The sequence below is a fragment of the Patagioenas fasciata genome (assembly GCF_037038585.1).
Source record: "Patagioenas fasciata isolate bPatFas1 chromosome 6 unlocalized genomic scaffold, bPatFas1.hap1 SUPER_6_unloc_2, whole genome shotgun sequence".
Taxonomy (NCBI): domain Eukaryota; kingdom Metazoa; phylum Chordata; class Aves; order Columbiformes; family Columbidae; genus Patagioenas; species Patagioenas fasciata.
This window is the reverse complement of record NW_027288504.1, coordinates 2593295-2734600: the sequence shown is the minus strand read 5'-3', so window position 1 is coordinate 2734600 and position 141306 is coordinate 2593295.

The following is a 141306-nucleotide window of genomic DNA, read 5'->3' as shown; positions in this document are numbered from 1 at the left end:
CTCTTGAAATGATGTCATCAGGTGGGTGTTTTGGTGTAATACACTGAAAACCAGAGCAGAAATGCTGAAATATGCCCACGATATGCATGGTCTCTGCACCAAACCACCATGACTCAGCCTAAATACATCTGCCGCTTGTTCTCTTGTACTGCCAGCAGATTGTGGAAGTACAGTGTAAAAACCATCTTTATGGAGAGATCTTTGTGGTTTAGGCTTAGTCTAAGTGTCTCAAGTAGCCGGGGCTTTTGTTTGGGCCTAATCCATAAGGTCTGATGTCTTTCCTCCTCATCTCAAGATGAATGTGGTAGAAAATATAAATCAAGGAAACGTCCTTTGGCCTAGCCTTGCCTTGCCTTGCCTTATTTCCTTCTCATCCTGTTCTCTGTCCCAGCCTCTCTCACTAACCCCTCGCCTGGCTGCATGTCTCTTCTTTCCTCTCTCCTTTTCTCAAACTCTCCTGCTTCCTGGCTTTCGTCTTTCAATTCCTCCATTTCAGTCCTGCAGCCCGGCACTACTTTTTCCTCTTGCCTCCCTTTGGCCTGCTCCCTTGGCTTTCTCCCTCTGTTCCATATCCTTCTTCCCGACTTGTCTCTTGGAGACTTTTGGCCACTTTGGAGCCAAGTCTGGGGATGTTTTGGAAACTTTTCAGAGGCCTCGCTGCTGACAGGGGGGACAGCAGGCAGTGACAGGCCCGGGGCTGACAGGCTCCCCCTCCCCTAGCGGGCGCTCGGCTGCCACACCCACCTGACATAGAACCTTTGTCACAATGCCCGCTACCGTGGTGAGGATGCGAGCACGCTGCAGGTGACAGGGACCCAGCAGGACTTGGTGTCAGCTCAGCAATTGCTCAGTTCCCCAAAGAAGCTGAATTCTGCAAATTGCTGCTTTTGCTCTTGAAATGATGTCATCAGGTGGGTGTTTTGGTGTAATACACTGAAAACCAGAGCAGAAATGCTGAAATATGCCCACGATATGCATGGTCTCTGCACCAAACCACCATGACTCAGCCTAAATACATCTGCCGCTTGTTCTCTTGTACTGCCAGCAGATTGTGGAAGTACAGTGTAAAAACCATCTTTATGGAGAGATCTTTGTGGTTTAGGCTTAGTCTAAGTGTCTCAAGTAGCCGGGGCTTTTGTTTGGGCCTAATCCATAAGGTCTGATGGCTTTCCTCCTCATCTCAAGATGAATGTGGTAGAAAATATAAATCAAGGAAACGTCCTTTGGCCTAGCCTTGCCTTGCCTTGCCTTATTTCCTTCTCATCCTGTTCTCTGTCCCAGCCTCTCTCACTAACCCCTCGCCTGGCTGCATGTCTCTTCTTTCCTCTCTCCTTTTCTCAAACTCTCCTGCTTCCTGGCTTTCGTCTTTCAATTCCTCCATTTCAGTCCTGCAGCCCGGCACTACTTTTTCCTCTTGCCTCCCTTTGGCCTGCTCCCTTGGCTTTCTCCCTCTGTTCCATATCCTTCTTCCCGACTTGTCTCTTGGAGACTTTTGGCCACTTTGGAGCCAAGTCTGGGGATGTTTTGGAAACTTTTCAGAGGCCTCGCTGCTGACAGGGGGGACAGCAGGCAGTGACAGGCCCGGGGCTGACAGGCTCCCCCTCCCCTAGCGGGCGCTCGGCTGCCACACCCACCTGACATAGAACCTTTGTCACAATGCCTGCTACCGTGGTGAGGATGCGGGCACGCTGCAGGTGACAGGGACCCAGCAGGACTTGGTGTCAGCTCAGCAATTGCTCAGTTCCCCAAAGAAGCTGAATTCTGCAAATTGCTGCTTTTGCTCTTGAAATGATGTCATCAGGTGGGTGTTTTGGTGTAATACACTGAAAACCAGAGCAGAAATGCTGAAATATGCCCACGATATGCATGGTCTCTGCACCAAACCACCATGACTCAGCCTAAATACATCTGCCGCTTGTTCTCTTGTACTGCCAGCAGATTGTGGAAGTACAGTGTAAAAACCATCTTTATGGAGAGATCTTTGTGGTTTAGGCTTAGTCTAAGTGTCTCAAGTAGCCGGGGCTTTTGTTTGGGCCTAATCCATAAGGTCTGATGGCTTTCCTCCTCATCTCAAGATGAATGTGGTAGAAAATATAAATCAAGGAAACGTCCTTTGGCCTAGCCTTGCCTTGCCTTGCCTTATTTCCTTCTCATCCTGTTCTCTGTCCCAGCCTCTCTCACTAACCCCTCGCCTGGCTGCATGTCTCTTCTTTCCTCTCTCCTTTTCTCAAACTCTCCTGCTTCCTGGCTTTCGTCTTTCAATTCCTCCATTTCAGTCCTGCAGCCCGGCACTACTTTTTCCTCTTGCCTCCCTTTGGCCTGCTCCCTTGGCTTTCTCCCTCTGTTCCATATCCTTCTTCCCGACTTGTCTCTTGGAGACTTTTGGCCACTTTGCACCCAAGTCTGGGGATGTTTTGGAAACTTTTCAGAGGCCTCGCTGCTGACAGGGGGGACAGCAGGCAGTGACAGGCCCGGGGCTGACAGGCTCCCCCTCCCCTAGCGGGCGCTCGGCTGCCACACCCACCTGACATAGAACCTTTGTCACAATGCCCGCTACCCTGGTGAGGATGCGGGCACGCTGCAGGTGACAGGGACCCAGCAGGACTTGGTGTCAGCTCAGCAATTGCTCAGTTCCCCAAAGAAGCTGAATTCTGCAAATTGCTGCTTTTGCTCTTGAAATGATGTCATCAGGTGGGTGTTTTGGTGTAATACACTGAAAACCAGAGCAGAAATGCTGAAATATGCCCACGATATGCATGGTCTCTGCACCAAACTACCATGACTCAGCCTAAATACATCTGCCGCTTGTTCTCTTGTACTGCCAGCAGATTGTGGAAGTACAGTGTAAAAACCATCTTTATGGAGAGATCTTTGTGGTTTAGGCTTAGTCTAAGTGTCTCAAGTAGCCGGGGCTTTTGTTTGGGCCTAATCCATAAGGTCTGATGGCTTTCCTCCTCATCTCAAGATGAATGTGGTAGAAAATATAAATCAAGGAAACGTCCTTTGGCCTAGCCTTGCCTTGCCTTGCCTTATTTCCTTCTCATCCTGTTCTCTGTCCCAGCCTCTCTCACTAACCCCTCGTCTGGCTGCATGTCTCTTCTTTCCTCTCTCCTTTTCTCAAACTCTCCTGCTTCCTGGCTTTTGTCTTTCGATTCCTCCATTTCAGTCCTGCAGCCCGGCACTACTTTTTCCTCTTGCCTCCCTTTGGCCTGCTCCCTTGGCTTTCTCCCTCTGTTCCATATCCTTCTTCCCAACTTGTCTCTTGGAGACTTTTGGCCACTTTGGAGCCAAGTCTGGGGATGTTTTGGAAACTTTTCAGAGGCCTCGCTGCTGACAGGGGGGACAGCAGGCAGTGACAGGCCCGGGGCTGACAGGCTCCCCCTCCCCTAGCGGGCGCTCGGCTGCCACACCCACCTGACATAGAACCTTTGTCACAATGCCCGCTACCGTGGTGAGGATGCGGGCACTCTGCAGGTGACAGGGACCCAGCAGGACTTGGTGTCAGCTCAGCAATTGCTCAGTTCTCCAAAGAAGCTGAATTCTGCAAATTGCTGCTTTTGCTCTTGAAATGATGTCATCAGGTGGGTGTTTTGGTGTAATACACTGAAAACCAGAGCAGAAATGCTGAAATATGCCCACGATATGCATGGTCTCTGCACCAAACCACCATGACTGAGCCTAAATACATCTGCCGCTTGTTCTCTTGTACTGCCAGCAGATTGTGGAAGTACAGTGTAAAAACCATCTTTATGGAGAGATCTTTGTGGTTTAGGCTTAGTCTAAGTGTCTCAAGTAGCCGGGGCTTTTGTTTGGGCCTAATCCATAAGGTCTGATGGCTTTCCTATTCATCTCAAGATGAATGTGGTAGAAAATATAAATCAAGGAAACGTCCTTTGGCCTAGCCTTGCCTTGCCTTGCCTTATTTCCTTCTCATCCTGTCCTCTGTCCCAGCCTCTCTCACTAACCCCTCGTCTGGCTGCATGTCTCTTCTTTTCTCTCTCCTTTTCTCAAACTCTCCTGCTTCCTGGCTTTCGTCTTTCAATTCCTCCATTTCAGTCCTGCAGCCCGGCACTACTTTTTCCTCTTGCCTCCCTTTGGCCTGCTCCCTTGGCTTTCTCCCTCTGTTCCATATCCTTCTTCCCGACTTGTCTCTTGGAGACTTTTGGCCACTTTGCACCCAAGTCTGGGGATGTTTTGGAAACTTTTCAGAGGCCTCGCTGCTGACAGGGGGGACAGCAGGCAGTGACAGGCCCGGGGCTGACAGGCTCCCCCTCCCCTAGCGGGCGCTCGGCTGCCACACCCAGCTGACATAGAACCTTTGTCACAATGCCCGCTACCGTGGTGAGGATGCGGGCACGCTGCAGGTGACAGGGACCCAGCAGGACTTGGTGTCAGCTCAGCAATTGCTCAGTTCCCCAAAGAAGCTGAATTCTGCAAATTGCTGCTTTTGCTCTTGAAATGATGTCATCAGGTGGGTGTTTTGGTGTAATACACTGAAAACCAGAGCAGAAATGCTGAAATATGCCCACGATATGCATGGTCTCTGCACCAAACCACCATGACTCAGCCTAAATACATCTGCCGCTTGTTCTCTTGTACTGCCAGCAGATTGTGGAAGTACAGTGTAAAAACCATCTTTATGGAGAGATCTTTGTGGTTTAGGCTTAGTCTAAGTGTCTCAAGTAGCCGGGGCTTTTGTTTGGGCCTAATCCATAAGGTCTGATGGCTTTCCTCCTCATCTCAAGATGAATGTGGTAGAAAATATAAATCAAGGAAACGTCCTTTGGCCTAGCCTTGCCTTGCCTTGCCTTATTTCCTTCTCATCCTGTTCTCTGTCCCAGCCTCTCTCACTAACCCCTCGTCTGGCTGCATGTCTCTTCTTTCCTTTCTCCTTTTCTCAAACTCTCCTGCTTCCTGGCTTTCGTCTTTCAATTCCTCCATTTCAGTCCTGCAGCCCGGCACTACTTTTTCCTCTTGCCTCCCTTTGGCCTGCTCCCTTGGCTTTCTCCCTCTGTTCCATATCCTTCTTCCCGACTTGTCTCTTGGAGACTTTTGGCCACTTTGGAGCCAAGTCTGGGGATGTTTTGGAAACTTTTCAGAGGCCTCGCTGCTGACAGGGGGGACAGCAGGCAGTGACAGGCCCGGGGCTGACAGGCTCCCCCTCCCCTAGCGGGCGCTTGGCTGCCACACCCAGCTGACATAGAACCTTTGTCACAATGCCCGCTACCGTGGTGAGGATGCGGGCACGCTGCAGGTGACAGGGACCCAGCAGGACTTGGTGTCAGCTCAGCAATTGCTCAGTTCCCCAAAGAAGCTGAATTCTGCAAATTGCTGCTTTTGCTCTTGAAATGATGTCATCAGGTGGGTGTTTTGGTGTAATACACTGAAAACCAGAGCAGAAATGCTGAAATATGCCCACGATATGCATGGTCTCTGCACCAAACCACCATGACTCAGCCTAAATACATCTGCCGCTTGTTCTCTTGTACTGCCAGCAGATTGTGGAAGTACAGTGTAAAAACCATCTTTATGGAGAGATCTTTGTGGTTTAGGCTTAGTCTAAGTGTCTCAAGTAGCCGGGGCCTTTGTTTGGGCCTTATCCATAAGGTCTGATGGCTTTCCTATTCATCTCAAGATGAATGTGGTAGAAAATATAAATCAAGGAAACGTCCTTTGGCCTAGCCTTGCCTTGCCTTGCCTTATTTCCTTCTCATCCTGTTCTCTGTCCCAGCCTCTCTCACTAACCCCTCGTCTGGCTGCATGTCTCTTCTTTCCTCTCTCCTTTTCTCAAACTCTCCTGCTTCCTGGCTTTCGTCTTTCAATTCCTCCATTTCAGTCCTGCAGCCCGGCACTACTTTTTCCTCTTGCCTCCCTTTGGCCTGCTCCCTTGGCTTTCTCCCTCTGTTCCATATCCTTCTTCCCGACTTGTCTCTTGGAGAATTTTGGCCACTTTGGAGCCAAGTCTGGGGATGTTTTGGAAACTTTTCAGAGGCCTCGCTGCTGACAGGGGGGACAGCAGGCAGTGACAGGCCCGGGGCTGACAGGCTCCCCCTCCCCTAGCGGGCGCTCGGCTGCCACACCCAGCTGACATAGAACCTTTGTCACAATGCCCGCTACCGTGGTGAGGATGCGGGCACACTGCAGGTGACAGGGACCCAGTAGGACTTGGTGTCAGCTCAGCAATTGCTCAGTTCCCCAAAGAAGCTGAATTCTGCAAATTGCTGCTTTTGCTCTTGAAATGATGTCATCAGGTGGGTGTTTTGGTGTAATACACTGAAAACCAGAGCAGAAATGCTGAAATATGCCCACGATATGCATGGTCTCTGCACCAAACCACCATGACTCAGCCTAAATACACCTGCCGCTTGTTCTCTTGTACTGCCAGCAGATTGTGGAAGTACAGTGTAAAAACCATCTTTATGGAGAGATCTTTGTGGTTTAGGCTTAATCTAAGTGTCTCAAGTAGCCGGGGCTTTTGTTTGGGCCTAATCCATAAGGTCTGATGGCTTTCCTCCTCATCTCAAGATGAATGTGGTACAAAATATAAATCAAGGAAACGTCCTTTGGCCTAGCCTTGCCTTGCCTTGCCTTATTTCCTTCTCATCCTGTTCTCTGTCCCAGCCTCTCTCACTAAGCCCTCGTCTGGCTGCATGTCTCTTCTTTTCTCTCTCCTTTTCTCAAACTCTCCTGCTTCCTGGCTTTTGTCTTTCAATTCCTCCATTTCAGTCCTGCAGCCCGGCACCACTTTTTCCTCTTGCCTCCCTTTGGCCTGCTCCCTTGGCTTTCTCCCTCTGTTCCATATCCTTCTTCCCGACTTGTCTCTTGGAGACTTTTGGCCACTTTGGAGCCAAGTCTGGGGATGTTTTGGAAACTTTTCAGAGGCCTCGCTGCTGACAGGGGGGACAGCAGGCAGTGACAGGCCCGGGGCTGACAGGCTCCCCCTCCCCTAGCGGGCGCTTGGCTGCCACACCCAGCTGACATAGAACCTTTGTCACAATGCCCGCTACCGTGGTGAGGATGCGGGCACGCTGCAGGTGACAGGGACCCAGCAGGACTTGGTGTCAGCTCAGCAATTGCTCAGTTCCCCAAAGAAGCTGAATTCTGCAAATTGCTGCTTTTGCTCTTGAAATGATGTCATCAGGTGGGTGTTTTGGTGTAATACACTGAAAACCAGAGCAGAAATGCTGAAATATGCCCACGATATGCATGGTCTCTGCACCAAACCACCATGACTCAGCCTAAATACACCTGCCGCTTGTTCTCTTGTACTGCCAGCAGATTGTGGAAGTACAGTGTAAAAACCATCTTTATGGAGAGATCTTTGTGGTTTAGGCTTAGTCTAAGTGTCTCAACTAACCGGGGCCTTTGTTTGGGCCTTATCCATAAGGTCTGATGACTTTCCTATTCATCTCAAGATGAATGTGGTAGAAAATATAAATCAAGGAAACGTCCTTTGGCCTAGCCTTGCCTTGCCTTGCCTTATTTCCTTCTCATCCTGTTCTCTGTCCCAGCCTCTCTCACTAACCCCTCGTCTGGCTGCATGTCTCTTCTTTCCTCTCTCCTTTTCTCAAACTCTCCTGCTTCCTGGCTTTCGTCTTTCAATTCCTCCATTTCAGTCCTGCAGCCCGGCACTACTTTTTCCTCTTGCCTCCCTTTGGCCTGCTCCCTTGGCTTTCTCCCTCTGTTCCATATCCTTCTTCCCGACTTGTCTCTTGGAGACTTTTGGCCGCTTTGGAGCCAAGTCTGGGGATGTTTTGGAAACTTTTCAGAGGCCTCGCTGCTGACAGGGGGGACAGCAGGCAGTGACAGGCCCGGGGCTGACAGGCTCCCCCTCCCCTAGCGGGCGCTCGGCTGCCACACCCAGCTGACATAGAACCTTTGTCACAATGCCCGCTACCGTGGTGAGGATGCGGGCACACTGCAGGTGACAGGGACCCAGCAGGACTTGGTGTCAGCTCAGCAATTGCTCAGTTCCCCAAAGAAGCTGAATTCTGCAAATTGCTGCTTTTGCTCTTGAAATGATGTCATCAGGTGGGTGTTTTGGTGTAATACACTGAAAACCAGAGCAGAAATGCTGAAATATGCCCACGATATGCATGGTCTCTGCACCAAACCACCATGACTCAGCCTAAATACACCTGCCGCTTTTTCTCTTGTACTGCCAGCAGATTGTGGAAGTACAGTGTAAAAACCATCTTTATGGAGAGATCTTTGTGGTTTAGGCTTAGTCTAAGTGTCTCAAGTAGCCGGGGCTTTTGTTTGGGCCTAATCCATAAGGTCTGATGGCTTTCCTCCTCATCTCAAGATGAATGTGGTAGAAAATATAAATCAAGGAAACGTCCTTTGGCCTAGCCTTGCCTTGCCTTGCCTTATTTCCTTCTCATCCTGTTCTCTGTCCCAGCCTCTCTCACTAACCCCTCGTCTGGCTGCATGTCTCTTCTTTTCTCTCTCCTTTTCTCAAACTCTCCTGCTTCCTGGCTTTCGTCTTTCAATTCCTCCATTTCAGTCCTGCAGCCCGGCACTACTTTTTCCTCTTGCCTCCCTTTGGCCTGCTCCCTTGGCTTTCTCCCTCTGTTCCATATCCTTCTTCCCGACTTGTCTCTTGGAGACTTTTGGCCACTTTGGAGCCAAGTCTGGGGATGTTTTGGAAACTTTTCAGAGGCCTCGCTGCTGACAGGGGGGACAGCAGGCAGTGACAGGCCCGGGGCTGACAGGCTCCCCCTCCCCTAGCGGGCGCTCGGCTACCACACCCAGCTGACATAGAACCTTTGTCACAATGCCCGCTACCGTGGTGAGGATGCGGGCACGCTGCAGGTGACAGGGACCCAGCAGGACTTGGTGTCAGCTCAGCAATTGCTCAGTTCCCCAAAGAAGCTCAATTCTGCAAATTGCTGCTTTTGCTCTTGAAATGATGTCATCAGGTGGGTGTTTTGGTGTAATACACTGAAAACCAGAGCAGAAATGCTGAAATGTGCCCACGATATGCATGGTCTCTGCACCAAACCACCATGACTCAGCCTAAATACATCTGCCGCTTGTTCTCTTGTACTGCCAGCAGATTGTGGAAGTACAGTGTAAAAACCATCTTTATGGAGAGATCTTTGTGGTTTAGGCTTAGTCTAAGTGTCTCAAGTAGCCGGGGCCTTTGTTTGGGCCTAATCCATAAGGTCTGATGGCTTTCCTATTCATCTCAAGATGAATGTGGTAGAAAATATAAATCAAGGAAACGTCCTTTGGCCTAGCCTTGCCTTGCCTTGCCTTATTTCCTTCTCATCCTTTTCTCTGTCCCAGCCTCTCTCACTAAGCCCTCGTCTGGCTGCATGTCTCTTCTTTTCTTTCTCCTTTTCTCAAACTCTCCTGCTTCCTGGCTTTCGTCTTTCAATTCCTCCATTTCAGTCCTGCAGCCCGGCACTACTTTTTCCTCTTGCCTCCCTTTGGCCTGCTCCCTTGGCTTTCTCCCTCTGTTCCATATCCTTCTTCCCAACTTGTCTCTTGGAGACTTTTGGCCACTTTGCACCCAAGTCTGGGGATGTTTTGGAAACTTTTCAGAGGCCTCGCTGCTGACAGGGGGGACAGCAGGCAGTGACAGGCCCGGGGATGACAGGCTCCCCCTCCCCTAGCGGGCGCTCGGCTGCCACACCCAGCTGACATAGAACCTTTGTCACAATGCCCGCTACCGTGGTGAGGATGCGGGCACGCTGCAGGTGACAGGGACCCAGCAGGACTTGGTGTCAGCTCAGCAATTGCTCAGTTCCCCAAAGAAGCTGAATTCTGCAAATTGCTGCTTTTGCTCTTGAAATGATGTCATCAGGTGGGTGTTTTGGTGTAATACACTGAAAACCAGAGCAGAAATGCTGAAATATGCCCACGATATGCATGGTCTCTGCACCAAACCACCATGACTCAGCCTAAATACATCTGCCGCTTGTTCTCTTGTACTGCCAGCAGATTGTGGAAGTACAGTGTAAAAACCATCTTTATGGAGAGATCTTTGTGGTTTAGGCTTAGTCTAAGTGTCTCAAGTAGCCGGGGCTTTTGTTTGGGCCTAATCCATAAGGTCTGATGGCTTTCCTCCTCATCTCAAGATGAATGTGGTAGAAAATATAAATCAAGGAAACGTCCTTTGGCCTAGCCTTGCCTTGCCTTGCCTTATTTCCTTCTCATCCTGTTCTCTGTCCCAGCCTCTCTCACTAACCCCTCGTCTGGCTGCATGTCTCTTCTTTCCTTTCTCCTTTTCTCAAACTCTCCTGCTTCCTGGCTTTTGTCTTTCAATTCCTCCATTTCAGTCCTGCAGCCCGGCACTACTTTTTCCTCTTGCCTCCCTTTGGCCTGCTCCCTTGGCTTTCTCCCTCTGTTCCATATCCTTCTTCCCGACTTGTCTCTTGGAGACTTTTGGCCACTTTGGAGCCAAGTCTGGGGATGTTTTGGAAACTTTTCAGAGGCCTCGCTGCTGACAGGGGGGACAGCAGGCAGTGACAGGCCCGGGGCTGACAGCCTCCCCCTCCCCTAGCGGCGCTCGGCTGTCACACCCACCTGACATAGAACCTTTGTCACAATGCCCGCTACCGTGGTGAGGATGCGGGCACGCTGCAGGTGACAGGGACCCAGCAGGACTTGGTGTCAGCTCAGCAATTGCTCAGTTCCCCAAAGAAGCTCAATTCTGCAAATTGCTGCTTTTGCTCTTGAAATGATGTCATCAGGTGGGTGTTTTGGTGTAATACACTGAAAACCAGAGCAGAAATGCTGAAATGTGCCCACGATATGCATGGTCTCTGCACCAAACCACCATGACTCAGCCTAAATACATCTGCCGCTTGTTCTCTTGTACTGCCAGCAGATTGTGGAAGTACAGTGTAAAAACCATCTTTATGGAGAGATCTTTGTGGTTTAGGCTTAGTCTAAGTGTCTCAAGTAGCCGGGGCCTTTGTTTGGGCCTAATCCATAAGGTCTGATGGCTTTCCTATTCATCTCAAGATGAATGTGGTAGAAAATATAAATCAAGGAAACGTCCTTTGGCCTAGCCTTGCCTTGCCTTGCCTTATTTCCTTCTCATCCTTTTCTCTGTCCCAGCCTCTCTCACTAAGCCCTCGTCTGGCTGCATGTCTCTTCTTTTCTCTCTCCTTTTCTCAAACTCTCCTGCTTCCTGGCTTTCGTCTTTCAATTCCTCCATTTCAGTCCTGCAGCCCGGCACTACTTTTTCCTCTTGCCTCCCTTTGGCCTGCTCCCTTGGCTTTCTCCCTCTGTTCCATATCCTTATTCCCAACTTGTCTCTTGGAGACTTTTGGCCACTTTGCACCCAAGTCTGGGGATGTTTTGGAAACTTTTCAGAGGCCTCGCTGCTGACAGGGGGGACAGCAGGCAGTGACAGGCCCGGGGATGACAGGCTCCCCCTCCCCTAGCGGGCGCTCGGCTGCCACACCCAGCTGACATAGAACCTTTGTCACAATGCCCGCTACCGTGGTGAGGATGCGGGCACGCTGCAGGTGACAGGGACCCAGCAGGACTTGGTGTCAGCTCAGCAATTGCTCAGTTCCCCAAAGAAGCTGAATTCTGCAAATTGCTGCTTTTGCTCTTGAAATGATGTCATCAGGTGGGTGTTTTGGTGTAATACACTGAAAACCAGAGCAGAAATGCTGAAATATGCCCACGATATGCATGGTCTCTGCACCAAACCACCATGACTCAGCCTAAATACACCTGCCGCTTTTTCTCTTGTACTGCCAGCAGATTGTGGAAGTACAGTGTAAAAACCATCTTTATGGAGAGATCTTTGTGGTTTAGGCTTAGTCTAAGTGTCTCAAGTAGCCGGGGCTTTTGTTTGGGCCTAATCCATAAGGTCTGATGGCTTTCCTCCTCATCTCAAGATGAATGTGGTAGAAAATATAAATCAAGGAAACGTCCTTTGGCCTAGCCTTGCCTTGCCTTGCCTTATTTCCTTCTCATCCTGTTCTCTGTCCCAGCCTCTCTCACTAACCCCTCGCCTGGCTGCATGTCTCTTCTTTCCTTTCTCCTTTTCTCAAACTCTCCTGCTTCCTGGCTTTTGTCTTTCAATTCCTCCATTTCAGTCCTGCAGCCCGGCACTACTTTTTCCTCTTGCCTCCCTTTGGCCTGCTCCCTTGGCTTTCTCCCTCTGTTCCATATCCTTCTTCCCGACTTGTCTCTTGGAGACTTTTGGCCACTTTGGAGCCAAGTCTGGGGATGTTTTGGAAACTTTTCAGAGGCCTCGCTGCTGACAGGGGGGACAGCAGGCAGTGACAGGCCCGGGGCTGACAGGCTCCCCCTCCCCTAGCGGGCGCTTGGCTGCCACACCCAGCTGACATAGAACCTTTGTCACAATGCCCACTACCGTGGTGAGGATGCGGGCACGCTGCAGGTGACAGGGACCCAGCAGGACTTGGTGTCAGCTCAGCAATTGCTCAGTTCCCCAAAGAAGCTGAATTCTGCAAATTGCTGCTTTTGCTCTTGAAATGATGTCATCAGGTGGGTGTTTTGGTGTAATACACTGAAAACCAGAGCAGAAATGCTGAAATATGCCCACGATATGCATGGTCTCTGCACCAAACCACCATGACTCAGCCTAAATACATCTGCCGCTTGTTCTCTTGTACTGCCAGCAGATTGTGGAAGTACAGTGTAAAAACCATCTTTATGGAGAGATCTTTGTGGTTTAGGCTTAGTCTAAGTGTCTCAAGTAGCCGGGGCCTTTGTTTGGGCCTTATCCATAAGGTCTGATGGCTTTCCTATTCATCTCAAGATGAATGTGGTAGAAAATATAAATCAAGGAAACGTCCTTTGGCCTAGCCTTGCCTTGCCTTGCCTTATTTCCTTCTCATCCTGTTCTCTGTCCCAGCCTCTCTCACTAACCCCTCGTCTGGCTGCATGTCTCTTCTTTCCTCTCTCCTTTTCTCAAACTCTCCTGCTTCCTGGCTTTCGTCTTTCAATTCCTCCATTTCAGTCCTGCAGCCCGGCACTACTTTTTCCTCTTGCCTCCCTTTGGCCTGCTCCCTTGGCTTTCTCCCTCTGTTCCATATCCTTCTTCCCGACTTGTCTCTTGGAGAATTTTGGCCACTTTGGAGCCAAGTCTGGGGATGTTTTGGAAACTTTTCAGAGGCCTCGCTGCTGACAGGGGGGACAGCAGGCAGTGACAGGCCCGGGGCTGACAGGCTCCCCCTCCCCTAGCGGGCGCTCGGCTGCCACACCCACCTGACATAGAACCTTTGTCACAATGCCCGCTACCGTGGTGAGGATGCGGGTACGCTGCAGGTGACAGGGACCCAGCAGGACTTGGTGTCAGCTCAGCAATTGCTCAGTTCCCCAAAGAAGCTGAATTCTGCAAATTGCTGCTTTTGCTCTTGAAATGATGTCATCAGGTGGGTGTTTTGGTGTAATACACTGAAAACCAGAGCAGAAATGCTGAAATATGCCCACGATATGCATGGTCTCTGCACCAAACCACCATGACTCAGCCTAAATACATCTGCCGCTTGTCCTCTTGTACTGCCAGCAGATTGTGGAAGTACAGTGTAAAAACCATCTTTATGGAGAGATCTTTGTGGTTTAGGCTTAGTCTAAGTGTCTCAAGTAGCCGGGGCTTTTGTTTGGGCCTAATCCATAAGGTCTGATGGCTTTCCTCCTCATCTCAAGATGAATGTGGTAGAAAATATAAATCAAGGAAACGTCCTTTGGCCTAGCCTTGCCTTGCCTTGCCTTATTTCCTTCTCATCCTGTTCTCTGTCCCAGCCTATCTCACTAACCCCTCGCCTGGCTGCATGTCTCTTCTTTCCTCTCTCCTTTTCTCAAACTCTCCTGCTTCCTGGCTTTCGTCTTTCAATTCCTCCATTTCAGTCCTGCAGCCCGGCACTACTTTTTCCTCTTGCCTCCCTTTGGCCTGCTCCCTTGGCTTTCTCCCTCTCTTCCATATCCTTCTTCCCGACTTGTCTCTTGGAGACTTTTGGCCACTTTGCACCCAAGTCTGGGGATGTTTTGGAAAATTTTCAGAGGCCTCGCTGCTGACAGGGGGGACAGCAGGCAGTGACAGGCCCGGGGCTGACAGGCTCCCCCTCCCCTAGCGGGCGCTCGGCTGCCACACCCAGCTGACATAGAACCTTTGTCACAATGCCCGCTACCGTGGTGAGGATGCGGGCACGCTGCAGGTGCCAGGGACCCAGCAGGACTTGGTGTCAGCTCAGCAATTGCTCAGTTCCCCAAAGAAGCTGAATTCTGCAAATTGCTGCTTTTGCTCTTGAAATGATGTCATCAGGTGGGTGTTTTGGTGTAATACACTGAAAACCAGAGCAGAAATGCTGAACTATTCCCACGATATGCATGGTCTCTTCACCAAACCACCATGTCTCAGCCTAAGTACGTCTGCCGCTTGTTCTTTTGTACTGCCAGCTGATTGTGGAAGTACAGTATAAAAACCATCTTTATGGAGAGATCTTTCTGGTTTAGGCTTAGTCTAAGTGTCTCAAGTAGCCGGGGCTTTAGTTTGGGCCTAATCCATAAGGTCTGATGGCTTTCCTCCTCATCTCAAGATGAATGTGGTAGAAAATATAAATCAAGGAAACGTCCTTTGGCCTAGCCTTGCCTTGCCTTGCCTTATTTCCTTCTCATCCTGTTCTCTGTCCCAGCCTCTCTCACTAACCCCTCGTCTGGCTGCATGTCTCTTCTTTCCTCTCTCCTTTTCTCAAACTCTCCTGCTTCCTGGCTTTTGTCTTTCAATTCCTCCATTTCAGTCCTGCAGCCCGGCACTACTTTTTCCTCTTGCCTCCCTTTGGCCTGCTCCCTTGGCTTTCTCCCTCTGTTCCATATCCTTCTTCCCGACTTGTCTCTTGGAGACTTTTGGCCACTTTGGAGCCAAGTCTGGGGATGTTTTGGAAAATTTTCAGAGGCCTCGCTGCTGACAGGGGGGACAGCAGGCAGTGACAGGCCCGGGGCTGACAGGCTCCCCCTCCCCTAGCGGGCGCTCGGCTGCCACACCCAGCTGACATAGAACCTTTGTCAGAATGCCCGCTACCGTGGTGAGGATGCGGGCACGCTGCAGGTGACAGGGACCCAGCAGGACTTGGTGTCAGCTCAGCAATTGCTCAGTTCCCCAAAGAAGCTGAATTCTGCAAATTGCTGCTTTTGCTCTTGAAATGATGTCATCAGGTGGGTGTTTTGGTGTAATACACTGAAAACCAGAGCAGAAATGCTGAAATATGCCCACGATATGCATGGTCTCTGCACCAAACCACCATGACTCAGCCTAAATACACCTGCCGCTTGTTCTCTTGTACTGCCAGCAGATTGTGGAAGTACAGTGTAAAAACCATCTTTATGGAGAGATCTTTGTGGTTTAGGCTTAGTCTAAGTGTCTCAAGTAGCCGGGGCTTTTGTTTGGGCCTAATCCATAAGGTCTGATGGCTTTCCTCCTCATCTCAAGATGAATGTGGTAGAAAATATAAATCAAGGAAACGTCCTTTGGCCTAGCCTTGCCTTGCCTTGCCTTATTTCCTTCTCATCCTGTTCTCTGTCCCAGCCTCTCTCACTAACCCCTCGCCTGGCTGCATGTCTCTTCTTTCCTCTCTCCTTTTCTCAAACTCTCCTGCTTCCTGGCTTTCGTCTTTCAATTCCTCCATTTCAGTCCTGCAGCCCGGCACTACTTTTTCCTCTTGCCTCCCTTTGGCCTGCTCCCTTGGCTTTCTCTCTCTGTTCCATATCCTTCTTCCCAACTTGTCTCTTGGAGACTTTTGGCCACTTTGGAGCCAAGTCTGGGGATGTTTTGGAAACTTTTCAGAGGCCTCGCTGCTGACAGGGGGGACAGCAGGCAGTGACAGGCCCGGGGCTGACAGGCTCCCCCTCCCCTAGCGAGCGCTCGGCTGCCACACCCAGCTGACATAGAACCTTTGTCACAATGCCCGCTACCGTGGTGAGGATGCGGGCACGCTGCAGGTGCCAGGGACCCAGCAGGACTTGGTGTCAGCTCAGCAATTGCTCAGTTCCCCAAAGAAGCTGAATTCTGCAAATTGCTGCTTTTGCTCTTGAAATGATGTCATCAGGTGGGTGTTTTGGTGTAATACACTGAAAACCAGAGCAGAAATGCTGAAATATGCCCACGATATGCATGGTCTCTGCACCAAACCACCATGACTCAGCCTAAATACACCTGCCGCTTGTTCTCTTGTACTGCCAGCAGATTGTGGAAGTACAGTGTAAAAACCATCTTTATGGAGAGATCTTTGTGGTTTAGGCTTAGTCTAAGTGTCTCAAGTAGCCGGGGCTTTTGTTTGGGCCTAATCCATAAGGTCTGATGGCTTTCCTCCTCATCTCAAGATGAATGTGGTAGAAAATATAAATCAAGGAAACGTCCTTTGGCCTAGCCTTGCCTTGCCTTGCCTTATTTCCTTCTCATCCTGTTCTCTGTCCCAGCCTCTCTCACTAACCCCTCGTCTGGCTGCATGTCTCTTCTTTTCTCTCTCCTTTTCTCAAACTCTCCTGCTTCCTGGCTTTCGTCTTTCAATTCCTCCATTTCAGTCCTGCAGCCCGGCACTACTTTTTCCTCTTGCCTCCCTTTGGCCTGCTCCCTTGGCTTTCTCCCTCTGTTCCATATCCTTCTTCCCGACTTGTCTCTTGGAGACTTTTGGCCACTTTGGAGCCAAGTCTGGGGATGTTTTGGAAACTTTTCAGAGGCCTCGCTGCTGACAGGGGGGACAGCAGGCAGTGACAGGCCCGGGGCTGACAGGCTCCCCCTCCCCTAGCGGGCGCTCGGCTACCACACCCAGCTGACATAGAACCTTTGTCACAATGCCCGCTACCGTGGTGAGGATGCGGGCACGCTGCAGGTGACAGGGACCCAGCAGGACTTGGTGTCAGCTCAGCAATTGCTCAGTTCCCCAAAGAAGCTCAATTCTGCAAATTGCTGCTTTTGCTCTTGAAATGATGTCATCAGGTGGGTGTTTTGGTGTAATACACTGAAAACCAGAGCAGAAATGCTGAAATGTGCCCACGATATGCATGGTCTCTGCACCAAACCACCATGACTCAGCCTAAATACATCTGCCGCTTGTTCTCTTGTACTGCCAGCAGATTGTGGAAGTACAGTGTAAAAACCATCTTTATGGAGAGATCTTTGTGGTTTAGGCTTAGTCTAAGTGTCTCAAGTAGCCGGGGCCTTTGTTTGGGCCTAATCCATAAGGTCTGATGGCTTTCCTATTCATCTCAAGATGAATGTGGTAGAAAATATAAATCAAGGAAACGTCCTTTGGCCTAGCCTTGCCTTGCCTTGCCTTATTTCCTTCTCATCCTTTTCTCTGTCCCAGCCTCTCTCACTAAGCCCTCGTCTGGCTGCATGTCTCTTCTTTTCTCTCTCCTTTTCTCAAACTCTCCTGCTTCCTGGCTTTCGTCTTTCAATTCCTCCATTTCAGTCCTGCAGCCCGGCACTACTTTTTCCTCTTGCCTCCCTTTGGCCTGCTCCCTTGGCTTTCTCCCTCTGTTCCATATCCTTATTCCCAACTTGTCTCTTGGAGACTTTTGGCCACTTTGCACCCAAGTCTGGGGATGTTTTGGAAACTTTTCAGAGGCCTCGCTGCTGACAGGGGGGACAGCAGGCAGTGACAGGCCCGGGGATGACAGGCTCCCCCTCCCCTAGCGGGCGCTCGGCTGCCACACCCAGCTGACATAGAACCTTTGTCACAATGCCCGCTACCGTGGTGAGGATGCGGGCACGCTGCAGGTGACAGGGACCCAGCAGGACTTGGTGTCAGCTCAGCAATTGCTCAGTTCCCCAAAGAAGCTGAATTCTGCAAATTGCTGCTTTTGCTCTTGAAATGATGTCATCAGGTGGGTGTTTTGGTGTAATACACTGAAAACCAGAGCAGAAATGCTGAAATATGCCCACGATATGCATGGTCTCTGCACCAAACCACCATGACTCAGCCTAAATACATCTGCCGCTTGTTCTCTTGTACTGCCAGCAGATTGTGGAAGTACAGTGTAAAAACCATCTTTATGGAGAGATCTTTGTGGTTTAGGCTTAGTCTAAGTGTCTCAAGTAGCCGGGGCTTTTGTTTGGGCCTAATCCATAAGGTCTGATGGCTTTCCTCCTCATCTCAAGATGAATGTGGTAGAAAATATAAATCAAGGAAACGTCCTTTGGCCTAGCCTTGCCTTGCCTTGCCTTATTTCCTTCTCATCCTGTTCTCTGTCCCAGCCTCTCTCACTAACCCCTCGTCTGGCTGCATGTCTCTTCTTTCCTTTCTCCTTTTCTCAAACTCTCCTGCTTCCTGGCTTTTGTCTTTCAATTCCTCCATTTCAGTCCTGCAGCCCGGCACTACTTTTTCCTCTTGCCTCCCTTTGGCCTGCTCCCTTGGCTTTCTCCCTCTGTTCCATATCCTTCTTCCCGACTTGTCTCTTGGAGACTTTTGGCCACTTTGGAGCCAAGTCTGGGGATGTTTTGGAAACTTTTCAGAGGCCTCGCTGCTGACAGGGGGGACAGCAGGCAGTGACAGGCCCGGGGCTGACAGGCTCCCCCTCCCCTAGCGGGCGCTCGGCTGCCACACCCACCTGACATAGAACCTTTGTCACAATGCCCGCTACCCTGGTGAGGATGCGGGCACGCTGCAGGTGACAGGGACCCAGCAGGACTTGGTGTCAGCTCAGCAATTGCTCAGTTCCCCAAAGAAGCTGAATTCTGCAAATTGCTGCTTTTGCTCTTGAAATGATGTCATCAGGTGGGTTTTTTGGTGTAATACACTGAAAACCAGAGCAGAAATGCTGAAATATGCCCACGATATGCATGGTCTCTGCACCAAACCACCATGACTCAGCCTAAATACATCTGCCGCTTGTTCTCTTGTACTGCCAGCAGATTGTGGAAGTACAGTGTAAAAACCATCTTTATGGAGAGATCTTTGTGGTTTAGGCTTAGTCTAAGTGTCTCAAGTAGCCGGGGCCTTTGTTTGGGCCTTATCCATAAGGTCTGATGGCTTTCCTATTCATCTCAAGATGAATGTGGTAGAAAATATAAATCAAGGAAACGTCCTTTGGCCTAGCCTTGCCTTGCCTTGCCTTATTTCCTTCTCATCCTGTTCTCTGTCCCAGCCTCTCTCACTAACCCCTCGTCTGGCTGCATGTCTCTTCTTTCCTCTCTCCTTTTCTCAAACTCTCCTGCTTCCTGGCTTTCGTCTTTCAATTCCTCCATTTCAGTCCTGCAGCCCGGCACTACTTTTTCCTCTTGCCTCCCTTTGGCCTGCTCCCTTGGCTTTCTCCCTCTGTTCCATATCCTTCTTCCCGACTTGTCTCTTGGAGAATTTTGGCCACTTTGGAGCCAAGTCTGGGGATGTTTTGGAAACTTTTCAGAGGCCTCGCTGCTGACAGGGGGGACAGCAGGCAGTGACAGGCCCGGGGCTGACAGGCTCCCCCTCCCCTAGCGGGCGCTCGGCTACCACACCCAGCTGACATAGAACCTTTGTCACAATGCCCGCTACCGTGGTGAGGATGCGGGCACGCTGCAGGTGACAGGGACCCAGCAGGACTTGGTGTCAGCTCAGCAATTGCTCAGTTCCCCAAAGAAGCTGAATTCTGCAAATTGCTGCTTTTGCTCTTGAAATGATGTCATCAGGTGGGTGTTTTGGTGTAATACACTGAAAACCAGAGCAGAAATGCTGAAATATGCCCACGATATGCATGGTCTCTGCACCAAACCACCATGACTCAGCCTAAATACATCTGCCGCTTGTTCTCTTGTACTGCCAGCAGATTGTGGAAGTACAGTGTAAAAACCATCTTTATGGAGAGATCTTTGTGGTTTAGGCTTAATCTAAGTGTTTCAAGTAGCCGGGGCCTTTGTTTGGGCCTAATCCATAAGGTCTGATGTCTTTCCTCCTCATCTCAAGATGAATGTGGTAGAAAATATAAATCAAGGAAACGTCCTTTGGCCTAGCCTTGCCTTGCCTTGCCTTATTTCCTTCTCATCCTGTTCTCTGTCCCAGCCTCTCTCACTAACCCCTCATCTGGCTGCATGTCTCTTCTTTCCTCTCTCCTTTTCTCAAACTCTCCTGCTTCCTGGCTTTCGTCTTTCAATTCCTCCATTTCAGTCCTGCAGCCCGGCACTACTTTTTCCTCTTGCCTCCCTTTGGCCTGCTCCCTTGGCTTTCTCCCTCTGTTCCATATCCTTCTTCCCAACTTGTCTCTTGGAGACTTTTGGCCACTTTGCACCCAAGTCTGGGGATGTTTTGGAAACTTTTCAGAGGCCTCGCTGCTGACAGGGGGGACAGCAGGCAGTGACAGGCCCGGGGCTGACAGGCTCCCCCTCCCCTAGCGGGCGCTCGGCTGCCACACCCAGCTGACATAGAACCTTTGTCACAATGCCCGCTACCGTGGTGAGGATGCGGGCACGCTGCAGGTGACAGGGACCCAGCAGGACTTGGTGTCAGCTCAGCAATTGCTCAGTTCCCCAAAGAAGCTGAATTCTGCAAATTGCTGCTTTTGCTCTTGAAATGATGTCATCAGGTGGGTGTTTTGGTGTAATACACTGAAAACCAGAGCAGAAATGCTGAAATATGCCCACGATATGCATGGTCTCTGCACCAAACCACCATGACTCAGCCTAAATACATCTGCCGCTTGTTCTCTTGTACTGCCAGCAGATTGTGGAAGTACAGTGTAAAAACCATCTTTATGGAGAGATCTTTGTGGTTTAGGCTTAGTCTAAGTGTCTCAAGTAGCCGGGGCTTTTGTTTGGGCCTAATCCATAAGGTCTGATGGCTTTCCTCCTCATCTCAAGATGAATGTGGTAGAAAATATAAATCAAGGAAACGTCCTTTGGCCTAGCCTTGCCTTGCCTTGCCTTATTTCCTTCTCATCCTGTTCTCTGTCCCAGCCTCTCTCACTAACCCCTCGTCTGGCTGCATGTCTCTTCTTTCCTCTCTCCTTTTTTCAAACTCTCTTGCTTCCTGGCTTTTGTCTTTCAATTCCTCCATTTCAGTCCTGCAGCCCGGCACTACTTTTTCCTCTTGCCTCCCTTTGGCCTGCTCCCTTGGCTTTCTCCCTCTGTTCCATATCCTTCTTCCCGACTTGTCTCTTGGAGACTTTTGGCCACTTTGGAGCCAAGTCTGGGGATGTTTTGGAAACTTTTCAGAGGCCTCGCTGCTGACAGGGGGGACAGCAGGCAGTGACAGGCCCGGGGCTGACAGGCTCCCCCTCCCCTAGCGGGCGCTCGGCTGCCACACCCACCTGACATAGAACCTTTGTCACAATGCCCGCTACCGTGGTGAGGATGCGGGCACGCTGCAGGTGACAGGGACCCAGCAGGACTTGGTGTCAGCTCAGCAATTGCTCAGTTCCCCAAAGAAGCTGAATTCTGCAAATTGCTGCTTTTGCTCTTGAAATGATGTCATCAGGTGGGTGTTTTGGTGTAATACACTGAAAACCAGAGCAGAAATGCTGAAATATGCCCACGATATGCATGGTCTCTGCACCAAACCACCATGACTCAGCCTAAATACATCTGCCGCTTGTCCTCTTGTACTGCCAGCAGATTGTGGAAGTACAGTGTAAAAACCATCTTTATGGAGAGATCTTTGTGGTTTAGGCTTAGTCTAAGTGTCTCAAGTAGCCGGGGCTTTTGTTTGGGCCTAATCCATAAGGTCTGATGGCTTTCCTCCTCATCTCAAGATGAATGTGGTAGAAAATATAAATCAAGGAAACGTCCTTTGGCCTAGCCTTGCCTTGCCTTGCCTTATTTCCTTCTCATCCTGTTCTCTGTCCCAGCCTATCTCACTAACCCCTCGTCTGGCTGCATGTCTCTTCTTTCCTCTCTCCTTTTCTCAAACTCTCCTGCTTCCTGGCTTTCGTCTTTCAATTCCTCCATTTCAGTCCTGCAGCCCGGCACTACTTTTTCCTCTTGCCTCCCTTTGGCCTTCTCCCTTGGCTTTCTCCCTCTCTTCCATATCCTTCTTCCCGACTTGTCTCTTGGAGACTTTTGGCCACTTTGCACCCAAGTCTGGGGATGTTTTGGAAAATTTTCAGAGGCCTCGCTGCTGACAGGGGGGACAGCAGGCAGTGACAGGCCCGGGGCTGACAGGCTCCCCCTCCCCTAGCGGGCGCTCGGCTGCCACACCCAGCTGACATAGAACCTTTGTCACAATGCCCGCTACCGTGGTGAGGATGCGGGCACGCTGCAGGTGCCAGGGACCCAGCAGGACTTGGTGTCAGCTCAGCAATTGCTCAGTTCCCCAAAGAAGCTGAATTCTGCAAATTGCTGCTTTTGCTCTTGAAATGATGTCATCAGGTGGGTGTTTTGGTGTAATACACTGAAAACCAGAGCAGAAATGCTGAACTATTCCCACGATATGCATGGTCTCTTCACCAAACCACCATGTCTCAGCCTAAGTACGTCTGCCGCTTGTTCTTTTGTACTGCCAGCTGATTGTGGAAGTACAGTATAAAAACCATCTTTATGGAGAGATCTTTCTGGTTTAGGCTTAGTCTAAGTGTCTCAAGTAGCCGGGGCTTTAGTTTGGGCCTAATCCATAAGGTCTGATGGCTTTCCTCCTCATCTCAAGATGAATGTGGTAGAAAATATAAATCAAGGAAACGTCCTTTGGCCTAGCCTTGCCTTGCCTTGCCTTATTTCCTTCTCATCCTGTTCTCTGTCCCAGCCTCTCTCACTAACCCCTCGTCTGGCTGCATGTCTCTTCTTTCCTCTCTCCTTTTCTCAAACTCTCCTGCTTCCTGGCTTTTGTCTTTCAATTCCTCCATTTCAGTCCTGCAGCCCGGCACTACTTTTTCCTCTTGCCTCCCTTTGGCCTGCTCCCTTGGCTTTCTCCCTCTGTTCCATATCCTTCTTCCCGACTTGTCTCTTGGAGACTTTTGGCCACTTTGGAGCCAAGTCTGGGGATGTTTTGGAAAATTTTCAGAGGCCTCGCTGCTGACAGGGGGGACAGCAGGCAGTGACAGGCCCGGGGCTGACAGGCTCCCCCTCCCCTAGCGGGCGCTCGGCTGCCACACCCAGCTGACATAGAACCTTTGTCAGAATGCCCGCTACCGTGGTGAGGATGCGGGCACGCTGCAGGTGACAGGGACCCAGCAGGACTTGGTGTCAGCTCAGCAATTGCTCAGTTCCCCAAAGAAGCTGAATTCTGCAAATTGCTGCTTTTGCTCTTGAAATGATGTCATCAGGTGGGTGTTTTGGTGTAATACACTGAAAACCAGAGCAGAAATGCTGAAATATGCCCACGATATGCATGGTCTCTGCACCAAACCACCATGACTCAGCCTAAATACACCTGCCGCTTGTTCTCTTGTACTGCCAGCAGATTGTGGAAGTACAGTGTAAAAACCATCTTTATGGAGAGATCTTTGTGGTTTAGGCTTAGTCTAAGTGTCTCAAGTAGCCGGGGCTTTTGTTTGGGCCTAATCCATAAGGTCTGATGGCTTTCCTCCTCATCTCAAGATGAATGTGGTAGAAAATATAAATCAAGGAAACGTCCTTTGGCCTAGCCTTGCCTTGCCTTGCCTTATTTCCTTCTCATCCTGTTCTCTGTCCCAGCCTCTCTCACTAACCCCTCGCCTGGCTGCATGTCTCTTCTTTCCTCTCTCCTTTTCTCAAACTCTCCTGCTTCCTGGCTTTCGTCTTTCAATTCCTCCATTTCAGTCCTGCAGCCCGGCACTACTTTTTCCTCTTGCCTCCCTTTGGCCTGCTCCCTTGGCTTTCTCTCTCTGTTCCATATCCTTCTTCCCAACTTGTCTCTTGGAGACTTTTGGCCACTTTGGAGCCAAGTCTGGGGATGTTTTGGAAACTTTTCAGAGGCCTCGCTGCTGACAGGGGGGACAGCAGGCAGTGACAGGCCCGGGGCTGACAGGCTCCCCCTCCCCTAGCGAGCGCTCGGCTGCCACACCCAGCTGACATAGAACCTTTGTCACAATGCCCGCTACCGTGGTGAGGATGCGGGCACGCTGCAGGTGCCAGGGACCCAGCAGGACTTGGTGTCAGCTCAGCAATTGCTCAGTTCCCCAAAGAAGCTGAATTCTGCAAATTGCTGCTTTTGCTCTTGAAATGATGTCATCAGGTGGGTGTTTTGGTGTAATACACTGAAAACCAGAGCAGAAATGCTGAAATATGCCCACGATATGCATGGTCTCTGCACCAAACCACCATGACTCAGCCTAAATACATCTGCCGCTTGTTCTCTTGTACTGCCAGCAGATTGTGGAAGTACAGTGTAAAAACCATCTTTATGGAGAGATCTTTGTGGTTTAGGCTTAGTCTAAGTGTCTCAAGTAGCCGGGGCTTTTGTTTGGGCCTAATCCATAAGGTCTGATGGCTTTCCTCCTCATCTCAAGATGAATGTGGTAGAAAATATAAATCAAGGAAACGTCCTTTGGCCTAGCCTTGCCTTGCCTTGCCTTATTTCCTTCTCATCCTGTCCTCTGTCCCAGCCTCTCTCACTAACCCCTCGTCTGGCTGCATGTCTCTTCTTTCCTCTCTCCTTTTCTCAAACTCTCCTGCTTCCTGGCTTTCCTCTTTCAATTCCTCCATTTCAGTCTTGCAGCCCGGCACTACTTTTTCCTCTTGCCTCCCTTTGGCCTGCTCCCTTGGCTTTCTCCCTCTGTTCCATATCCTTCTTCCCAACTTGTCTCTTGGAGACTTTTGGCCACTTTGGAGCCAAGTCTGGGGATGTTTTGGAAACTTTTCAGAGGCCTCGCTGCTGACAGGGGGGACAGCAGGCAGTGACAGGCCCGGGGCTGACAGGCTCCCCCTCCCCTAGCGGGCGCTCGGCTGCCACACCCAGCTGACATAGAACCTTTGTCACAATGCCCGCTACCGTGGTGAGGATGCGGGCACGCTGCAGGTGATAGGGACCCAGCAGGACTTGGTGTCAGCTCAGCAATTGCTCAGTTCCCCAAAGAAGCTGAATTCTGCAAATTGCTGCTTTTGCTCTTGAAATGATGTCATCAGGTGGGTGTTTTGGTGTAATACACTGAAAACCAGAGCAGAAATGCTGAAATATGCCCACGATATGCATGGTCTCTGCACCAAACCACCATGACTCAGCCTAAATACATCTGCCGCTTGTTCTCTTGTACTGCCAGCAGATTGTGGAAGTACAGTGTAAAAACCATCTTTATGGAGAGATCTTTGTGGTTTAGGCTTAGTCTAAGTGTCTCAAGTAGCCGGGGCTTTTGTTTGGGCCTAATCCATAAGGTCTGATGGCTTTCCTCCTCATCTCAAGATGAATGTGGTAGAAAATATAAATCAAGGAAACGTCCTTTGGCCTAGCCTTGCCTTGCCTTGCCTTATTTCCTTCTCATCCTGTTCTCTGTCCCAGCCTCTCTCACTAACCCCTCGCCTGGCTGCATGTCTCTTCTTTCCTCTCTCCTTTTCTCAAACTCTCCTGCTTCCTGGCTTTCGTCTTTCAATTCCTCCATTTCAGTCCTGCAGCCCGGCACTACTTTTTCCTCTTGCCTCCCTTTGGCCTGCTCCCTTGGCTTTCTCTCTCTGTTCCATATCCTTCTTCCCAACTTGTCTCTTGGAGACTTTTGGCCACTTTGGAGCCAAGTCTGGGGATGTTTTGGAAACTTTTCAGAGGCCTCGCTGCTGACAGGGGGGACAGCAGGCAGTGACAGGCCCGGGGCTGACAGGCTCCCCCTCCCCTAGCGAGCGCTCGGCTGCCACACCCAGCTGACATAGAACCTTTGTCACAATGCCCGCTACCGTGGTGAGGATGCGGGCACGCTGCAGGTGCCAGGGACCCAGCAGGACTTGGTGTCAGCTCAGCAATTGCTCAGTTCCCCAAAGAAGCTGAATTCTGCAAATTGCTGCTTTTGCTCTTGAAATGATGTCATCAGGTGGGTGTTTTGGTGTAATACACTGAAAACCAGAGCAGAAATGCTGAAATATGCCCACGATATGCATGGTCTCTGCACCAAACCACCATGACTCAGCCTAAATACATCTGCCGCTTGTTCTCTTGTACTGCCAGCAGATTGTGGAAGTACAGTGTAAAAACCATCTTTATGGAGAGATCTTTGTGGTTTAGGCTTAGTCTAAGTGTCTCAAGTAGCCGGGGCTTTTGTTTGGGCCTAATCCATAAGGTCTGATGGCTTTCCTCCTCATCTCAAGATGAATGTGGTAGAAAATATAAATCAAGGAAACGTCCTTTGGCCTAGCCTTGCCTTGCCTTGCCTTATTTCCTTCTCATCCTGTCCTCTGTCCCAGCCTCTCTCACTAACCCCTCGTCTGGCTGCATGTCTCTTCTTTCCTCTCTCCTTTTCTCAAACTCTCCTGCTTCCTGGCTTTCCTCTTTCAATTCCTCCATTTCAGTCTTGCAGCCCGGCACTACTTTTTCCTCTTGCCTCCCTTTGGCCTGCTCCCTTGGCTTTCTCCCTCTGTTCCATATCCTTCTTCCCAACTTGTCTCTTGGAGACTTTTGGCCACTTTGGAGCCAAGTCTGGGGATGTTTTGGAAAATTTTCAGAGGCCTCGCTGCTGACAGGGGGGACAGCAGGCAGTGACAGGCCCGGGGCTGACAGGCTCCCCCTCCCCTAGCGGGCGCTCGGCTGCCACACCCAGCTGACATAGAACCTTTGTCACAATGCCCGCTACCGTGGTGAGGATGCGGGCACGCTGCAGGTGATAGGGACCCAGCAGGACTTGGTGTCAGCTCAGCAATTGCTCAGTTCCCCAAAGAAGCTGAATTCTGCAAATTGCTGCTTTTGCTCTTGAAATGATGTCATCAGGTGGGTGTTTTGGTGTAATACACTGAAAACCAGAGCAGAAATGCTGAAATATGCCCACGATATGCATGGTCTCTGCACCAAACCACCATGACTCAGCCTAAATACATCTGCCGCTTGTTCTCTTGTACTGCCAGCAGATTGTGGAAGTACAGTGTAAAAACCATCTTTATGGAGAGATCTTTGTGGTTTAGGCTTAGTCTAAGTGTCTCAAGTAGCCGGGGCTTTTGTTTGGGCCTAATCCATAAGGTCTGATGGCTTTCCTCCTCATCTCAAGATGAATGTGGTAGAAAATATAAATCAAGGAAACGTCCTTTGGCCTAGCCTTGCCTTGCCTTGCCTTATTTCCTTCTCATCCTGTTCTCTGTCCCAGCCTCTCTCACTAACCCCTCGCCTGGCTGCATGTCTCTTCTTTCCTCTCTCCTTTTCTCAAACTCTCCTGCTTCCTGGCTTTCGTCTTTCAATTCCTCCATTTCAGTCCTGCAGCCCGGCACTACTTTTTCCTCTTGCCTCCCTTTGGTCTGCTCCCTTGGCTTTCTCCCTCTGTTCCATATCCTTCTTCCCGACTTGTCTCTTGGAGACTTTTGGCCGCTTTGGAGCCAAGTCTGGGGATGTTTTGGAAACTTTTCAGAGGCCTCGCTGCTGACAGGGGGGACAGCAGGCAGTGACAGGCCCGGGGCTGACAGGCTCCCCCTCCCCTAGCGGGCGCTCGGCTGCCACACCCACCTGACATAGAACCTTTGTCACAATGCCCGCTACCGTGGTGAGGATGCGGGCACGCTGCAGGTGACAGGGACCCAGCAGGACTTGGTGTCAGCTCAGCAATTGCTCAGTTCCCCAAAGAAGCTGAATTCTGCAAATTGCTGCTTTTGCTCTTGAAATGATGTCATCAGGTGGGTGTTTTGGTGTAATACACTGAAAACCAGAGCAGAAATGCTGGAAGATGCCCGCGATATGCATGGTCTCTGCACCAAACCACCATGACTCAGCCTAAATACATCTGCCGCTTGTTCTCTTGTACTGCCAGCAGATTGTGGAAGTACAGTGTAAAAACCATCTTTATGGAGAGATCTTTGTGGTTTAGGCTTAGTCTAAGTGTCTCAAGTAGCCGGGGCTTTTGTTTGGGCCTAATCCATAAGGTCTGATGGCTTTCCTCCTCATCTCAAGATGAATGTGGTAGAAAATATAAATCAAGGAAACGTCCTTTGGCCTAGCCTTGCCGTGCCTTGCCTTATTTCCTTCTCATCCTGTTCTCTGTCCCAGCCTCTCTCACTAACCCCTCGCCTGGCTGCATGTCTCTTCTTTCCTCTCTCCTTTTCTCAAACTCTCCTGCTTCCTGGCTTTCGTCTTTCAATTCCTCCATTTCAGTCCTGCAGCCCGGCACTACTTTTTCCTCTTGCCTCCCTTTGGTCTGCTCCCTTGGCTTTCTCCCTCTGTTCCATATCCTTCTTCCCGACTTGTCTCTTGGAGACTTTTGGCCGCTTTGGAGCCAAGTCTGGGGATGTTTTGGAAACTTTTCAGAGGCCTCGCTGCTGACAGGGGGGACAGCAGGCAGTGACAGGCCCGGGGCTGACAGGCTCCCCCTCCCCTAGCGGGCACTCGGCTGCCACACCCACCTGACATAGAACCTTTGTCACAATGCCCGCTACCGTGGTGAGGATGCGGGCACGCTGCAGGTGACAGGGACCCAGCAGGACTTGGTGTCAGCTCAGCAATTGCTCAGTTCCCCAAAGAAGCTGAATTCTGCAAATTGCTGCTTTTGCTCTTGAAATGATGTCATCAGGTGGGTGGTTTTCGGTGTAATACACTGAAAACCAGAGCAGAAATGCTGGAAGATGCCCGCGATATGCATGGTCTCTGCACCAAACCACCATGACTCAGCCTAAATACATCTGCCGCTTGTTCTCTTGTACTGCCAGCAGATTGTGGAAGTACAGTGTAAAAACCATCTTTATGGAGAGATCTTTGTGGTTTAGGCTTAGTCTAAGTGTCTCAAGTAGCCGGGGCTTTTGTTTGGGCCTAATCCATAAGGTCTGATGGCTTTCCTCCTCATCTCAAGATGAATGTGGTAGAAAATATAAATCAAGGAAACGTCCTTTGGCCTAGCCTTGCCTTGCCTTGCCTTATTTCCTTCTCATCCTGTTCTCTGTCCCAGCCTCTCTCACTAACCCCTCGTCTGGCTGCATGTCTCTTCTTTCCTCTCTCCTTTTCTCAAACTCTCCTGCTTCCTGGCTTTCGTCTTTCAATTCCTCCATTTCAGTCCTGCAGCCCGGCACTACTTCTTCCTCTTGCCTCCCTTTGGCCTGCTCCCTTGGCTTTCTCCCTCTGTTCCATATCCTTCTTCCCAACTTGTCTCTTGGAGACTTTTGGCCATTTTGGAGCCAAGTCTGGGGATGTTTTGGAAACTTTTCAGAGGCCTCGCAGCTGACAGGGGGGACAGCAGGCAGTGACAGGCCCGGGGCTGACAGGCTCCCCCTCCCCTAGCGGGCGCTCGGCTGCCACACCCAGCTGACATAGAACCTTTGTCACAATGCCTGCTACCGTGGTGAGGATGCGGGCACGCTGCAGGTGACAGGGACCCAGCAGGACTTGGTGTCAGCTCAGCAATTGCTCAGTTCCCCAAAGAAGCTGAATTCTGCAAATTGCTGCTTTTGCTCTTGAAATGATGTCATCAGGTGGGTGTTTTGGTGTAATACACTGAAAACCAGAGCAGAAATGCTGAAATATGCCCACGATATGCATGGTCTCTGCACCAAACCACCATGACTCAGCCTAAATACATCTGCCGCTTGTTCTCTTGTACTGCCAGCAGATTGTGGAAGTACAGTGTAAAAACCATCTTTATGGAGAGATCTTTGTGGTTTAGGCTTAGTCTAAGTGTCTCAAGTAGCCGGGGCTTTTGTTTGGGCCTAATCCATAAGGTCTGATGGCTTTCCTCCTCATCTCAAGATGAATGTGGTAGAAAATATAAATCAAGGAAACGTCCTTTGGCCTAGCCTTGCCTTGCCTTGCCTTATTTCCATCTCATCCTGTTCTCTGTCCCAGCCTCTCTCACTAACCCCTCGTCTGGCTGCATGTCTCTTCTTTCCTCTCTCCTTTTCTCAAACTCTCCTGCTTCCTGGCTTTCGTCTTTCAATTCCTCCATTTCAGTCCTGCAGCCCGGCACTACTTCTTCCTCTTGCCTCCCTTTGGCCTGCTCCCTTGGCTTTCTCCCTCTGTTCCATATCCTTCTTCCCAACTTGTCTCTTGGAGACTTTTGGCCACTTTGGAGCCAAGTCTGGGGATGTTTTGGAAACTTTTCAGAGGCCTCGCTGCTGACAGGGGGGACAGCAGGCAGTGACAGGCCCGGGGCTGACAGGCTCCCCCTCCCCTAGCGGGCGCTCGGCTGCCACACCCAGCTGACATAGAACCTTTGTCACAATGCCTGCTACCGTGGTGAGGATGCGGGCACGCTGCAGGTGACAGGGACCCAGCAGGACTTGGTGTCAGCTCAGCAATTGCTCAGTTCCCCAAAGAAGCTGAATTCTGCAAATTGCTGCTTTTGCTCTTGAAATGATGTCATCAGGTGGATGTTTTGGTGTAATACACTGAAAACCAGAGCAGAAATGCTGAAATATGCCCACGATATGCATGGTCTCTGCACCAAACCACCATGACTCAGCCTAAATACATCTGCCGCTTGTTCTCTTGTACTGCCAGCAGATTGTGGAAGTACAGTGTAAAAACCATCTTTATGGAGAGATCTTTGTGGTTTAGGCTTAGTCTAAGTGTCTCAAGTAGCCGGGGCTTTTGTTTGGGCCTAATCCATAAGGTCTGATGGCTTTCCTCCTCATCTCAAGATGAATGTGGTAGAAAATATAAATCAAGGAAACGTCCTTTGGCCTAGCCTTGCCTTGCCTTGCCTTATTTCCTTCTCATCCTGTTCTCTGTCCCAGCCTCTCTCACTAACCCCTCGTCTGGCTGCATGTCTCTTCTTTCCTCTCTCCTTTTCTCAAACTCTCCTGCTTCCTGGCTTTCGTCTTTCAATTCCTCCATTTCAGTCCTGCAGCCCGGCACTACTTCTTCCTCTTGCCTCCCTTTGGCCTGCTCCCTTGGCTTTCTCCCTCTGTTCCATATCCTTCTTCCCAACTTGTCTCTTGGAGACTTTTGGCCACTTTGGAGCCAAGTCTGGGGATGTTTTGGAAACTTTTCAGAGGCCTCGCTGCTGACAGGGGGGACAGCAGGCAGTGACAGGCCCGGGGCTGACAGGCTCCCCCTCCCCTAGCGGGCGCTCGGCTGCCACACCCAGCTGACATAGAACCTTTGTCACAATGCCTGCTACCGTGGTGAGGATGCGGGCACGCTGCAGGTGACAGGGACCCAGCAGGACTTGGTGTCAGCTCAGCAATTGCTCAGTTCCCCAAAGAAGCTCAATTCTGCAAATTGCTGCTTTTGCTCTTGAAATGATGTCATCAGGTGGGTGTTTTGGTGTAATACACTGAAAACCAGAGCAGAAATGCTGAAATATGCCCACGATATGCATGGTCTCTGCACCAAACCACCATGACTCAGCCTAAATACATCTGCCGCTTGTTCTCTTGTACTGCCAGCAGATTGTGGAAGTACAGTGTAAAAACCATCTTTATGGAGAGATCTTTGTGGTTTAGGCTTAGTCTAAGTGTCTCAAGTAGCCGGGGCTTTTGTTTGGGCCTAATCCATAAGGTCTGATGGCTTTCCTCCTCATCTCAAGATGAATGTGGTAGAAAATATAAATCAAGGAAACGTCCTTTGGCCTAGCCTTGCCTTGCCTTGCCTTATTTCCTTCTCATCCTGTTCTCTGTCCCAGCCTCTCTCACTAACCCCTCGCCTGGCTGCATGTCTCTTCTTTCCTCTCTCCTTTTCTCAAACTCTCCTGCTTCCTGGCTTTCGTCTTTCAATTCCTCCATTTCAGTCCTGCAGCCCGGCACTACTTTTTCCTCTTGCCTCCCTTTGGCCTGCTCCCTTGGCTTTCTCCCTCTGTTCCATATCCTTCTTCCCGACTTGTCTCTTGGAGACTTTTGGCCGCTTTGGAGCCAAGTCTGGGGATGTTTTGGAAACTTTTCAGAGGCCTCGCTGCTGACAGGGGGGACAGCAGGCAGTGACAGGCCCGGGGATGACAGGCTCCGCCTCCCCTAGCGGGCGCTCGGCTGCCACACCCAGCTGACATACAACCTTTGTCACAATGCCCGCTACCGTGGTGAGGATGCGGGCACACTGCATGTGACAGGGACCCAGCAGGACTTGGTGTCAACTCAGCAATTGCTCAGTTCCCCAAAGAAGCTGAATTCTGCAAATTGCTGCTTTTGCTCTTGAAATGATGTCATCAGGTGGGTGTTTTGGTGTAATACACTGAAAACCAGAGCAGAAATGCTGAAATACGCCCACGATATGCATGGTCTCTGCACCAAACCACCATGACTCAGCCTAAATACATCTGCCGCTTGTTCTCTTGTACTGCCAGCAGATTGTGGAAGTACAGTGTAAAAACCATCTTTATGGAGAGATCTTTGTGGTTTAGGCTTAGTCTAAGTGTCTCAAGTAGCCGGGGCTTTTGTTTGGGCCTAATCCATAAGGTCTGATGGCTTTCCTCCTCATCTCAAGATGAATGTGGTAGAAAATAAAAATCAAGGAAACGTCCTTTGGCCTAGCCTTGCCTTGCCTTGCCTTATTTCCTTCTCATCCTGTTCTCTATCCCAGCCTCTCTCACTAACCCCTCGCCTGGCTGCATGTCTCTTCTTTCCTCTCTCCTTTTCTCAAACTCTCCTGCTTCCTGGCTTTCGTCTTTCAATTCCTCCATTTCAGTCCTGCAGCCCGGCACTACTTTTTCCTCTTGCCTCCCTTTGGCCTGATCCCTTGCCTTTCTCCCTCTGTTCCATATCCTTCTTCCCAACTTGTCTCTTGGAGACTTTTGGCCACTTTGGAGCCAAGTCTGGGGATGTTTTGGAAACTTTTCAGAGGCCTCGCTGCTGACAGGGGGGACAGCAGGCAGTGACAGGCCCGGGGCTGACAGGCTCCCCCTCCCCTAGCGGGCGCTCGGCTGCCACACCCAGCTGACATAGAACCTTTGCCACAATGCCCGCTACCGTGGTGAGGATGCGGGCACTCTGCAGGTGACAGGGACCCAGCAGGACTTGGTGTCAGCTCAGCAATTGCTCAGTTCCCCAAAGAAGCTGAATTCTGCAAATTGCTGCTTTTGCTCTTGAAATGATGTCATCAGGTGGGTGTTTTGGTGTAATACACTGAAAACCAGAGCAGAAATGATGAAATATGCCCACGATATGCATGGTCTCTGCACCAAACCACCATGACTCAGCCTAAATACATCTGCCGCTTGTTCTCTTGTACTGCCAGCAGATTGTGGAAGTACAGTGTAAAAACCATCTTTATGGAGAGATCTTTGTGGTTTAGGCTTAGTCTAAGTGTCTCAAGTAGCCGGGGCTTTTGTTTGGGCCTAATCCATAAGGTCTGATGGCTTTCCTCCTCATCTCAAGATGAATGTGGTAGAAAATATAAATCAAGGAAACGTCCTTTGGCCTAGCCTTGCCTTGCCTTGCCTTATTTCCTTCTCATCCTGTCCTCTGTCCCAGCCTCTCTCACTAACCCCTCGCCTGGCTGCATGTCTCTTCTTTCCTCTCTCCTTTTCTCAAACTCTCCTGCTTCCTGGCTTTTGTCTTTCAATTCCTCCATTTCAGTCCTGCAGCCCGGCACTACTTTTTCCTCTTGCCTCCCTTTGGCCTGCTCCCTTGGCTTTCTCCCTCTGTTCCATATCCTTCTTCCCGACTTGTCTCTTGGAGACTTTTGGCCGCTTTGGAGCCAAGTCTGGGGATGTTTTGGAAACTTTTCAGAGGCCTCGCTGCTGACAGGGGGGACAGCAGGCAGTGACAGGCCTGGGGCTGACAGGCTCCCCCTCCCCTAGTGGGCGCTCGGCTGCCACACCCAGCTGACATAGAACCTTTGTCACAATGCCCGCTACCGTGGTGAGGATGCGGGCACGCTGCAGGTGACAGGGACCCAGCAGGACTTGGTGTCAGCTCAGCAATTGCTCAGTTCCCCAAAGAAGCTGAATTCTGCAAATTGCTGCTTTTGCTCTTGAAATGATGTCATCAGGTGGGTGTTTTGGTGTAATACACTGAAAACCAGAGCAGAAATGCTGAAATATGCCCACGATATGCATGGTCTCTGCACCAAACCACCATGACTCAGCCTAAATACATCTGCCGCTTGTTCTCTTGTACTGCCAGCAGATTGTGGAAGTACAGTGTAAAAACCATCTTTATGGAGAGATCTTTGTGGTTTAGGCTTAGTCTAAGTGTCTCAAGTAGCCGGGGCTTTTGTTTGGGCCTAATCCATAAGGTCTGATGGCTTTCCTCCTCATCTCAAGATGAATGTGGTAGAAAATATAAATCAAGGAAACGTCCTTTGGCCTAGCCTTGCCTTGCCTTGCCTTATTTCCTTCTCATCCTGTTCTCTGTCCCAGCCTCTCTCACTAACCCCTCGTCTGGCTGCATGTCTCTTCTTTCCTCTCTCCTTTTCTCAAACTCTCCTGCTTCCTGGCTTTCCTCTTTCAATTCCTCCATTTCAGTCCTGCAGCCCGGCACTACTTTTTCCTCTTGCCTCCCTTTGGCCTGCTCCCTTGGCTTTCTCCCTCTGTTCCATATCCTTCTTCCCGACTTGTCTCTTGGAGACTTTTGGCCACTTTGGAGCCAAGTCTGGGGATGTTTTGGAAACTTTTCAGAGGCCTCGCAGCTTACAGGGGGGACAGCAGGCAGTGACAGGCCCGGGGCTGACAGGCTCCCCCTCCCCTAGCGGGCGCTCGGCTGCCACACCCAGCTGACATAGAACCTTTGTCACAATGCCTGCTACCGTGGTGAGGATGCGGGCACGCTGCAGGTGACAGGGACCCAGCAGGACTTGGTGTCAGCTCAGCAATTGCTCAGTTCCCCAAAGAAGCTGAATTCTGCAAATTGCTGCTTTTGCTCTTGAAATGATGTCATCAGGTGGGTGTTTTGGTGTAATACACTGAAAACCAGAGCAGAAATGCTGAAATATGCCCACGATATGCATGGTCTCTGCACCAAACCACCATGACTCAGCCTAAATACATCTGCCGCTTGTTCTCTTGTACTGCCAGCAGATTGTGGAAGTACAGTGTAAAAACCATCTTTATGGAGAGATCTTTGTGGTTTAGGCTTAGTCTAAGTGTCTCAAGTAGCCGGGGCTTTTGTTTGGGCCTAATCCATAAGGTCTGATGGCTTTCCTCCTCATCTCAAGATGAATGTGGTAGAAAATATAAATCAAGGAAACGTCCTTTGGCCTAGCCTTGCCTTGCCTTGCCTTATTTCCTTCTCATCCTGTTCTCTGTCCCAGCCTCTCTCACTAACCCCTCGTCTGGCTGCATGTCTCTTCTTTCCTCTCTCCTTTTCTCAAACTCTCCTGCTTCCTGGCTTTCGTCTTTCAATTCCTCCATTTCAGTCCTGCAGCCCGGCACTACTTCTTCCTCTTGCCTCCCTTTGGCCTGCTCCCTTGGCTTTCTCCCTCTGTTCCATATCCTTCTTCCCAACTTGTCTCTTGGAGACTTTTGGCCACTTTGGAGCCAAGTCTGGGGATGTTTTGGAAACTTTTCAGAGGCCTCGCTGCTGACAGGGGGGACAGCAGGCAGTGACAGGCCCGGGGCTGACAGGCTCCCCCTCCCCTAGCGGGCGCTCGGCTTCCACACCCAGCTGACATAGAACCTTTGTCACAATGCCTGCTACCGTGGTGAGGATGCGGGCACGCTGCAGGTGACAGGGACCCAGCAGGACTTGGTGTCAGCTCAGCAATTGCTCAGTTCCCCAAAGAAGCTGAATTCTGCAAATTGCTGCTTTTGCTCTTGAAATGATGTCATCAGGTGGGTGTTTTGGTGTAATACACTGAAAACCAGAGCAGAAATGCTGAAATATGCCCACGATATGCATGGTCTCTGCACCAAACCACCATGACTCAGCCTAAATACATCTGCCGCTTGTTCTCTTGTACTGCCAGCAGATTGTGGAAGTACAGTGTAAAAACCATCTTTATGGAGAGATCTTTGTGGTTTAGGCTTAGTCTAAGTGTCTCAAGTAGCCGGGGCTTTTGTTTGGGCCTAATCCATAAGGTCTGATGGCTTTCCTCCTCATCTCAAGATGAATGTGGTAGAAAATATAAATCAAGGAAACGTCCTTTGGCCTAGCCTTGCCTTATTTCCTTCTCATCCTGTTCTCTGTCCCAGCCTCTCTCACTAACCCCTCGTCTGGCTGCATGTCTCTTCTTTCCTCTCTCCTTTTCTCAAACTCTCCTGCTTCCTGGCTTTTGTCTTTCAATTCCTCCATTTCAGTCCTGCAGCCCGGCACTACTTTTTCCTCTTGCCTCCCTTTGGCCTGCTCCCTTGGCTTTCTCCCTCTGTTCCATATCCTTCTTCCCGACTTGTCTCTTGGAGACTTTTGGCCGCTTTGGAGCCAAGTCTGGGGATGTTTTGGAAACTTTTCAGAGGCCTCGCTGCTGACAGGGGGGACAGCAGGCAGTGACAGGCCCGGGGCTGACAGGCTCCCCCTCCCCTAGCGGGCGCTCGGCTGCCACACCCAGCTGACATAGAACCTTTGTCACAATGCCCGCTACCGTGGTGAGGATGCGGGCACGCTGCAGGTGACAGGGACCCAGCAGGACTTGGTGTCAGCTCAGCAATTGCTCAGTTCCCCAAAGAAGCTCAATTCTGCAAATTGCTGCTTTTGCTCTTGAAATGATGTCATCAGGTGGGTGTTTTGGTGTAATACACTGAAAACCAGAGCAGAAATGCTGAAATATGCCCACGATATGCATGGTCTCTGCACCAAACCACCATGACTCAGCCTAAATACATCTGCCGCTTGTTCTCTTGTACTGCCAGCAGATTGTGGAAGTACAGTGTAAAAACCATCTTTATGGAGAGATCTTTGTGGTTTAGGCTTAGTCTAAGTGTCTCAAGTAGCCGGGGCTTTTGTTTGGGCCTAATCCATAAGGTCTGATGGCTTTCCTCCTCATCTCAAGATGAATGTGGTAGAAAATATAAATCAAGGAAACGTCCTTTGGCCTAGCCTTGCCTTGCCTTGCCTTATTTCCTTCTCATCCTGTTCTCTGTCCCAGCCTCTCTCACTAACCCCTCGTCTGGCTGCATGTCTCTTCTTTCCTCTCTCCTTTTCTCAAACTCTCCTGCTTCCTGGCTTTCGTCTTTCAATTCCTCCATTTCAGTCCTGCAGCCCGGCACTACTTCTTCCTCTTGCCTCCCTTTGGCCTTCTCCCTTGGCTTTCTCCCTCTGTTCCATATCCTTCTTCCCAACTTGTCTCTTGGAGACTTTTGGCCACTTTGGAGCCAAGTCTGGGGATGTTTTGGAAACTTTTCAGAGGCCTCGCTGCTGACAGGGGGGACAGCAGGCAGTGACAGGCCCGGGGCTGACAGGCTCCCCCTCCCCTAGCGGGCGCTCGGCTGCCACACCCAGCTGACATAGAATCTTTGTCACAATGCCTGCTACCGTGGTGAGGATGCGGGCACGCTGCAGGTGACAGGGACCCAGCAGGACTTGGTGTCAGCTCAGCAATTGCTCAGTTCCCCAAAGAAGCTGAATTCTGCAAATTGCTGCTTTTGCTCTTGAAATGATGTCATCAGGTGGGTGTTTTGGTGTAATACACTGAAAACCAGAGCAGAAATGCTGAAATATGCCCACGATATGCATGGTCTCTGCACCAAACCACCATGACTCAGCCTAAATACATCTGCCGCTTGTTCTCTTGTACTGCCAGCAGATTGTGGAAGTACAGTGTAAAAACCATCTTTATGGAGAGATCTTTGTGGTTTAGGCTTAGTCTAAGTGTCTCAAGTAGCCGGGGCTTTTGTTTGGGCCTAATCCATAAGGTCTGATGGCTTTCCTCCTCATCTCAAGATGAATGTGGTAGAAAATATAAATCAAGGAAACGTCCTTTGGCCTAGCCTTGCCTTATTTCCTTCTCATCCTGTTCTCTGTCCCAGCCTCTCTCACTAACCCCTCGTCTGGCTGCATGTCTCTTCTTTCCTCTCTCCTTTTCTCAAACTCTCCTGCTTCCTGGCTTTTGTCTTTCAATTCCTCCATTTCAGTCCTGCAGCCCGGCACTACTTTTTCCTCTTGCCTCCCTTTGGCCTGCTCCCTTGGCTTTCTCCCTCTGTTCCATATCCTTCTTCCCGACTTGTCTCTTGGAGACTTTTGGCCGCTTTGGAGCCAAGTCTGGGGATGTTTTGGAAACTTTTCAGAGGCCTCGCTGCTGACAGGGGGGACAGCAGGCAGTGACAGGCCCGGGGCTGACAGGCTCCCCCTCCCCTAGCGGGCGCTCGGCTGCCACACCCAGCTGACATAGAACCTTTGTCACAATGCCCGCTACCGTGGTGAGGATGCGGGCACGCTGCAGGTGACAGGGACCCAGCAGGACTTGGTGTCAGCTCAGCAATTGCTCAGTTCCCCAAAGAAGCTCAATTCTGCAAATTGCTGCTTTTGCTCTTGAAATGATGTCATCAGGTGGGTGTTTTGGTGTAATACACTGAAAACCAGAGCAGAAATGCTGAAATATGCCCACGATATGCATGGTCTCTGCACCAAACCACCATGACTCAGCCTAAATACATCTGCCGCTTGTTCTCTTGTACTGCCAGCAGATTGTGGAAGTACAGTGTAAAAACCATCTTTATGGAGAGATCTTTGTGGTTTAGGCTTAGTCTAAGTGTCTCAAGTAGCCGGGGCTTTTGTTTGGGCCTAATCCATAAGGTCTGATGGCTTTCCTCCTCATCTCAAGATGAATGTGGTAGAAAATATAAATCAAGGAAACGTCCTTTGGCCTAGCCTTGCCTTGCCTTGCCTTATTTCCTTCTCATCCTGTTCTCTGTCCCAGCCTCTCTCACTAACCCCTCGTCTGGCTGCATGTCTCTTCTTTCCTCTCTCCTTTTCTCAAACTCTCCTGCTTCCTGGCTTTCGTCTTTCAATTCCTCCATTTCAGTCCTGCAGCCCGGCACTACTTCTTCCTCTTGCCTCCCTTTGGCCTTCTCCCTTGGCTTTCTCCCTCTGTTCCATATCCTTCTTCCCAACTTGTCTCTTGGAGACTTTTGGCCACTTTGGAGCCAAGTCTGGGGATGTTTTGGAAACTTTTCAGAGGCCTCGCTGCTGACAGGGGGGACAGCAGGCAGTGACAGGCCCGGGGCTGACAGGCTCCCCCTCCCCTAGCGGGCGCTCGGCTGCCACACCCAGCTGACATAGAACCTTTGTCACAATGCCTGCTACCGTGGTGAGGATGCGGGCACGCTGCAGGTGACAGGGACCCAGCAGGACTTGGTGTCAGCTCAGCAATTGCTCAGTTCCCCAAAGAAGCTGAATTCTGCAAATTGCTGCTTTTGCTCTTGAAATGATGTCATCAGGTGGGTGTTTTGGTGTAATACACTGAAAACCAGAGCAGAAATGCTGAAATATGCCCACGATATGCATGGTCTCTGCACCAAACCACCATGACTCAGCCTAAATACATCTGCCGCTTGTTCTCTTGTACTGCCAGCAGATTGTGGAAGTACAGTGTAAAAACCATCTTTATGGAGAGATCTTTGTGGTTTAGGCTTAGTCTAAGTGTCTCAAGTAGCCGGGGCTTTTGTTTGGGCCTAATCCATAAGGTCTGATGGCTTTCCTCCTCATCTCAAGATGAATGTGGTAGAAAATATAAATCAAGGAAACGTCCTTTGGCCTAGCCTTGCCTTGCCTTGCCTTATTTCCTTCTCATCCTGTTCTCTGTCCCAGCCTCTCTCACTAACCCCTCGTCTGGCTGCATGTCTCTTCTTTCCTCTCTCCTTTTCTCAAACTCTCCTGCTTCCTGGCTTTCGTCTTTCAATTCCTCCATTTCAGTCCTGCAGCCCGGCACTACTTCTTCCTCTTGCCTCCCTTTGGCCTGCTCCCTTGGCTTTCTCCCTCTGTTCCATATCCTTCTTCCCGACTTGTCTCTTGGAGACTTTTGGCCGCTTTGGAGCCAAGTCTGGGGATGTTTTGGAAACTTTTCAGAGGCCTCGCTGCTGACAGGGGGGACAGCAGGCAGTGACAGGCCCGGGGATGACAGGCTCCCCCTCCCCTAGCGGGCGCTCGGCTGCCACACCCAGCTGACATACAACCTTTGTCACAATGCCCGCTACCGTGGTGAGGATGCGGGCACGCTGCAGGTGACAGGGACCCAGCAGGACTTGGTGTCAGCTCAGCAATTGCTCAGTTCCCCAAAGAAGCTGAATTCTGCAAATTGCTGCTTTTGCTCTTGAAATGATGTCATCAGGTGGGTGTTTTGGTGTAATACACTGAAAACCAGAGCAGAAATGCTGAAATATGCCCACGATATGCATGGTCTCTGCACCAAACCACCATGACTCAGCCTAAATACATCTGCCGCTTGTTCTCTTGTACTGCCAGCAGATTGTGGAAGTACAGTGTAAAAACCATCTTTATGGAGAGATCTTTGTGGTTTAGGCTTAGTCTAAGTGTCTCAAGTAGCCGGGGCTTTTGTTTGGGCCTAATCCATAAGGTCTGATGGCTTTCCTCCTCATCTCAAGATGAATGTGGTAGAAAATATAAATCAAGGAAACGTCCTTTGGCCTAGCCTTGCCTTGCCTTGCCTTATTTCCTTCTCATCCTGTCCTCTGTCCCAGCCTCTCTCACTAACCCCTCGTCTGGCTGCATGTCTCTTCTTTCCTCTCTCCTTTTCTCAAACTCTCCTGCTTCCTGGCTTTTGTCTTTCAATTCCTCCATTTCAGTCCTGCAGCCCGGCACTACTTTTTCCTCTTGCCTCCCTTTGGCCTGCTCCCTTGCCTTTCTCCCTCTGTTCCATATCCTTCTTCCCGACTTGTCTCTTGGAGACTTTTGGCCACTTTGGAGCCAAGTCTGGGGATGTTTTGGAAAATTTTCAGAGGCCTCGCTGCTGACAGGGGGGACAGCAGGCAGTGACAGGCCCGGGGCTGACAGGCTCCCCCTCCCCTAGCGGGCGCTCGGCTGCCACACCCAGCTGACATAGAACCTTTGTCACAATGCCCGCTACCGTGGTGAGGATGCGGGCACGCTGCAGATGACAGGGACCCAGCAGGACTTGGTGTCAACTCAGCAATTGCTCAGTTCCCCAAAGAAGCTGAATTCTGCAAATTGCTGCTTTTGCTCTTGAAATGATGTCATCAGGTGGGTGTTTTGGTGTAATACACTGAAAACCAGAGCAGAAATGCTGAAATACGCCCACGATATGCATGGTCTCTGCACCAAACCACCATGACTCAGCCTAAATACATCTGCCACTTGTTCTCTTGTACTGCCAGCAGATTGTGGAAGTACAGTGTAAAAACCATCTTTATGGAGAGATCTTTGTGGTTTAGGCTTAGTCTAAGTGTCTCAAGTAGCCGGGGCTTTTGTTTGGGCCTAATCCATAAGGTCTGATGGCTTTCCTCCTCATCTCAAGATGAATGTGGTAGAAAATAAAAATCAAGGAAACGTCCTTTGGCCTAGCCTTGCCTTGCCTTGCCTTATTTCCTTCTCATCCTGTTCTCTATCCCAGCCTCTCTCACTAACCCCTCGCCTGGCTGCATGTCTCTTCTTTCCTCTCTCCTTTTCTCAAACTCTCCTGCTTCCTGGCTTTTGTCTTTCAATTCCTCCATTTCAGTCCTGCAGCCCGGCACTACTTTTTCCTCTTGCCTCCCTTTGGCCTGCTCCCTTGCCTTTCTCCCTCTGTTCCATATCCTTCTTCCCGACTTGTCTCTTGGAGACTTTTGGCCACTTTGGAGCCAAGTCTGGGGATGTTTTGGAAACTTTTCAGAGGCCTCGCTGCTGACAGGGGGGACAGCAGGCAGTGACAGGCCCGGGGCTGACAGGCTCCCCCTCCCCTAGCGGGCGCTCGGCTGCCACACCCAGCTGACATAGAACCTTTGTCACAATGCCCGCTACCGTGGTGAGGATGCGGGCACTCTGCAGGTGACAGGGACCCAGCAGGACTTGGTGTCAGCTCAGCAATTGCTCAGTTCCCCAAAGAAGCTGAATTCTGCAAATTGCTGCTTTTGCTCTTGAAATGATGTCATCAGGTGGGTGTTTTGGTGTAATACACTGAAAATCAGAGCAGAAATGATGAAATATGCCCACGATATGCATGGTCTCTGCACCAAACCACCATGACTCAGCCTAAATACATCTGCCGCTTGTTCTCTTGTACTGCCAGCAGATTGTGGAAGTACAGTGTAAAAACCATCTTTATGGAGAGATCTTTGTGGTTTAGGCTTAGTCTAAGTGTCTCAAGTAGCCGGGGCTTTTGTTTGGGCCTAATCCATAAGGTCTGATGGCTTTCCTCCTCATCTCAAGATGAATGTGGTAGAAAATATAAATCAAGGAAACGTCCTTTGGCCTAGCCTTGCCTTGCCTTGCCTTATTTCCTTCTCATCCTGTTCTCTGTCCCAGCCTCTCTCACTAACCCCTCGTCTGGCTGCATGTCTCTTCTTTCCTCTCTCCTTTTCTCAAACTCTCCTGCTTCCTGGCTTTTGTCTTTCAATTCCTCCATTTCAGTCCTGCAGCCCGGCACTACTTTTTCCTCTTGCCTCCCTTTGGCCTGCTCCCTTGGCTTTCTCCCTCTGTTCCATATCCTTCTTCCCGACTTGTCTCTTGGAGACTTTTGGCCACTTTGGAGCCAAGTCTGGGGATGTTTTGGAAACTTTTCAGAGGCCTCGCTGCTGACAGGGGGGACAGCAGGCAGTGACAGGCCCGGGGCTGACAGGCTCCCCCTCCCCTAGCGGGCGCTCGGCTGCCACACCCAGCTGACATAGAACCTTTGTCACAATGCCCGCTACCGTGGTGAGGATGCGGGCACGCTGCAGGTGACAGGGACCCAGCAGGACTTGGTGTCAGCTCAGCAATTGCTCAGTTCCCCAAAGAAGCTGAATTCTGCAAATTGCTGCTTTTGCTCTTGAAATGATGTCATCAGGTGGGTGTTTTGGTGTAATACACTGAAAACCAGAGCAGAAATGCTGAAATATGCCCACGATATGCATGGTCTCTTCACCAAACAACCATGACTCAGCCTAAATACATCTGCCGCTTGTTCTCTTGTACTGCCAGCAGATTGTGGAAGTACAGTGTAAAAACCATCTTTATGGAGAGATCTTTGTGGTTTAGGCTTAGTCTAAGTGTCTCAAGTAGCCGGGGCTTTTGTTTGGGCCTAATCCATAAGGTCTGATGGCTTTCCTCCTCATCTCAAGATGAATGTGGTAGAAAATATAAATCAAGGAAACGTCCTTTGGCCTAGCCTTGCCTTGCCTTGCCTTATTTCCTTCTCATCCTGTCCTCTGTCCCAGCCTCTCTCACTAACCCCTCGTCTGGCTGCATGTCTCTTCTTTCCTCTCTCCTTTTCTCAAACTCTCCTGCTTCCTGGCTTTTGTCTTTCAATTCCTCCATTTCAGTCCTGCAGCCCGGCACTACTTTTTCCTCTTGCCTCCCTTTGGCCTGCTCCCTTGGCTTTCTCCCTCTGTTCCATATCCTTCTTCCCGACTTGTCTCTTGGAGACTTTTGGCCACTTTGGAGCCAAGTCTGGGGATGTTTTGGAAACTTTTCAGAGGCCTCGCTGCTGACAGGGGGGACAGCAGGCAGTGACAGGCCCGGGGCTGACAGGCTCCCCCTCCCCTAGCGGGCGCTCGGCTGCCACACCCAGCTGACATAGAACCTTTGTCACAATGCCCGCTACCGTGGTGAGGATGCGGGCACTCTGCAGGTGACAGGGACCCAGCAGGACTTGGTGTCAGCTCAGCAATTGCTCAGTTCCCCAAAGAAGCTGAATTCTGCAAATTGCTGCTTTTGCTCTTGAAATGATGTCATCAGGTGGGTGTTTTGGTGTAATACACTGAAAACCAGAGCAGAAATGCTGAAATATGCCCACGATATGCATGGTCTCTGCACCAAACCACCATGACTCAGCCTAAATACATCTGCCACTTGTTCTCTTGTACTGCCAGCAGATTGTGGAAGTACAGTGTAAAAACCATCTTTATGGAGAGATCTTTGTGGTTTAGGCTTAGTCTAAGTGTCTCAAGTAGCCGGGGCTTTTGTTTGGGCCTAATCCATAAGGTCTGATGGCTTTCCTCCTCATCTCAAGATGAATGTGGTAGAAAATATAAATCAAGGAAACGTCCTTTGGCCTAGCCTTGCCTTGCCTTGCCTTATTTCCTTCTCATCCTGTCCTCTGTCCCAGCCTCTCTCACTAACCCCTCGTCTGGCTGCATGTCTCTTCTTTCCTCTCTCCTTTTCTCAAACTCTCCTGCTTCCTGGCTTTTGTCTTTCAATTCCTCCATTTCAGTCCTGCAGCCCGGCACTACTTTTTCCTCTTGCCTCCCTTTGGCCTGCTCCCTTGGCTTTCTCCCTCTGTTCCATATCCTTCTTCCCGACTTGTCTCTTGGAGACTTTTGGCCACTTTGGAGCCAAGTCTGGGGATGTTTTGGAAACTTTTCAGAGGCCTCGCTGCTGACAGGGGGGACAGCAGGCAGTGACAGGCCCGGGGCTGACAGGCTCCCCCTCCCCTAGCGGGCGCTCGGCTGCCACACCCAGCTGACATAGAACCTTTGTCACAATGCCCGCTACCGTGGTGAGGATGCGGGCACTCTGCAGGTGACAGGGACCCAGCAGGACTTGGTGTCAGCTCAGCAATTGCTCAGTTCCCCAAAGAAGCTGAATTCTGCAAATTGCTGCTTTTGCTCTTGAAATGATGTCATCAGGTGGGTGTTTTGGTGTAATACACTGAAAACCAGAGCAGAAATGCTGAAATATGCCCACGATATGCATGGTCTCTGCACCAAACCACCATGACTCAGCCTAAATTCACCTGCCGCTTGTTCTCTTGTACTGCCAGCAGATTGTGGAAGTACAGTGTAAAAACCATCTTTATGGAGAGATCTTTGTGGTTTAGGCTTAGTCTAAGTGTCTCAAGTAGCCGGGGCTTTTGTTTGGGCCTAATCCATAAGGTCTGATGGCTTTCCTCCTCATCTCAAGATGAATGTGGTAGAAAATATAAATCAAGGAAACGTCCTTTGGCCTAGCCTTGCCTTGCCTTGCCTTATTTCCTTCTCATCCTGTCCTCTGTCCCAGCCTCTCTCACTAACCCCTCGTCTGGCTGCATGTCTCTTCTTTCCTCTCTCCTTTTCTCAAACTCTCCTGCTTCCTGGCTTTTGTCTTTCAATTCCTCCATTTCAGTCCTGCAGCCCGGCACTACTTTTTCCTCTTGCCTCCCTTTGGCCTGCTCCCTTGGCTTTCTCCCTCTGTTCCATATCCTTCTTCCCGACTTGTCTCTTGGAGACTTTTGGCCACTTTGGAGCCAAGTCTGGGGATGTTTTGGAAACTTTTCAGAGGCCTCGCTGCTGACAGGGGGGACAGCAGGCAGTGACAGGCCCGGGGCTGACAGGCTCCCCCTCCCCTAGCGGGCGCTCGGCTGCCACACCCAGCTGACATAGAACCTTTGTCACAATGCCCGCTACCGTGGTGAGGATGCGGGCACTCTGCAGGTGACAGGGACCCAGCAGGACTTGGTGTCAGCTCAGCAATTGCTCAGTTCCCCAAAGAAGCTGAATTCTGCAAATTGCTGCTTTTGCTCTTGAAATGATGTCATCAGGTGGGTGTTTTGGTGTAATACACTGAAAACCAGAGCAGAAATGCTGAAATATGCCCACGATATGCATGGTCTCTGCACCAAACCACCATGACTCAGCCTAAATTCACCTGCCGCTTGTTCTCTTGTACTGCCAGCAGATTGTGGAAGTACAGTGTAAAAACCATCTTTATGGAGAGATCTTTGTGGTTTAGGCTTAGTCTAAGTGTCTCAAGTAGCCGGGGCTTTTGTTTGGGCCTAATCCATAAGGTCTGATGGCTTTCCTCCTCATCTCAAGATGAATGTGGTAGAAAATATAAATCAAGGAAACGTCCTTTGGCCTAGCCTTGCCTTGCCTTGCCTTATTTCCTTCTCATCCTGTCCTCTGTCCCAGCCTCTCTCACTAACCCCTCGTCTGGCTGCATGTCTCTTCTTTCCTCTCTCCTTTTCTCAAACTCTCCTGCTTCCTGGCTTTTGTCTTTCAATTCCTCCATTTCAGTCCTGCAGCCCGGCACTACTTTTTCCTCTTGCCTCCCTTTGGCCTGCTCCCTTGGCTTTCTCCCTCTGTTCCATATCCTTCTTCCCGACTTGTCTCTTGTAGACTTTTGGCCACTTTGGAGCCAAGTCTGGGGATGTTTTGGAAAATTTTCAGAGGCCTCGCTGCTGACAGGGGGGACAGCAGGCAGTGACAGGCCCGGGGCTGACAGGCTCCCCCTCCCCTAGCGGGCGCTCGGCTGCCACACCCAGCTGACATAGAACCTTTGTCACAATGCCCGCTACCGTGGTGAGGATGCGGGCACGCTGCAGGTGACAGGGACCCAGCAGGACTTGGTGTCAGCTCAGCAATTGCTCAGTTCCCCAAAGAAGCTGAATTCTGCAAATTGCTGCTTTTGCTCTTGAAATGATGTCATCAGGTGGGTGTTTTGGTGTAATACACTGAAAACCAGAGCAGAAATGCTGAAATATGCCCACGATATGCATGGTCTCTGCACCAAACCACCATGACTCAGCCTAAATTCACCTGCCGCTTGTTCTCTTGTACTGCCAGCAGATTGTGGAAGTACAGTGTAAAAACCATCTTTATGGAGAGATCTTTGTGGTTTAGGCTTAGTCTAAGTGTCTCAAGTAGCCGGGGCTTTTGTTTGGGCCTAATCCATAAGGTCTGATGGCTTTCCTCCTCATCTCAAGATGAATGTGGTAGAAAATATAAATCAAGGAAACGTCCTTTGGCCTAGCCTTGCCTTGCCTTGCCTTATTTCCTTCTCATCCTGTCCTCTGTCCCAGCCTCTCTCACTAACCCCTCGTCTGGCTGCATGTCTCTTCTTTCCTCTCTCCTTTTCTCAAACTCTCCTGCTTCCTGGCTTTTGTCTTTCAATTCCTCCATTTCAGTCCTGCAGCCCGGCACTACTTTTTCCTCTTGCCTCCCTTTGGCCTGCTCCCTTGGCTTTCTCCCTCTGTTCCATATCCTTCTTCCCGACTTGTCTCTTGGAGACTTTTGGCCACTGTGGAGCCAAGTCTGGGGATGTTTTGGAAACTTTTCAGAGGCCTCGCTGCTGACAGGGGGGACAGCAGGCAGTGACAGGCCCGGGGCTGACAGGCTCCCCCTCCCCTAGCGGGCGCTCGGCTGCCACACCCAGCTGACATAGAACCTTTGTCACAATGCCCGCTACCGTGGTGAGGATGCGGGCACGCTGCAGGTGACAGGGACCCAGCAGGACTTGGTGTCAGCTCAGCAATTGCTCAGTTCCCCAAAGAAGCTGAATTCTGCAAATTGCTGCTTTTGCTCTTGAAATGATGTCATCAGGTGGGTGTTTTGGTGTAATACACTGAAAACCAGAGCAGAAATGCTGAAATATGCCCACGATATGCATGGTCTCTGCACCAAACCACCATGACTCAGCCTAAATTCACCTGCCGCTTGTTCTCTTGTACTGCCAGCAGATTGTGGAAGTACAGTGTAAAAACCATCTTTATGGAGAGATCTTTGTGGTTTAGGCTTAGTCTAAGTGTCTCAAGTAGCCGGGGCTTTTGTTTGGGCCTAATCCATAAGGTCTGATGGCTTTCCTCCTCATCTCAAGATGAATGTGGTAGAAAATATAAATCAAGGAAACGTCCTTTGGCCTAGCCTTGCCTTGCCTTGCCTTATTTCCTTCTCATCCTGTTCTCTGTCCCAGCCTCTCTCACTAACCCCTCGTCTGGCTGCATGTCTCTTCTTTCCTCTCTCCTTTTCTCAAACTCTCCTGCTTCCTGGCTTTCGTCTTTCAATTCCTCCATTTCAGTCCTGCAGCCCGGCACTACTTTTTCCTCTTGCCTCCCTTTGGCCTGCTCCCTTGGCTTTCTCCCTCTGTTCCATATCCTTCTTCCCGACTTGTCTCTTGGAGACTTTTGGCCACTTTGGAGCCAAGTCTGGGGATGTTTTGGAAACTTTTCAGAGGCCTCGCTGCTGACAGGGGGGACAGCAGGCAGTGACAGGCCCGGGGCTGACAGGCTCCCCCTCCCCTAGCGGGCGCTCGGCTGCCACACCCAGCTGACATAGAACCTTTGTCACAATGCCCGCTACCGTGGTGAGGATGCGGGCACGCTGCAGGTGACAGGGACCCAGCAGGACTTGGTGTCAGCTCAGCAATTGCTCAGTTCCCCAAAGAAGCTGAATTCTGCAAATTGCTGCTTTTGCTCTTGAAATGATGTCATCAGGTGGGTGTTTTGGTGTAATACACTGAAAACCAGAGCAGAAATGCTGAAATATGCCCACGATATGCATGGTCTCTGCACCAAACCACCATGACTCAGCCTAAATACATCTGCCGCTTGTTCTCTTGTACTGCCAGCAGATTGTGGAAGTACAGTGTAAAAACCATCTTTATGGAGAGATCTTTGTGGTTTAGGCTTAGTCTAAGTGTCTCAAGTAGCCGGGGCTTTTGTTTGGGCCTAATCCATAAGGTCTGATGGCTTTCCTCCTCATCTCAAGATGAATGTGGTAGAAAATATAAATCAAGGAAACGTCCTTTGGCCTAGCCTTGCCTTGCCTTGCCTTATTTCCTTCTCATCCTGTTCTCTGTCCCAGCCTCTCTCACTAACCCCTCGTCTGGCTGCATGTCTCTTCTTTCCTCTCTCCTTTTCTCAAACTCTCCTGCTTCCTGGCTTTTGTCTTTCAATTCCTCCATTTCAGTCCTGCAGCCCGGCACTACTTTTTCCTCTTGCCTCCCTTTGGCCTGCTCCCTTGGCTTTCTCCCTCTGTTCCATATCCTTCTTCCCGACTTGTCTCTTGGAGACTTTTGGCCACTTTGGAGCCAAGTCTGGGGATGTTTTGGAAAATTTTCAGAGGCCTCGCTGCTGACAGGGGGGACAGCAGGCAGTGACAGGCCCGGGGCTGACAGCCTCCCCCTCCCCTAGCGGGCGCTCGGCTGCCACACCCAGCTGACATAGAACCTTTGTCACAATGCCCGCTACCGTGGTGAGGATGCGGGCACGCTGCAGGTGACAGGGACCCAGCAGGACTTGGTGTCAGGTCAGCAATTGCTCAGTTCCCCAAAGAAGCTGAATTCTGCAAATTGCTGCTTTTGCTCTTGAAATGATGTCATCAGGTGGGTGTTTTGGTGTAATACACTGAAAACCAGAGCAGAAATGCTGAAATATGCCCACGATATGCATGGTCTCTGCACCAAACCACCATGACTCAGCCTAAATTCACCTGCCGCTTGTTCTCTTGTACTGCCAGCAGATTGTGGAAGTACAGTGTAAAAACCATCTTTATGGAGAGATCTTTGTGGTTTAGGCTTAGTCTAAGTGTCTCAAGTAGCCGGGGCTTTTGTTTGGGCCTAATCCATAAGGTCTGATGGCTTTCCTCCTCATCTCAAGATGAATGTGGTAGAAAATATAAATCAAGGAAACGTCCTTTGGCCTAGCCTTGCCTTGCCTTGCCTTATTTCCTTCTCATCCTGTTCTCTGTCCCAGCCTCTCTCACTAACCCCTCGTCTGGCTGCATGTCTCTTCTTTCCTCTCTCCTTTTCTCAAACTCTCCTGCTTCCTGGCTTTCGTCTTTCAATTCCTCCATTTCAGTCCTGCAGCCCGGCACTACTTTTTCCTCTTGCCTCCCTTTGGCCTGCTCCCTTGGCTTTCTCCCTCTGTTCCATATCCTTCTTCCCGACTTGTCTCTTGGAGACTTTTGGCCACTTTGGAGCCAAGTCTGGGGATGTTTTGGAAACTTTTCAGAGGCCTCGCTGCTGACAGGGGGGACAGCAGGCAGTGACAGGCCCGGGGCTGACAGGCTCCCCCTCCCCTAGCGGGCGCTCGGCTGCCACACCCAGCTGACATAGAACCTTTGTCACAATGCCCGCTACCGTGGTGAGGATGCGGGCACGCTGCAGGTGACAGGGACCCAGCAGGACTTGGTGTCAGCTCAGCAATTGCTCAGTTCCCCAAAGAAGCTGAATTCTGCAAATTGCTGCTTTTGCTCTTGAAATGATGTCATCAGGTGGGTGTTTTGGTGTAATACACTGAAAACCAGAGCAGAAATGCTGAAATATGCCCACGATATGCATGGTCTCTGCACCAAACCACCATGACTCAGCCTAAATACATCTGCCGCTTGTTCTCTTGTACTGCCAGCAGATTGTGGAAGTACAGTGTAAAAACCATCTTTATGGAGAGATCTTTGTGGTTTAGGCTTAGTCTAAGTGTCTCAAGTAGCCGGGGCTTTTGTTTGGGCCTAATCCATAAGGTCTGATGGCTTTCCTCCTCATCTCAAGATGAATGTGGTAGAAAATATAAATCAAGGAAACGTCCTTTGGCCTAGCCTTGCCTTGCCTTGCCTTATTTCCTTCTCATCCTGTCCTCTGTCCCAGCCTCTCTCACTAACCCCTCGTCTGGCTGCATGTCTCTTCTTTCCTCTCTCCTTTTCTCAAACTCTCCTGCTTCCTGGCTTTTGTCTTTCAATTCCTCCATTTCAGTCCTGCAGCCCGGCACTACTTTTTCCTCTTGCCTCCCTTTGGCCTGCTCCCTTGGCTTTCTCCCTCTGTTCCATATCCTTCTTCCCGACTTGTCTCTTGGAGACTTTTGGCCACTTTGGAGCCAAGTCTGGGGATGTTTTGGAAAATTTTCAGAGGCCTCGCTGCTGACAGGGGGGACAGCAGGCAGTGACAGGCCCGGGGCTGACAGGCTCCCCCTCCCCTAGCGGGCGCTCGGCTGCCACACCCAGCTGACATAGAACCTTTGTCACAATGCCCGCTACCGTGGTGAGGATGCGGGCACGCTGCAGGTGACAGGGACCCAGCAGGACTTGGTGTCAGCTCAGCAATTGCTCAGTTCCCCAAAGAAGCTGAATTCTGCAAATTGCTGCTTTTGCTCTTGAAATGATGTCATCAGGTGGGTGTTTTGGTGTAATACACTGAAAACCAGAGCAGAAATGCTGAAATATGCCCACGATATGCATGGTCTCTGCACCAAACCACCATGACTCAGCCTAAATTCACCTGCCGCTTGTTCTCTTGTACTGCCAGCAGATTGTGGAAGTACAGTGTAAAAACCATCTTTATGGAGAGATCTTTGTGGTTTAGGCTTAGTCTAAGTGTCTCAAGTAGCCGGGGCTTTTGTTTGGGCCTAATCCATAAGGTCTGATGGCTTTCCTCCTCATCTCAAGATGAATGTGGTAGAAAATATAAATCAAGGAAACGTCCTTTGGCCTAGCCTTGCCTTGCCTTGCCTTATTTCCTTCTCATCCTGTCCTCTGTCCCAGCCTCTCTCACTAACCCCTCGTCTGGCTGCATGTCTCTTCTTTCCTCTCTCCTTTTCTCAAACTCTCCTGCTTCCTGGCTTTTGTCTTTCAATTCCTCCATTTCAGTCCTGCAGCCCGGCACTACTTTTTCCTCTTGCCTCCCTTTGGCCTGCTCCCTTGGCTTTCTCCCTCTGTTCCATATCCTTCTTCCCGACTTGTCTCTTGGAGACTTTTGGCCACTGTGGAGCCAAGTCTGGGGATGTTTTGGAAACTTTTCAGAGGCCTCGCTGCTGACAGGGGGGACAGCAGGCAGTGACAGGCCCGGGGCTGACAGGCTCCCCCTCCCCTAGCGGGCGCTCGGCTGCCACACCCAGCTGACATAGAACCTTTGTCACAATGCCCGCTACCGTGGTGAGGATGCGGGCACGCTGCAGGTGACAGGGACCCAGCAGGACTTGGTGTCAGCTCAGCAATTGCTCAGTTCCCCAAAGAAGCTGAATTCTGCAAATTGCTGCTTTTGCTCTTGAAATGATGTCATCAGGTGGGTGTTTTGGTGTAATACACTGAAAACCAGAGCAGAAATGCTGAAATATGCCCACGATATGCATGGTCTCTGCACCAAACCACCATGACTCAGCCTAAATTCACCTGCCGCTTGTTCTCTTGTACTGCCAGCAGATTGTGGAAGTACAGTGTAAAAACCATCTTTATGGAGAGATCTTTGTGGTTTAGGCTTAGTCTAAGTGTCTCAAGTAGCCGGGGCTTTTGTTTGGGCCTAATCCATAAGGTCTGATGGCTTTCCTCCTCATCTCAAGATGAATGTGGTAGAAAATATAAATCAAGGAAACGTCCTTTGGCCTAGCCTTGCCTTGCCTTGCCTTATTTCCTTCTCATCCTGTTCTCTGTCCCAGCCTCTCTCACTAACCCCTCGTCTGGCTGCATGTCTCTTCTTTCCTCTCTCCTTTTCTCAAACTCTCCTGCTTCCTGGCTTTCGTCTTTCAATTCCTCCATTTCAGTCCTGCAGCCCGGCACTACTTTTTCCTCTTGCCTCCCTTTGGCCTGCTCCCTTGGCTTTCTCCCTCTGTTCCATATCCTTCTTCCCGACTTGTCTCTTGGAGACTTTTGGCCACTTTGGAGCCAAGTCTGGGGATGTTTTGGAAACTTTTCAGAGGCCTCGCTGCTGACAGGGGGGACAGCAGGCAGTGAGAGGCCCGGGGCTGACAGGCTCCCCCTCCCCTAGCGGGCGCTCGGCTGCCACACCCAGCTGACATAGAACCTTTGTCACAATGCCCGCTACCGTGGTGAGGATGCGGGCACGCTGCAGGTGACAGGGACCCAGCAGGACTTGGTGTCAGCTCAGCAATTGCTCAGTTCCCCAAAGAAGCTGAATTCTGCAAATTGCTGCTTTTGCTCTTGAAATGATGTCATCAGGTGGGTGTTTTGGTGTAATACACTGAAAACCAGAGCAGAAATGCTGAAATATGCCCACGATATGCATGGTCTCTGCACCAAACCACCATGACTCAGCCTAAATACATCTGCCGCTTGTTCTCTTGTACTGCCAGCAGATTGTGGAAGTACAGTGTAAAAACCATCTTTATGGAGAGATCTTTGTGGTTTAGGCTTAGTCTAAGTGTCTCAAGTAGCCGGGGCTTTTGTTTGGGCCTAATCCATAAGGTCTGATGGCTTTCCTCCTCATCTCAAGATGAATGTGGTAGAAAATATAAATCAAGGAAACGTCCTTTGGCCTAGCCTTGCCTTGCCTTGCCTTATTTCCTTCTCATCCTGTTCTCTGTCCCAGCCTCTCTCACTAACCCCTCGTCTGGCTGCATGTCTCTTCTTTCCTCTCTCCTTTTCTCAAACTCTCCTGCTTCCTGGCTTTTGTCTTTCAATTCCTCCATTTCAGTCCTGCAGCCCGGCACTACTTTTTCCTCTTGCCTCCCTTTGGCCTGCTCCCTTGGCTTTCTCCCTCTGTTCCATATCCTTCTTCCCGACTTGTCTCTTGGAGACTTTTGGCCACTTTGGAGCCAAGTCTGGGGATGTTTTGGAAAATTTTCAGAGGCCTCGCTGCTGACAGGGGGGACAGCAGGCAGTGACAGGCCCGGGGCTGACAGCCTCCCCCTCCCCTAGCGGGCGCTCGGCTGCCACACCCAGCTGACATAGAACCTTTGTCACAATGCCCGCTACCGTGGTGAGGATGCGGGCACGCTGCAGGTGACAGGGACCCAGCAGGACTTGGTGTCAGGTCAGCAATTGCTCAGTTCCCCAAAGAAGCTGAATTCTGCAAATTGCTGCTTTTGCTCTTGAAATGATGTCATCAGGTGGGTGTTTTGGTGTAATACACTGAAAACCAGAGCAGAAATGCTGAAATATGCCCACGATATGCATGGTCTCTGCACCAAACCACCATGACTCAGCCTAAATTCACCTGCCGCTTGTTCTCTTGTACTGCCAGCAGATTGTGGAAGTACAGTGTAAAAACCATCTTTATGGAGAGATCTTTGTGGTTTAGGCTTAGTCTAAGTGTCTCAAGTAGCCGGGGCTTTTGTTTGGGCCTAATCCATAAGGTCTGATGGCTTTCCTCCTCATCTCAAGATGAATGTGGTAGAAAATATAAATCAAGGAAACGTCCTTTGGCCTAGCCTTGCCTTGCCTTGCCTTATTTCCTTCTCATCCTGTTCTCTGTCCCAGCCTCTCTCACTAACCCCTCGTCTGGCTGCATGTCTCTTCTTTCCTCTCTCCTTTTCTCAAACTCTCCTGCTTCCTGGCTTTCGTCTTTCAATTCCTCCATTTCAGTCCTGCAGCCCGGCACTACTTTTTCCTCTTGCCTCCCTTTGGCCTGCTCCCTTGGCTTTCTCCCTCTGTTCCATATCCTTCTTCCCGACTTGTCTCTTGGAGACTTTTGGCCACTTTGGAGCCAAGTCTGGGGATGTTTTGGAAACTTTTCAGAGGCCTCGCTGCTGACAGGGGGGACAGCAGGCAGTGACAGGCCCGGGGCTGACAGGCTCCCCCTCCCCTAGCGGGCGCTCGGCTGCCACACCCAGCTGACATAGAACCTTTGTCACAATGCCCGCTACCGTGGTGAGGATGCGGGCACGCTGCAGGTGACAGGGACCCAGCAGGACTTGGTGTCAGCTCAGCAATTGCTCAGTTCCCCAAAGAAGCTGAATTCTGCAAATTGCTGCTTTTGCTCTTGAAATGATGTCATCAGGTGGGTGTTTTGGTGTAATACACTGAAAACCAGAGCAGAAATGCTGAAATATGCCCACGATATGCATGGTCTCTGCACCAAACCACCATGACTCAGCCTAAATACATCTGCCGCTTGTTCTCTTGTACTGCCAGCAGATTGTGGAAGTACAGTGTAAAAACCATCTTTATGGAGAGATCTTTGTGGTTTAGGCTTAGTCTAAGTGTCTCAAGTAGCCGGGGCTTTTGTTTGGGCCTAATCCATAAGGTCTGATGGCTTTCCTCCTCATCTCAAGATGAATGTGGTAGAAAATATAAATCAAGGAAACGTCCTTTGGCCTAGCCTTGCCTTGCCTTGCCTTATTTCCTTCTCATCCTGTCCTCTGTCCCAGCCTCTCTCACTAACCCCTCGTCTGGCTGCATGTCTCTTCTTTCCTCTCTCCTTTTCTCAAACTCTCCTGCTTCCTGGCTTTTGTCTTTCAATTCCTCCATTTCAGTCCTGCAGCCCGGCACTACTTTTTCCTCTTGCCTCCCTTTGGCCTGCTCCCTTGGCTTTCTCCCTCTGTTCCATATCCTTCTTCCCGACTTGTCTCTTGGAGACTTTTGGCCACTTTGGAGCCAAGTCTGGGGATGTTTTGGAAAATTTTCAGAGGCCTCGCTGCTGACAGGGGGGACAGCAGGCAGTGACAGGCCCGGGGCTGACAGGCTCCCCCTCCCCTAGCGGGCGCTCGGCTGCCACACCCAGCTGACATAGAACCTTTGTCACAATGCCCGCTACCGTGGTGAGCATGCGGGCACGCTGCAGGTGACAGGGACCCAGCAGGACTTGGTGTCAGCTCAGCAATTGCTCAGTTCCCCAAAGAAGCTGAATTCTGCAAATTGCTGCTTTTGCTCTTGAAATGATGTCATCAGGTGGGTGTTTTGGTGTAATACACTGAAAACCAGAGCAGAAATGCTGAAATACGCCCACGATATGCATGGTCTCTGCACCAAACCACCATGACTCAGCCTAAATACATCTGCCGCTTGTTCTCTTGTACTGCCAGCAGATTGTGGAAGTACAGTGTAAAAACCATCTTTATGGAGAGATCTTTGTGGTTTAGGCTTAGTCTAAGTGTCTCAAGTAGCCGGGGCTTTTGTTTGGGCCTAATCCATAAGGTCTGATGGCTTTCCTCCTCATCTCAAGATGAATGTGGTAGAAAATATAAATCAAGGAAACGTCCTTTGGCCTAGCCTTGCCTTGCCTTGCCTTATTTCCTTCTCATCCTGTTCTCTGTCCCAGCCTCTCTCACTAACCCCTCGTCTGGCTGCATGTCTCTTCTTTCCTCTCTCCTTTTCTCAAACTCCCCTGCTTCCTGGCTTTCGTCTTTCAATTCCTCCATTTCAGTCCTGCAGCCCGGCACTACTTTTTCCTCTTGCCTCCCTTTGGCCTGCTCCCTTGGCTTTCTCCCTCTGTTCCATATCCTTCTTCCCGACTTGTCTCTTGGAGACTTTTGGCCACTTTGGAGCCAAGTCTGGGGATGTTTTGGAAAATTTTCAGAGGCCTCGCTGCTGACAGGGGGGACAGCAGGCAGTGACAGGCCTGGGGCTGACAGGCTCCCCCTCCCCTAGCGGGCGCTCGGCTGCCACACCCAGCTGACATAGAACCTTTGTCACAATGCCCGCTACCGTGGTGAGGATGCGGGCACGCTGCAGGTGACAGGGACCCAGCAGGACTTGGTGTCAGCTCAGCAATTGCTCAGTTCCCCAAAGAAGCTGAATTCTGCAAATTGCTGCTTTTGCTCTTGAAATGATGTCATCAGGTGGGTGTTTTGGTGTAATACACTGAAAACCAGAGCAGAAATGCTGAAATATTCCCACGATATGTATGGTCTCTGCACCAAACAACCATGACTCAGCCTAAATACATCTGCCGCTTGTTCTCTTGTACTGCCAGCAGATTGTGGAAGTACAGTGTAAAAACCATCTTTATGGAGAGATCTTTGTGGTTTAGGCTTAGTCTAAGTGTCTCAAGTAGCCGGGGCTTTTGTTTGGGCCTAATCCATAAGGTCTGATGGCTTTCCTCCTCATCTCAAGATGAATGTGGTAGAAAATATAAATCAAGGAAACGTCCTTTGGCCTAGCCTTGCCTTGCCTTGCCTTATTTCCTTCTCATCCTGTTCTCTGTTTCAGCCTCTCTCACTAACCCCTCGTCTGGCTGCATGTCTCTTCTTTCCTCTCTCCTTTTCTCAAACTCTCCTGCTTCCTGGCTTTCGTCTTTCAATTCCTCCATTTCAGTCCTGCAGCCCGGCACTACTTTTTCCTCTTGCCTCCCTTTGGCCTGCTCCCTTGGCTTTCTCCCTCTGTTCCATATCCTTCTTCCCGACTTGTCTCTTGGAGACTTTTGGCCACTTTGGAGCCAAGTCTGGGGATGTTTTGGAAACTTTTCAGAGGCCTCGCTGCTGACAGGGGGGACAGCAGGCAGTGAGAGGCCCGGGGCTGACAGGCTCCCCCTCCCCTAGCGGGCGCTCGGCTGCCACACCCAGCTGACATAGAACCTTTGTCACAATGCCCGCTACCGTGGTGAGGATGCGGGCACGCTGCAGGTGACAGGGACCCAGCAGGACTTGGTGTCAGCTCAGCAATTGCTCAGTTCCCCAAAGAAGCTGAATTCGGCAAATTGCTGCTTCTCCTCTTGAAATGATGTCATCAGGTGGGTGTTTTGGTGTAATACACTGAAAACCAGAGCAGAAATGCTGAAATATGCCCACGATATGCATGGTCTCTGCACCAAACCACCATGACTCAGCCTAAATACATCTGCCGCTTGTTCTCTTGTACTGCCAGCAGATTGTGGAAGTACAGTGTAAAAACCATCTTTATGGAGAGATCTTTGTGGTTTAGGCTTAGTCTAAGTGTCTCAAGTAGCCGGGGCTTTTGTTTGGGCCTAATCCATAAGGTCTGATGGCTTTGCTCCTCATCTCAAGATGAATGTGGTAGAAAATATAAATCAAGGAAACGTCCTTTGGCCTAGCCTTGCCTTGCTTTGCCTTATTTCCTTCTCATCCTGTTCTCTGTCCCAGCCTCTCTCACTAACCCCTCGTCTGGCTGCATGTCTCTTCTTTCCTCTCTCCTTTTCTCAAACTCTCCTGCTTCCTGGCTTTCGTCTTTCAATTCCTCCATTTCAGTCCTGCAGCCCGGCACTACTTCTTCCTCTTGCCTCCCTTTGGCCTTCTCCCTTGGCTTTCTCCCTCTGTTCCATATCCTTCTTCCCAACTTGTCTCTTGGAGACTTTTGGCCACTTTGGAGCCAAGTCTGGGGATGTTTTGGAAACTTTTCAGAGGCCTCGCAGCTGACAGGGGGGACAGCAGGCAGTGACAGGCCCGGGGCTGACAGGCTCCCCCTCCCCTAGCGGGCGCTCGGCTGCCACACCCAGCTGACATAGAACCTTTGTCACAATGCCTGCTACCGTGGTGAGGATGCGGGCACGCTGCAGGTGACAGGGACCCAGCAGGACTTGGTGTCAGCTCAGCAATTGCTCAGTTCCCCAAAGAAGCTGAATTCTGCAAATTGCTGCTTTTGCTCTTGAAATGATGTCATCAGGTGGGTGTTTTGGTGTAATACACTGAAAACCAGAGCAGAAATGCTGAAATATGCCCACGATATGCATGGTCTCTGCACCAAACCACCATGACTCAGCCTAAATACATCTGCCGCTTGTTCTCTTGTACTGCCAGCAGATTGTGGAAGTACAGTGTAAAAACCATCTTTATGGAGAGATCTTTGTGGTTTAGGCTTAGTCTAAGTGTCTCAAGTAGCCGGGGCTTTTGTTTGGGCCTAATCCATAAGGTCTGATGGCTTTCCTCCTCATCTCAAGATGAATGTGGTAGAAAATATAAATCAAGGAAACGTCCTTTGGCCTAGCCTTGCCTTGCCTTGCCTTATTTCCTTCTCATCCTGTTCTCTGTTTCAGCCTCTCTCACTAACCCCTCGTCTGGCTGCATGTCTCTTCTTTCCTCTCTCCTTTTCTCAAACTCTCCTGCTTCCTGGCTTTCCTCTTTCAATTCCTCCATTTCAGTCCTGCAGCCCGGCACTACTTTTTCCTCTTGCCTCCCTTTGGCCTGCTCCCTTGGCTTTCTCCCTCTGTTCCATATCCTTCTTCCCGACTTGTCTCTTGGAGACTTTTGGCCACTTTGGAGCCAAGTCTGGGGATGTTTTGGAAACTTTTCAGAGGCCTCGCTGCTGACAGGGGGGACAGCAGGCAGTGACAGGCCCGGGGCTGACAGGCTCCCCCTCCCCTAGCGGGCGCTCGGCTGCCACACCCAGCTGACATAGAACCTTTGTCACAATGCCCGCTACCGTGGTGAGGATGCGGGCACGCTGCAGGTGACAGGGACCCAGCAGGACTTGGTGTCAGCTCAGCAATTGCTCAGTTCCCCAAAGAAGCTGAATTCTGCAAATTGCTGCTTTTGCTCTTGAAATGATGTCATCAGGTGGGTGTTTTGGTGTAATACACTGAAAACCAGAGCAGAAATGCTGAAATATGCCCACGATATGCATGGTCTCTGCACCAAACCACCATGACTCAGCCTAAATACATCTGCCGCTTGTTCTCTTGTACTGCCAGCAGATTGTGGAAGTACAGTGTAAAAACCATCTTTATGGAGAGATCTTTGTGGTTTAGGCTTAGTCTAAGTGTCTCAAGTAGCCGGGGCTTTTGTTTGGGCCTAATCCATAAGGTCTGATGGCTTTCCTCCTCATCTCAAGATGAATGTGGTAGAAAATATAAATCAAGGAAACGTCCTTTGGCCTAGCCTTGCCTTGCCTTGCCTTATTTCCTTCTCATCCTGTTCTCTGTCCCAGCCTCTCTCACTAACCCCTCGCCTGGCTGCATGTCTCTTCTTTCCTCTCTCCTTTTCTCAAACTCTCCTGCTTCCTGGCTTTCGTCTTTCAATTCCTCCATTTCAGTCCTGCAGCCCGGCACTACTTTTTCCTCTTGCCTCCCTTTGGCCTGCTCCCTTGGCTTTCTCCCTCTGTTCCATATCCTTCTTCCCGACTTGTCTCTTGGAGACTTTTGGCCGCTTTGGAGCCAAGTCTGGGGATGTTTTGGAAACTTTTCAGAGGCCTCGCTGCTGACAGGGGGGACAGCAGGCAGTGACAGGCCCGGGGCTGACAGGCTCCCCCTCCCCTAGCGGGCGCTCGGCTTCCACACCCAGCTGACATAGAACCTTTGTCACAATGCCTGCTACCGTGGTGAGGATGCGGGCACGCTGCAGGTGACAGGGACCCAGCAGGACTTGGTGTCAGCTCAGCAATTGCTCAGTTCCCCAAAGAAGCTGAATTCTGCAAATTGCTGCTTTTGCTCTTGAAATGATGTCATCAGGTGGGTGTTATGGTGTAATACACTGAAAACCAGAGCAGAAATGCTGAAATATGCCCACGATATGCATGGTCTCTGCACCAAACCACCATGACTCAGCCTAAATACATCTGCCGCTTGTTCTCTTGTACTGCCAGCAGATTGTGGAAGTACAGTGTAAAAACCATCTTTATGGAGAGATCTTTGTGGTTTAGGCTTAGTCTAAGTGTCTCAAGTAGCCGGGGCTTTTGTTTGGGCCTAATCCATAAGGTCTGATGGCTTTCCTCCTCATCTCAAGATGAATGTGGTAGAAAATATAAATCAAGGAAACGTCCTTTGGCCTAGCCTTGCCTTGCCTTGCCTTATTTCCTTCTCATCCTGTTCTCTGTCCCAGCCTCTCTCACTAACCCCTCGTCTGGCTGCATGTCTCTTCTTTCCTCTCTCCTTTTCTCAAACTCTCCTGCTTCCTGGCTTTCGTCTTTCAATTCCTCCATTTCAGTCCTGCAGCCCGGCACTACTTCTTCCTCTTGCCTCCCTTTGGCCTTCTCCCTTGGCTTTCTCCCTCTGTTCCATATCCTTCTTCCCAACTTGTCTCTTGGAGACTTTTGGCCACTTTGGAGCCAAGTCTGGGGATGTTTTGGAAACTTTTCAGAGGCCTCGCAGCTGACAGGGGGGACAGCAGGCAGTGACAGGCCCGGGGCTGACAGGCTCCCCCTCCCCTAGCGGGCGCTCGGCTGCCACACCCAGCTGACATAGAACCTTTGTCACAATGCCTGCTACCGTGGTGAGGATGCGGGCACGCTGCAGGTGACAGGGACCCAGCAGGACTTGGTGTCAGCTCAGCAATTGCTCAGTTCCCCAAAGAAGCTCAATTCTGCAAATTGCTGCTTTTGCTCTTGAAATGATGTCATCAGGTGGGTGTTTTGGTGTAATACACTGAAAACCAGAGCAGAAATGCTGAAATATGCCCACGATATGCATGGTCTCTGCACCAAACCACCATGACTCAGCCTAAATACATCTGCCGCTTGTTCTCTTGTACTGCCAGCAGATTGTGGAAGTACAGTGTAAAAACCATCTTTATGGAGAGATCTTTGTGGTTTAGGCTTAGTCTAAGTGTCTCAAGTAGCCGGGGCTTTTGTTTGGGCCTAATCCATAAGGTCTGATGGCTTTCCTCCTCATCTCAAGATGAATGTGGTAGAAAATATAAATCAAGGAAACGTCCTTTGGCCTAGCCTTGCCTTGCCTTGCCTTATTTCCTTCTCATCCTGTTCTCTGTCCCAGCCTCTCTCACTAACCCCTCGCCTGGCTGCATGTCTCTTCTTTCCTCTCTCCTTTTCTCAAACTCTCCTGCTTCCTGGCTTTCGTCTTTCAATTCCTCCATTTCAGTCCTGCAGCCCGGCACTACTTTTTCCTCTTGCCTCCCTTTGGCCTGCTCCCTTGGCTTTCTCCCTCTGTTCCATATCCTTCTTCCCGACTTGTCTCTTGGAGACTTTTGGCCGCTTTGGAGCCAAGTCTGGGGATGTTTTGGAAACTTTTCAGAGGCCTCGCTGCTGACAGGGGGGACAGAGGGCAGTGACAGGCCCGGGGTTGACAGGCTCCCCCTCCCCTAGCAGGCGCTCGGCTGCCACACCCACCTGACATAGAACCTTTGTCACAATGCCCGCTACCGTGGTGAGGATGCGGGCACTCTGCAGGTGACAGGGACCCAGCAGGACTTGGTGTCAGCTCAGCAATTGCTCAGTTCCCCAAAGAAGCTGAATTCTGCAAATTGCTGCTTTTGCTCTTGAAATGATGTCATCAGGTGGGTGTTTTGGTGTAATACACTGAAAACCAGAGCAGAAATGCTGAAATATGCCCACGATATGCATGGTCTCTGCACCAAACCACCATGACTCAGCCTAAATACATCTGCCGCTTGTTCTCTTGTACTGCCAGCAGATTGTGGAAGTACAGTGTAAAAACCATCTTTATGGAGAGATCTTTGTGGTTTAGGCTTAGTCTAAGTGTCTCAAGTAGCCGGGGCTTTTGTTTGGGCCTAATCCATAAGGTCTGATGGCTTTCCTCCTCATCTCAAGATGAATGTGGTAGAAAATATAAATCAAGGAAACGTCCTTTGGCCTAGCCTTGCCTTGCCTTGCCTTATTTCCTTCTCATCCTGTCCTCTGTCCCAGCCTCTCTCACTAACCCCTCGCCTGGCTGCATGTCTCTTCTTTCCTCTCTCCTTTTCTCAAACTCTCCTGCTTCCTGGCTTTCGTCTTTCAATTCCTCCATTTCAGTCCTGCAGCCCGGCACTACTTTTTCCTCTTGCCTCCCTTTGGCCTGCTCCCTTGGCTTTCTCCCTCTGTTCCATATCCTTCTTCCCGACTTGTCTCTTGGAGACTTTTGGCCGCTTTGGAGCCAAGTCTGGGGATGTTTTGGAAACTTTTCAGAGGCCTCGCTGCTGACAGGGGGGACAGCAGGCAGTGACAGGCCCGGGGCTGACAGGCTCCCCCTCCCCTAGCGGGCGCTCGGCTGCCACACCCAGCTGACATAGAACCTTTGTCACAATGCCTGCTACCGTGGTGAGGATGCGGGCACGCTGCAGGTGACAGGGACCCAGCAGGACTTGGTGTCAGCTCAGCAATTGCTCAGTTCCCCAAAGAAGCTGAATTCTGCAAATTGCTGCTTTTGCTCTTGAAATGATGTCATCAGGTGGGTGTTTTGGTGTAATACACTGAAAACCAGAGCAGAAATGCTGAAATACGCCCACGATATGCATGGTCTCTGCACCAAACCACCATGACTCAGCCTAAATACATCTGCCGCTTGTTCTCTTGTACTGCCAGCAGATTGTGGAAGTACAGTGTAAAAACCATCTTTATGGAGAGATCTTTGTGGTTTAGGCTTAGTCTAAGTGTCTCAAGTAGCCGGGGCTTTTGTTTGGGCCTAATCCATAAGGTCTGATGGCTTTCCTCCTCATCTCAAGATGAATGTGGTAGAAAATATAAATCAAGGAAACGTCCTTTGGCCTAGCCTTGCCTTGCCTTGCCTTATTTCCTTCTCATCCTGTTCTCTGTCCCAGCCTCTCTCACTAACCCCTCGTCTGGCTGCATGTCTCTTCTTTCCTCTCTCCTTTTCTCAAACTCCCCTGCTTCCTGGCTTTTGTCTTTCAATTCCTCCATTTCAGTCCTGCAGCCCGGCACTACTTTTTCCTCTTGCCTCCCTTTGGCCTGCTCCCTTGGCTTTCTCCCTCTGTTCCATATCCTTCTTCCCGACTTGTCTCTTGGAGACTTTTGGCCACTTTGGAGCCAAGTCTGGGGATGTTTTGGAAACTTTTCAGAGGCCTCGCTGCTGACAGGGGGGACAGCAGGCAGTGACAGGCCCGGGGCTGACAGGCTCCCCCTCCCCTAGCGGGCGCTCGGCTGCCACACCCAGCTGACATAGAACCTTTGTCACAATGCCCGCTACCGTGGTGAGGATGCGGGCACTCTGCAGGTGACAGGGACCCAGCAGGACTTGGTGTCAGCTCAGCAATTGCTCAGTTCCCCAAAGAAGCTGAATTCTGCAAATTGCTGCTTTTGCTCTTGAAATGATGTCATCAGGTGGGTGTTTTGGTGTAATACACTGAAAACCAGAGCAGAAATGCTGAAATATGCCCACGATATGCATGGTCTCTGCACCAAACCACCATGACTCAGCCTAAATACATCTGCCGCTTGTTCTCTTGTACTGCCAGCAGATTGTGGAAGTACAGTGTAAAAACCATCTTTATGGAGAGATCTTTGTGGTTTAGGCTTAGTCTAAGTGTCTCAAGTAGCCGGGGCTTTTGTTTGGGCCTAATCCATAAGGTCTGATGGCTTTCCTCCTCATCTCAAGATGAATGTGGTAGAAAATATAAATCAAGGAAACGTCCTTTGGCCTAGCCTTGCCTTGCCTTGCCTTATTTCCTTCTCATCCTGTCCTCTGTCCCAGCCTCTCTCACTAACCCCTCGCCTGGCTGCATGTCTCTTCTTTCCTCTCTCCTTTTCTCAAACTCTCCTGCTTCCTGGCTTTCGTCTTTCAATTCCTCCATTTCAGTCCTGCAGCCCGGCACTACTTTTTCCTCTTGCCTCCCTTTGGCCTGCTCCCTTGGCTTTCTCCCTCTGTTCCATATCCTTCTTCCCGACTTGTCTCTTGGAGACTTTTGGCCGCTTTGGAGCCAAGTCTGGGGATGTTTTGGAAACTTTTCAGAGGCCTCGCTGCTGACAGGGGGGACAGCAGGCAGTGACAGGCCTGGGGCTGACAGGCTCCCCCTCCCCTAGTGGGCGCTCGGCTGCCACACCCAGCTGACATAGAACCTTTGTCACAATGCCCGCTACCGTGGTGAGGATGCGGGCACGCTGCAGGTGACAGGGACCCAGCAGGACTTGGTGTCAGCTCAGCAATTGCTCAGTTCCCCAAAGAAGCTGAATTCTGCAAATTGCTGCTTTTGCTCTTGAAATGATGTCATCAGGTGGGTGTTTTGGTGTAATACACTGAAAACCAGAGCAGAAATGCTGAAATACGCCCACGATATGCATGGTCTCTGCACCAAACCACCATGACTCAGCCTAAATACATCTGCCGCTTGTTCTCTTGTACTGCCAGCAGATTGTGGAAGTACAGTGTAAAAACCATCTTTATGGAGAGATCTTTGTGGTTTAGGCTTAGTCTAAGTGTCTCAAGTAGCCGGGGCTTTTGTTTGGGCCTAATCCATAAGGTCTGATGGCTTTCCTCCTCATCTCAAGATGAATGTGGTAGAAAATATAAATCAAGGAAACGTCCTTTGGCCTAGCCTTGCCTTGCCTTGCCTTATTTCCTTCTCATCCTGTCCTCTGTCCCAGCCTCTCTCACTAACCCCTCGTCTGGCTGCATGTCTCTTCTTTCCTCTCTCCTTTTCTCAAACTCTCCTGCTTCCTGGCTTTCGTCTTTCAATTCCTCCATTTCAGTCCTGCAGCCCGGCACTACTTTTTCCTCTTGCCTCCCTTTGGCCTGCTCCCTTGCCTTTCTCCCTCTGTTCCATATCCTTCTTCCCGACTTGTCTCTTGGAGACTTTTGGCCACTTTGGAGCCAAGTCTGGGGATGTTTTGGAAACTTTTCAGAGGCCTCGCTGCTGACAGGGGGGACAGCAGGCAGTGACAGGCCCGGGGCTGACAGGCTCCCCCTCCCCTAGCGGGCGCTCGGCTGCCACACCCAGCTGACATAGAACCTTTGTCACAATGCCCGCTACCGTGGTGAGGATGCGGGCACGCTGCAGGTGACAGGGACCCAGCAGGACTTGGTGTCAGCTCAGCAATTGCTCAGTTCCCCAAAGAAGCTGAATTCTGCAAATTGCTGCTTTTGCTCTTGAAATGATGTCATCAGGTGGGTGTTTTGGTGTAATACACTGAAAACCAGAGCAGAAATGCTGAAATACGCCCACGATATGCATGGTCTCTGCACCAAACCACCATGACTCAGCCTAAATACATCTGCCGCTTGTTCTCTTGTACTGCCAGCAGATTGTGGAAGTACAGTGTAAAAACCATCTTTATGGAGAGATCTTTGTGGTTTAGGCTTAGTCTAAGTGTCTCAAGTAGCCGGGGCTTTTGTTTGGGCCTAATCCATAAGGTCTGATGGCTTTCCTCCTCATCTCAAGATGAATGTGGTAGAAAATATAAATCAAGGAAACGTCCTTTGGCCTAGCCTTGCCTTGCCTTGCCTTATTTCCTTCTCATCCTGTTCTCTGTCCCAGCCTCTCTCACTAACCCCTCGTCTGGCTGCATGTCTCTTCTTTCCTCTCTCCTTTTCTCAAACTCCCCTGCTTCCTGGCTTTCGTCTTTCAATTCCTCCATTTCAGTCCTGCAGCCCGGCACTACTTTTTCCTCTTGCCTCCCTTTGGCCTGCTCCCTTGGCTTTCTCCCTCTGTTCCATATCCTTCTTCCCAACTTGTCTCTTGGAGACTTTTGGCCACTTTGGAGCCAAGTCTGGGGATGTTTTGGAAACTTTTCAGAGGCCTCGCTGCTGACAGGGGGGACAGCAGGCAGTGACAGGCCCGGGGCTGACAGGCTCCCCCTCCCCTAGCGGGCGCTCGGCTGCCACACCCAGCTGACATAGAACCTTTGTCACAATGCCCGCTACCGTGGTGAGGATGCGGGCACTCTGCAGGTGACAGGGACCCAGCAGGACTTGGTGTCAGCTCAGCAATTGCTCAGTTCCCCAAAGAAGCTGAATTCTGCAAATTGCTGCTTTTGCTCTTGAAATGATGTCATCAGGTGGGTGTTTTGGTGTAATACACTGAAAATCAGAGCAGAAATGCTGAAATATGCCCACGATATGCATGGTCTCTGCACCAAACCACCATGACTCAGCCTAAATACATCTGCCGCTTGTTCTCTTGTACTGCCAGCAGATTGTGGAAGTACAGTGTAAAAACCATCTTTATGGAGAGATCTTTGTGGTTTAGGCTTAGTCTAAGTGTCTCAAGTAGCCGGGGCTTTTGTTTGGGCCTAATCCATAAGGTCTGATGGCTTTCCTCCTCATCTCAAGATGAATGTGGTAGAAAATATAAATCAAGGAAACGTCCTTTGGCCTAGCCTTGCCTTGCCTTGCCTTATTTCCTTCTCATCCTGTTCTCTGTCCCAGCCTCTCTCACTAACCCCTCGTCTGGCTGCATGTCTCTTCTTTCCTCTCTCCTTTTCTCAAACTCTCCTGCTTCCTGGCTTTTGTCTTTCAATTCCTCCATTTCAGTCCTGCAGCCCGGCACTACTTTTTCCTCTTGCCTCCCTTTGGCCTGCTCCCTTGGCTTTCTCCCTCTGTTCCATATCCTTCTTCCCGACTTGTCTCTTGGAGACTTTTGGCCACTTTGGAGCCAAGTCTGGGGATGTTTTGGAAACTTTTCAGAGGCCTCGCTGCTGACAGGGGGGACAGCAGGCAGTGACAGGCCCGGGGCTGACAGGCTCCCCCTCCCCTAGCGGGCGCTCGGCTGCCACACCCAGCTGACATAGAACCTTTGTCACAATGCCCGCTACCGTGGTGAGGATGCGGGCACGCTGCAGGTGACAGGGACCCAGCAGGACTTGGTGTCAGCTCAGCAATTGCTCAGTTCCCCAAAGAAGCTGAATTCTGCAAATTGCTGCTTTTGCTCTTGAAATGATGTCATCAGGTGGGTGTTTTGGTGTAATACACTGAAAACCAGAGCAGAAATGCTGAAATACGCCCACGATATGCATGGTCTCTGCACCAAACCACCATGACTCAGCCTAAATACATCTGCCGCTTGTTCTCTTGTACTGCCAGCAGATTGTGGAAGTACAGTGTAAAAACCATCTTTATGGAGAGATCTTTGTGGTTTAGGCTTAGTCTAAGTGTCTCAAGTAGCCGGGGCTTTTGTTTGGGCCTAATCCATAAGGTCTGATGGCTTTCCTCCTCATCTCAAGATGAATGTGGTAGAAAATATAAATCAAGGAAACGTCCTTTGGCCTAGCCTTGCCTTGCCTTGCCTTATTTCCTTCTCATCCTGTCCTCTGTCCCAGCCTCTCTCACTAACCCCTCGCCTGGCTGCATGTCTCTTCTTTCCTCTCTCCTTTTCTCAAACTCTCCTGCTTCCTGGCTTTCGTCTTTCAATTCCTCCATTTCAGTCCTGCAGCCCGGCACTACTTTTTCCTCTTGCCTCCCTTTGGCCTGCTCCCTTGGCTTTCTCCCTCTGTTCCATATCCTTCTTCCCGACTTGTCTCTTGGAGACTTTTGGCCGCTTTGGAGCCAAGTCTGGGGATGTTTTGGAAACTTTTCAGAGGCCTCGCTGCTGACAGGGGGGACAGCAGGCAGTGACAGGCCTGGGGCTGACAGGCTCCCCCTCCCCTAGTGGGCGCTCGGCTGCCACACCCAGCTGACATAGAACCTTTGTCACAATGCCCGCTACCGTGGTGAGGATGCGGGCACGCTGCAGGTGACAGGGACCCAGCAGGACTTGGTGTCAGCTCAGCAATTGCTCAGTTCCCCAAAGAAGCTGAATTCTGCAAATTGCTGCTTTTGCTCTTGAAATGATGTCATCAGGTGGGTGTTTTGGTGTAATACACTGAAAACCAGAGCAGAAATGCTGAAATACGCCCACGATATGCATGGTCTCTGCACCAAACCACCATGACTCAGCCTAAATACATCTGCCGCTTGTTCTCTTGTACTGCCAGCAGATTGTGGAAGTACAGTGTAAAAACCATCTTTATGGAGAGATCTTTGTGGTTTAGGCTTAGTCTAAGTGTCTCAAGTAGCCGGGGCTTTTGTTTGGGCCTAATCCATAAGGTCTGATGGCTTTCCTCCTCATCTCAAGATGAATGTGGTAGAAAATATAAATCAAGGAAACGTCCTTTGGCCTAGCCTTGCCTTGCCTTGCCTTATTTCCTTCTCATCCTGTTCTCTGTCCCAGCCTCTCTCACTAACCCCTCGTCTGGCTGCATGTCTCTTCTTTCCTCTCTCCTTTTCTCAAACTCCCCTGCTTCCTGGCTTTCGTCTTTCAATTCCTCCATTTCAGTCCTGCAGCCCGGCACTACTTTTTCCTCTTGCCTCCCTTTGGCCTGATCCCTTGGCTTTCTCCCTCTGTTCCATATCCTTCTTCCCGACTTGTCTCTTGGAGACTTTTGGCCACTTTGGAGCCAAGTCTGGGGATGTTTTGGAAACTTTTCAGAGGCCTCGCTGCTGACAGGGGGGACAGCAGGCAGTGACAGGCCCGGGGCTGACAGGCTCCCCCTCCCCTAGCGGGCGCTCGGCTGCCACACCCAGCTGACATAGAACCTTTGTCACAATGCCCGCTACCGTGGTGAGGATGCGGGCACTCTGCAGGTGACAGGGACCCAACAGGACTTGGTGTCAGCTCAGCAATTGCTCAGTTCCCCAAAGAAGCTGAATTCTGCAAATTGCTGCTTTTGCTCTTGAAATGATGTCATCAGGTGGGTGTTTTGGTGTAATACACTGAAAACCAGAGCAGAAATGCTGAAATATGCCCACGATATGCATGGTCTCTTCACCAAACAACCATGACTCAGCCTAAATACATCTGCCGCTTGTTCTCTTGTACTGCCAGCAGATTGTGGAAGTACAGTGTAAAAACCATCTTTATGGAGAGATCTTTGTGGTTTAGGCTTAGTCTAAGTGTCTCAAGTAGCCGGGGCTTTTGTTTGGGCCTAATCCATAAGGTCTGATGGCTTTCCTCCTCATCTCAAGATGAATGTGGTAGAAAATATAAATCAAGGAAACGTCCTTTGGCCTAGCCTTGCCTTGCCTTGCCTTATTTCCTTCTCATCTTGTCCTCTGTCCCAGCCTCTCTCACTAACCCCTCGTCTGGCTGCATGTCTCTTCTTTCCTCTCTCCTTTTCTCAAACTCTCCTGCTTCCTGGCTTTTGTCTTTCAATTCCTCCATTTCAGTCCTGCAGCCCGGCACTACTTTTTCCTCTTGCCTCCCTTTGGCCTGCTCCCTTGGCTTTCTCCCTCTGTTCCATATCCTTCTTCCCGACTTGTCTCTTGGAGACTTTTGGCCACTTTGGAGCCAAGTCTGGGGATGTTTTGGAAACTTTTCAGAGGCCTCGCTGCTGACAGGGGGGACAGCAGGCAGTGACAGGCCCGGGGCTGACAGGCTCCCCCTCCCATAGCGGGCGCTCGGCTGCCACACCCAGCTGACATAGAACCTTTGTCACAATGCCCGCTACCGTGGTGAGGATGCGGGCACGCTGCAGGTGACAGGGACCCAGCAGGACTTGGTGTCAGCTCAGCAATTGCTCAGTTCCCCAAAGAAGCTGAATTCTGCAAATTGCTGCTTTTGCTCTTGAAATGATGTCATCAGGTGGGTGTTTTGGTGTAATACACTGAAAACCAGAGCAGAAATGCTGAAATATGCCCACGATATGCATGGTCTCTGCACCAAACCACCATGACTCAGCCTAAATACATCTGCCACTTGTTCTCTTGTACTGCCAGCAGATTGTGGAAGTACAGTGTAAAAACCATCTTTATGGAGAGATCTTTGTGGTTTAGGCTTAGTCTAAGTGTCTCAAGTAGCCGGGGCTTTTGTTTGGGCCTAATCCATAAGGTCTGATGGCTTTCCTCCTCATCTCAAGATGAATGTGGTAGAAAATATAAATCAAGGAAACGTCCTTTGGCCTAGCCTTGCCTTGCCTTGCCTTATTTCCTTCTCATCCTGTCCTCTGTCCCAGCCTCTCTCACTAACCCCTCGTCTGGCTGCATGTCTCTTCTTTCCTCTCTCCTTTTCTCAAACTCTCCTGCTTCCTGGCTTTTGTCTTTCAATTCCTCCATTTCAGTCCTGCAGCCCGGCACTACTTTTTCCTCTTGCCTCTCTTTGGCCTGCTCTCTTGGCTTTCTCCCTCTGTTCCATATCCTTCTTCCCGACTTGTCTCTTGGAGACTTTTGGCCACTTTGGAGCCAAGTCTGGGGATGTTTTGGAAACTTTTCAGAGGCCTCGCTGCTGACAGGGGGGACAGCAGGCAGTGACAGGCCCGGGGCTGACAGGCTCCCCCTCCCCTAGCGGGCGCTCGGCTGCCACACCCAGCTGACATAGAACCTTTGTCACAATGCCCGCTACCGTGGTGAGGATGCGGGCACGCTGCAGGTGACAGGGACCCAGCAGGACTTGGTGTCAGCTCAGCAATTGCTCAGTTCCCCAAAGAAGCTGAATTCTGCAAATTGCTGCTTTTGCTCTTGAAATGATGTCATCAGGTGGGTGTTTTGGTGTAATACACTGAAAACCAGAGCAGAAATGCTGAAATATGCCCACGATATGCATGGTCTCTGCACCAAACCACCATGACTCAGCCTAAATACATCTGCCGCTTGTTCTCTTGTACTGCCAGCAGATTGTGGAAGTACAGTGTAAAAACCATCTTTATGGAGAGATCTTTGTGGTTTAGGCTTAGTCTAAGTGTCTCAAGTAGCCGGGGCTTTTGTTTGGGCCTAATCCATAAGGTCTGATGGCTTTCCTCCTCATCTCAAGATGAATGTGGTAGAAAATATAAATCAAGGAAACGTCCTTTGGCCTAGCCTTGCCTTGCCTTGCCTTATTTCCTTCTCATCCTGTCCTCTGTCCCAGCCTCTCTCACTAACCCCTCGTCTGGCTGCATGTCTCTTCTTTCCTCTCTCCTTTTCTCAAACTCTCCTGCTTCCTGGCTTTTGTCTTTCAATTCCTCCATTTCAGTCCTGCAGCCCGGCACTACTTTTTCCTCTTGCCTCCCTTTGGCCTGCTCCCTTGGCTTTCTCCCTCTGTTCCATATCCTTCTTCCCGACTTGTCTCTTGGAGACTTTTGGCCACTTTGGAGCCAAGTCTGGGGATGTTTTGGAAACTTTTCAGAGGCCTCGCTGCTGACAGGGGGGACAGCAGGCAGTGACAGGCCCGGGGCTGACAGGCTCCCCCTCCCCTAGCGGGCGCTCGGCTGCCACACCCAGCTGACATAGAACCTTTGTCACAATGCCCGCTACCGTGGTGAGGATGCGGGCACGCTGCAGGTGACAGGGACCCAGCAGGACTTGGTGTCAACTCAGCAATTGCTCAGTTCCCCAAAGAAGCTGAATTCTGCAAATTGCTGCTTTTGCTCTTGAAATGATGTCATCAGGTGGGTGTTTTGGTGTAATACACTGAAAACCAGAGCAGAAATGCTGAAATACGCCCACGATATGCATGGTCTCTGCACCAAACCACCATGACTCAGCCTAAATACATCTGCCGCTTGTTCTCTTGTACTGCCAGCAGATTGTGGAAGTACAGTGTAAAAACCATCTTTATGGAGAGATCTTTGTGGTTTAGGCTTAGTCTAAGTGTCTCAAGTAGCCAGGGCTTTTGTTTGGGCCTAATCCATAAGGTCTGATGGCTTTCCTCCTCATCTCAAGATGAATGTGGTAGAAAATATAAATCAAGGAAACGTCCTTTGGCCTAGCCTTGCCTTGCCTTGCCTTATTTCCTTCTCATCCTGTTCTCTGTCCCAGCCTCTCTCACTAACCCCTCGTCTGGCTGCATGTCTCTTCTTTCCTCTCTCCTTTTCTCAAACTCCCCTGCTTCCTGGCTTTCGTCTTTCAATTCCTCCATTTCAGTCCTGCAGCCCGGCACTACTTTTTCCTCTTGCCTCCCTTTGGCCTGCTCCCTTGGCTTTCTCCCTCTGTTCCATATCCTTCTTCCCGACTTGTCTCTTGGAGACTTTTGGCCACTTTGGAGCCAAGTCTGGGGATGTTTTGGAAACTTTTCAGAGGCCTCGCTGCTGACAGGGGGGACAGCAGGCAGTGACAGGCCCGGGGCTGACAGGCTCCCCCTCCCCTAGCGGGCGCTCGGCTGCCACACCCAGCTGACATAGAACCTTTGTCACAATGCCCGCTACCGTGGTGAGGATGCGGGCACGCTGCAGGTGACAGGGACCCAGCAGGACTTGGTGTCAGCTCAGCAATTGCTCAGTTCCCCAAAGAAGCTGAATTCTGCAAATTGCTGCTTTTGCTCTTGAAATGATGTCATCAGGTGGGTGTTTTGGTGTAATACACTGAAAACCAGAGCAGAAATGCTGAAATATGCCCACGATATGCATGGTCTCTGCACCAAACCACCATGACTCAGCCTAAATTCACCTGCCGCTTGTTCTCTTGTACTGCCAGCAGATTGTGGAAGTACAGTGTAAAAACCATGTTTATGGAGAGATCTTTGTGGTTTAGGCTTAGTCTAAGTGTCTCAAGTAGCCGGGGCTTTTGTTTGGGCCTAATCCATAAGGTCTGATGGCTTTCCTCCTCATCTCAAGATGAATGTGGTAGAAAATATAAATCAAGGAAACGTCCTTTGTCCTAGCCTTGCCCTGCCTTGCCTTATTTCCTTCTCATCCTGTTCTCTGTCCCAGCCTCTCTCACTAACCCCTCGTCTGGCTGCATGTCTCTTCTTTCCTCTCTCCTTTTCTCAAACTCTCCTGCTTCCTGGCTTTCGTCTTTCAATTCCTCCATTTCAGTCCTGCAGCCCGGCACTACTTTTTCCTCTTGCCTCCCTTTGGCCTGCTCCCTTGGCTTTCTCCCTCTGTTCCATATCCTTCTTCCCGACTTGTCTCTTGGAGACTTTTGGCCACTTTGGAGCCAAGTCTGGGGATGTTTTGGAAACTTTTCAGAGGCCTCGCTGCTGACAGGGGGGACAGCAGGCAGTGACAGGCCCGGGGCTGACAGGCTCCCCCTCCCCTAGCGGGCGCTCGGCTGCCACACCCACCTGACATAGAACCTTTGTCACAATGCCCGCTACCGTGGTGAGGATGCGGGCACGCTGCAGGTAACAGGGACCCAGCAGGACTTGGTGTCAGCTCAGCAATTGCTCAGTTCCCCAAAGAAGCTGAATTCTGCAAATTGCTGCTTTTGCTCTTGAAATGATGTCATCAGGTGGGTGTTTTGGTGTAATACACTGAAAACCAGAGCAGAAATGCTGAAATATGCCCACGATATGCATGGTCTCTGCACCAAACCACCATGACTCAGCCTAAATACATCTGCCGCTTGTTCTCTTGTACTGCCAGCAGATTGTGGAAGTACAGTGTAAAAACCATCTTTATGGAGAGATCTTTGTGGTTTAGGCTTAGTCTAAGTGTCTCAAGTAGCCGGGGCTTTTGTTTGGGCCTAATCCATAAGGTCTGATGGCTTTCCTCCTCATCTCAAGATGAATGTGGTAGAAAATATAAATCAAGGAAACGTCCTTTGGCCTAGCCTTGCCTTGCCTTGCCTTATTTCCTTCTCATCCTGTTCTCTGTCCCAGCCTATCTCACTAACCCCTCGTCTGGCTGCATGTCTCTTCTTTCCTCTCTCCTTTTCTCAAACTCTCCTGCTTCCTGGCTTTCGTCTTTCAATTCCTCCATTTCAGTCCTGCAGCCCGGCACTACTTTTTCCTCTTGCCTCCCTTTGGCCTGCTCCCTTGCCTTTCTCCCTCTGTTCCATATCCTTCTTCCCGACTTGTCTCTTGGAGACTTTTGGCCACTTTGCACCCAAGTCTGGGGATGTTTTGGAAACTTTTCAGAGGCCTCGCTGCTGACAGGGGGGACAGCAGGCAGTGACAGGCCCGGGGCTGACAGGCTCCCCCTCCCCTAGCGGGCGCTCGGCTGCCACACCCAGCTGACATAGAACCTTTGTCACAATGCCCGCTACCGTGGTGAGGATGCGGGCACGCTGCAGGTGACAGGGACCCAGCAGGACTTGGTGTCAGCTCAGCAATTGCTCAGTTCCCCAAAGAAGCTGAATTCTGCAAATTGCTGCTTTTGCTCTTGAAATGATGTCATCAGGTGGGTGTTTTGGTGTAATACACTGAAAACCAGAGCAGAAATGCTGAAATATGCCCACGATATGCATGGTCTCTGCACCAAACCACCATGACTCAGCCTAAATACATCTGCCGCTTGTTCTCTTGTACTGCCAGCAGATTGTGGAAGTACAGTGTAAAAACCATCTTTATGGAGAGATCTTTGTGGTTTAGGCTTAGTCTAAGTGTCTCAAGTAGCCGGGGCTTTTGTTTGGGCCTAATCCATAAGGTCTGATGGCTTTCCTCCTCATCTCAAGATGAATGTGGTAGAAAATATAAATCAAGGAAACGTCCTTTGGCCTAGCCTTGCCCTGCCTTGCCTTATTTCCTTCTCATCCTGTTCTCTGTCCCAGCCTCTCTCACTAACCCCTCGTCTGGCTGCATGTCTCTTCTTTCCTCTCTCCTTTTCTCAAACTCTCCTGCTTCCTGGCTTTCGTCTTTCAATTCCTCCATTTCAGTCCTGCAGCCCGGCACTACTTTTTCCTCTTGCCTCCCTTTGGCCTGCTCCCTTGGCTTTCTCCCTCTGTTCCATATCCTTCTTCCCGACTTGTCTCTTGGAGACTTTTGGCCACTTTGGAGCCAAGTCTGGGGATGTTTTGGAAACTTTTCAGAGGCCTCGCTGCTGACAGGGGGGACAGCAGGCAGTGACAGGCCCGGGGCTGACAGGCTCCCCCTCCCCTAGCGGGCGCTCGGCTGCCACACCCAGCTGACATAGAACCTTTGTCACAATGCCCGCTACCGTGGTGAGGATGCGGGCACGCTGCAGGTGACAGGGACCCAGCAGGACTTGGTGTCAGCTCAGCAATTGCTCAGTTCCCCAAAGAAGCTGAATTCTGCAAATTGCTGCTTTTGCTCTTGAAATGATGTCATCAGGTGGGTGTTTTGGTGTAATACACTGAAAACCAGAGCAGAAATGCTGAAATATGCCCACGATATGCATGGTCTCTGCACCAAACCACCATGACTCAGCCTAAATACATCTGCCGCTTGTTCTCTTGTACTGCCAGCAGATTGTGGAAGTACAGTGTAAAAACCATCTTTATGGAGAGATCTTTGTGGTTTAGGCTTAGTCTAAGTGTCTCAAGTAGCCGGGGCTTTTGTTTGGGCCTAATCCATAAGGTCTGATGGCTTTCCTCCTCATCTCAAGATGAATGTGGTAGAAAATATAAATCAAGGAAACGTCCTTTGGCCTAGCCTTGCCCTGCCTTGCCTTATTTCCTTCTCATCCTGTTCTCTGTCCCAGCCTCTCTCACTAACCCCTCGTCTGGCTGCATGTCTCTTCTTTCCTCTCTCCTTTTCTCAAACTCTCCTGCTTCCTGGCTTTCGTCTTTCAATTCCTCCATTTCAGTCCTGCAGCCCGGCACTACTTTTTCCTCTTGCCTCCCTTTGGCCTGCTCCCTTGGCTTTCTCCCTCTGTTCCATATCCTTCTTCCCGACTTGTCTCTTGGAGACTTTTGGCCACTTTGGAGCCAAGTCTGGGGATGTTTTGGAAACTTTTCAGAGGCCTCGCTGCTGACAGGGGGGACAGCAGGCAGTGACAGGCCCGGGGCTGACAGGCTCCCCCTCCCCTAGCGGGCGCTCGGCTGCCACACCCAGCTGACATAGAACCTTTGTCACAATGCCCGCTACCGTGGTGAGGATGCGGGCACGCTGCAGGTGACAGGGACCCAGCAGGACTTGGTGTCAGCTCAGCAATTGCTCAGTTCCCCAAAGAAGCTGAATTCTGCAAATTGCTGCTTTTGCTCTTGAAATGATGTCATCAGGTGGGTGTTTTGGTGTAATACACTGAAAACCAGAGCAGAAATGCTGAAATACGCCCACGATATGCATGGTCTCTGCACCAAACCACCATGACTCAGCCTAAATACATCTGCCGCTTGTTCTCTTGTACTGCCAGCAGATTGTGGAAGTACAGTGTAAAAACCATCTTTATGGAGAGATCTTTGTGGTTTAGGCTTAGTCTAAGTGTCTCAAGTAGCCGGGGCTTTTGTTTGGGCCTAATCCATAAGGTCTGATGGCTTTCCTCCTCATCTCAAGATGAATGTGGTAGAAAATATAAATCAAGGAAACGTCCTTTGGCCTAGCCTTGCCTTGCCTTGCCTTATTTCCTTCTCATCCTGTCCTCTGTCCCAGCCTCTCTCACTAACCCCTCGTCTGGCTGCATGTCTCTTCTTTCCTCTCTCCTTTTCTCAAACTCTCCTGCTTCCTGGCTTTTGTCTTTCAATTCCTCCATTTCAGTCCTGCAGCCCGGCACTACTTTTTCCTCTTGCCTCCCTTTGGCCTGCTCCCTTGGCTTTCTCCCTCTGTTCCATATCCTTCTTCCCGACTTGTCTCTTGGAGACTTTTGGCCACTTTGGAGCCAAGTCTGGGGATGTTTTGGAAAATTTTCAGAGGCCTCGCTGCTGACAGGGGGGACAGCAGGCAGTGACAGGCCCGGGGCTGACAGGCTCCCCCTCCCCTAGCGGGCGCTCGGCTGCCACACCCAGCTGACATAGAACCTTTGTCACAATGCCCGCTACCGTGGTGAGGATGCGGGCACGCTGCAGGTGACAGGGACCCAGCAGGACTTGGTGTCAACTCAGCAATTGCTCAGTTCCCCAAAGAAGCTGAATTCTGCAAATTGCTGCTTTTGCTCTTGAAATGATGTCATCAGGTGGGTGTTTTGGTGTAATACACTGAAAACCAGAGCAGAAATGCTGAAATACGCCCACGATATGCATGGTCTCTGCACCAAACCACCATGACTCAGCCTAAATACATCTGCCGCTTGTTCTCTTGTACTGCCAGCAGATTGTGGAAGTACAGTGTAAAAACCATCTTTATGGAGAGATCTTTGTGGTTTAGGCTTAGTCTAAGTGTCTCAAGTAGCCGGGGCTTTTGTTTGGGCCTAATCCATAAGGTCTGATGGCTTTCCTCCTCATCTCAAGATGAATGTGGTAGAAAATATAAATCAAGGAAACGTCCTTTGGCCTAGCCTTGCCCTGCCTTGCCTTATTTCCTTCTCATCCTGTTCTCTGTCCCAGCCTCTCTCACTAACCCCTCGTCTGGCTGCATGTCTCTTCTTTCCTCTCTCCTTTTCTCAAACTCTCCTGCTTCCTGGCTTTCGTCTTTCAATTCCTCCATTTCAGTCCTGCAGCCCGGCACTACTTTTTCCTCTTGCCTCCCTTTGGCCTGCTCCCTTGCCTTTCTCCCTCTGTTCCATATCCTTCTTCCCGACTTGTCTCTTGGAGACTTTTGGCCACTTTGGAGCCAAGTCTGGGGATGTTTTGGAAACTTTTCAGAGGCCTCGCTGCTGACAGGGGGGACAGCAGGCAGTGACAGGCCCGGGGCTGACAGGCTCCCCCTCCCCTAGCGGGCGCTCGGCTGCCACACCCAGCTGACATAGAACCTTTGTCACAATGCCCGCTACCGTGGTGAGGATGCGGGCACGCTGCAGGTGACAGGGACCCAGCAGGACTTGGTGTCAGCTCAGCAATTGCTCAGTTCCCCAAAGAAGCTGAATTCTGCAAATTGCTGCTTTTGCTCTTGAAATGATGTCATCAGGTGGGTGTTTTGGTGTAATACACTGAAAACCAGAGCAGAAATGCTGAAATATGCCCACGATATGCATGGTCTCTGCACCAAACCACCATGACTCAGCCTAAATACATCTGCCGCTTGTTCTCTTGTACTGCCAGCAGATTGTGGAAGTACAGTGTAAAAACCATCTTTATGGAGAGATCTTTGTGGTTTAGGCTTAGTCTAAGTGTCTCAAGTAGCCGGGGCTTTTGTTTGGGCCTAATCCATAAGGTCTGATGGCTTTCCTCCTCATCTCAAGATGAATGTGGTAGAAAATATAAATCAAGGAAACGTCCTTTGGCCTAGCCTTGCCCTGCCTTGCCTTATTTCCTTCTCATCCTGTTCTCTGTCCCAGCCTCTCTCACTAACCCCTCGTCTGGCTGCATGTCTCTTCTTTCCTCTCTCCTTTTCTCAAACTCTCCTGCTTCCTGGCTTTCGTCTTTCAATTCCTCCATTTCAGTCCTGCAGCCCGGCACTACTTTTTCCTCTTGCCTGCCTTTGGCCTGCTCCCTTGGCTTTCTCCCTCTGTTCCATATCCTTCTTCCCAACTTGTCTCTTGGAGACTTTTGGCCAATTTGCACCCAAGTCTGGGGATATTTTGGAAACTTTTCAGAGGCCTTGCTGCTGACAGGGGGGACAGCAGGCAGTGACAGGCCCGGGGCTGACAGGCTCCCCCTCCCCTAGCGGGCGCTCGGCTGCCACACCCAGCTGACATAGAACCTTTGTCACAATGCCCGCTACCGTGGTGAGGATGCGGGCACGCTGCAGGTGACAGGGACCCAGCAGGACTTGGTGTCAGCTCAGCAATTGCTCAGTTCCCCAAAGAAGCTGAATTCTGCAAATTGCTGCTTTTGCTCTTGAAATGATGTCATCAGGTGGGTGTTTTGGTGTAATACACTGAAAACCAGAGCAGAAATGCTGAAATATTCCCACGATATGTATGGTCTCTTCACCAAACAACCATGACTCAGCCTAAATACATCTGCCGCTTGTTCTCTTGTACTGCCAGCAGATTGTGGAAGTACAGTGTAAAAACCATCTTTATGGAGAGATCTTTGTGGTTTAGGCTTAGTCTAAGTGTCTCAAGTAGCCGGGGCTTTTGTTTGGGCCTAATCCATAAGGTCTGATGGCTTTCCTCCTCATCTCAAGATGAATGTGGTAGAAAATATAAATCAAGGAAACGTCCTTTGGCCTAGCCTTGCCTTGCCTTGCCTTATTTCCTTCTCATCCTGTTCTCTGTCCCAGCCTCTCTCACTAACCCCTCGTCTGGCTGCATGTCTCTTCTTTCCTCTCTCCTTTTCTCAAACTCTCCTGCTTCCTGACTTTCGTCTTTCAATTCCTCCATTTCAGTCCTGCAGCCCGGCACTACTTTTTCCTCTTGCCTCCCTTTGGCCTGCTCCCTTGCCTTTCTCCCTCTGTTCCATATCCTTCTTCCCGACTTGTCTCTTGGAGACTTTTGGCCACTTTGCACCCAAGTCTGGGGATGTTTTGGAAACTTTTCAGAGGCCTCGCTGCTGACAGGGGGGACAGCAGGCAGTGACAGGCCCGGGGCTGACAGGCTCCCCCTCCCCTAGTGGGCGCTCGGCTGCCACACCCAGCTGACATAGAACCTTTGTCACAATGCCCGCTACCGTGGTGAGGATGCGGGCACGCTGCAGGTGACAGGGACCCAGCAGGACTTGGTGTCAGCTCAGCAATTGCTCAGTTCCCCAAAGAAGCTGAATTCTGCAAATTGCTGCTTTTGCTCTTGAAATGATGTCATCAGGTGGGTGTTTTGGTGTAATACACTGAAAACCAGAGCAGAAATGCTGAAATATGCCCACGATATGCATGGTCTCTGCACCAAACCACCATGACTCAGCCTAAATACATCTGCCGCTTGTTCTCTTGTACTGCCAGCAGATTGTGGAAGTACAGTGTAAAAACCATCTTTATGGAGAGATCTTTGTGGTTTAGGCTTAGTCTAAGTGTCTCAAGTAGCCGGGGCTTTTGTTTGGGCCTAATCCATAAGGTCTGATGGCTTTCCTCCTCATCTCAAGATGAATGTGGTAGAAAATATAAATCAAGGAAACGTCCTTTGGCCTAGCCTTGCCTTGCCTTGCCTTATTTCCTTCTCATCCTGTTCTCTGTCCCAGCCTCTCTCACTAACCCCTCGTCTGGCTGCATGTCTCTTCTTTCCTCTCTCCTTTTCTCAAACTCTCCTGCTTCCTGGCTTTCGTCTTTCAATTCCTCCATTTCAGTCCTGCAGCCCGGCACTACTTTTTCCTCTTGCCTCCTTTTGGCCTGCTCCCTTGGCTTTCTCCCTCTGTTCCATATCCTTCTTCCCGACTTGTCTCTTGGAGACTTTTGGCCACTTTGGAGCCAAGTCTGGGGATGTTTTGGAAACTTTTCAGAGGCCTCGCTGCTGACAGGGGGGACAGCAGGCAGTGACAGGCCCGGGGCTGACAGGCTCCCCCTCCCCTAGCGGGCGCTCGGCTGCCACACCCAGCTGACATAGAACCTTTGTCACAATGCCCGCTACCGTGGTGAGGATGCGGGCACGCTGCAGGTGACAGGGACCCAGCAGGACTTGGTGTCAGCTCAGCAATTGCTCAGTTCCCCAAAGAAGCTGAATTCTGCAAATTGCTGCTTTTGCTCTTGAAATGATGTCATCAGGTGGGTGTTTTGGTGTAATACACTGAAAACCAGAGCAGAAATGCTGAAATATGCCCACGATATGCATGGTCTCTGCACCAAACCACCATGACTCAGCCTAAATACATCTGCCGCTTGTTCTCTTGTACTGCCAGCAGATTGTGGAAGTACAGTGTAAAAACCATCTTTATGGAGAGATCTTTGTGGTTTAGGCTTAGTCTAAGTGTCTCAAGTAGCCGGGGCTTTTGTTTGGGCCTAATCCATAAGGTCTGATGGCTTTCCTCCTCATCTCAAGATGAATGTGGTAGAAAATATAAATCAAGGAAACGTCCTTTGGCCTAGCCTTGCCTTGCCTTGCCTTATTTCCTTCTCATCCTGTTCTCTGTCCCAGCCTCTCTCACTAACCCCTCGTCTGGCTGCATGTCTCTTCTTTCCTCTCTCCTTTTCTCAAACTCTCCTGCTTCCTGGCTTTCGTCTTTCAATTCCTCCATTTCAGTCCTGCAGCCCGGCACTACTTTTTCCTCTTGCCTCCTTTTGGCCTGCTCCCTTGGCTTTCTCCCTCTGTTCCATATCCTTCTTCCCGACTTGTCTCTTGGAGACTTTTGGCCACTTTGGAGCCAAGTCTGGGGATGTTTTGGAAACTTTTCAGAGGCCTCGCTGCTGACAGGGGGGACAGCAGGCAGTGACAGGCCCGGGGCTGACAGGCTCCCCCTCCCCTAGCGGGCGCTCGGCTGCCACACCCAGCTGACATAGAACCTTTGTCACAATGCCCGCTACCGTGGTGAGGATGCGGGCACGCTGCAGGTGACAGGGACCCAGCAGGACTTGGTGTCAGCTCAGCAATTGCTCAGTTCCCCAAAGAAGCTGAATTCTGCAAATTGCTGCTTTTGCTCTTGAAATGATGTCATCAGGTGGGTGTTTTGGTGTAATACACTGAAAACCAGAGCAGAAATGCTGAAATATGCCCACGATATGCATGGTCTCTGCACCAAACCACCATGACTCAGCCTAAATACATCTGCCGCTTGTTCTCTTGTACTGCCAGCAGATTGTGGAAGTACAGTGTAAAAACCATCTTTATGGAGAGATCTTTGTGGTTTAGGCTTAGTCTAAGTGTCTCAAGTAGCCGGGGCTTTTGTTTGGGCCTAATCCATAAGGTCTGATGGCTTTCCTCCTCATCTCAAATGAATGTGGTAGAAAATATAAATCAAGGAAACGTCCTTTGGCCTAGCCTTGCCTTGCCTTGCCTTATTTCCTTCTCATCCTGTTCTCTGTCCCAGCCTCTCTCACTAACCCCTCGTCTGGCTGCATGTCTCTTCTTTCCTCTCTCCTTTTCTCAAACTCTCCTGCTTCCTGGCTTTCGTCTTTCAAATCCTCCATTTCAGTCCTGCAGCCCGGCACTACTTTTTCCTCTTGCCTCCCTTTGGCCTGCTCCCTTGGCTTTCTCCCTCTGTTCCATATCCTTCTTCCCGACTTGTCTCTTGGAGACTTTTGGCCACTTTGGAGCCAAGTCTGGGGATGTTTTGGAAACTTTTCAGAGGCCTCGCTGCTGACAGGGGGGACAGCAGGCAGTGACAGGCCCGGGGCTGACAGGCTCCCCCTCCCCTAGCGGGCGCTCGGCTGCCACACCCAGCTGACATAGAACCTTTGTCACAATGCCCGCTACCGTGGTGAGGATGCGGGCACGCTGCAGGTGACAGGGACCCAGCAGGACTTGGTGTCAGCTCAGCAATTGCTCAGTTCCCCAAAGAAGCTCAATTCTGCAAATTGCTGCTTTTGCTCTTGAAATGATGTCATCAGGTGGGTGTTTTGGTGTAATACACTGAAAACCAGAGCAGAAATGCTGAAATATGCCCACGATATGCATGGTCTCTGCACCAAACCACCATGACTCAGCCTAAATACATCTGCCGCTTGTTCTCTTGTACTGCCAGCAGATTGTGGAAGTACAGTGTAAAAACCATCTTTATGGAGAGATCTTTGTGGTTTAGGCTTAGTCTAAGTGTCTCAAGTAGCCGGGGCTTTTGTTTGGGCCTAATCCATAAGGTCTGATGGCTTTCCTCCTCATCTCAAGATGAATGTGGTAGAAAATATAAATCAAGGAAACGTCCTTTGGCCTAGCCTTGCCTTGCCTTGCCTTATTTCCTTCTCATCCTGTCCTCTGTCCCAGCCTCTCTCACTAACCCCTCGTCTGGCTGCATGTCTCTTCTTTCCTCTCTCCTTTTCTCAAACTCTCCTGCTTCCTGGCTTTTGTCTTTCAATTCCTCCATTTCAGTCCTGCAGCCCGGCACTACTTTTTCCTCTTGCCTCCCTTTGGCCTGCTCCCTTGGCTTTCTCCCTCTGTTCCATATCCTTCTTCCCGACTTGTCTCTTGGAGACTTTTGGCCACTTTGGAGCCAAGTCTGGGGATGTTTTGGAAAATTTTCAGAGGCCTCGCTGCTGACAGGGGGGACAGCAGGCAGTGACAGGCCCGGGGCTGACAGGCTCCCCCTCCCCTAGCGGGCGCTCGGCTGCCACACCCAGCTGACATAGAACCTTTGTCACAATGCCCGCTACCGTGGTGAGGATGCGGGCACGCTGCAGGTGACAGGGACCCAGCAGGACTTGGTGTCAACTCAGCAATTGCTCAGTTCCTCAAAGAAGCTGAATTCTGCAAATTGCTGCTTTTGCTCTTGAAATGATGTCATCAGGTGGGTGTTTTGGTGTAATACACTGAAAACCAGAGCAGAAATGCTGAAATACGCCCACGATATGCATGGTCTCTGCACCAAACCACCATGACTCAGCCTAAATACATCTGCCGCTTGTTCTCTTGTACTGCCAGCAGATTGTGGAAGTACAGTGTAAAAACCATCTTTATGGAGAGATCTTTGTGGTTTAGGCTTAGTCTAAGTGTCTCAAGTAGCCAGGGCTTTTGTTTGGGCCTAATCCATAAGGTCTGATGGCTTTCCTCCTCATCTCAAGATGAATGTGGTAGAAAATATAAATCAAGGAAACGTCCTTTGGCCTAGCCTTGCCTTACCTTGCCTTATTTCCTTCTCATCCTGTTCTCTGTCCCAGCCTCTCTCACTAACCCCTCGTCTGGCTGCATGTCTCTTCTTTCCTCTCTCCTTTTCTCAAACTCCCCTGCTTCCTGGCTTTCGTCTTTCAATTCCTCCATTTCAGTCCTGCAGCCCGGCACTACTTTTTCCTCTTGCCTCCCTTTGGCCTGCTCCCTTGGCTTTCTCCCTCTGTTCCATATCCTTCTTCCCGACTTGTCTCTTGGAGACTTTTGGCCACTTTGCACCCAAGTCTGGGGATGTTTTGGAAACTTTTCAGAGGCCTCGCTGCTGACAGGGGGGACAGCAGGCAGTGACAGGCCCGGGGATGACAGGCTCCCCCTCCCCTAGCGGGCGCTCGGCTGCCACACCCAGCTGACATAGAACCTTTGTCACAATGCCCGCTACCGTGGTGAGGATGCGGGCACGCTGCAGGTGACAGGGACCCAGCAGGACTTGGTGTCAGCTCAGCAATTGCTCAGTTCCCCAAAGAAGCTGAATTCTGCAAATTGCTGCTTTTGCTCTTGAAATGATGTCATCAGGTGGGTGTTTTGGTGTAATACACTGAAAACCAGAGCAGAAATGCTGAAATATGCCCACGATATGCATGGTCTCTGCACCAAACCACCATGACTGAGCCTAAATTCACCTGCCGCTTGTTCTCTTGTACTGCCAGCAGATTGTGGAAGTACAGTGTAAAAACCATCTTTATGGAGAGATCTTTGTGGTTTAGGCTTAGTCTAAGTGTCTCAAGTAGCCGGGGCTTTTGTTTGGGCCTAATCCATAAGGTCTGATGGCTTTCCTCCTCATCTCAAGATGAATGTGGTAGAAAATATAAATCAAGGAAACGTCCTTTGTCCTAGCCTTGCCCTGCCTTGCCTTATTTCCTTCTCATCCTGTTCTCTGTCCCAGCCTCTCTCACTAACCCCTCGTCTGGCTGCATGTCTCTTCTTTCCTCTCTCCTTTTCTCAAACTCTCCTGCTTCCTGGCTTTCGTCTTTCAATTCCTCCATTTCAGTCCTGCAGCCCGGCACTACTTCTTCCTCTTGCCTCCCTTTGGCCTGCTCCCTTGGCTTTCTCCCTCTGTTCCATATCCTTCTTCCCGACTTGTCTCTTGGAGACTTTTGGCCACTTTGGAGCCAAGTCTGGGGATGTTTTGGAAACTTTTCAGAGGCCTCGCTGCTGACAGGGGGGACAGCAGGCAGTGACAGGCCCGGGGCTGACAGGCTCCCCCTCCCCTAGCGGGCGCTCGGCTGCCACACCCAGCTGACATAGAACCTTTGTCACAATGCCCGCTACCGTGGTGAGGATGCGGGCACGCTGCAGGTGACAGGGACCCAGCAGGACTTGGTGTCAGCTCAGCAATTGCTCAGTTCCCCAAAGAAGCTGAATTCTGCAAATTGCTGCTTTTGCTCTTGAAATGATGTCATCAGGTGGGTGTTTTGGTGTAATACACTGAAAACCAGAGCAGAAATGCTGAAATATGCCCACGATATGCATGGTCTCTGCACCAAACCACCATGACTCAGCCTAAATACATCTGCCGCTTGTTCTCTTGTACTGCCAGCAGATTGTGGAAGTACAGTGTAAAAACCATCTTTATGGAGAGATCTTTGTGGTTTAGGCTTAGTCTAAGTGTCTCAAGTAGCCGGGGCTTTTGTTTGGGCCTAATCCATAAGGTCTGATGGCTTTCCTCCTCATCTCAAGATGAATGTGGTAGAAAATATAAATCAAGGAAACGTCCTTTGGCCTAGCCTTGCCTTGCCTTGCCTTATTTCCTTCTCATCCTGTTCTCTGTCCCAGCCTATCTCACTAACCCCTCGTCTGGCTGCATGTCTCTTCTTTCCTCTCTCCTTTTCTCAAACTCTCCTGCTTCCTGGCTTTCGTCTTTCAATTCCTCCATTTCAGTCCTGCAGCCCGGCACTACTTTTTCCTCTTGCCTCCCTTTGGCCTGCTCCCTTGCCTTTCTCCCTCTGTTCCATATCCTTCTTCCCGACTTGTCTCTTGGAGACTTTTGGCCACTTTGCACCCAAGTCTGGGGATGTTTTGGAAACTTTTCAGAGGCCTCGCTGCTGACAGGGGGGACAGCAGGCAGTGACAGGCCCGGGGCTGACAGGCTCCCCCTCCCCTAGCGGGCGCTCGGCTGCCACACCCAGCTGACATAGAACCTTTGTCACAATGCCCGCTACCGTGGTGAGGATGCGGGCACGCTGCAGGTGACAGGGACCCAGCAGGACTTGGTGTCAGCTCAGCAATTGCTCAGTTCCCCAAAGAAGCTCAATTCTGCAAATTGCTGCTTTTGCTCTTGAAATGATGTCATCAGGTGGGTGTTTTGGTGTAATACACTGAAAACCAGAGCAGAAATGCTGAAATATGCCCACGATATGCATGGTCTCTGCACCAAACCACCATGACTCAGCCTAAATACATCTGCCGCTTGTTCTCTTGTACTGCCAGCAGATTGTGGAAGTACAGTGTAAAAACCATCTTTATGGAGAGATCTTTGTGGTTTAGGCTTAGTCTAAGTGTCTCAAGTAGCCGGGGCTTTTGTTTGGGCCTAATCCATAAGGTCTGATGGCTTTCCTCCTCATCTCAAGATGAATGTGGTAGAAAATATAAATCAAGGAAACGTCCTTTGGCCTAGCCTTGCCCTGCCTTGCCTTATTTCCTTCTCATCCTGTTCTCTGTCCCAGCCTCTCTCACTAACCCCTCGTCTGGCTGCATGTCTCTTCTTTCCTCTCTCCTTTTCTCAAACTCTCCTGCTTCCTGGCTTTCGTCTTTCAATTCCTCCATTTCAGTCCTGCAGCCCGGCACTACTTTTTCCTCTTGCCTCCCTTTGGCCTGCTCCCTTGGCTTTCTCCCTCTGTTCCATATCCTTCTTCCCGACTTGTCTCTTGGAGACTTTTGGCCACTTTGGAGCCAAGTCTGGGGATGTTTTGGAAACTTTTCAGAGGCCTCGCTGCTGACAGGGGGGACAGCAGGCAGTGACAGGCCCGGGGCTGACAGGCTCCCCCTCCCCTAGCGGGCGCTCGGCTGCCACACCCAGCTGACATAGAACCTTTGTCACAATGCCCGCTACCGTGGTGAGGATGCGGGCACGCTGCAGGTGACAGGGACCCAGCAGGACTTGGTGTCAGCTCAGCAATTGCTCAGTTCCCCAAAGAAGCTGAATTCTGCAAATTGCTGCTTTTGCTCTTGAAATGATGTCATCAGGTGGGTGTTTTGGTGTAATACACTGAAAACCAGAGCAGAAATGCTGAAATATGCCCACGATATGCATGGTCTCTGCACCAAACCACCATGACTCAGCCTAAATACATCTGCCGCTTGTTCTCTTGTACTGCCAGCAGATTGTGGAAGTACAGTGTAAAAACCATCTTTATGGAGAGATCTTTGTGGTTTAGGCTTAGTCTAAGTGTCTCAAGTAGCCGGGGCTTTTGTTTGGGCCTAATCCATAAGGTCTGATGGCTTTCCTCCTCATCTCAAGATGAATGTGGTAGAAAATATAAATCAAGGAAACGTCCTTTGGCCTAGCCTTGCCCTGCCTTGCCTTATTTCCTTCTCATCCTGTTCTCTGTCCCAGCCTCTCTCACTAACCCCTCGTCTGGCTGCATGTCTCTTCTTTCCTCTCTCCTTTTCTCAAACTCTCCTGCTTCCTGGCTTTCGTCTTTCAATTCCTCCATTTCAGTCCTGCAGCCCGGCACTACTTTTTCCTCTTGCCTCCCTTTGGCCTGCTCCCTTGGCTTTCTCCCTCTGTTCCATATCCTTCTTCCCGACTTGTCTCTTGGAGACTTTTGGCCACTTTGGAGCCAAGTCTGGGGATGTTTTGGAAACTTTTCAGAGGCCTCGCTGCTGACAGGGGGGACAGCAGGCAGTGACAGGCCCGGGGCTGACAGGCTCCCCCTCCCCTAGCGGGCGCTCGGCTGCCACACCCAGCTGACATAGAACCTTTGTCACAATGCCCGCTACCGTGGTGAGGATGCGGGCACGCTGCAGGTGACAGGGACCCAGCAGGACTTGGTGTCAGCTCAGCAATTGCTCAGTTCCCCAAAGAAGCTGAATTCTGCAAATTGCTGCTTTTGCTCTTGAAATGATGTCATCAGGTGGGTGTTTTGGTGTAATACACTGAAAACCAGAGCAGAAATGCTGAAATATGCCCACGATATGCATGGTCTCTGCACCAAACCACCATGACTCAGCCTAAATACATCTGCCGCTTGTTCTCTTGTACTGCCAGCAGATTGTGGAAGTACAGTGTAAAAACCATCTTTATGGAGAGATCTTTGTGGTTTAGGCTTAGTCTAAGTGTCTCAAGTAGCCGGGGCTTTTGTTTGGGCCTAATCCATAAGGTCTGATGGCTTTCCTCCTCATCTCAAGATGAATGTGGTAGAAAATATAAATCAAGGAAACGTCCTTTGGCCTAGCCTTGCCCTGCCTTGCCTTATTTCCTTCTCATCCTGTTCTCTGTCCCAGCCTCTCTCACTAACCCCTCGTCTGGCTGCATGTCTCTTCTTTCCTCTCTCCTTTTCTCAAACTCTCCTGCTTCCTGGCTTTCGTCTTTCAATTCCTCCATTTCAGTCCTGCAGCCCGGCACTACTTTTTCCTCTTGCCTGCCTTTGGCCTGCTCCCTTGGCTTTCTCCCTCTGTTCCATAACCTTCTTCCCAACTTGTCTCTTGGAGACTTTTGGCCAATTTGCACCCAAGTCTGGGGATATTTTGGAAACTTTTCAGAGGCCTTGCTGCTGACAGGGGGGACAGCAGGCAGTGACAGGCCCGGGGCTGACAGGCTCCCCCTCCCCTAGCGGGCGCTCGGCTGCCACACCCAGCTGACATAGAACCTTTGTCACAATGCCCGCTACCGTGGTGAGGATGCGGGCACGCTGCAGGTGACAGGGACCCAGCAGGACTTGGTGTCAGCTCAGCAATTGCTCAGTTCCCCAAAGAAGCTGAATTCTGCAAATTGCTGCTTTTGCTCTTGAAATGATGTCATCAGGTGGGTGTTTTGGTGTAATACACTGAAAACCAGAGCAGAAATGCTGAAATATTCCCACGATATGTATGGTCTCTTCACCAAACAACCATGACTCAGCCTAAATACATCTGCCGCTTGTTCTCTTGTACTGCCAGCAGATTGTGGAAGTACAGTGTAAAAACCATCTTTATGGAGAGATCTTTGTGGTTTAGGCTTAGTCTAAGTGTCTCAAGTAGCCGGGGCTTTTGTTTGGGCCTAATCCATAAGGTCTGATGGCTTTCCTCCTCATCTCAAGATGAATGTGGTAGAAAATATAAATCAAGGAAACGTCCTTTGGCCTAGCCTTGCCTTGCCTTGCCTTATTTCCTTCTCATCCTGTTCTCTGTCCCAGCCTCTCTCACTAACCCCTCGTCTGGCTGCATGTCTCTTCTTTCCTCTCTCCTTTTCTCAAACTCTCCTGCTTCCTGGCTTTCGTCTTTCAATTCCTCCATTTCAGTCCTGCAGCCCGGCACTACTTTTTCCTCTTGCCTCCCTTTGGCCTGCTCCCTTGGCTTTCTCCCTCTGTTCCATATCCTTCTTCCCGACTTGTCTCTTGGAGACTTTTGGCCACTTTGGAGCCAAGTCTGGGGATGTTTTGGAAACTTTTCAGAGGCCTCGCTGCTGACAGGGGGGACAGCAGGCAGTGACAGGCCCGGGGCTGACAGGCTCCCCCTCCCCTAGCGGGCGCTCGGCTGCCACACCCAGCTGACATAGAACCTTTGTCACAATGCCTGCTACCGTGGTGAGGATGCGGGCACGCTGCAGGTGACAGGGACCCAGCAGGACTTGGTGTCAGCTCAGCAATTGCTCAGTTCCCCAAAGAAGCTGAATTCTGCAAATTGCTGCTTTTGCTCTTGAAATGATGTCATCAGGTGGGTGTTTTGGTGTAATACACTGAAAACCAGAGCAGAAATGCTGAAATACGCCCACGATATGCATGGTCTCTGCACCAAACCACCATGACTCAGCCTAAATACATCTGCCGCTTGTTCTCTTGTACTGCCAGCAGATTGTGGAAGTACAGTGTAAAAACCATCTTTATGGAGAGATCTTTGTGGTTTAGGCTTAGTCTAAGTGTCTCAAGTAGCCGGGGCTTTTGTTTGGGCCTAATCCATAAGGTCTGATGGCTTTCCTCCTCATCTCAAGATGAATGTGGTAGAAAATATAAATCAAGGAAACGTCCTTTGGCCTAGCCTTGCCTTGCCTTGCCTTATTTCCTTCTCATCCTGTCCTCTGTCCCAGCCTCTCTCACTAACCCCTCGTCTGGCTGCATGTCTCTTCTTTCCTCTCTCCTTTTCTCAAACTCTCCTGCTTCCTGGCTTTTGTCTTTCAATTCCTCCATTTCAGTCCTGCAGCCCGGCACTACTTTTTCCTCTTGCCTCCCTTTGGCCTGCTCCCTTGGCTTTCTCCCTCTGTTCCATATCCTTCTTCCCGACTTGTCTCTTGGAGACTTTTGGCCACTTTGGAGCCAAGTCTGGGGATGTTTTGGAAAATTTTCAGAGGCCTCGCTGCTGACAGGGGGGACAGCAGGCAGTGACAGGCCCGGGGCTGACAGGCTCCCCCTCCCCTAGCGGGCGCTCGGCTGCCACACCCAGCTGACATAGAACCTTTGTCACAATGCCCGCTACCGTGGTGAGGATGCGGGCACGCTGCAGGTGACAGGGACCCAGCAGGACTTGGTGTCAACTCAGCAATTGCTCAGTTCCCCAAAGAAGCTGAATTCTGCAAATTGCTGCTTTTGCTCTTGAAATGATGTCATCAGGTGGGTGTTTTGGTGTAATACACTGAAAACCAGAGCAGAAATGCTGAAATACGCCCACGATATGCATGGTCTCTGCACCAAACCACCATGACTCAGCCTAAATACATCTGCCGCTTGTTCTCTTGTACTGCCAGCAGATTGTGGAAGTACAGTGTAAAAACCATCTTTATGGAGAGATCTTTGTGGTTTAGGCTTAGTCTAAGTGTCTCAAGTAGCCGGGGCTTTTGTTTGGGCCTAATCCATAAGGTCTGATGGCTTTCCTCCTCATCTCAAGATGAATGTGGTAGAAAATATAAATCAAGGAAACGTCCTTTGGCCTAGCCTTGTCCTGCCTTGCCTTATTTCCTTCTCATCCTGTTCTCTGTCCCAGCCTCTCTCACTAACCCCTCGTCTGGCTGCATGTCTCTTCTTTCCTCTCTCCTTTTCTCAAACTCTCCTGCTTCCTGGCTTTCGTCTTTCAATTCCTCCATTTCAGTCCTGCAGCCCGGCACTACTTTTTCCTCTTGCCTCCCTTTGGCCTGCTCCCTTGCCTTTCTCCCTCTGTTCCATATCCTTCTTCCCGACTTGTCTCTTGGAGACTTTTGGCCACTTTGGAGCCAAGTCTGGGGATGTTTTGGAAACTTTTCAGAGGCCTCGCTGCTGACAGGGGGGACAGCAGGCAGTGACAGGCCCGGGGCTGACAGGCTCCCCCTCCCCTAGCGGGCGCTCGGCTGCCACACCCAGCTGACATAGAACCTTTGTCACAATGCCCGCTACCGTGGTGAGGATGCGGGCACGCTGCAGGTGACAGGGACCCAGCAGGACTTGGTGTCAGCTCAGCAATTGCTCAGTTCCCCAAAGAAGCTGAATTCTCCAAATTGCTGCTTTTGCTCTTGAAATGATGTCATCAGGTGGGTGTTTTGGTGTAATACACTGAAAACCAGAGCAGAAATGCTGAAATATGCCCACGATATGCATGGTCTCTGCACCAAACCACCATGACTCAGCCTAAATACATCTGCCGCTTGTTCTCTTGTACTGCCAGCAGATTGTGGAAGTACAGTGTAAAAACCATCTTTATGGAGAGATCTTTGTGGTTTAGGCTTAGTCTAAGTGTCTCAAGTAGCCGGGGCTTTTGTTTGGGCCTAATCCATAAGGTCTGATGGCTTTCCTCCTCATCTCAAGATGAATGTGGTAGAAAATATAAATCAAGGAAACGTCCTTTGGCCTAGCCTTGCCCTGCCTTGCCTTATTTCCTTCTCATCCTGTTCTCTGTCCCAGCCTCTCTCACTAACCCCTCGTCTGGCTGCATGTCTCTTCTTTCCTCTCTCCTTTTCTCAAACTCTCCTGCTTCCTGGCTTTCGTCTTTCAATTCCTCCATTTCAGTCCTGCAGCCCGGCACTACTTTTTCCTCTTGCCTGCCTTTGGCCTGCTCCCTTGGCTTTCTCCCTCTGTTCCATAACCTTCTTCCCAACTTGTCTCTTGGAGACTTTTGGCCAATTTGCACCCAAGTCTGGGGATATTTTGGAAACTTTTCAGAGGCCTTGCTGCTGACAGGGGGGACAGCAGGCAGTGACAGGCCCGGGGCTGACAGGCTCCCCCTCCCCTAGCGGGCGCTCGGCTGCCACACCCAGCTGACATAGAACCTTTGTCACAATGCCCGCTACCGTGGTGAGGATGCGGGCACGCTGCAGGTGACAGGGACCCAGCAGGACTTGGTGTCAGCTCAGCAATTGCTCAGTTCCCCAAAGAAGCTGAATTCTGCAAATTGCTGCTTTTGCTCTTGAAATGATGTCATCAGGTGGGTGTTTTGGTGTAATACACTGAAAACCAGAGCAGAAATGCTGAAATATTCCCACGATATGTATGGTCTCTTCACCAAACAACCATGACTCAGCCTAAATACATCTGCCGCTTGTTCTCTTGTACTGCCAGCAGATTGTGGAAGTACAGTGTAAAAACCATCTTTATGGAGAGATCTTTGTGGTTTAGGCTTAGTCTAAGTGTCTCAAGTAGCCGGGGCTTTTGTTTGGGCCTAATCCATAAGGTCTGATGGCTTTCCTCCTCATCTCAAGATGAATGTGGTAGAAAATATAAATCAAGGAAACGTCCTTTGGCCTAGCCTTGCCTTGCCTTGCCTTATTTCCTTCTCATCCTGTTCTCTGTCCCAGCCTCTCTCACTAACCCCTCGTCTGGCTGCATGTCTCTTCTTTCCTCTCTCCTTTTCTCAAACTCTCCTGCTTCCTGGCTTTCGTCTTTCAATTCCTCCATTTCAGTCCTGCAGCCCGGCACTACTTTTTCCTCTTGCCTCCCTTTGGCCTGCTCCCTTGCCTTTCTCCCTCTGTTCCATATCCTTCTTCCCGACTTGTCTCTTGGAGACTTTTGGCCACTTTGCACCCAAGTCTGGGGATGTTTTGGAAACTTTTCAGAGGCCTCGCTGCTGACAGGGGGGACAGCAGGCAGTGACAGGCCCGGGGCTGACAGGCTCCCCCTCCCCTAGTGGGCGCTCGGCTGCCACACCCAGCTGACATAGAACCTTTGTCACAATGCCCGCTACCGTGGTGAGGATGCGGGCACGCTGCAGGTGACAGGGACCCAGCAGGACTTGGTGTCAGCTCAGCAATTGCTCAGTTCCCCAAAGAAGCTGAATTCTCCAAATTGCTGCTTTTGCTCTTGAAATGATGTCATCAGGTGGGTGTTTTGGTGTAATACACTGAAAACCAGAGCAGAAATGCTGAAATATGCCCACGATATGCATGGTCTCTGCACCAAACCACCATGACTCAGCCTAAATACATCTGCCGCTTGTTCTCTTGTACTGCCAGCAGATTGTGGAAGTACAGTGTAAAAACCATCTTTATGGAGAGATCTTTGTGGTTTAGGCTTAGTCTAAGTGTCTCAAGTAGCCGGGGCTTTTGTTTGGGCCTAATCCATAAGGTCTGATGGCTTTCCTCCTCATCTCAAGATGAATGTGGTAGAAAATATAAATCAAGGAAACGTCCTTTGGCCTAGCCTTGCCTTGCCTTGCCTTATTTCCTTCTCATCCTGTTCTCTGTCCCAGCCTCTCTCACTAACCCCTCGTCTGGCTGCATGTCTCTTCTTTCCTCTCTCCTTTTCTCAAACTCTCCTGCTTCCTGGCTTTCGTCTTTCAATTCCTCCATTTCAGTCCTGCAGCCCGGCACTACTTTTTCCTCTTGCCTCCTTTTGGCCTGCTCCCTTGGCTTTCTCCCTCTGTTCCATATCCTTCTTCCCGACTTGTCTCTTGGAGACTTTTGGCCACTTTGGAGCCAAGTCTGGGGATGTTTTGGAAACTTTTCAGAGGCCTCGCTGCTGACAGGGGGGACAGCAGGCAGTGACAGGCCCGGGGCTGACAGCCTCCCCCTCCCCTAGCGGGCGCTCGGCTGCCACACCCAGCTGACATAGAACCTTTGTCACAATGCCCGCTACCGTGGTGAGGATGCGGGCACGCTGCAGGTGACAGGGACCCAGCAGGACTTGGTGTCAGCTCAGCAATTGCTCAGTTCCCCAAAGAAGCTGAATTCTGCAAATTGCTGCTTTTGCTCTTGAAATGATGTCATCAGGTGGGTGTTTTGGTGTAATACACTGAAAACCAGAGCAGAAATGCTGAAATATGCCCACGATATGCATGGTCTCTGCACCAAACCACCATGACTCAGCCTAAATACATCTGCCGCTTGTTCTCTTGTACTGCCAGCAGATTGTGGAAGTACAGTGTAAAAACCATCTTTATGGAGAGATCTTTGTGGTTTAGGCTTAGTCTAAGTGTCTCAAGTAGCCGGGGCTTTTGTTTGGGCCTAATCCATAAGGTCTGATGGCTTTCCTCCTCATCTCAAATGAATGTGGTAGAAAATATAAATCAAGGAAACGTCCTTTGGCCTAGCCTTGCCTTGCCTTGCCTTATTTCCTTCTCATCCTGTTCTCTGTCCCAGCCTCTCTCACTAACCCCTCGTCTGGCTGCATGTCTCTTCTTTCCTCTCTCCTTTTCTCAAACTCTCCTGCTTCCTGGCTTTCGTCTTTCAATTCCTCCATTTCAGTCCTGCAGCCCGGCACTACTTTTTCCTCTTGCCTCCCTTTGGCCTGCTCCCTTGGCTTTCTCCCTCTGTTCCATATCCTTCTTCCCGACTTGTCTCTTGGAGACTTTTGGCCACTTTGGAGCCAAGTCTGGGGATGTTTTGGAAACTTTTCAGAGGCCTCGCTGCTGACAGGGGGGACAGCAGGCAGTGACAGGCCCGGGGCTGACAGGCTCCCCCTCCCCTAGCGGGCGCTCGGCTGCCACACCCAGCTGACATAGAACCTTTGTCACAATGCCCGCTACCGTGGTGAGGATGCGGGCACGCTGCAGGTGACAGGGACCCAGCAGGACTTGGTGTCAGCTCAGCAATTGCTCAGTTCCCCAAAGAAGCTGAATTCTGCAAATTGCTGCTTTTGCTCTTGAAATGATGTCATCAGGTGGGTGTTTTGGTGTAATACACTGAAAACCAGAGCAGAAATGCTGAAATATGCCCACGATATGCATGGTCTCTGCACCAAACCACCATGACTCAGCCTAAATACATCTGCCGCTTGTTCTCTTGTACTGCCAGCAGATTGTGGAAGTACAGTGTAAAAACCATCTTTATGGAGAGATCTTTGTGGTTTAGGCTTAGTCTAAGTGTCTCAAGTGGCCGGGGCTTTTGTTTGGGCCTAATCCATAAGGTCTGATGGCTTTCCTCCTCATCTCAAGATGAATGTGGTAGAAAATATAAATCAAGGAAACGTCCTTTGGCCTAGCCTTGCCCTGCCTTGCCTTATTTCCTTCTCATCCTGTTCTCTGTCCCAGCCTCTCTCACTAACCCCTCGTCTGGCTGCATGTCTCTTCTTTCCTCTCTCCTTTTCTCAAACTCTCCTGCTTCCTGGCTTTCGTCTTTCAATTCCTCCATTTCAGTCCTGCAGCCCGGCACTACTTTTTCCTCTTGCCTCCCTTTGGCCTGCTCCCTTGGCTTTCTCCCTCTGTTCCATATCCTTCTTCCCGACTTGTCTCTTGGAGACTTTTGGCCACTTTGGAGCCAAGTCTGGGGATGTTTTGGAAACTTTTCAGAGGCCTCGCTGCTGACAGGGGGGACAGCAGGCAGTGACAGGCCCGGGGCTGACAGGCTCCCCCTCCCCTAGCGGGCGCTCGGCTGCCACACCCAGCTGACATAGAACCTTTGTCACAATGCCCGCTACCGTGGTGAGGATGCGGGCACGCTGCAGGTGACAGGGACCCAGCAGGACTTGGTGTCAGCTCAGCAATTGCTCAGTTCCCCAAAGAAGCTCAATTCTGCAAATTGCTGCTTTTGCTCTTGAAATGATGTCATCAGGTGGGTGTTTTGGTGTAATACACTGAAAACCAGAGCAGAAATGCTGAAATATGCCCACGATATGCATGGTCTCTGCACCAAACCACCATGACTCAGCCTAAATACATCTGCCGCTTGTTCTCTTGTACTGCCAGCAGATTGTGGAAGTACAGTGTAAAAACCATCTTTATGGAGAGATCTTTGTGGTTTAGGCTTAGTCTAAGTGTCTCAAGTAGCCGGGGCTTTTGTTTGGGCCTAATCCATAAGGTCTGATGGCTTTCCTCCTCATCTCAAGATGAATGTGGTAGAAAATATAAATCAAGGAAACGTCCTTTGGCCTAGCCTTGCCCTGCCTTGCCTTATTTCCTTCTCATCCTGTTCTCTGTCCCAGCCTCTCTCACTAACCCCTCGTCTGGCTGCATGTCTCTTCTTTCCTCTCTCCTTTTCTCAAACTCTCCTGCTTCCTGGCTTTCGTCTTTCAATTCCTCCATTTCAGTCCTGCAGCCCGGCACTACTTTTTCCTCTTGCCTCCCTTTGGCCTGCTCCCTTGGCTTTCTCCCTCTGTTCCATATCCTTCTTCCCGACTTGTCTCTTGGAGACTTTTGGCCACTTTGGAGCCAAGTCTGGGGATGTTTTGGAAACTTTTCAGAGGCCTCGCTGCTGACAGGGGGGACAGCAGGCAGTGACAGGCCCGGGGCTGACAGGCTCCCCCTCCCCTAGCGGGCGCTCGGCTGCCACACCCAGCTGACATAGAACCTTTGTCACAATGCCCGCTACCGTGGTGAGGATGCGGGCACGCTGCAGGTGACAGGGACCCAGCAGGACTTGGTGTCAGCTCAGCAATTGCTCAGTTCCCCAAAGAAGCTGAATTCTGCAAATTGCTGCTTTTGCTCTTGAAATGATGTCATCAGGTGGGTGTTATGGTGTAATACACTGAAAACCAGAGCAGAAATGCTGAAATATGCCCACGATATGCATGGTCTCTGCACCAAACCACCATGACTCAGCCTAAATACATCTGCCGCTTGTTCTCTTGTACTGCCAGCAGATTGTGGAAGTACAGTGTAAAAACCATCTTTATGGAGAGATCTTTGTGGTTTAGGCTTAGTCTAAGTGTCTCAAGTAGCCGGGGCTTTTGTTTGGGCCTAATCCATAAGGTCTGATGGCTTTCCTCCTCATCTCAAGATGAATGTGGTAGAAAATATAAATCAAGGAAACGTCCTTTGGCCTAGCCTTGCCCTGCCTTGCCTTATTTCCTTCTCATCCTGTTCTCTGTCCCAGCCTCTCTCACTAACCCCTCGTCTGGCTGCATGTCTCTTCTTTCCTCTCTCCTTTTCTCAAACTCTCCTGCTTCCTGGCTTTCGTCTTTCAATTCCTCCATTTCAGTCCTGCAGCCCGGCACTACTTTTTCCTCTTGCCTGCCTTTGGCCTGCTCCCTTGGCTTTCTCCCTCTGTTCCATAACCTTCTTCCCAACTTGTCTCTTGGAGACTTTTGGCCAATTTGCACCCAAGTCTGGGGATATTTTGGAAACTTTTCAGAGGCCTTGCTGCTGACAGGGGGGACAGCAGGCAGTGACAGGCCCGGGGCTGACAGGCTCCCCCTCCCCTAGCGGGCGCTCGGCTGCCACACCCAGCTGACATAGAACCTTTGTCACAATGCCCGCTACCGTGGTGAGGATGCGGGCACGCTGCAGGTGACAGGACCCAGCAGGACTTGGTGTCAGCTCAGCAATTGCTCAGTTCCCCAAAGAAGCTGAATTCTGCAAATTGCTGCTTTTGCTCTTGAAATGATGTCATCAGGTGGGTGTTTTGGTGTAATACACTGAAAACCAGAGCAGAAATGCTGAAATATGCCCACGATATGCATGGTCTCTGCACCAAACCACCATGACTCAGCCTAAATACATCTGCCGCTTGTTCTCTTGTACTGCCAGCAGATTGTGGAAGTACAGTGTAAAAACCATCTTTATGGAGAGATCTTTGTGGTTTAGGCTTAGTCTAAGTGTCTCAAGTAGCCGGGGCTTTTGTTTGGGCCTAATCCATAAGGTCTGATGGCTTTCCTCCTCATCTCAAGATGAATGTGGTAGAAAATATAAATCAAGGAAACGTCCTTTGGCCTAGCCTTGCCCTGCCTTGCCTTATTTCCTTCTCATCCTGTTCTCTGTCCCAGCCTCTCTCACTAACCCCTCGTCTGGCTGCATGTCTCTTCTTTCCTCTCTCCTTTTCTCAAACTCTCCTGCTTCCTGGCTTTCGTCTTTCAATTCCTCCATTTCAGTCCTGCAGCCCGGCACTACTTTTTCCTCTTGCCTCCCTTTGGCCTGCTCCCTTGGCTTTCTCCCTCTGTTCCATATCCTTCTTCCCGACTTGTCTCTTGGAGACTTTTGGCCACTTTGGAGCCAAGTCTGGGGATGTTTTGGAAACTTTTCAGAGGCCTCGCTGCTGACAGGGGGGACAGCAGGCAGTGACAGGCCCGGGGCTGACAGGCTCCCCCTCCCCTAGCGGGCGCTCGGCTACCACACCCAGCTGACATAGAACCTTTGTCACAATGCCTGCTACCGTGGTGAGGATGCGGGCACGCTGCAGGTGACAGGGACCCAGCAGGACTTGGTGTCAGCTCAGCAATTGCTCAGTTCCCCAAAGAAGCTGAATTCTGCAAATTGCTGCTTTTGCTCTTGAAATGATGTCATCAGGTGGGTGTTTTGGTGTAATACACTGAAAACCAGAGCAGAAATGCTGAAATACGCCCACGATATGCATGGTCTCTGCACCAAACCACCATGACTCAGCCTAAATACATCTGCCGCTTGTTCTCTTGTACTGCCAGCAGATTGTGGAAGTACAGTGTAAAAACCATCTTTATGGAGAGATCTTTGTGGTTTAGGCTTAGTCTAAGTGTCTCAAGTAGCCGGGGCTTTTGTTTGGGCCTAATCCATAAGGTCTGATGGCTTTCCTCCTCATCTCAAGATGAATGTGGTAGAAAATATAAATCAAGGAAACGTCCTTTGGCCTAGCCTTGCCTTGCCTTGCCTTATTTCCTTCTCATCCTGTCCTCTGTCCCAGCCTCTCTCACTAACCCCTCGTCTGGCTGCATGTCTCTTCTTTCCTCTCTCCTTTTCTCAAACTCTCCTGCTTCCTGGCTTTTGTCTTTCAATTCCTCCATTTCAGTCCTGCAGCCCGGCACTACTTTTTCCTCTTGCCTCCCTTTGGCCTGCTCCCTTGGCTTTCTCCCTCTGTTCCATATCCTTCTTCCCGACTTGTCTCTTGGAGACTTTTGGCCACTTTGGAGCCAAGTCTGGGGATGTTTTGGAAACTTTTCAGAGGCCTCGCTGCTGACAGGGGGGACAGCAGGCAGTGACAGGCCCGGGGCTGACAGGCTCCCCCTCCCCTAGCGGGCGCTCGGCTGCCACACCCAGCTGACATAGAACCTTTGTCACAATGCCCGCTACCGTGGTGAGGATGCGGGCACGCTGCAGGTGACAGGGACCCAGCAGGACTTGGTGTCAACTCAGCAATTGCTCAGTTCCCCAAAGAAGCTGAATTCTGCAAATTGCTGCTTTTGCTCTTGAAATGATGTCATCAGGTGGGTGTTTTGGTGTAATACACTGAAAACCAGAGCAGAAATGCTGAAATACGCCCACGATATGCATGGTCTCTGCACCAAACCACCATGACTCAGCCTAAATACATCTGCCGCTTGTTCTCTTGTACTGCCAGCAGATTGTGGAAGTACAGTGTAAAAACCATCTTTATGGAGAGATCTTTGTGGTTTAGGCTTAGTCTAAGTGTCTCAAGTAGCCGGGGCTTTTGTTTGGGCCTAATCCATAAGGTCTGATGGCTTTCCTCCTCATCTCAAGATGAATGTGGTAGAAAATATAAATCAAGGAAACGTCCTTTGGCCTAGCCTTGCCCTGCCTTGCCTTATTTCCTTCTCATCCTGTTCTCTGTCCCAGCCTCTCTCACTAACCCCTCGTCTGGCTGCATGTCTCTTCTTTCCTCTCTCCTTTTCTCAAACTCTCCTGCTTCCTGGCTTTCGTCTTTCAATTCCTCCATTTCAGTCCTGCAGCCCGGCACTACTTTTTCCTCTTGCCTGCCTTTGGCCTGCTCCCTTGGCTTTCTCCCTCTGTTCCATATCCTTCTTCCCAACTTGTCTCTTGGAGACTTTTGGCCAATTTGCACCCAAGTCTGGGGATATTTTGGAAACTTTTCAGAGGCCTTGCTGCTGACAGGGGGGACAGCAGGCAGTGACAGGCCCGGGGCTGACAGGCTCCCCCTCCCCTAGCGGGCGCTCGGCTGCCACACCCAGCTGACATAGAACCTTTGTCACAATGCCCGCTACCGTGGTGAGGATGCGGGCACGCTGCAGGTGACAGGGACCCAGCAGGACTTGGTGTCAGCTCAGCAATTGCTCAGTTCCCCAAAGAAGCTGAATTCTGCAAATTGCTGCTTTTGCTCTTGAAATGATGTCATCAGGTGGGTGTTTTGGTGTAATACACTGAAAACCAGAGCAGAAATGCTGAAATATTCCCACGATATGTATGGTCTCTTCACCAAACAACCATGACTCAGCCTAAATACATCTGCCGCTTGTTCTCTTGTACTGCCAGCAGATTGTGGAAGTACAGTGTAAAAACCATCTTTATGGAGAGATCTTTGTGGTTTAGGCTTAGTCTAAGTGTCTCAAGTAGCCGGGGATTTTGTTTGGGCCTAATCCATAAGGTCTGATGGCTTTCCTCCTCATCTCAAGATGAATGTGGTAGAAAATATAAATCAAGGAAACGTCCTTTGGCCTAGCCTTGCCTTGCCTTGCCTTATTTCCTTCTCATCCTGTTCTCTGTCCCAGCCTCTCTCACTAACCCCTCGTCTGGCTGCATGTCTCTTCTTTCCTCTCTCCTTTTCTCAAACTCTCCTGCTTCCTGGCTTTCGTCTTTCAATTCCTCCATTTCAGTCCTGCAGCCCGGCACTACTTTTTCCTCTTGCCTCCCTTTGGCCTGCTCCCTTGCCTTTCTCCCTCTGTTCCATATCCTTCTTCCCGACTTGTCTCTTGGAGACTTTTGGCCACTTTGGAGCCAAGTCTGGGGATGTTTTGGAAACTTTTCAGAGGCCTCGCTGCTGACAGGGGGGACAGCAGGCAGTGACAGGCCCGGGGCTGACAGGCTCCCCCTCCCCTAGCGGGCGCTCGGCTGCCACACCCAGCTGACATAGAACCTTTGTCACAATGCCCGCTACCGTGGTGAGGATGCGGGCACGCTGCAGGTGACAGGGACCCAGCAGGACTTGGTGTCAGCTCAGCAATTGCTCAGTTCCCCAAAGAAGCTGAATTCTGCAAATTGCTGCTTTTGCTCTAGAAATGATGTCATCAGGTGGGTGTTTTGGTGTAATACACTGAAAACCAGAGCAGAAATGCTGAAATATGCCCACGATATGCATGGTCTCTGCACCAAACCACCATGACTCAGCCTAAATACATCTGCCGCTTGTTCTCTTGTACTGCCAGCAGATTGTGGAAGTACAGTGTAAAAACCATCTTTATGGAGAGATCTTTGTGGTTTAGGCTTAGTCTAAGTGTCTCAAGTAGCCGGGGCTTTTGTTTGGGCCTAATCCATAAGGTCTGATGGCTTTCCTCCTCATCTCAAATGAATGTGGTAGAAAATATAAATCAAGGAAACGTCCTTTGGCCTAGCCTTGCCTTGCCTTGCCTTATTTCCTTCTCATCCTGTTCTCTGTCCCAGCCTCCCTCACTAACCCCTCGTCTGGCTGCATGTCTCTTCTTTCCTCTCTCCTTTTCTCAAACTCTCCTGCTTCCTGGCTTTCGTCTTTCAATTCCTCCATTTCAGTCCTGCAGCCCGGCACTACTTTTTCCTCTTGCCTCCCTTTGGCCTGCTCCCTTGGCTTTCTCCCTCTGTTCCATATCCTTCTTCCCGACTTGTCTCTTGGAGACTTTTGGCCACTTTGGAGCCAAGTCTGGGGATGTTTTGGAAACTTTTCAGAGGCCTCGCTGCTGACAGGGGGGACAGCAGGCAGTGACAGGCCCGGGTCTGACAGGCTCCCCCTCCCCTAGCGGGCGCTCGGCTGCCACACCCAGCTGACATAGAACCTTTGTCACAATGCCCGCTACCGTGGTGAGGATGCGGGCACGCTGCAGGTGACAGGGACCCAGCAGGACTTGGTGTCAGCTCAGCAATTGCTCAGTTCCCCAAAGAAGCTCAATTCTGCAAATTGCTGCTTTTGCTCTTGAAATGATGTCATCAGGTGGGTGTTTTGGTGTAATACACTGAAAACCAGAGCAGAAATGCTGAAATATGCCCACGATATGCATGGTCTCTGCACCAAACCACCATGACTCAGCCTAAATACATCTGCCGCTTGTTCTCTTGTACTGCCAGCAGATTGTGGAAGTACAGTGTAAAAACCATCTTTATGGAGAGATCTTTGTGGTTTAGGCTTAGTCTAAGTGTCTCAAGTAGCCGGGGCTTTTGTTTGGGTCTAATCCATAAGGTCTGATGGCTTTCCTCCTCATCTCAAGATGAATGTGGTAGAAAATATAAATCAAGGAAACGTCCTTTGGCCTAGCCTTGCCCTGCCTTGCCTTATTTCCTTCTCATCCTGTTCTCTGTCCCAGCCTCTCTCACTAACCCCTCGTCTGGCTGCATGTCTCTTCTTTCCTCTCTCCTTTTCTCAAACTCTCCTGCTTCCTGGCTTTCGTCTTTCAATTCCTCCATTTCAGTCCTGCAGCCCGGCACTACTTTTTCCTCTTGCCTCCCTTTGGCCTGCTCCCTTGGCTTTCTCCCTCTGTTCCATATCCTTCTTCCCAACTTGTCTCTTGGAGACTTTTGGCCACTTTGGAGCCAAGTCTGGGGATGTTTTGGAAACTTTTCAGAGGCCTCGCTGCTGACAGGGGGGACAGCAGGCAGTGACAGGCCCGGGGCTGACAGGCTCCCCCTCCCCTAGCGGGCGCTCGGCTGCCACACCCAGCTGACATAGAACCTTTGTCACAATGCCCGCTACCGTGGTGAGGATGCGGGCACGCTGCAGGTGACAGGGACCCAGCAGGACTTGGTGTCAGCTCAGCAATTGCTCAGTTCCCCAAAGAAGCTCAATTCTGCAAATTGCTGCTTTTGCTCTTGAAATGATGTCATCAGGTGGGTGTTTTGGTGTAATACACTGAAAACCAGAGCAGAAATGCTGAAATATTCCCACGATATGTATGGTCTCTTCACCAAACAACCATGACTCAGCCTAAATACATCTGCCGCTTGTTCTCTTGTACTGCCAGCAGATTGTGGAAGTACAGTGTAAAAACCATCTTTATGGAGAGATCTTTGTGGTTTAGGCTTAGTCTAAGTGTCTCAAGTAGCCGGGGCTTTTGTTTGGGCCTAATCCATAAGGTCTGATGGCTTTCCTCCTCATCTCAAGATGAATGTGGTAGAAAATATAAATCAAGGAAACGTCCTTTGGCCTAGCCTTGCCTTGCCTTGCCTTATATCCTTCTCATCCTGTCCTCTGTCACAGCCTCTCTCACTAACCCCTCGTCTGGCTGCATGTCTCTTCTTTCCTCTCTCCTTTTCTCAAACTCTCCTGCTTCCTGGCTTTCGTCTTTCAATTCCTCCATTTCAGTCCTGCAGCCCGGCACTACTTTTTCCTCTTGCCTCCCTTTGGCCTGCTCCCTTGCCTTTCTCCCTCTGTTCCATATCCTTCTTCCCGACTTGTCTCTTGGAGACTTTTGGCCACTTTGGAGCCAAGTCTGGGGATGTTTTGGAAACTTTTCAGAGGCCTCGCTGCTGACAGGGGGGACAGCAGGCAGTGACAGGCCCGGGGCTGACAGGCTCCCCCTCCCCTAGCGGGCGCTCGGCTGCCACACCCAGCTGACATAGAACCTTTGTCACAATGCCCGCTACCGTGGTGAGGATGCGGGCACGCTGCAGGTGACAGGGACCCAGCAGGACTTGGTGTCAGCTCAGCAATTGCTCAGTTCCCCAAAGAAGCTGAATTCTGCAAATTGCTGCTTTTGCTCTTGAAATGATGTCATCAGGTGGGTGTTTTGGTGTAATACACTGAAAACCAGAGCAGAAATGCTGAAATATTCCCACGATATGTATGGTCTCTGCACCAAACCACCATGACTCAGCCTAAATACATCTGCCGCTTGTTCTCTTGTACTGCCAGCAGATTGTGGAAGTACAGTGTAAAAACCATCTTTATGGAGAGATCTTTGTGGTTTAGGCTTAGTCTAAGTGTCTCAAGTAGCCGGGGCTTTTGTTTGGGCCTAATCCATAAGGTCTGATGGCTTTCCTCCTCATCTCAAGATGAATGTGGTAGAAAATATAAATCAAGGAAACGTCCTTTGGCCTAGCCTTGCCCTGCCTTGCCTTATTTCCTTCTCATCCTGTTCTCTGTCCCAGCCTCTCTCACTAACCCCTCGTCTGGCTGCATGTCTCTTCTTTCCTCTCTCCTTTTCTCAAACTCTCCTGCTTCCTGGCTTTTGTCTTTCAATTCCTCCATTTCAGTCCTGCAGCCCGGCACTACTTTTTCCTCTTGCCTCCCTTTGGCCTGCTCCCTTGGCTTTCTCCCTCTGTTCCATATCCTTCTTCCCGACTTGTCTCTTGGAGACTTTTGGCCACTTTGGAGCCAAGTCTGGGGATGTTTTGGAAACTTTTCAGAGGCCTCGCTGCTGACAGGGGGGACAGAGGGCAGTGACAGGCCCGGGGCTGACAGGCTCCCCCTCCCCTAGCGGGCGCTCGGCTGCCACACCCAGCTGACATAGAACCTTTGTCACAATGCCCGCTACCGTGGTGAGGATGCGGGCACGCTGCAGGTGACAGGGACCCAGCAGGACTTGGTGTCAGCTCAGCAATTGCTCAGTTCCCCAAAGAAGCTCAATTCTGCAAATTGCTGCTTTTGCTCTTGAAATGATGTCATCAGGTGGGTGTTTTGGTGTAATACACTGAAAACCAGAGCAGAAATGCTGAAATATGCCCACGATATGCATGGTCTCTGCACCAAACCACCATGACTCAGCCTAAATACATCTGCCGCTTGTTCTCTTGTACTGCCAGCAGATTGTGGAAGTACAGTGTAAAAAACATCTTTATGGAGAGATCTTTGTGGTTTAGGCTTAGTCTAAGTGTCTCAAGTAGCCGGGGCTTTTGTTTGGGCCTAATCCATAAGGTCTGATGGCTTTCCTCCTCATCTCAAGATGAATGTGGTAGAAAATATAAATCAAGGAAACGTCCTTTGGCCTAGCCTTGCCTTGCCTTGCCTTATTTCCTTCTCATCCTGTTCTCTGTCCCAGCCTCTCTCACTAACCCCTCGTCTGGCTGCATGTCTCTTCTTTCCTCTCTCCTTTTCTCAAACTCTCCTGCTTCCTGGCTTTCGTCTTTCAATTCCTCCATTTCAGTCCTGCAGCCCGGCACTACTTTTTCCTCTTGCCTCCCTTTGGCCTGCTCCCTTGGCTTTCTCCCTCTGTTCCATATCCTTCTTCCCGACTTGTCTCTTGGAGACTTTTGGCCACTTTGGAGCCAAGTCTGGGGATGTTTTGGAAACTTTTCAGAGGCCTCGCTGCTGACAGGGGGGACAGCGGGCAGTGACAGGCCCGGGGCTGACAGGCTCCCCCTCCCCTAGCGGGCGCTCGGCTGCCACACCCAGCTGACATAGAACCTTTGTCACAATGCCCGCTACCGTGGTGAGGATGCGGGCACGCTGCAGGTGACAGGGACCCAGCAGGACTTGGTGTCAGCTCAGCAATTGCTCAGTTCCCCAAAGAAGCTGAATTCTGCAAATTGCTGCTTCTGCTCTTGAAATGATGTCATCAGGTGGGTGTTTTGGTGTAATACACTGAAAACCAGAGCAGAAATGCTGAAATATGCCCACGATATGCATGGTCTCTGCACCAAACCACCATGACTCAGCCTAAATACACCTGCCGCTTGTTCTCTTGTACTGCCAGCAGATTGTGGAAGTACAGTGTAAAAACCATCTTTATGGAGAGATCTTTGTGGTTTAGGCTTAGTCTAAGTGTCTCAAGTAGCCGGGGCTTTTGTTTGGGCCTAATCCATAAGGTCTGATGGCTTTCCTCCTCATCTCAAGATGAATGTGGTAGAAAATATAAATCAAGGAAACGTCCTTTGGCCTAGCCTTGCCCTGCCTTGCCTTATTTCCTTCTCATCCTGTTCTCTGTCCCAGCCTCTCTCACTAACCCCTCGTCTGGCTGCATGTCTCTTCTTTCCTCTCTCCTTTTCTCAAACTCTCCTGCTTCCTGGCTTTCGTCTTTCAATTCCTCCATTTCAGTCCTGCAGCCCGGCACTACTTTTTCCTCTTGCCTCCCTTTGGCCTGCTCCCTTGGCTTTCTCCCTCTGTTCCATATCCTTCTTCCCGACTTGTCTCTTGGAGACTTTTGGCCACTTTGCACCCAAGTCTGGGGATATTTTGGAAACTTTTCAGAGGCCTCGCTGCTGACAGGGGGGACAGCAGGCAGTGACAGGCCCGGGGCTGACAGGCTCCCCCTCCCCTAGCGGGCGCTCGGCTGCCACACCCAGCTGACATAGAACCTTTGTCACAATGCCCGCTACCGTGGTGAGGATGCGGGCACGCTGCAGGTGACAGGGACACAGCAGGACTTGGTGTCAGCTCAGCGATTGCTCAGTTCCCCAAAGAAGCTGAATTCTGCAAATTGCTGCTTTTGCTCTTGAAATGATGTCATCAGGTGGGTGTTTTGGTGTAATACACTGAAAACCAGAGCAGAAATGCTGAAATATGCCCACGATATGTATGGTCTCTGCACCAAACCACCATGACTGAGCCTAAATACACCTGCCGCTTGTTCTCTTGTACTGCCAGCAGATTGTGGAAGTACAGTGTAAAAACCATCTTTATGGAGAGATCTTTGTGGTTTAGGCTTAGTCTAAGTGTCTCAAGTAGCCGGGGCTTTTGTTTGGGCCTAATCCATAAGGTCTGATGGCTTTCCTCCTCATCTCAAGATGAATGTGGTAGAAAATATAAATCAAGGAAACGTCCTTTGGCCTAGCCTTGCCTTGCCTTGCCTTATTTCCTTCTCATCCTGTTCTCTGTCCCAGCCTCTCTCACTAACCCCTCGTCTGGCTGCATGTCTCTTCTTTCCTCTCTCCTTTTCTCAAACTCTCCTGCTTCCTGGCTTTCGTCTTTCAATTCCTCCATTTCAGTCCTGCAGCCCGGCACTACTTTTTCCTCTTGCCTCCCTTTGGCCTGCTCCCTTGGCTTTCTCCCTCTGTTCCATATCCTTCTTCCCGACTTGTCTCTTGGAGACTTTTGGCCACTTTGGAGCCAAGTCTGGGGATGTTTTGGAAACTTTTCAGAGGCCTCGCTGCTGACAGGGGGGACAGCAGGCAGTGACAGGCCCGGGGCTGACAGGCTCCCCCTCCCCTAGCGGGCGCTCGGCTGCCACACCCAGCTGACATAGAACCTTTGTCACAATGCCCGCTACCGTGGTGAGGATGCGGGCACGCTGCAGGTGACAGGGACCCAGCAGGACTTGGTGTCAGCTCAGCAATTGCTCAGTTCCCCAAAGAAGCTGAATTCTGAAAATTGCTGCTTTTGCTCTTGAAATGATGTCATCAGGTGGGTGTTTTGGTGTAATACACTGAAAACCAGAGCAGAAATGCTGAAATATGCCCACGATATGCATGGTCTCTGCACCAAACCACCATGACTCAGCCTAAATACATCTGCCGCTTGTTCTCTTGTACTGCCAGCAGATTGTGGAAGTACAGTGTAAAAACCATCTTTATGGAGAGATCTTTGTGGTTTAGGCTTAGTCTAAGTGTCTCAAGTACCCGGGGCTTTTGTTTGGGCCTAATCCATAAGGTCTGATGGCTTTCCTCCTCATCTCAAGATGAATGTGGTAGAAAATATAAATCAAGGAAACGTCCTTTGGCCTAGCCTTGCCTTGCCTTGCCTTATTTCCTTCTCATCCTGTTCTCTGTCCCAGCCTCTCTCACTAACCCCTCATCTGGCTGCATGTCTCTTCTTTCCTCTCTCCTTTTCTCAAACTCTCCTGCTTCCTGGCTTTCGTCTTTCAATTCCTCCATTTCAGTCCTGCAGCCCGGCACTACTTTTTCCTCTTGCCTCCCTTTGGCCTGCTCCCTTGCCTTTCTCCCTCTGTTCCATATCCTTCTTCCCGACTTGTCTCTTGGAGACTTTTGGCCACTTTGCACCCAAGTCTGGGGATGTTTTGGAAACTTTTCAGAGGCCTCGCTGCTGACAGGGGGGACAGCAGGCAGTGACAGGCCCGGGGCTGACAGGCTCCCCCTCCTCTAGCGGGCGCTCGGCTGCCACACCCAGCTGACATAGAACCTTTGTCACAATGCCCGCTACCGTGGTGAGGATGCGGGCACGCTGTAGGTGACAGGGACCCAGCAGGACTTGGTGTCAGCTCAGCAATTGCTCAGTTCCCCAAAGAAGCTGAATTCTGCAAATTGCTGCTTTTGCTCTTGAAATGATGTCATCAGGTGGGTGTTTTGGTGTAATACACTGAAAACCAGAGCAGAAATGCTGAAATATGCCCACGATATGCATGGTCTCTGCACCAAACCACCATGACTCAGCCTAAATACATCTGCCGCTTGTTCTCTTGTACTGCCAGCAGATTGTGGAAGTACAGTGTAAAAACCATCTTTATGGAGAGATCTTTGTGGTTTAGGCTTAGTCTAAGTGTCTCAAGTAGCCGGGGCTTTTGTTTGGGCCTAATCCATAAGGTCTGATGGCTTTCCTCCTCATCTCAAGATGAATGTGGTAGAAAATATAAATCAAGGAAACGTCCTTTGGCCTAGCCTTGCCCTGCCTTGCCTTATTTCCTTCTCATCCTGTTCTCTGTCCCAGCCTCTCTCACTAACCCCTCGTCTGGCTGCATGTCTCTTCTTTCCTCTCTCCTTTTCTCAAACTCTCCTGCTTCCTGGCTTTCGTCTTTCAATTCCTCCATTTCAGTCCTGCAGCCCGGCACTACTTTTTCCTCTTGCCTCCCTTTGGCCTGCTCCCTTGGCTTTCTCCCTCTGTTCCATATCCTTCTTCCCGACTTGTCTCTTGGAGACTTTTGGCCACTTTGGAGCCAAGTCTGGGGATGTTTTGGAAACTTTTCAGAGGCCTCGCTGCTGACAGGGGGGACAGCAGGCAGTGACAGGCCCGGGGCTGACAGGCTCCCCCTCCTCTAGCGGGCGCTCGGCTGCCACACCCAGCTGACATAGAACCTTTGTCACAATGCCCGCTACCGTGGTGAGGATGCGGGCACGCTGCAGGTGACAGGGACCCAGCAGGACTTGGTGTCAGCTCAGCAATTGCTCAGTTCCCCAAAGAAGCTCAATTCTGCAAATTGCTGCTTTTGCTCTTGAAATGATGTCATCAGGTGGGTGTTTTGGTGTAATACACTGAAAACCAGAGCAGAAATGCTGAAATATGCCCACGATATGCATGGTCTCTGCACCAAACCACCATGACTCAGCCTAAATACATCTGCCGCTTGTTCTCTTGTACTGCCAGCAGATTGTGGAAGTACAGTGTAAAAACCATCTTTATGGAGAGATCTTTGTGGTTTAGGCTTAGTCTAAGTGTCTCAAGTAGCCGGGGCTTTTGTTTGGGCCTAATCCATAAGGTCTGATGGCTTTCCTCCTCATCTCAAGATGAATGTGGTAGAAAATATAAATCAAGGAAACGTCCTTTGGCCTAGCCTTGCCCTGCCTTGCCTTATTTCCTTCTCATCCTGTTCTCTGTCCCAGCCTCTCTCACTAACCCCTCGTCTGGCTGAATGTCTCTTCTTTCCTCTCTCCTTTTCTCAAACTCTCCTGCTTCCTGGCTTTCGTCTTTCAATTCCTCCATTTCAGTCCTGCAGCCCGGCACTACTTTTTCCTCTTGCCTCCCTTTGGCCTGCTCCCTTGGCTTTCTCCCTCTGTTCCATATCCTTCTTCCCGACTTGTCTCTTGGAGACTTTTGGCCACTTTGGAGCCAAGTCTGGGGATGTTTTGGAAACTTTTCAGAGGCCTCGCTGCTGACAGGGGGGACAGCAGGCAGTGACAGGCCCGGGGCTGACAGGCTCCCCCTCCCCTAGCGGGCGCTCGGCTGCCACACCCAGCTGACATAGAACCTTTGTCACAATGCCCGCTACCGTGGTGAGGATGCGGGCACGCTGCAGGTGACAGGGACCCAGCAGGACTTGGTGTCAGCTCAGCAATTGCTCAGTTCCCCAAAGAAGCTGAATTCTGCAAATTGCTGCTTTTGCTCTTGAAATGATGTCATCAGGTGGGTGTTTTGGTGTAATACACTGAAAACCAGAGCAGAAATGCTGAAATATGCCCACGATATGCATGGTCTCTGCACCAAACCACCATGACTCAGCCTAAATACATCTGCCGCTTGTTCTCTTGTACTGCCAGCAGATTGTGGAAGTACAGTGTAAAAACCATCTTTATGGAGAGATCTTTGTGGTTTAGGCTTAGTCTAAGTGTCTCAAGTAGCCGGGGCTTTTGTTTGGGCCTAATCCATAAGGTCTGATGGCTTTCCTCCTCATCTCAAGATGAATGTGGTAGAAAATATAAATCAAGGAAACGTCCTTTGGCCTAGCCTTGCCCTGCCTTGCCTTATTTCCTTCTCATCCTGTTCTCTGTCCCAGCCTCTCTCACTAACCCCTCGTCTGGCTGCATGTCTCTTCTTTCCTCTCTCCTTTTCTCAAACTCTCCTGCTTCCTGGCTTTCGTCTTTCAATTCCTCCATTTCAGTCCTGCAGCCCGGCACTACTTTTTCCTCTTGCCTCCCTTTGGCCTGCTCCCTTGGCTTTCTCCCTCTGTTCCATATCCTTCTTCCCGACTTGTCTCTTGGAGACTTTTGGCCACTTTGGAGCCAAGTCTGGGGATGTTTTGGAAACTTTTCAGAGGCCTCGCTGCTGACAGGGGGGACAGCAGGCAGTGACAGGCCCGGGGCTGACAGGCTCCCCCTCCCCTAGCGGGCGCTCGGCTGCCACACCCAGCTGACATAGAACCTTTGTCACAATGCCCGCTACCGTGGTGAGGATGCGGGCACGCTGCAGGTGACAGGGACCCAGCAGGACTTGGTGTCAGCTCAGCAATTGCTCAGTTCCCCAAAGAAGCTGAATTCTGCAAATTGCTGCTTTTGCTCTTGAAATGATGTCATCAGGTGGGTGTTTTGGTGTAATACACTGAAAACCAGAGCAGAAATGCTGAAATATGCCCACGATATGCATGGTCTCTGCACCAAACCACCATGACTCAGCCTAAATACATCTGCCGCTTGTTCTCTTGTACTGCCAGCAGATTGTGGAAGTACAGTGTAAAAACCATCTTTATGGAGAGATCTTTGTGGTTTAGGCTTAGTCTAAGTGTCTCAAGTAGCCGGGGCTTTTGTTTGGGCCTAATCCATAAGGTCTGATGGCTTTCCTCCTCATCTCAAGATGAATGTGGTAGAAAATATAAATCAAGGAAACGTCCTTTGGCCTAGCCTTGCCCTGCCTTGCCTTATTTCCTTCTCATCCTGTTCTCTGTCCCAGCCTCTCTCACTAACCCCTCGTCTGGCTGCATGTCTCTTCTTTCCTCTCTCCTTTTCTCAAACTCTCCTGCTTCCTGGCTTTCGTCTTTCAATTCCTCCATTTCAGTCCTGCAGCCCGGCACTACTTTTTCCTCTTGCCTCCCTTTGGCCTGCTCCCTTGCCTTTCTCCCTCTGTTCCATATCCTTCTTCCCGACTTGTCTCTTGGAGACTTTTGGCCACTTTGGAGCCAAGTCTGGGGATGTTTTGGAAACTTTTCAGAGGCCTCGCTGCTGACAGGGGGGACAGCAGGCAGTGACAGGCCCGGGGCTGACAGGCTCCCCCTCCCCTAGCGGGCGCTCGGCTGCCACACCCAGCTGACATAGAACCTTTGTCACAATGCCCGCTACCGTGGTGAGGATGCGGGCACGCTGCAGGTGACAGGGACACAGCAGGACTTGGTGTCAGCTCAGCGATTGCTCAGTTCCCCAAAGAAGCTCAATTCTGCAAATTGCTGCTTTTGCTCTTGAAATGATGTCATCAGGTGGGTGTTTTGGTGTAATACACTGAAAACCAGAGCAGAAATGCTGAAATATGCCCACGATATGCATGGTCTCTGCACCAAACCACCATGACTCAGCCTAAATACATCTGCCGCTTGTTCTCTTGTACTGCCAGCAGATTGTGGAAGTACAGTGTAAAAACCATCTTTATGGAGAGATCTTTGTGGTTTAGGCTTAGTCTAAGTGTCTCAAGTAGCCGGGGCTTTTGTTTGGGCCTAATCCATAAGGTCTGATGGCTTTCCTCCTCATTTCAAGATGAATGTGGTAGAAAATATAAATCAAGGAAACGTCCTTTGGCCTAGCCTTGCCTTGCCTTGCCTTATTTCCTTCTCATCCTGTTCTCTGTCCCAGCCTCTCTCACTAACCCCTCGTCTGGCTGCATGTCTCTTCTTTCCTCTCTCCTTTTCTCAAACTCTCCTGCTTCCTGGCTTTTGTCTTTCAATTCCTCCATTTCAGTCCTGCAGCCCGGCACTACTTTTTCCTCTTGCCTCCCTTTGGCCTGCTCCCTTGGCTTTCTCCCTCTGTTCCATATCCTTCTTCCCAACTTGTCTCTTGGAGACTTTTGGCCACTTTGGAGCCAAGTCTGGGGATGTTTTGGAAACTTTTCAGAGGCCTCGCTGCTGACAGGGGGGACAGCAGGCAGTGACAGGCCCGGGGCTGACAGGCTCCCCCTCCCCTAGCGGGCGCTCGGCTGCCACACCCAGCTGACATAGAACCTTTGTCACAATGCCCGCTACCGTGGTGAGGATGCGGGCACGCTGCAGGTGACAGGGACCCAGCAGGACTTGGTGTCAGCTCAGCAATTGCTCAGTTCCCCAAAGAAGCTGAATTCTGCAAATTGCTACTTTTGCTCTTGAAATGATGTCATCAGGTGGGTGTTTTGGTGTAATACACTGAAAACCAGAGCAGAAATGCTGAAATATGCCCACGATATGCATGGTCTCTGCACCAAACCACCATGACTCAGCCTAAATACATCTGCCGCTTGTTCTCTTGTACTGCCAGCAGATTGTGGAAGTACAGTGTAAAAACCATCTTTATGGAGAGATCTTTGTGGTTTAGGCTTAGTCTAAGTGTCTCAAGTAGCCGGGGCTTTTGTTTGGGCCTAATCCATAAGGTCTGATGGCTTTCCTCCTCATCTCAAGATGAATGTGGTAGAAAATATAAATCAAGGAAACGTCCTTTGGCCTAGCCTTGCCCTGCCTTGCCTTATTTCCTTCTCATCCTGTTCTCTGTCCCAGCCTCTCTCACTAACCCCTCGTCTGGCTGCATGTCTCTTCTTTCCTCTCTCCTTTTCTCAAACTCTCCTGCTTCCTGGCTTTCGTCTTTCAATTCCTCCATTTCAGTCCTGCAGCCCGGCACTACTTTTTCCTCTTGCCTCCCTTTGGCCTGCTCCCTTGGCTTTCTCCCTCTGTTCCATATCCTTCTTCCCGACTTGTCTCTTGGAGACTTTTGGCCACTTTGCACCCAAGTCTGGGGATGTTTTGGAAACTTTTCAGAGGCCTCGCTGCTGACAGGGGGGACAGCAGGCAGTGACAGGCCCGGGGCTGACAGGCTCCCCCTCCCCTAGCGGGCGCTCGGCTGCCACACCCAGCTGACATAGAACCTTTGTCACAATGCCCGCTACCGTGGTGAGGATGCGGGCACGCTGCAGGTGACAGGGACCCAGCAGGACTTGGTGTCAGCTCAGCAATTGCTCAGTTCCCCAAAGAAGCTGAATTCTGCAAATTGCTGCTTTTGCTCTTGAAATGATGTCATCAGGTGGGTGTTTTGGTGTAATACACTGAAAACCAGAGCAGAAATGCTGAAATATGCCCACGATATGCATGGTCTCTGCACCAAACCACCATGACTCAGCCTAAATACATCTGCCGCTTGTTCTCTTGTACTGCCAGCAGATTGTGGAAGTACAGTGTAAAAACCATCTTTATGGAGAGATCTTTGTGGTTTAGGCTTAGTCTAAGTGTCTCAAGTATCTGGGGCTTTTGTTTGGGCCTAATCCATAAGGTCTGATGGCTTTCCTCCTCATCTCAAGATGAATGTGGTAGAAAATATAAATCAAGGAAACGTCCTTTGGCCTAGCCTTGCCTTGCCTTGCCTTATTTCCTTCTCATCCTGTTCTCTGTCCCAGCCTCTCTCACTAACCCCTCGTCTGGCTGCATGTCTCTTCTTTCCTCTCTCCTTTTCTCAAACTCTCCTGCTTCCTGGCTTTCGTCTTTCAATTCCTCCATTTCAGTCCTGCAGCCCGGCACTACTTTTTCCTCTTGCCTCCCTTTGGCCTGCTCCCTTGGCTTTCTCCCTCTGTTCCATATCCTTCTTCCCGACTTGTCTCTTGGAGACTTTTGGCCACTTTGGAGCCAAGTCTGGGGATGTTTTGGAAACTTTTCAGAGGCCTCGCTGCTGACAGGGGGGACAGAGGGCAGTGACAGGCCCGGGGTTGACAGGCTCCCCCTCCCCTAGCAGGCGCTCGGCTGCCACACCCACCTGACATAGAACCTTTGTCACAATGCCCGCTACCGTGGTGAGGATGCGGGCACTCTGCAGGTGACAGGGACCCAGCAGGACTTGGTGTCAGCTCAGCAATTGCTCAGTTCCCCAAAGAAGCTGAATTCTGCAAATTGCTGCTTTTGCTCTTGAAATGATGTCATCAGGTGGGTATTTTGGTGTAATACACTGAAAACCAGAGCAGAAATGCTGAAATATTCCCACGATATGTATGGTCTCTGCACCAAACCACCATGACTGAGCCTAAATACACCTGCCGCTTGTTCTCTTGTACTGCCAGCAGATTGTGGAAGTACAGTGTAAAAACCATCTTTATGGAGAGATCTTTGTGGTTTAGGCTTAGTCTAAGTGTCTCAAGTAGCCGGGGCTTTTGTTTGGGCCTAATCCATAAGGTCTGATGGCTTTCCTCCTCATCTCAAGATGAATGTGGTAGAAAATATAAATCAAGGAAACGTCCTTTGGCCTAGCCTTGCCTTGCCTTGCCTTATTTCCTTCTCATCCTGTTCTCTGTCCCAGCCTCTCTCACTAACCCCTCGTCTGGCTGCATGTCTCTTCTTTCCTCTCTCCTTTTCTCAAACTCTCCTGCTTCCTGGCTTTCGTCTTTCAATTCCTCCATTTCAGTCCTGCAGCCCGGCACTACTTTTTCCTCTTGCCTCCCTTTGGCCTGCTCCCTTGGCTTTCTCCCTCTGTTCCATATCCTTCTTCCCGACTTGTCTCTTGGAGACTTTTGGCCACTTTGGAGCCAAGTCTGGGGATGTTTTGGAAACTTTTCAGAGGCCTCGCTGCTGACAGGGGGGACAGCAGGCAGTGACAGGCCCGGGGCTGACAGGCTCCCCCTCCTCTAGCGGGCGCTCGGCTGCCACACCCAGCTGACATAGAACCTTTGTCACAATGCCCGCTACCGTGGTGAGGATGCGGGCACGCTGCAGGTGACAGGGACCCAGCAGGACTTGGTGTCAGCTCAGCAATTGCTCAGTTCCCCAAAGAAGCTGAATTCTGCAAATTGCTGCTTTTGCTCTTGAAATGATGTCATCAGGTGGGTGTTTTGGTGTAATACACTGAAAACCAGAGCAGAAATGCTGAAATATGCCCACGATATGCATGGTCTCTGCACCAAACCACCATGACTCAGCCTAAATACATCTGCCGCTTGTTCTCTTGTACTGCCAGCAGATTGTGGAAGTACAGTGTAAAAACCATCTTTATGGAGAGATCTTTGTGGTTTAGGCTTAGTCTAAGTGTCTCAAGTATCTGGGGCTTTTGTTTGGGCCTAATCCATAAGGTCTGATGGCTTTCCTCCTCATCTCAAGATGAATGTGGTAGAAAATATAAATCAAGGAAACGTCCTTTGGCCTAGCCTTGCCTTGCCTTGCCTTATTTCCTTCTCATCCTGTTCTCTGTCCCAGCCTCTCTCACTAACCCCTCATCTGGCTGCATGTCTCTTCTTTCCTCTCTCCTTTTCTCAAACTCTCCTGCTTCCTGGCTTTCGTCTTTCAATTCCTCCATTTCAGTCCTGCAGCCCGGCACTACTTTTTCCTCTTGCCTCCCTTTGGCCTGCTCCCTTGCCTTTCTCCCTCTGTTCCATATCCTTCTTCCCGACCTGTCTCTTGGAGACTTTTGGCCACTTTGCACCCAAGTCTGGGGATGTTTTGGAAACTTTTCAGAGGCCTCGCTGCTGACAGGGGGGACAGCAGGCAGTGACAGGCCCGGGGCTGACAGGCTCCCCCTCCCCTAGCGGGCGCTCGGCTGCCACACCCAGCTGACATAGAACCTTTGTCACAATGCCCGCTACCGTGGTGAGGATGCGGGCACGCTGCAGGTGACAGGGACCCAGCAGGACTTGGTGTCAGCTCAGCAATTGCTCAGTTCCCCAAAGAAGCTGAATTCTGCAAATTGCTGCTTTTGCTCTTGAAATGATGTCATCAGGTGGGTGTTTTGGTGTAATACACTGAAAACCAGAGCAGAAATGCTGAAATATGCCCACGATATGCATGGTCTCTGCACCAAACCACCATGACTCAGCCTAAATACATCTGCCGCTTGTTCTCTTGTACTGCCAGCAGATTGTGGAAGTACAGTGTAAAAACCATCTTTATGGAGAGATCTTTGTGGTTTAGGCTTAGTCTAAGTGTCTCAAGTAGCCGGGGCTTTTGTTTGGGCCTAATCCATAAGGTCTGATGGCTTTCCTCCTCATCTCAAGATGCATGTGGTAGAAAATATAAATCAAGGAAACGTCCTTTGGCCTAGCCTTGCCCTGCCTTGCCTTATTTCCTTCTCATCCTGTTCTCTGTCCCAGCCTCTCTCACTAACCCCTCGTCTGGCTGCATGTCTCTTCTTTCCTCTCTCCTTTTCTCAAACTCTCCTGCTTCCTGGCTTTCGTCTTTCAATTCCTCCATTTCAGTCCTGCAGCCCGGCACTACTTTTTCCTCTTGCCTCCCTTTGGCCTGCTCCCTTGGCTTTCTCCCTCTGTTCCATATCCTTCTTCCCGACTTGTCTCTTGGAGACTTTTGGCCACTTTGGAGCCAAGTCTGGGGATGTTTTGGAAACTTTTCAGAGGCCTCGCTGCTGACAGGGGGGACAGCAGGCAGTGACAGGCCCGGGGCTGACAGGCTCCCCCTCCCCTAGCGGGCGCTCGGCTGCCACACCCAGCTGACATAGAACCTTTGTCACAATGCCCGCTACCGTGGTGAGGATGCGGGCACGCTGCAGGTGACAGGGACACAGCAGGACTTGGTGTCAGCTCAGCGATTGCTCAGTTCCCCAAAGAAGCTCAATTCTGCAAATTGCTGCTTTTGCTCTTGAAATGATGTCATCAGGTGGGTGTTTTGGTGTAATACACTGAAAACCAGAGCAGAAATGCTGAAATATGCCCACGATATGCATGGTCTCTGCACCAAACCACCATGACTCAGCCTAAATACATCTGCCGCTTGTTCTCTTGTACTGCCAGCAGATTGTGGAAGTACAGTGTAAAAACCATCTTTATGGAGAGATCTTTGTGGTTTAGGCTTAGTCTAAGTGTCTCAAGTAGCCGGGGCTTTTGTTTGGGCCTAATCCATAAGGTCTGATGGCTTTCCTCCTCATTTCAAGATGAATGTGGTAGAAAATATAAATCAAGGAAACGTCCTTTGGCCTAGCCTTGCCTTGCCTTGCCTTATTTCCTTCTCATCCTGTTCTCTGTCCCAGCCTCTCTCACTAACCCCTCGTCTGGCTGCATGTCTCTTCTTTCCTCTCTCCTTTTCTCAAACTCTCCTGCTTCCTGGCTTTTGTCTTTCAATTCCTCCATTTCAGTCCTGCAGCCCGGCACTACTTTTTCCTCTTGCCTCCCTTTGGCCTGCTCCCTTGGCTTTCTCCCTCTGTTCCATATCCTTCTTCCCAACTTGTCTCTTGGAGACTTTTGGCCACTTTGGAGCCAAGTCTGGGGATGTTTTGGAAACTTTTCAGAGGCCTCGCTGCTGACAGGGGGGACAGCAGGCAGTGACAGGCCCGGGGCTGACAGGCTCCCCCTCCCCTAGCGGGCGCTCGGCTGCCACACCCAGCTGACATAGAACCTTTGTCACAATGCCCGCTACCGTGGTGAGGATGCGGGCACGCTGCAGGTGACAGGGACCCAGCAGGACTTGGTGTCAGCTCAGCAATTGCTCAGTTCCCCAAAGAAGGTGAATTCTGCAAATTGCTGCTTTTGCTCTTGAAATGATGTCATCAGGTGGGTGTTTTGGTGTAATACACTGAAAACCAGAGCAGAAATGCTGAAATATGCCCACGATATGCATGGTCTCTGCACCAAACCACCATGACTCAGCCTAAATACATCTGCCGCTTGTTCTCTTGTACTGCCAGCAGATTGTGGAAGTACAGTGTAAAAACCATCTTTATGGAGAGATCTTTGTGGTTTAGGCTTAGTCTAAGTGTCTCAAGTAGCCGGGGCTTTTGTTTGGGCCTAATCCATAAGGTCTGATGGCTTTCCTCCTCATCTCAAGATGAATGTGGTAGAAAATATAAATCAAGGAAACGTCCTTTGGCCTAGCCTTGCCCTGCCTTGCCTTATTTCCTTCTCATCCTGTTCTCTGTCCCAGCCTCTCTCACTAACCCCTCGTCTGGCTGCATGTCTCTTCTTTCCTCTCTCCTTTTCTCAAACTCTCCTGCTTCCTGGCTTTCGTCTTTCAATTCCTCCATTTCAGTCCTGCAGCCCGGCACTACTTTTTCCTCTTGCCTCCCTTTGGCCTGCTCCCTTGCCTTTCTCCCTCTGTTCCATATCCTTCTTCCCGACTTGTCTCTTGGAGACTTTTGGCCACTTTGGAGCCAAGTCTGGGGATGTTTTGGAAACTTTTCAGAGGCCTCGCTGCTGACAGGGGGGACAGCAGGCAGTGACAGGCCCGGGGCTGACAGGCTCCCCCTCCCCTAGCGGGCGCTCGGCTGCCACACCCAGCTGACATAGAACCTTTGTCACAATGCCCGCTACCGTGGTGAGGATGCGGGCACGCTGCAGGTGACAGGGACCCAGCAGGACTTGGTGTCAGCTCAGCAATTGCTCAGTTCCCCAAAGAAGCTGAATTCTGCAAATTGCTGCTTTTGCTCTTGAAATGATGTCATCAGGTGGGTGTTTTGGTGTAATACACTGAAAACCAGAGCAGAAATGCTGAAATATGCCCACGATATGCATGGTCTCTGCACCAAACCACCATGACTCAGCCTAAATACATCTGCCGCTTGTTCTCTTGTACTGCCAGCAGATTGTGGAAGTACAGTGTAAAAACCATCTTTATGGAGAGATCTTTGTGGTTTAGGCTTAGTCTAAGTGTCTCAAGTAGCCGGGGCTTTTGTTTGGGCCTAATCCATAAGGTCTGATGGCTTTCCTCCTCATCTCAAGATGAATGTGGTAGAAAATATAAATCAAGGAAACGTCCTTTGGCCTAGCCTTGCCCTGCCTTGCCTTATTTCCTTCTCATCCTGTTCTCTGTCCCAGCCTCTCTCACTAACCCCTCGTCTGGCTGCATGTCTCTTCTTTCCTCTCTCCTTTTCTCAAACTCTCCTGCTTCCTGGCTTTCGTCTTTCAATTCCTCCATTTCAGTCCTGCAGCCCGGCACTACTTTTTCCTCTTGCCTCCCTTTGGCCTGCTCCCTTGGCTTTCTCCCTCTGTTCCATATCCTTCTTCCCGACTTGTCTCTTGGAGACTTTTGGCCACTTTGGAGCCAAGTCTGGGGATGTTTTGGAAACTTTTCAGAGGCCTCGCTGCTGACAGGGGGGACAGCAGGCAGTGACAGGCCCGGGGCTGACAGGCTCCCCCTCCCCTAGCGGGCGCTCGGCTGCCACACCCAGCTGACATAGAACCTTTGTCACAATGCCCGCTACCGTGGTGAGGATGCGGGCACGCTGCAGGTGACAGGGACCCAGCAGGACTTGGTGTCAGCTCAGCAATTGCTCAGTTCCCCAAAGAAGCTGAATTCTGCAAATTGCTGCTTTTGCTCTTGAAATGATGTCATCAGGTGGGTGTTTTGGTGTAATACACTGAAAACCAGAGCAGAAATGCTGAAATATGCCCACGATATGCATGGTCTCTGCACCAAACCACCATGACTCAGCCTAAATACATCTGCCGCTTGTTCTCTTGTACTGCCAGCAGATTGTGGAAGTACAGTGTAAAAACCATCTTTATGGAGAGATCTTTGTGGTTTAGGCTTAGTCTAAGTGTCTCAAGTATCTGGGGCTTTTGTTTGGGCCTAATCCATAAGGTCTGATGGCTTTCCTCCTCATCTCAAGATGAATGTGGTAGAAAATATAAATCAAGGAAACGTCCTTTGGCCTAGCCTTGCCTTGCCTTGCCTTATTTCCTTCTCATCCTGTTCTCTGTCCCAGCCTCTCTCACTAACCCCTCGTCTGGCTGCATGTCTCTTCTTTCCTCTCTCCTTTTCTCAAACTCTCCTGCTTCCTGGCTTTCGTCTTTCAATTCCTCCATTTCAGTCCTGCAGCCCGGCACTACTTTTTCCTCTTGCCTCCCTTTGGCCTGCTCCCTTGGCTTTCTCCCTCTGTTCCATATCCTTCTTCCCGACTTGTCTCTTGGAGACTTTTGGCCACTTTGGAGCCAAGTCTGGGGATGTTTTGGAAACTTTTCAGAGGCCTCGCTGCTGACAGGGGGGACAGAGGGCAGTGACAGGCCCGGGGTTGACAGGCTCCCCCTCCCCTAGCAGGCGCTCGGCTGCCACACCCACCTGACATAGAACCTTTGTCACAATGCCCGCTACCGTGGTGAGGATGCGGGCACTCTGCAGGTGACAGGGACCCAGCAGGACTTGGTGTCAGCTCAGCAATTGCTCAGTTCCCCAAAGAAGCTGAATTCTGCAAATTGCTGCTTTTGCTCTTGAAATGATGTCATCAGGTGGGTGTTTTGGTGTAATACACTGAAAACCAGAGCAGAAATGCTGAAATATTCCCACGATATGTATGGTCTCTGCACCAAACCACCATGACTGAGCCTAAATGCACCTGCCGCTTGTTCTCTTGTACTGCCAGCAGATTGTGGAAGTACAGTGTAAAAACCATCTTTATGGAGAGATCTTTGTGGTTTAGGCTTAGTCTAAGTGTCTCAAGTAGCCGGGGCTTTTGTTTGGGCCTAATCCATAAGGTCTGATGGCTTTCCTCCTCATCTCAAGATGAATGTGGTAGAAAATATAAATCAAGGAAACGTCCTTTGGCCTAGCCTTGCCTTGCCTTGCCTTATTTCCTTCTCATCCTGTTCTCTGTCCCAGCCTCTCTCACTAACCCCTCGTCTGGCTGCATGTCTCTTCTTTCCTCTCTCCTTTTCTCAAACTCTCCTGCTTCCTGGCTTTCGTCTTTCAATTCCTCCATTTCAGTCCTGCAGCCCGGCACTACTTTTTCCTCTTGCCTCCCTTTGGCCTGCTCCCTTGGCTTTCTCCCTCTGTTCCATATCCTTCTTCCCGACTTGTCTCTTGGAGACTTTTGGCCACTTTGGAGCCAAGTCTGGGGATGTTTTGGAAACTTTTCAGAGGCCTCGCTGCTGACAGGGGGGACAGCAGGCAGTGACAGGCCCGGGGCTGACAGGCTCCCCCTCCCCTAGCGGGCGCTCGGCTGCCACACCCACCTGACATAGAACCTTTGTCACAATGCCCGCTACCGTGGTGAGGATGCGGGCACGCTGCAGGTGACAGGGACCCAGCAGGACTTGGTGTCAGCTCAGCAATTGCTCAGTTCCCCAAAGAAGCTGAATTCTGCAAATTGCTGCTTTTGCTCTTGAAATGATGTCATCAGGTGGGTGTTTTGGTGTAATACACTGAAAACCAGAGCAGAAATGCTGAAATATGCCCACGATATGCATGGTCTCTGCACCAAACCACCATGACTCAGCCTAAATACATCTGCCGCTTGTTCTCTTGTACTGCCAGCAGATTGTGGAAGTACAGTGTAAAAACCATCTTTATGGAGAGATCTTTGTGGTTTAGGCTTAGTCTAAGTGTCTCAAGTAGCCGGGGCTTTTATTTGGGCCTAATCCATAAGGTCTGATGGCTTTCCTCCTCATCTCAAGATGAATGTGGTAGAAAATATAAATCAAGGAAACGTCCTTTGGCCTAGCCTTGCCTTGCCTTGCCTTATTTCCTTCTCATCCTGTTCTCTGTCCCAGCCTCTCTCACTAACCCCTCATCTGGCTGCATGTCTCTTCTTTCCTCTCTCCTTTTCTCAAACTCTCCTGCTTCCTGGCTTTCGTCTTTCAATTCCTCCATTTCAGTCCTGCAGCCCGGCACTACTTTTTCCTCTTGCCTCCCTTTGGCCTGCTCCCTTGCCTTTCTCCCTCTGTTCCATATCCTTCTTCCCGACCTGTCTCTTGGAGACTTTTGGCCACTTTGCACCCAAGTCTGGGGATGTTTTGGAAACTTTTCAGAGGCCTCGCTGCTGACAGGGGGGACAGCAGGCAGTGACAGGCCCGGGGCTGACAGGCTCCCCCTCCCCTAGCGGGCGCTCGGCTGCCACACCCAGCTGACATAGAACCTTTGTCACAATGCCCGCTACCGTGGTGAGGATGCGGGCACGCTGCAGGTGACAGGGACCCAGCAGGACTTGGTGTCAGCTCAGCAATTGCTCAGTTCCCCAAAGAAGCTGAATTCTGCAAATTGCTGCTTTTGCTCTTGAAATGATGTCATCAGGTGGGTGTTTTGGTGTAATACACTGAAAACCAGAGCAGAAATGCTGAAATATGCCCACGATATGCATGGTCTCTGCACCAAACCACCATGACTCAGCCTAAATACATCTGCCGCTTGTTCTCTTGTACTGCCAGCAGATTGTGGAAGTACAGTGTAAAAACCATCTTTATGGAGAGATCTTTGTGGTTTAGGCTTAGTCTAAGTGTCTCAAGTAGCCGGGGCTTTTGTTTGGGCCTAATCCATAAGGTCTGATGGCTTTCCTCCTCATCTCAAGATGAATGTGGTAGAAAATATAAATCAAGGAAACGTCCTTTGGCCTAGCCTTGCCCTGCCTTGCCTTATTTCCTTCTCATCCTGTTCTCTGTCCCAGCCTCTCTCACTAACCCCTCGTCTGGCTGCATGTCTCTTCTTTCCTCTCTCCTTTTCTCAAACTCTCCTGCTTCCTGGCTTTCGTCTTTCAATTCCTCCATTTCAGTCCTGCAGCCCGGCACTACTTTTTCCTCTTGCCTCCCTTTGGCCTGCTCCCTTGGCTTTCTCCCTCTGTTCCATATCCTTCTTCCCGACTTGTCTCTTGGAGACTTTTGGCCACTTTGGAGCCAAGTCTGGGGATGTTTTGGAAACTTTTCAGAGGCCTCGCTGCTGACAGGGGGGACAGCAGGCAGTGACAGGCCCGGGGCTGACAGGCTCCCCCTCCCCTAGCGGGCGCTCGGCTGCCACACCCAGCTGACATAGAACCTTTGTCACAATGCCCGCTACCGTGGTGAGGATGCGGGCACGCTGCAGGTGACAGGGACCCAGCAGGACTTGGTGTCAGCTCAGCAATTGCTCAGTTCCCCAAAGAAGCTCAATTCTGCAAATTGCTGCTTTTGCTCTTGAAATGATGTCATCAGGTGGGTGTTTTGGTGTAATACACTGAAAACCAGAGCAGAAATGCTGAAATATGCCCACGATATGCATGGTCTCTGCACCAAACCACCATGACTCAGCCTAAATACATCTGCCGCTTGTTCTCTTGTACTGCCAGCAGATTGTGGAAGTACAGTGTAAAAACCATCTTTATGGAGAGATCTTTGTGGTTTAGGCTTAGTCTAAGTGTCTCAAGTAGCCGGGGCTTTTGTTTGGGCCTAATCCATAAGGTCTGATGGCTTTCCTCCTCATCTCAAGATGAATGTGGTAGAAAATATAAATCAAGGAAACGTCCTTTGGCCTAGCCTTGCCCTGCCTTGCCTTATTTCCTTCTCATCCTGTTCTCTGTCCCAGCCTCTCTCACTAACCCCTCGTCTGGCTGCATGTCTCTTCTTTCCTCTCTCCTTTTCTCAAACTCTCCTGCTTCCTGGCTTTCCTCTTTCAATTCCTCCATTTCAGTCCTGCAGCCCGGCACTACTTTTTCCTCTTGCCTCCCTTTGGCCTGCTCCCTTGGCTTTCTCCCTCTGTTCCATATCCTTCTTCCCGACTTGTCTCTTGGAGACTTTTGGCCACTTTGGAGCCAAGTCTGGGGATGTTTTGGAAACTTTTCAGAGGCCTCGCTGCTGACAGGGGGGACAGCAGGCAGTGACAGGCCCGGGGCTGACAGGCTCCCCCTCCCCTAGCGGGTGCTCGGCTGCCACACCCAGCTGACATAGAACCTTTGTCACAATGCCCGCTACCGTGGTGAGGATGCGGGCACGCTGCAGGTGACAGGGACCCAGCAGGACTTGGTGTCAGCTCAGCAATTGCTCAGTTCCCCAAAGAAGCTGAATTCTGCAAATTGCTGCTTTTGCTCTTGAAATGATGTCATCAGGTGGGTGTTTTGGTGTAATACACTGAAAACCAGAGCAGAAATGCTGAAATATGCCCACGATATGCATGGTCTCTGCACCAAACCACCATGACTCAGCCTAAATACATCTGCCGCTTGTTCTCTTGTACTGCCAGCAGATTGTGGAAGTACAGTGTAAAAACCATCTTTATGGAGAGATCTTTGTGGTTTAGGCTTAGTCTAAGTGTCTCAAGTATCTGGGGCTTTTGTTTGGGCCTAATCCATAAGGTCTGATGGCTTTCCTCCTCATCTCAAGATGAATGTGGTAGAAAATATAAATCAAGGAAACGTCCTTTGGCCTAGCCTTGCCTTGCCTTGCCTTATTTCCTTCTCATCCTGTTCTCTGTCCCAGCCTCTCTCACTAACCCCTCGTCTGGCTGCATGTCTCTTCTTTCCTCTCTCCTTTTCTCAAACTCTCCTGCTTCCTGGCTTTCGTCTTTCAATTCCTCCATTTCAGTCCTGCAGCCCGGCACTACTTTTTCCTCTTGCCTCCCTTTGGCCTGCTCCCTTGCCTTTCTCCCTCTGTTCCATATCCTTCTTCCCGACTTGTCTCTTGGAGACTTTTGGCCACTTTGCACCCAAGTCTGGGGATGTTTTAGAAACTTTTGAGAGGCCTCGCTGCTGACAGGGGGGACAGCAGGCAGTGACAGGCCCGGGGCTGACAGGCTCCCCCTCCCCTAGCGGGCGCTCGGCTGCCACACCCAGCTGACATAGAACCTTTGTCACAATGCCCGCTACCGTGGTGAGGATGCGGGCACGCTGCAGGTGACAGGGACCCAGCAGGACTTGGTGTCAGCTCAGCAATTGCTCAGTTCCCCAAAGAAGCTGAATTCTGCAAATTGCTGCTTTTGCTCTTGAAATGATGTCATCAGGTGGGTGTTTTGGTGTAATACACTGAAAACCAGAGCAGAAATGCTGAAATATGCCCACGATATGCATGGTCTCTGCACCAAACCACCATGACTCAGCCTAAATACATCTGCCGCTTGTTCTCTTGTACTGCCAGCAGATTGTGGAAGTACAGTGTAAAAACCATCTTTATGGAGAGATCTTTGTGGTTTAGGCTTAGTCTAAGTGTCTCAAGTAGCCGGGGCTTTTGTTTGGGCCTAATCCATAAGGTCTGATGGCTTTCCTCCTCATCTCAAGATGAATGTGGTAGAAAATATAAATCAAGGAAACGTCCTTTGGCCTAGCCTTGCCCTGCCTTGCCTTATTTCCTTCTCATCCTGTTCTCTGTCCCAGCCTCTCTCACTAACCCCTCGTCTGGCTGCATGTCTCTTCTTTCCTCTCTCCTTTTCTCAAACTCTCCTGCTTCCTGGCTTTCGTCTTTCAATTCCTCCATTTCAGTCCTGCAGCCCGGCACTACTTTTTCCTCTTGCCTCCCTTTGGCCTGCTCCCTTGGCTTTCTCCCTCTGTTCCATATCCTTCTTCCCGACTTGTCTCTTGGAGACTTTTGGCCACTTTGGAGCCAAGTCTGGGGATGTTTTGGAAACTTTTCAGAGGCCTCGCTGCTGACAGGGGGGACAGCAGGCAGTGACAGGCCCGGGGCTGACAGGCTCCCCCTCCCCTAGCGGGCGCTCGGCTGCCACACCCAGCTGACATAGAACCTTTGTCACAATGCCCGCTACCGTGGTGAGGATGCGGGCACTCTGCAGGTGACAGGGACCCAGCAGGACTTGGTGTCAGCTCAGCAATTGCTCAGTTCCCCAAAGAAGCTGAATTCTGCAAATTGCTGCTTTTGCTCTTGAAATGATGTCATCAGGTGGGTGTTTTGGTGTAATACACTGAAAACCAGAGCAGAAATGCTGAAATATTCCCACGATATGTATGGTCTCTGCACCAAACAACCATGACTCAGCCTAAATACACCTGCCGCTTGTTCTCTTGTACTGCCAGCAGATTGTGGAAGTACAGTGTAAAAACCATCTTTATGGAGAGATCTTTGTGGTTTAGGCTTAGTCTAAGTGTCTCAAGTAGCCGGGGCTTTTGTTTGGGCCTAATCCATAAGGTCTGATGGCTTTCCTCCTCATCTCAAGATGAATGTGGTAGAAAATATAAATCAAGGAAACGTCCTTTGGCCTAGCCTTGCCTTGCCTTGCCTTATTTCCTTCTCATCCTGTTCTCTGTCCCAGCCTCTCTCACTAACCCCTCGTCTGGCTGCATGTCTCTTCTTTCCTCTCTCCTTTTCTCAAACTCTCCTGCTTCCTGGCTTTCGTCTTTCAATTCCTCCATTTCAGTCCTGCAGCCCGGCACTACTTTTTCCTCTTGCCTCCCTTTGGCCTGCTCCCTTGGCTTTCTCCCTCTGTTCCATATCCTTCTTCCCGACTTGTCTCTTGGAGACTTTTGGCCACTTTGGAGCCAAGTCTGGGGATGTTTTGGAAACTTTTCAGAGGCCTCGCTGCTGACAGGTGGGACAGCAGGCAGTGACAGGCCCGGGGCTGACAGGCTCCCCCTCCCCTAGCGGGCGCTCGGCTGCCACACCCAGCTGACATAGAACCTTTATCACAATGCCCACTACCGTGGTGAGGATGCGGGCACGCTGCAGGTGACAGGGACCCAGCAGGACTTGGTGTCAGCTCAGCAATTGCTCAGTTCCCCAAAGAAGCTGAATTCTGCAAATTGCTGCTTTTGCTCTTGAAATGATGTCATCAGGTGGGTGTTTTGGTGTAATACACTGAAAACCAGAGCAGAAATGCTGAAATATGCCCACGATATGCATGGTCTCTGCACCAAACCACCATGACTCAGCCTAAATACATCTGCCGCTTGTTCTCTTGTACTGCCAGCAGATTGTGGAAGTACAGTGTAAAAACCATCTTTATGGAGAGATCTTTGTGGTTTAGGCTTAGTCTAAGTGTCTCAAGTAGCCGGGGCTTTTGTTTGGGCCTAATCCATAAGGTCTGATGGCTTTCCTCCTCATCTCAAGATGAATGTGGTAGAAAATATAAATCAAGGAAACGTCCTTTGGCCTAGCCTTGCCTTGCCTTGCCTTATTTCCTTCTCATCCTGTTCTCTGTCCCAGCCTCTCTCACTAACCCCTCATCTGGCTGCATGTCTCTTCTTTCCTCTCTCCTTTTCTCAAACTCTCCTGCTTCCTGGCTTTCGTCTTTCAATTCCTCCATTTCAGTCCTGCAGCCCGGCACTACTTTTTCCTCTTGCCTCCCTTTGGCCTGCTCCCTTGCCTTTCTCCCTCTGTTCCATATCCTTCTTCCCGACTTGTCTCTTGGAGACTTTTGGCCACGTTGGAGCCAAGTCTGGGGATGTTTTGGAAACTTTTCAGAGGCCTCGCTGCTGACAGGGGGGACAGCAGGCAGTGACAGGCCCGGGGCTGACAGGCTCCCCCTCCTCTAGCGGGCGCTCGGCTGCCACACCCAGCTGACATAGAACCTTTGTCACAATGCCCGCTACCGTGGTGAGGATGCGGGCACGCTGCAGGTGACAGGGACCCAGCAGGACTTGGTGTCAGCTCAGCAATTGCTCAGTTCCCCAAAGAAGCTGAATTCTGCAAATTGCTGCTTTTGCTCTTGAAATGATGTCATCAGGTGGGTGTTTTGGTGTAATACACTGAAAACCAGAGCAGAAATGCTGAAATATGCCCACGATATGCATGGTCTCTGCACCAAACCACCATGACTCAGCCTAAATACATCTGCCGCTTGTTCTCTTGTACTGCCAGCAGATTGTGGAAGTACAGTGTAAAAACCATCTTTATGGAGAGATCTTTGTGGTTTAGGCTTAGTCTAAGTGTCTCAAGTAGCCGGGGCTTTTGTTTGGGCCTAATCCATAAGGTCTGATGGCTTTCCTCCTCATCTCAAGATGAATGTGGTAGAAAATATAAATCAAGGAAACGTCCTTTGGCCTAGCCTTGCCCTGCCTTGCCTTATTTCCTTCTCATCCTGTTCTCTGTCCCAGCCTCTCTCACTAACCCCTCGTCTGGCTGCATGTCTCTTCTTTCCTCTCTCCTTTTCTCAAACTCTCCTGCTTCCTGGCTTTCGTCTTTCAATTCCTCCATTTCAGTCCTGCAGCCCGGCACTACTTTTTCCTCTTGCCTCCCTTTGGCCTGCTCCCTTGGCTTTCTCCCTCTGTTCCATATCCTTCTTCCCGACTTGTCTCTTGGAGACTTTTGGCCACTTTGGAGCCAAGTCTGGGGATGTTTTGGAAACTTTTCAGAGGCCTCGCTGCTGACAGGGGGGACAGAGGGCAGTGACAGGCCCGGGGTTGATAGGCTCCCCCTCCCCTAGCAGGCGCTCGGCTGCCACACCCACCTGACATAGAACCTTTGTCACAATGCCCGCTACCGTGGTGAGGATGCGGGCACTCTGCAGGTGACAGGGACCCAGCAGGACTTGGTGTCAGCTCAGCAATTGCTCAGTTCCCTAAAGAAGCTGAATTCTGCAAATTGCTGCTTTTGCTCTTGAAATGATGTCTTCAGGTGGGTGTTTTGGTGTAATACACTGAAAACCAGAGCAGAAATGCTGAAATATTCCCACGATATGTATGGTCTCTGCACCAAACCACCATGACTGAGCCTAAATACACCTGCCGCTTGTTCTCTTGTACTGCCAGCAGATTGTGGAAGTACAGTGTAAAAACCATCTTTATGGAGAGATCTTTGTGGTTTAGGCTTAGTCTAAGTGTCTCAAGTAGCCGGGGCTTTTGTTTGGGCCTAATCCATAAGGTCTGATGGCTTTCCTCCTCATCTCAAGATGAATGTGGTAGAAAATATAAATCAAGGAAACGTCCTTTGGCCTAGCCTTGCCTTGCCTTGCCTTATTTCCTTCTCATCCTGTTCTCTGTCCCAGCCTCTCTCACTAACCCCTCGTCTGGCTGCATGTCTCTTCTTTCCTCTCTCCTTTTCTCAAACTCTCCTGCTTCCTGGCTTTCGTCTTTCAATTCCTCCATTTCAGTCCTGCAGCCCGGCACTACTTTTTCCTCTTGCCTCCCTTTGGCCTGCTCCCTTGGCTTTCTCCCTCTGTTCCATATCCTTCTTCCCGACTTGTCTCTTGGAGACTTTTGGCCACTTTGGAGCCAAGTCTGGGGATGTTTTGGAAACTTTTCAGAGGCCTCGCTGCTGACAGGGGGGACAGCAGGCAGTGACAGGCCCGGGGCTGACAGGCTCCCCCTCCCCTAGCGGGCGCTCGGCTGCCACACCCAGCTGACATAGAACCTTTGTCACAATGCCCGCTACCGTGGTGAGGATGCGGGCATGCTGCAGGTGACAGGGACCCAGCAGGACTTGGTGTCAGCTCAGCAATTGCTCAGTTCCCCAAAGAAGCTCAATTCTGCAAATTGCTGCTTTTGCTCTTGAAATGATGTCATCAGGTGGGTGTTTTGGTGTAATACACTGAAAACCAGAGCAGAAATGCTGAAATATGCCCACGATATGCATGGTCTCTGCACCAAACCACCATGACTCAGCCTAAATACATCTGCCGCTTGTTCTCTTGTACTGCCAGCAGATTGTGGAAGTACAGTGTAAAAACCATCTTTATGGAGAGATCTTTGTGGTTTAGGCTTAGTCTAAGTGTCTCAAGTAGCCGGGGCTTTTGTTTGGGCCTAATCCATAAGGTCTGATGGCTTTCCTCCTCATCTCAAGATGAATGTGGTAGAAAATATAAATCAAGGAAACGTCCTTTGGCCTAGCCTTGCCCTGCCTTGCCTTATTTCCTTCTCATCCTGTTCTCTGTCCCAGCCTCTCTCACTAACCCCTCGTCTGGCTGCATGTCTCTTCTTTCCTCTCTCCTTTTCTCAAACTCTCCTGCTTCCTGGCTTTCGTCTTTCAATTCCTCCATTTCAGTCCTGCAGCCCGGCACTACTTTTTCCTCTTGCCTCCCTTTGGCCTGCTCCCTTGGCTTTCTCCCTCTGTTCCATATCCTTCTTCCCGACTTGTCTCTTGGAGACTTTTGGCCACTTTGGAGCCAAGTCTGGGGATGTTTTGGAAACTTTTCAGAGGCCTCGCTGCTGACAGGGGGGACAGAGGGCAGTGACAGGCCCGGGGTTGATAGGCTCCCCCTCCCCTAGCAGGCGCTCGGCTGCCACACCCACCTGACATAGAACCTTTGTCACAATGCCCGCTACCGTGGTGAGGATGCGGGCACTCTGCAGGTGACAGGGACCCAGCAGGACTTGGTGTCAGCTCAGCAATTGCTCAGTTCCCTAAAGAAGCTGAATTCTGCAAATTGCTGCTTTTGCTCTTGAAATGATGTCTTCAGGTGGGTGTTTTGGTGTAATACACTGAAAACCAGAGCAGAAATGCTGAAATATTCCCACGATATGTATGGTCTCTGCACCAAACCACCATGACTGAGCCTAAATACACCTGCCGCTTGTTCTCTTGTACTGCCAGCAGATTGTGGAAGTACAGTGTAAAAACCATCTTTATGGAGAGATCTTTGTGGTTTAGGCTTAGTCTAAGTGTCTCAAGTAGCCGGGGCTTTTGTTTGGGCCTAATCCATAAGGTCTGATGGCTTTCCTCCTCATCTCAAGATGAATGTGGTAGAAAATATAAATCAAGGAAACGTCCTTTGGCCTAGCCTTGCCTTGCCTTGCCTTATTTCCTTCTCATCCTGTTCTCTGTCCCAGCCTCTCTCACTAACCCCTCGTCTGGCTGCATGTCTCTTCTTTCCTCTCTCCTTTTCTCAAACTCTCCTGCTTCCTGGCTTTCGTCTTTCAATTCCTCCATTTCAGTCCTGCAGCCCGGCACTACTTTTTCCTCTTGCCTCCCTTTGGCCTGCTCCCTTGGCTTTCTCCCTCTGTTCCATATCCTTCTTCCCGACTTGTCTCTTGGAGACTTTTGGCCACTTTGGAGCCAAGTCTGGGGATGTTTTGGAAACTTTTCAGAGGCCTCGCTGCTGACAGGGGGGACAGCAGGCAGTGACAGGCCCGGGGCTGACAGGCTCCCCCTCCCCTAGCGGGCGCTCGGCTGCCACACCCAGCTGACATAGAACCTTTGTCACAATGCCCGCTACCGTGGTGAGGATGCGGGCATGCTGCAGGTGACAGGGACCCAGCAGGACTTGGTGTCAGCTCAGCAATTGCTCAGTTCCCCAAAGAAGCTCAATTCTGCAAATTGCTGCTTTTGCTCTTGAAATGATGTCATCAGGTGGGTGTTTTGGTGTAATACACTGAAAACCAGAGCAGAAATGCTGAAATATGCCCACGATATGCATGGTCTCTGCAGCAAACCACCATGACTCAGCCTAAATACATCTGCCGCTTGTTCTCTTGTACTGCCAGCAGATTGTGGAAGTACAGTGTAAAAACCATCTTTATGGAGAGATCTTTGTGGTTTAGGCTTAGTCTAAGTGTCTCAAGTAGCCGGGGCTTTTGTTTGGGCCTAATCCATAAGGTCTGATGGCTTTCCTCCTCATCTCAAGATGAATGTGGTAGAAAATATAAATCAAGGAAACGTCCTTTGGCCTAGCCTTGCCTTGCCTTGCCTTATTTCCTTCTCATCCTGTTCTCTGTCCCAGCCTCTCTCACTAACCCCTCATCTGGCTGCATGTCTCTTCTTTCCTCTCTCCTTTTCTCAAACTCTCCTGCTTCCTGGCTTTCGTCTTTCAATTCCTCCATTTCAGTCCTGCAGCCCGGCACTACTTTTTCCTCTTGCCTCCCTTTGGCCTGCTCCCTTGCCTTTCTCCCTCTGTTCCATATCCTTCTTCCCGACTTGTCTCTTGGAGACTTTTGGCCACTTTGCACCCAAGTCTGGGGATGTTTTGGAAACTTTTCAGAGGCCTCGCTGCTGACAGGGGGGACAGCAGGCAGTGACAGGCCCGGGGCTGACAGGCTCCCCCTCCTCTAGCGGGCGCTCGGCTGCCACACCCAGCTGACATAGAACCTTTGTCACAATGCCCGCTACCGTGGTGAGGATGCGGGCACGCTGCAGGTGACAGGGACCCAGCAGGACTTGGTGTCAGCTCAGCAATTGCTCAGTTCCCCAAAGAAGCTGAATTCTGCAAATTGCTGCTTTTGCTCTTGAAATGATGTCATCAGGTGGGTGTTTTGGTGTAATACACTGAAAACCAGAGCAGAAATGCTGAAATATGCCCACGATATGCATGGTCTCTGCACCAAACCACCATGACTCAGCCTAAATACATCTGCCGCTTGTTCTCTTGTACTGCCAGCAGATTGTGGAAGTACAGTGTAAAAACCATCTTTATGGAGAGATCTTTGTGGTTTAGGCTTAGTCTAAGTGTCTCAAGTAGCCGGGGCTTTTGTTTGGGCCTAATCCATAAGGTCTGATGGCTTTCCTCCTCATCTCAAGATGAATGTGGTAGAAAATATAAATCAAGGAAACGTCCTTTGGCCTAGCCTTGCCCTGCCTTGCCTTATTTCCTTCTCATCCTGTTCTCTGTCCCAGCCTCTCTCACTAACCCCTCGTCTGGCTGCATGTCTCTTCTTTCCTCTCTCCTTTTCTCAAACTCTCCTGCTTCCTGGCTTTCGTCTTTCAATTCCTCCATTTCAGTCCTGCAGCCCGGCACTACTTTTTCCTCTTGCCTCCCTTTGGCCTGCTCCCTTGGCTTTCTCCCTCTGTTCCATATCCTTCTTCCCGACTTGTCTCTTGGAGACTTTTGGCCACTTTGGAGCCAAGTCTGGGGATGTTTTGGAAACTTTTCAGAGGCCTCGCTGCTGACAGGGGGGACAGCAGGCAGTGACAGGCCCGGGGCTGACAGGCTCCCCCTCCCCTAGCGGGCGCTCGGCTGCCACACCCAGCTGACATAGAACCTTTGTCACAATGCCCGCTACCGTGGTGAGGATGCGGGCACGCTGCAGGTGACAGGGACCCAGCAGGACTTGGTGTCAGCTCAGCAATTGCTCAGTTCCCCAAAGAAGCTGAATTCTGCAAATTGCTGCTTTTGCTCTTGAAATGATGTCATCAGGTGGGTGTTTTGGTGTAATACACTGAAAACCAGAGCAGAAATGCTGAAATATGCCCACGATATGCATGGTCTCTGCACCAAACCACCATGACTCAGCCTAAATACATCTGCCGCTTGTTCTCTTGTACTGCCAGCAGATTGTGGAAGTACAGTGTAAAAACCATCTTTATGGAGAGATCTTTGTGGTTTAGGCTTAGTCTAAGTGTCTCAAGTAGCCGGGGCTTTTGTTTGGGCCTAATCCATAAGGTCTGATGGCTTTCCTCCTCATCTCAAGATGAATGTGGTAGAAAATATAAATCAAGGAAACGTCCTTTGGCCTAGCCTTGCCCTGCCTTGCCTTATTTCCTTCTCATCCTGTTCTCTGTCCCAGCCTCTCTCACTAACCCCTCGTCTGGCTGCATGTCTCTTCTTTCCTCTCTCCTTTTCTCAAACTCTCCTGCTTCCTGGCTTTCGTCTTTCAATTCCTCCATTTCAGTCCTGCAGCCCGGCACTACTTTTTCCTCTTGCCTCCCTTTGGCCTGCTCCCTTGGCTTTCTCCCTCTGTTCCATATCCTTCTTCCCGACTTGTCTCTTGGAGACTTTTGGCCGCTTTGGAGCCAAGTCTGGGGATGTTTTGGAAACTTTTCAGAGGCCTCGCTGCTGACAGGGGGGACAGAGGGCAGTGACAGGCCCGGGGTTGACAGGCTCCCCCTCCCCTAGCAGGCGCTCGGCTGCCACACCCACCTGACATAGAACCTTTGTCACAATGCCCGCTACCGTGGTGAGGATGCGGGCACTCTGCAGGTGACAGGGACCCAGCAGGACTTGGTGTCAGCTCAGCAATTGCTCAGTTCCCCAAAGAAGCTGAATTCTGCAAATTGCTGCTTTTGCTCTTGAAATGATGTCTTCAGGTGGGTGTTTTGGTGTAATACACTGAAAACCAGAGCAGAAATGCTGAAATATTCCCACGATATGTATGGTCTCTGCACCAAACCACCATGACTGAGCCTAAATACACCTGCCGCTTGTTCTATTGTACTGCCAGCAGATTGTGGAAGTACAGTGTAAAAACCATCTTTATGGAGAGATCTTTGTGGTTTAGGCTTAGTCTAAGTGTCTCAAGTAGCCGGGGCTTTTGTTTGGGCCTAATCCATAAGGTCTGATGGCTTTCCTCCTCATCTCAAGATGAATGTGGTAGAAAATATAAATCAAGGAAACGTCCTTTGGCCTAGCCTTGCCTTGCCTTGCCTTATTTCCTTCTCATCCTGTTCTCTGTCCCAGCCTCTCTCACTAACCCCTCGTCTGGCTGCATGTCTCTTCTTTCCTCTCTCCTTTTCTCAAACTCTCCTGCTTCCTGGCTTTCGTCTTTCAATTCCTCCATTTCAGTCCTGCAGCCCGGCACTACTTTTTCCTCTTGCCTCCCTTTGGCCTGCTCCCTTGGCTTTCTCCCTCTGTTCCATATCCTTCTTCCCGACTTGTCTCTTGGAGACTTTTGGCCACTTTGGAGCCAAGTCTGGGGATGTTTTGGAAACTTTTCAGAGGCCTCGCTGCTGACAGGGGGGACAGCAGGCAGTGACAGGCCCGGGGCTGACAGGCTCCCCCTCCCCTAGCGGGCGCTCGGCTGCCACACCCAGCTGACATAGAACCTTTGTCACAATGCCCGCTACCGTGGTGAGGATGCGGGCACGCTGCAGGTGACAGGGACCCAGCAGGACTTGGTGTCAGCTCAGCAATTGCTCAGTTCCCCAAAGAAGCTCAATTCTGCAAATTGCTGCTTTTGCTCTTGAAATGATGTCATCAGGTGGGTGTTTTGGTGTAATACACTGAAAACCAGAGCAGAAATGCTGAAATATGCCCACGATATGCATGGTCTCTGCACCAAACCACCATGACTCAGCCTAAATACATCTGCCGCTTGTTCTCTTGTACTGCCAGCAGATTGTGGAAGTACAGTGTAAAAACCATCTTTATGGAGAGATCTTTGTGGTTTAGGCTTAGTCTAAGTGTCTCAAGTAGCCGGGGCTTTTGTTTGGGCCTAATCCATAAGGTCTGATGGCTTTCCTCCTCATCTCAAGATGAATGTGGTAGAAAATATAAATCAAGGAAACGTCCTTTGGCCTAGCCTTGCCTTGCCTTGCCTTATTTCCTTCTCATCCTGTTCTCTGTCCCAGCCTCTCTCACTAACCCCTCGTCTGGCTGCATGTCTCTTCTTTCCTCTCTCCTTTTCTCAAACTCTCCTGCTTCCTGGCTTTCGTCTTTCAATTCCTCCATTTCAGTCCTGCAGCCCGGCACTACTTTTTCCTCTTGCCTCCCTTTGGCCTGCTCCCTTGGCTTTCTCCCTCTGTTCCATATCCTTCTTCCCGACTTGTCTCTTGGAGACTTTTGGCCACTTTGGAGCCAAGTCTGGGGATGTTTTGGAAACTTTTCAGAGGCCTCGCTGCTGACAGGGGGGACAGCAGGCAGTGACAGGCCCGGGGCTGACAGGCTCCCCCTCCCCTAGCGGGCGCTCGGCTGCCACACCCAGCTGACATAGAACCTTTGTCACAATGCCCGCTACCGTGGTGAGGATGCGGGCATGCTGCAGGTGACAGGGACCCAGCAGGACTTGGTGTCAGCTCAGCAATTGCTCAGTTCCCCAAAGAAGCTCAATTCTGCAAATTGCTGCTTTTGCTCTTGAAATGATGTCATCAGGTGGGTGTTTTGGTGTAATACACTGAAAACCAGAGCAGAAATGCTGAAATATGCCCACGATATGCATGGTCTCTGCAGCAAACCACCATGACTCAGCCTAAATACATCTGCCGCTTGTTCTCTTGTACTGCCAGCAGATTGTGGAAGTACAGTGTAAAAACCATCTTTATGGAGAGATCTTTGTGGTTTAGGCTTAGTCTAAGTGTCTCAAGTAGCCGGGGCTTTTGTTTGGGCCTAATCCATAAGGTCTGATGGCTTTCCTCCTCATCTCAAGATGAATGTGGTAGAAAATATAAATCAAGGAAACGTCCTTTGGCCTAGCCTTGCCTTGCCTTGCCTTATTTCCTTCTCATCCTGTTCTCTGTCCCAGCCTCTCTCACTAACCCCTCATCTGGCTGCATGTCTCTTCTTTCCTCTCTCCTTTTCTCAAACTCTCCTGCTTCCTGGCTTTCGTCTTTCAATTCCTCCATTTCAGTCCTGCAGCCCGGCACTACTTTTTCCTCTTGCCTCCCTTTGGCCTGCTCCCTTGGCTTTCTCCCTCTGTTCCATATCCTTCTTCCCGACTTGTCTCTTGGAGACTTTTGGCCACTTTGCACCCAAGTCTGGGGATGTTTTGGAAACTTTTCAGAGGCCTCGCTGCTGACAGGGGGGACAGCAGGCAGTGACAGGCCCGGGGCTGACAGGCTCCCCCTCCTCTAGCGGGCGCTCGGCTGCCACACCCAGCTGACATAGAACCTTTGTCACAATGCCCGCTACCGTGGTGAGGATGCGGGCACGCTGCAGGTGACAGGGACCCAGCAGGACTTGGTGTCAGCTCAGCAATTGCTCAGTTCCCCAAAGAAGCTGAATTCTGCAAATTGCTGCTTTTGCTCTTGAAATGATGTCATCAGGTGGGTGTTTTGGTGTAATACACTGAAAACCAGAGCAGAAATGCTGAAATATGCCCACGATATGCATGGTCTCTGCACCAAACCACCATGACTCAGCCTAAATACATCTGCCGCTTGTTCTCTTGTACTGCCAGCAGATTGTGGAAGTACAGTGTAAAAACCATCTTTATGGAGAGATCTTTGTGGTTTAGGCTTAGTCTAAGTGTCTCAAGTAGCCGGGGCTTTTGTTTGGGCCTAATCCATAAGGTCTGATGGCTTTCCTCCTCATCTCAAGATGAATGTGGTAGAAAATATAAATCAAGGAAACGTCCTTTGGCCTAGCCTTGCCCTGCCTTGCCTTATTTCCTTCTCATCCTGTTCTCTGTCCCAGCCTCTCTCACTAACCCCTCGTCTGGCTGCATGTCTCTTCTTTCCTCTCTCCTTTTCTCAAACTCTCCTGCTTCCTGGCTTTCGTCTTTCAATTCCTCCATTTCAGTCCTGCAGCCCGGCACTACTTTTTCCTCTTGCCTCCCTTTGGCCTGCTCCCTTGGCTTTCTCCCTCTGTTCCATATCCTTCTTCCCGACTTGTCTCTTGGAGACTTTTGGCCACTTTGGAGCCAAGTCTGGGGATGTTTTGGAAACTTTTCAGAGGCCTCGCTGCTGACAGGGGGGACAGCAGGCAGTGACAGGCCCGGGGCTGACAGGCTCCCCCTCCCCTAGCGGGCGCTCGGCTGCCACACCCAGCTGACATAGAACCTTTGTCACAATGCCCGCTACCGTGGTGAGGATGCGGGCACGCTGCAGGTGACAGGGACCCAGCAGGACTTGGTGTCAGCTCAGCAATTGCTCAGTTCCCCAAAGAAGCTGAATTCTGCAAATTGCTGCTTTTGCTCTTGAAATGATGTCATCAGGTGGGTGTTTTGGTGTAATACACTGAAAACCAGAGCAGAAATGCTGAAATATGCCCACGATATGCATGGTCTCTGCACCAAACCACCATGACTCAGCCTAAATACATCTGCCGCTTGTTCTCTTGTACTGCCAGCAGATTGTGGAAGTACAGTGTAAAAACCATCTTTATGGAGAGATCTTTGTGGTTTAGGCTTAGTCTAAGTGTCTCAAGTAGCCGGGGCTTTTGTTTGGGCCTAATCCATAAGGTCTGATGGCTTTCCTCCTCATCTCAAGATGAATGTGGTAGAAAATATAAATCAAGGAAACGTCCTTTGGCCTAGCCTTGCCCTGCCTTGCCTTATTTCCTTCTCATCCTGTTCTCTGTCCCAGCCTCTCTCACTAACCCCTCGTCTGGCTGCATGTCTCTTCTTTCCTCTCTCCTTTTCTCAAACTCTCCTGCTTCCTGGCTTTCGTCTTTCAATTCCTCCATTTCAGTCCTGCAGCCCGGCACTACTTTTTCCTCTTGCCTCCCTTTGGCCTGCTCCCTTGGCTTTCTCCCTCTGTTCCATATCCTTCTTCCCGACTTGTCTCTTGGAGACTTTTGGCCACTTTGGAGCCAAGTCTGGGGATGTTTTGGAAACTTTTCAGAGGCCTCGCTGCTGACAGGGGGGACAGAGGGCAGTGACAGGCCCGGGGTTGACAGGCTCCCCCTCCCCTAGCAGGCGCTCGGCTGCCACACCCACCTGACATAGAACCTTTGTCACAATGCCCGCTACCGTGGTGAGGATGCGGGCACTCTGCAGGTGACAGGGACCCAGCAGGACTTGGTGTCAGCTCAGCAATTGCTCAGTTCCCCAAAGAAGCTGAATTCTGCAAATTGCTGCTTTTGCTCTTGAAATGATGTCTTCAGGTGGGTGTTTTGGTGTAATACACTGAAAACCAGAGCAGAAATGCTGAAATATTCCCACGATATGTATGGTCTCTGCACCAAACCACCATGACTGAGCCTAAATACACCTGCCGCTTGTTCTATTGTACTGCCAGCAGATTGTGGAAGTACAGTGTAAAAACCATCTTTATGGAGAGATCTTTGTGGTTTAGGCTTAGTCTAAGTGTCTCAAGTAGCCGGGGCTTTTGTTTGGGCCTAATCCATAAGGTCTGATGGCTTTCCTCCTCATCTCAAGATGAATGTGGTAGAAAATATAAATCAAGGAAACGTCCTTTGGCCTAGCCTTGCCTTGCCTTGCCTTATTTCCTTCTCATCCTGTTCTCTGTCCCAGCCTCTCTCACTAACCCCTCGTCTGGCTGCATGTCTCTTCTTTCCTCTCTCCTTTTCTCAAACTCTCCTGCTTCCTGGCTTTCGTCTTTCAATTCCTCCATTTCAGTCCTGCAGCCCGGCACTACTTTTTCCTCTTGCCTCCCTTTGGCCTGCTCCCTTGGCTTTCTCCCTCTGTTCCATATCCTTCTTCCCGACTTGTCTCTTGGAGACTTTTGGCCACTTTGGAGCCAAGTCTGGGGATGTTTTGGAAACTTTTCAGAGGCCTCGCTGCTGACAGGGGGGACAGCAGGCAGTGACAGGCCCGGGGCTGACAGGCTCCCCCTCCCCTAGCGGGCGCTCGGCTGCCACACCCAGCTGACATAGAACCTTTGTCACAATGCCCGCTACCGTGGTGAGGATGCGGGCACGCTGCAGGTGACAGGGACACAGCAGGACTTGGTGTCAGCTCAGCAATTGCTCAGTTCCCCAAAGAAGCTCAATTCTGCAAATTGCTGCTTTTGCTCTTGAAATGATGTCATCAGGTGGGTGTTTTGGTGTAATACACTGAAAACCAGAGCAGAAATGCTGAAATATGCCCACGATATGCATGGTCTCTGCACCAAACCACCATGACTCAGCCTAAATACATCTGCCGCTTGTTCTCTTGTACTGCCAGCAGATTGTGGAAGTACAGTGTAAAAACCATCTTTATGGAGAGATCTTTGTGGTTTAGGCTTAGTCTAAGTGTCTCAAGTAGCCGGGGCTTTTGTTTGGGCCTAATCCATAAGGTCTGATGGCTTTCCTCCTCATCTCAAGATGAATGTGGTAGAAAATATAAATCAAGGAAACGTCCTTTGGCCTAGCCTTGCCTTGCCTTGCCTTATTTCCTTCTCATCCTGTTCTCTGTCCCAGCCTCTCTCACTAACCCCTCGTCTGGCTGCATGTCTCTTCTTTCCTCTCTCCTTTTCTCAAACTCTCCTGCTTCCTGGCTTTCGTCTTTCAATTCCTCCATTTCAGTCCTGCAGCCCGGCACTACTTTTTCCTCTTGCCTCCCTTTGGCCTGCTCCCTTGGCTTTCTCCCTCTGTTCCATATCCTTCTTCCCGACTTGTCTCTTGGAGACTTTTGGCCACTTTGCACCCAAGTCTGGGGATGTTTTGGAAACTTTTCAGAGGCCTCGCTGCTGACAGGGGGGACAGCAGGCAGTGACAGGCCCGGGGCTGACAGGCTCCCCCTCCCCTAGCGGGCGCTCGGCTGCCACACCCAGCTGACATAGAACCTTTGTCACAATGCCCGCTACCGTGGTGAGGATGCGGGCACGCTGCAGGTGACAGGGACCCAGCAGGACTTGGTGTCAGCTCAGCAATTGCTCAGTTCCCCAAAGAAGCTCAATTCTGCAAATTGCTGCTTTTGCTCTTGAAATGATGTCATCAGGTGGGTGTTTTGGTGTAATACACTGAAAACCAGAGCAGAAATGCTGAAATATGCCCACGATATGCATGGTCTCTGCACCAAACCACCATGACTCAGCCTAAATACATCTGCCGCTTGTTCTCTTGTACTGCCAGCAGATTGTGGAAGTACAGTGTAAAAACCATCTTTATGGAGAGATCTTTGTGGTTTAGGCTTAGTCTAAGTGTCTCAAGTAGCCGGGGCTTTTGTTTGGGCCTAATCCATAAGGTCTGATGGCTTTCCTCCTCATCTCAAGATGAATGTGGTAGAAAATATAAATCAAGGAAACGTCCTTTGGCCTAGCCTTGCCCTGCCTTGCCTTATTTCCTTCTCATCCTGTTCTCTGTCCCAGCCTCTCTCACTAACCCCTCGTCTGGCTGCATGTCTCTTCTTTCCTCTCTCCTTTTCTCAAACTCTCCTGCTTCCTGGCTTTCGTCTTTCAATTCCTCCATTTCAGTCCTGCAGCCCGGCACTACTTTTTCCTCTTGCCTCCCTTTGGCCTGCTCCCTTGGCTTTCTCCCTCTGTTCCATATCCTTCTTCCCAACTTGTCTCTTGGAGACTTTTGGCCACTTTGGAGCCAAGTCTGGGGATGTTTTGGAAACTTTTCAGAGGCCTCGCTGCTGACAGGGGGGACAGCAGGCAGTGACAGGCCCGGGGCTGACAGGCTCCCCCTCCCCTAGCGGGCGCTCGGCTGCCACACCCAGCTGACATAGAACCTTTGTCACAATGCCCGCTACCGTGGTGAGGATGCGGGCACGCTGCAGGTGACAGGGACCCAGCAGGACTTGGTGTCAGCTCAGCAATTGCTCAGTTCCCCAAAGAAGCTGAATTCTGCAAATTGCTGCTTTTGCTCTTGAAATGATGTCATCAGGTGGGTGTTTTGGTGTAATACACTAAAAACCAGAGCAGAAATGCTGAAATATTCCCACGATATGTATGGTCTCTTCACCAAACAACCATGACTCAGCCTAAATACATCTGCCGCTTGTTCTCTTGTACTGCCAGCAGATTGTGGAAGTACAGTGTAAAAACCATCTTTATGGAGAGATCTTTGTGGTTTAGGCTTAGTCTAAGTGTCTCAAGTAGCCGGGGCTTTTGTTTGGGCCTAATCCATAAGGTCTGATGGCTTTCCTCCTCATCTCAAGATGAATGTGGTAGAAAATATAAATCAAGGAAACGTCCTTTGGCCTAGCCTTGCCCTGCCTTGCCTTATTTCCTTCTCATCCTGTTCTCTGTCCCAGCCTCTCTCACTAACCCCTCGTCTGGCTGCATGTCTCTTCTTTCCTCTCTCCTTTTCTCAAACTCTCCTGCTTCCTGGCTTTCGTCTTTCAATTCCTCCATTTCAGTCCTGCAGCCCGGCACTACTTTTTCCTCTTGCCTCCCTTTGGCCTGCTCCCTTGGCTTTCTCCCTCTGTTCTATATCCTTCTTCCCGACTTGTCTCTTGGAGACTTTTGGCCACTTTGGAGCCAAGTCTGGGGATGTTTTGGAAACTTTTCAGAGGCCTCGCTGCTGACAGGGGGGACAGCAGGCAGTGACAGGCCCGGGGCTGACAGGCTCC